Source organism: Canis aureus, chromosome 21 (assembly GCF_053574225.1).
Source record: "Canis aureus isolate CA01 chromosome 21, VMU_Caureus_v.1.0, whole genome shotgun sequence".
Taxonomy (NCBI): Eukaryota; Metazoa; Chordata; class Mammalia; order Carnivora; family Canidae; genus Canis; species Canis aureus.
Window position 1 is genome coordinate 4,403,057 of NC_135631.1, and position 121,896 is coordinate 4,524,952.

Sequence of the window (121,896 nt, forward strand, 5' to 3'; positions counted from 1 at the left end):
CTCAGTACAAGCAGACTTACCAAGGACTCACGTCTCTCAGGGATGAAGGCCACTTTACTAGATAAAGAGCCTTGAAGGTTAAAAAAAAAATAGAGTGGATTGTAGGAGAAACAAGTTATAAATACGTCTAGGACTGAGAGATAAAATACAAGATGCCCAATTACATCTGAATTTCTTAGAAACTCTTTTCTTTTGGAAGAAGTTTGTCCTAATGTTTGGGACATACTGATACTAAAAAATTATTTGTTGTTTCTTTGAAGTTAACGGGACGTGCTGTACAATATTCTTATTTGCTAAAGCCCCCATTATGGCCTTGTAGCTCATTCCACCATACTTTCTTCCTTGCAAGTAAAATATAGCTTAACCAATATTCTTTCCCATGCCTTTCCCCAGTGTCATATAAAGTACGTTATTGATGATTGCCTTCATAATCCAGTGTTTGTTACAGTAGATTGAGATGTGATTGTGACTCAACTATCCAGCACCTCCACATCAATGAACACTTCCACAACTGCCATGCCAGGGCGAGAGAGGGCCAGACGCTGAGTGCTAGCAGTGAGTGTTCTGCCCCAGAATCAACACTCTACATTCCATTAGCCAGAGCTGAACTCCTGGCCAGGCCTAACCTCAGGGAGGTAGGGAAGGGTATGGATGTACCTGGAAGTGGAGAACCAGTAACTGGTGAGTATTGGTGACATCCAGATGGGTGGCCAGTGGCTGATGGAATTTGGGGTTCTTCCCTCTTGGCGAAGAAGTCTTGGTTGTAAGAGGGGTTGGTGGAGGAGCATGTTGCTGTTGCTATGACCTTCAAGAAGTTTAAATATGAGCAGAGGTACATGGACACCGAGCATGCAAAGGGGTAGACTGTGGTGGATGTCATGGGCTGGCTCACTCATGTCTGTCCCTACCCTCCTAGGCATGCTGAGAGGAGGCGAAACTAAACACTTGAATTACTTGGATATCTCTTAGTCAAATTTAAGTACATGCATGCCTTAGGATTCAGTAATTCTGCTCCTAGTGTGTACCCCAGGGGAAGTGTCACACAGACACATGAGGGGAAATTTGTTTGCCATTTACTGAATTTTTTTGAAGTTAATTTCTAACTTCTTTCACTGATAAATGAAGAAAAGTATTGCACCTTTTGAAATACACCAAATGGATTGAGTACGTACTTAAAAAACATTTTTTCCCTGTCAGTCATTGTCTTATATGCTTAGCATAGATGTCCAGCTTAATAGTGTATGATAACAGTGTTCCTAGAACACAACTGAAGACCTGGTGAATTGAAGAAATGTGAGAGGTGGTACTCGGAGACAGATGTCTATGGAATGATGCACATCCTCTTTTAAGTTGGGAGAATGGAGACCTGCTTCATGAAGAAGCTGGGGGTGGGGGTGGGGGTGGGGAGAACATTTAACAACATAGGGACCAGTCAGGGGAATCCCCTTATTTCTGTTTTGCATATGAGGAACCCTAGAGTAGCCCGTTAAGGCTCTCTGGTTTAATAAAAAAATCATGGAGTCTTATGAAGACTCTTCATAAGTGTTAATAGGGATATTATCCACTTATTTTGGTCGCAGTTTCTAATTTTTAAAAATATTTAGGTAATCTTCTCCCCCTTCCCCAAATCCTAATTCTTGTAGATTCATTAGTGTTGAACCAATGCTTTCTCATGTCTCAATTCTTTGTATATGCATTCTTTTCAGATGTATTAAACAAACAAAAAACCCTTAAAAAAAAAAAACAGAAGTCGCACAGTCTCCTCTTGCTCAATGTCCTTTATTCATCAGTTGGTTGAGACTAAAATGGAATCGACAGGGATCAAGCTTTTCTAATACTTAGAAGTGTTCTTGTGACTCCAGGACAGCCTTCTTTGCCTGCAGACATGTGTGGCATATTTTTTAAGTGAATTTAAATTATTTTACTTGGCATTCTGAGGAGGTAATTTTACAGGACCTCCGGAGATATGTGGAGACCCCCAGGGGTGTCACAAATCTAAGATTAGAAGTCATGGCTGTGAACAAAGAAGTCTGTTACATTAGTCCAGACATCTTAGGGGAAGTCAAAAATGTTTATGCTTCAACTCCCAATAAAAGCCCAGGCTTGCCTTTCCAAATCCTGCATCTCAAATAAACTTTCCCTCTTCTGGTATTTATACAAAACAAAAAACAAAAAAAACTTGTCCATTTAAGCTTCATGCATAATTGGTGATATGCCTCCTGGATGTACTAAAATTTGCTTTCATTCGCTTCTGGACTGGCCGAGAAGGGAGGAGATGGTTATTTAAAAGAGAATTCCCTATTTATTTGACAAAAAAACAAAAAACAAAAAAAACCAGTTAATATATTAATGTGAAATAAACCCTGTTTGCACCTTTATTTGTTTGCTGAAAATTGAAGTAGTAAAAACGAAGTGACTGGGAAAAAAAAAAAAGGTGGCTATGAAGACCTACAGTACGATGTTTTTTTTGTTGTTGGTGGTGTTTTTTTTTTTTTTTTTTTTTTTTTGAGCAGCTCACTCTTTATTAATGGAAGGCCCTGGGTCACTTGGAGCTGGTGTACTTGGTGACGGCCTTGGTGCCCTCAGATACAGCATGCTTGGCCAGCTCTCCGGGCAGCAGCAGACGCATCGCCGTCTGGACCTCCCGGGATGTCAGTGTGGTCCAGCCCGAGTACTGGGTCAGCCGGGCAGCCTCGCCAGCCAGCCATTCAAACACATCGTTCACAAATGAGTTCATGATGCTCATGGCCTTGGAAGAGATGCCGATGTCCGGGTGCACCTTGTAGATATACATCAAGTAGGTTTCCTTGCACCGGCTACGCTTTTTGCACTTCTTATCGCCAGAACCACGGCCCCTGCGGCCCCCGGACTGCGGCTGCTGCCCATGCTCAGCGCCCATCCTCCTGCTCCTCCTAATAGGAGGTCCACTGTGGCATATTTGTGGTGGGGGTGGGAGAGTCAGAGGCCATCTGGGGCCCTTACACAGGCCCTTTACCTCAATCTTACACTAAGGATTAACACTACCTCCTACATCTGAGGACATTTTCTAGACTTCCCTGTGCTTGAGGTCTGTGGGAGACATATGGCCTACTCACTGGATGCCCTCTGAATGATGTGGGCAGAGGAAACCAGGCCGGGGCCATTTGGCAGCTTTGGGAGCTCAGCCCTTCTGTAGCAGTGCCAGCACGCTCAGGTTTCGTGGGTGTCAAGGGGCGGTACTGGCAGGCCCACCCACGTTCCGGGGTCCAGGCCCAGCATCTGGGCACTGAGAGGAACTGGACTGCAGGCAGGGTGGTCTATTCTGGAACTTGGCAGTGCCGAGGCTGGCTCCCGGAGGCACCCCTTCTCTGGCCTTCCCAGACACCTTGGAAGTAGTCAATTATCTTAAATCCCTGTCTGCTGCAAACAGCTGGACAAGCTTGTTTCCTAGAACCAACCCCTTCCTGATTCACATGTGCCTCAGATCACATGAGTTACTGCCGTACCTCAGCCCTTTGACAGACCTCCTGACCTGACCTGCACCAGCCCTGCTTGTCCCAGGCCCTACTTCCCGTTCCCATCCTGCCACCATCAAGAGGGGAAGGAATGGCTTCCAGGAACCTGTGGGCTGGGAGTCTGAGGCAGGGGCCAACAGAACAGACCCTTCGCCAGTAGAACAATTAGGCCCCAGCCCTCGGTCCTTTTCCGCCCAGCACTGCCAATGGCCGCTCCTGCAAGCTCCCGAGGGTTGGCCCAGGGCAGGGAGGCCTGGGGACTCCTTGGCCCTCTGGTCCGTACAGGTTGCGCTTTGACGATGTGGCAATAGAAACCTGGTCCGAGATGACAAAATACGATTGCTAACCAGCTGGGTGACCACAGGAAAATCATTCAACCCCTCTGGCCTACAGATTTCCTCATCTGTGGGGCCCTGCTAGCTGTTGCAAGCACGAAGAAAGGCAGTGAATGTGGAAAATACCAGCTCAGTGCCTGGTAGCAGAGTCGGCCTCAAAATACTTGAGCCCAAACTATCTGACATGTTTGGAAAGAGGATGAGGGGGACTCGTTTCTCACCAGGAAGATTCTTAGGTCTGTAGGTTGTGTTGGGGTGAGGAAATGTCAGCTCAGAGTTAGCCCACATCATGGGGCTACTCTCTCTTAGCTCCCAAACTCTACTGATGGGCCCTCCTAGATCTGGGTCCCGTCAACAGTGTGGAGAGCCCCCACCAAGGAAAGGGGCCGCTGCCGTCCTAGCCAGCCTGAGCTCCCTGGGGCAGGGACCCTACAAGCCTCTGGAACTGAAAAGCACTGGCCACTCGGTGAAGAGGCCCAAGTCCAGGAGGCTCGAGTTCCTAAGCTACTGCAGGGCTTTGGGCCAAGACCCAACTCTCTCAGGGAGGCAGAGATAAGGGTATTTTTTCTCCTACCTGCTGGGCAGGAAGAAACTCTGGAACCCTGCACTAGGGGGGTATGGAGGTTCCTAGTCTAGAAGTACTCCTGGAGCCTCTCCTCCCCCGCCCCAGTGTGCATGCCCCCAACCAGGGCTCAAAAGAAAACAAACCAGTGAATGTCATCAGTGAACTTAAGTTGCTTGTTTTTTTAGGAAAGAAACCACAGGACTGTGTTCTGGGCCTCTGTGCCCTCCTTGGGCAAGCCCCTCTGAGGACCTGAGCTGGCATCCATGTTCAGATAGTGGCTGACAGCCCACGGAGGTAGTCCCCAGCCAAGGGCAGCACAGCCCAGTCATCTGTCCGCAGGGCCACCGGCACCCCGTCCACCTGGGCCGCCTCCAGTCGCAGCAGCAGTCTTGAGTTGGGGGGCAGGTGGATGGCCACATGGTAGCTGGTGGGGGGCTGGGCCACCACCACAAAGGGCTCCAGGTGGTGGGACACCAAGGCCTCCAGCCCCCGTGGTCCAAGAGGGCACCAGAGGCTACTCTCAGCGCCCTTGGGCAGGCAGGAGTCCCAGAGCTCCTCAAAGAAGCCCTGCTTGTCCCCCTCAGGGGACTGAGGGAAAGGCAGAAAAAGGTCAGCAAAGGTCACAAGCAGAGGTGGCAGGTGGGCGTGGCGTGTGAGGCCGCTGGGTGTGGTGTACAGGGCACGCACATCCAGATGCGTGGGAGCCGGGCGCCGGGGCTGCAGAGGCAAGAGCAGGGGACGGCAAGGGCGGCCAGGGTACAGGCAGGGCACATGGACGGCCTCCAGGGGTGCGTAGAGCTGTCCTTCCACACGGAAGCGTAGCTCCAGAGAGTACACTGGCTCTAGCACTTCCACCTGGAGCTGTAGCACGGGGACTGGGCCCTCGGCTCTGCGGGGCCCCACGCTTAGCCGAATTGGGGCGGGGGCCTCCTGCACCATCAGCGCAGCAGCAAAGCCCTGGTTCTCGGCCACCAATGAGGAGGCCGCGGGTGCGGCCAGCGAGGGGCCCAGGGCCACCCCCAGCTTGGGCCCCGCAAGGTGGGCCAGGAGGATGTAGTAGAGGCGTGCACGGTCCCGCCCGTCAGGGTCCTCCAACTGCCTGGCCAGTGCCTGCAGCAAATCGGCCAAGCCTTTCCCAACACCCGCCCGCAGCAAGGCCCGGCAGACCTGTAGCAGGGCCTGCTGGAGGTCCCAGTCCGTGCAGCGAGCAGCCGCGGCTCGCAGGAAGCCTAGGGTGGCACTCTGAGCATTCCCATCTGCCACTTTTGCCAGTATCTGCAGGTGCCAACAAAGAGCCTCGTCCTTGCCTGGCCTGGCCACCACCTCCTGCCGTAATACCACTCTCAGGGGCTCCCCCAGCTCAGGGCCCACCCTGTCCAAGAGATCCACAAAATGGGGAGCCAGCGCAGGCCGGGACTGGTACAGCTGGGCCAGTCCACGGGTCAAGGGTGCCAGCACAGCAGGCTGCATGGCTAGGCAGCGAACAACCAGGTATGAGGCCTGGAAGCAGAGAGTGGCCAACGCCCGAGGGCCCCCATCCAGGGCTGCCCTCTGCCGCAGGCCAGCCAGTAGCTCCTCCAGGTAATGCTGGGGGCTCCAATCTTGGGCTTTCTCCTCCTTTTCTTCATCGTCCGCACAGAGCAGGCAAAGCAGATGCAAGCGGGCCAGGAGGGCCATCGGGTCATGCAGGAGGCTGGGCAGGAGGCCACGGCATAGCCGGGGCCCGAGCAGCAGTGGAGCGGCCTCCTCACCTGTGGGGCCTAGAGGCCAGTTCTCCGGGAAGCTCAGCAGGCAGTGCAGGTAGAAGAGATGGGCGGACAGGGGCAGGGCTGGGTGCTGGGCAGCCAAGGTGAGCCGACGGAGCAGCAAGGCCTCGTCCTGAGCCGTGAACAGTGCTTCACCAAAGGCTGCCTTGAGTGCCAGAATGGCATGCAGCAGCGTCAACTGTGCCGTGCCCAGCAGCCGTACCAGCTGTGGCTTGAAGAGCACTGGAGGCTGTCCCCGAAGACCCCGCAGAGCCCAGCCCAGCAGCCACAGGAGCTGGGCCTGAGCCACAGGAGTGAGCAGGTAGGAGGTGTCCAGGAGCTGGGCCACGGCAGCCCGCAGCTCCCGGGCCTCCTCAGGACTGGGCTCCAGTACAGCAAGGCCACACTCCTGCACCTCAGCGGCCGGCCAGCTAGGTGCCTGGGGCTGCAGGTGGGCAGCCCCCTCCTCAACTAATGCCCAGTTCCAGGGAATGCCCACAGCGGGAGCATCCCCGGCCACGAGCAGGCCCTGTAGGCCAGCCCTGGCTCTGGCCTGTATCAGCAAGGCGTTGCGCAGGGCAAGCGCCAGCAGCAGGCTGAGCGGCTGGACCGGGCCTTCCTGCCCGAGCAGGCCCCGTAGCAGCCCCAGGCGGCCACCCAGCAGCCCAGGCTTGCAGCTCTCCAGCTCCCGCAGGCACTCGCACGCTGTGGCCTGCAGGGAGCGCTGCTCCGAGGCGGGGCCAAAGCCTCGCCCCAGATCGCTGCCGGAGGCCAAGCCGAGAAGCAGGGGCAGGAGCCGGAGGGAGGCTGCAGAGGTGGGGCCCAGCGCATCCCCCGCCGCCAAGGCCGTGGTGGCCGCCAGCAGCAGGGGCCGCCGCAGGGCCGAGGGCCGTGGGGGCAGAAGGACCAGGGTGTCCAACAGGGAGGTGGCGGCTGCCTCGGCCGCAGCGGCGTCCGGCCAGAGCTGGGCTGGGTACTCCAGGCTCAGGGCCAGCAAGGAAACCTGGGGATGGGAGATTTGGGTGGGAATCACGGAAATGAGGCTCAGGGCGCGGTGGACGGAGCTGACCAGATGGGCCAGGGCAGGGGGTGCACGCAGAGCCTACCTTGGTCTGTTCGCTCAGCTTCTCACTCCTCAGTTCGCTCAGCAGGTCACAACCCAGATCTTCACCCTCGGGACCGGCCATGAAGGCGGACGGGCTGGCCCGGAAGGCGCCCAGGCGCTGGGCCCAGGTTTCCCGGCTCCGGGGTCCCATGGTCCCGCACCCCGGTCCCTGCAAAGAAGCGAGGGAAGGTCAGGCCCGTGGCCGCCAGAGGGCGCCCGAGCACCTGCGCGCACCCCGAAGGGGCCACCGACACCCCAGGGCCGCTTCTGGAATCCCAGCTGCCCCCTGCCACGCGCAGACGCCAGGGGGACCCCGCGCCTGAACCCCAAGACGAAACCGAGAGGTTTCGGGGGCGACTCCAGGGCGGGCAGCCAAGGGTCCCCGCGGGGCAGGGCCGCCGGCGCGCGGTGCGTGCCGAGAGCTCATTAGGCCGCCCGCCCGCTGCCGGCACCGAAACCACAGCGCCGCCCCGGCCCCCGGCGCCCGCGGTAACGGGCCCGGCGCTCTCACCGCGTCTGACTCAGCCGCCGCGGGCGCTCGGGCCGGCCGGCTCCTTCCGGGCGGCGGCGCGCGGCGGGGCGGGGCGGGGCGGGGCGGGGCGGGGCGCGCGGCGCGTGGGCGGCAGGGGCGGGGCCGTAACGGGGCCGCTCCCCCTCCCGCCCCGCCGACAGGTGCCGACTCGCCGGTTTCGCCGGGGCTGAGTAACTGTCCCGCTGCGCGCAGCGCCCCTTCCCCGAAACCGCCGCAGGCCCGGGCAGAGCTGGTGGGGCTGGTGGGCCCGCGCTCCGGCTGCCGGGGTCCCGTCCGCGCGCGCCCTGCGATCCCAGGGCCTCCCACGGCTCGGCGCCCGCCGGGCCCGCGAGGATGACGACCAGCGCGCCCCATCCCCGCGGGCGTCCGGGCGCGGCGCGGCGCACCCTGCGGGGGGAGTGGGGTGCGGGTCTTTGGGCTCCCGGGGTGCCCGCTGCGGGGTGTGCCAGGTGCGGTCCCAGGGCGCCCGCGGGAAGCGCTGCTCGCGGCCCCGGCAGGACCGGTCGGGCGGGCGCCTCAGGGCTTGGCTTCGCTTCTCTGACGCCAGCCCCGGTCCCCCACCGGCTGGGCTTGGGGGCGCGGAGCCGGCGGCGCCGGGGTCACGGCGGGCGGAAGCTGGTGACCTTTGCCTTAGGCCGCACCGGCAGCCGCGCCAGGGTACAGCTGGGAGGGCAGCTGGGCAGGGCAAGGCCCTAATCCTGGATGAAGGCGGGAAGCAACGGGACGCAGACGTGCAGAGTGGCAGGGCCCGGGAGGTCACGGGGCTCACGCCTGCGAGCCCAGACCTGGAAACCGCGACCTCACCACTGAAGACCTAGGGCCAAGCAGGGCATCGACCCAGCATTCTTGAATTCCAGAGGGCTGGATCGGAGCTGTCTGGGGACACTAAGGGGGGCTTGCCTGGGGCTCCTGAGCTCTGGACTGCGCCGCAGATGCCCCATTGACAGGCTTCCAGGACCCAGAACTGCGGGGTGCAGGCCACACGGGCTACAGTAACACCTTTGGCTATAATTAGGCGGCTTTGAAGATGAAACAGACCTGAGCCCCCATGTTAGCGCTGCCAACCAGTTTCTCTCCTTTCTCCAGGCTTCGCGGGCCCCTCCCTACCCCATCCTGTTGTCCTCCAGATAGGAGGTGGTAGGGAGTGGTGGGGCAGAGAGAGCTGGAAATGAGGCTGTCTGGGTGCCCACAGTGCTGGGGATGCCAGGGGGATGGAGACAGGGATCCACCCCGAGGGACAAGTCCAGCTGGAAAGCCCAGTCCCAATTCCTCTGGGCCCTGGCTCCATAGTTGACTCACAGGCGGCAGCCCCAAACCACTTCCCTCTAGGTGCCTCAGTTTCCCCATCTATAAAATGCGAGTGATGACTCCCGCCCAAGGGACTTCAGGGTGGGGCAGCCTGGCTAATTAAACCTAAGATGAAAGAGGCCAGGATGAGAGCAGCCCTGGGAGGGAAGGCAGCTTGAGGGTAACAAGGAGCCTGTCTGGTTTCCCTGTCTGAGGCCCAGAGGGTGCTGATAACTACACACCCCTAGCCCTCACCACTCACAGGGAGGGAGGAATGATTATTAAACCTCTTTTACAGCTGAGGAGACAGGCTTCAAAGGGTCAGGAAATCTACCATTGGCTTTGGCCCTCATTCAGCCTCTGACAAGTCGCCAGCCTTTCTGAGCCTTGGCTCCTTGAGGTGAGGGGTCTGGAGGGAGGGAACCTGTGTTGGTTCCCAATGTGGTGGTGGGTGCATCCACATGGACTTCCAGGCTCAGAGCAACCTGGTGTACCCCAGGGATGGGTACCATTCACAGATGAGGCAACAAAGGTCCAGAGAAATGCAGTCACTGCCCAAAGTCACAGAGCTCCTAACTTCAACAAACAGCCCCCCACTGCCCCTGACTGGGCCGTCCTTCTTGCACCAGCTACCCTCAGCCCTCTTGGGTGTCCAGGTACTGGGATAGGCCTTCCCCTTACCTGCCTGCCCCCATGTCCCTGTGCTGTTCTCCTGTGGGAGGGTGGCACTGGTCTGTCTCCAGCACAGGCCAGACAGAGTTAAGCTCAGCCCACCAGCACTGAGGGCAGGAAGACTCCCTGAATCTGCAGTCAGTGAGCCTGCCCAGGAAAGTGACCTCCTGGCCCGAGAGGGCCCAAGTATGGGCTGCAGCCAGATGGCTGAGCAGGGACCTCCCCACTCCATGTTCACACCTCATTCCTTCTCTTTCTGCTGAGTTTCCAGCTTCCCCAGTGTAGCCCAGCTCTGAGGGGGATACCAGACACCAGGCTTGAAAAAGGGAAAGTCAGTTTCCGGAGGGGTCTTGAGCCTCAGTTTTCTCATTTGTAAAATGGGGACATAACCAACCCATCTTCCCAGCACTGGTTGCTCACTGGAGATATAGGGATGGTTTAAAATGAAAACATCAATAGGCAAATCTAGAGAGAGAACACAGAGTCATGGATGTCAGGGACGAGAGGAAGGGAGGGATGGGGAACGACTGCTATGTACAGAGTTTCTTTTGGGTGATGAGAATGTTCTGGAAGACGGTGGTGATGGCTTCATGACTCTGTGAAGATATCAAACCCCTTGAATTGTATACCTTAAAAAGGTGAATTTTATAGTATGTGAATTATATCTAAATAAAGCTATTAAAATGGTGTTAAAAGAAAGAGGTCCCTTGTATACAGGATTTACACTGGGTGGGGGGGGAGGGGGACAGGGGACAACAGACAACAAACGGGACCAACCAAAATTTCACAGACTAAAAGATGCTGCAAGGACAACAGAATAGGGTAATGGGCTGGAGGTGGCTGGGGACAAGGATTTAGCTGGGGTGCTCAGAGAGGCCTCTCAGAAGAGGGGACACTTGCCTGGAACCTGAATGACAAGAGGTAACCAGTCATCAAGTGGGGGAAAGCATTCCGCGTGGAAGCCACAACGGAGGAGAGGCCTGAGCAGGGCCAGGCTCTGTCAGGCTGGGTGGATGATGGGCAAGCGGCATGGCTACAACGCACAGAACCAGCAGAAAGGGAGAGGCGTGCAGCCAGGAACTCAGTGGGGACCAGAGCGCACCAGGCCTCCAAGACCCTATTCCACCTGCCAGGGAGCCACTGCAGGGCTTCAGCTGAGGGGAGACAGCTGACTGGGGGTGTGGGAAGGGGGCTAAGGTTGCTCAGGAGGCTGTCTTGCGGCCAGGTGAAATGTGACGGACGGGTCTTGGACCAGGGCAGCAGCTGCAGGGATGGAGGTGTGGGCAGAGGCCGGATGATTTGGGTGCTCCCAGGAGTTGGCAGTGGGTTGATGTGGAGGGTAAGGGAAGAGGGGGACAGATGACTCTGGTCTTTGGCCCTGAGTACTTGGGAGCTGATGGTTCCAGTCTCTGCGATGAGGATGGAATAAAGTCTGGCGGCCACTGTGGAGAGCCTCACCTGGCTCCTTGGCCTCCTCCAGCAGGAACCTTTTGCTTCTCCCTGCACTGACCCAGAGGCTCCAGATGGCCCTGGAGACTTCCTCCTCGGGCTACTGCCCCCCAGCTGCGCCTAAGGAGCCTTCTGCCCACCCTGACAGCTGGAGGGTTGGGAGGCCCACAAGCCGAACTTATCAGAGGTGGAGGAGTTGGTGTCCTCACAGCACTCATGGTTTCTCAGGGGCTTTGCAGCTCCCGGAGGCTGTTGTTAAACAGGGCTGGAAGGGCCACTGTTTGAGCCACTCAGAAGCCTTGGTGGCCAGGGCACAATCAGCCTGCTTTAAGGCTGAATCCATTTTCAAAGGCTGCTAGACTTCCGGGCAAAAGCAAATCAACATCTCTGGACTGCTGTGAGGCAGTAAAGCCTGACTTTACAGATGTTTAAACTGAGGCCCTGATAGGTTAGATGGCTTGGCTTGAGTCCCCAGACACTAAAAGTATGGGGCAGCCCTTTCCTGCTTGTCCTCCCAGCACATCTCATGCCCAGAAGAACTTCTGCCTTCAGCCTCTCTAGCCTCCCTGCCACCCAGCCCCTGCTCCACCTTCACCCCCTCAGGGCTCCCCTACTAAGCTTTTTCTGAGAACAGGAAGGGGTTATTCCAAGCCTTCTCCATCTAACTTCTTTTTTTTTTTTTTTTTTTAAATATTTTTTTCTTTATTTATTTATGATAGTCACACACAGAGAGAGAGAGAGAGAGAGAGGTAGAGACATAGGCAGAGGGAGAAGCAGGCTCCATGCACCGGGAGCCCGATGTGGGATTCGATCCCGGGTCTCCAGGATTGCGCCCTGGGCCAAAGGCAGGCGCCAAACCGCTGCGCCACCCAGGGATCCCCTCCATCTAACTTCTGCCCCAGCTCTCTCTGGGCTTCTCAGGCCAGAGCGCAGCACCACGGGTGGGAGTCGGCCACCACTCTTGGGGAGCGTAGTCCTTGCTCACTTGCTGGAGTTCTGCCTTCCTTTACACCCCCGTCCACTATGCCAACAAGAGAGGTCCACACAGAACACCTAGAATCAGAGCTCGTGGCTCTGTCTGCAGATGGCCCAGGCTACCAGCACCTCCTGCTTGGACAGTTGCAGTAGCCTCCTTGCTGGTCTCTCTACTACTCTGTTCTACCACAGCCGACCCCAAGGCTTCCTACCACACTGAGCCTCACATGACATGGCACACGGCCTCTTCAACCTCAGTTCCCACACCCTCCTATCTCCTCCCAATATCACCACCTCGTCTTTTGGTTCATCTCACATGCACAAGGCTCACTCTCACTCTGGCTCCTACCTTTTGTTCAGATCTCAGCATCCCCACCTGTCACCATCCCATCACCAAAGTCATGGATCTCACTAAGAGTTTCCTTTTTTTTTTTTTTTTTTTTAAGATTTTATTTATTTGACACACACAGAGAGAGGGCATGTGCATAAGCAGGGGGAGCAGCAGGCAGAGGGAGAGGGAGAAGCAGACTCCCCACTGAGCAGGGAGCCCCATGCAGGGCTCAACCCCAGGACCCTGGTATCATGACCTGAGCTGAAGCCAGATGCCTGACCAACTGAGCCACGTAGGTGCCCCTAAGAGTTTCCTTCTTTCCCTTTCTGCCTTGCATCACAGAATCATCAGTGCCAGGCAAATGGTAGGCTTTCGATATTTGTTGACAGAATTAAGGACCTAATGGATGATGTCTGACACTGTATGAACAGAGCAGAAGGTGCCTGCCCTCATCCATGAGGCTCACAGGTTAGCTTGGTGTTTATCCAAGTTCATGCACGTTGTCTCGTTCCAGAGCTGCTAGTGAACCACAGACTACACACCAGCAGTCTATGGGGCAAATCTGACCCATAATGGTATTTTGACTCACCCACGGCCAAGTCCCGGGAGCTCCCAAATCATCCGGCCTCTGCCCACACCTCCATTCCCGCAGATGCCGCCCTGGTCCAAGGCTTGTCACTTTTCACCTGGTCACAAGACAGCTTCCTTCAATGTTTGTTTGTTTTAATTTGAGCCAACTTTTAAAAATTGGTAGATTTCAGGGACGCCTGGGTGGCTCATTGGTTAAAACTTGGTAGATTTCACATACAAATCTGGATTTTTGGCTTCTTTTTGAAAATGGACAGATGTGGCCACATTGGGTTTCTGTGCTCAAATGACATGATTGTCACTGCCCCTTTAGATAGACACATTCTCCACCATCCCCACTACTCTATCTCTTCCTGACAGCCAGTGTCAGTTGCCTTTTATCACCAGCCCTGCCCCGTTGCTTTCCTTATAATAAATTTACTCTGTATCCATGCCTCTACCAAAAAGTCAGAACAGAAAAGGCTGAATGGGTCACATGAGTCAAGAAAAAGAGATATTCATTCATGCAACAAATATTTATCGATAATCCACTAGTGCCAGGTATAGCTGTAGATACTGGAGACACAGCCTCTGGACAGCATGGGACTATCCCTCTCTCTGAACATTGTGTAACATTCTTTCCACAATTGGAGACATTTGAGTTGTTTCTCACCCACCTACTCCCCCAACAAAAAAGATTGCTTCTTGTCCAAGGTCATCTGTGAAGACTTAATTTCCACTAAGCACCTACTGTGTAACACGCCCCTGTCAGGGTCTGGTATAATGAAACGTTCAATAAATATTTGTTGAATTGATTAACCAAATTTACCTTCTAGACAGACTATTGGTCAATGTTGTTTCTCCAGGATTTATTCAAAATTCAAAAGGTAAGTACATAGTAGGTGCTCACTTCATGCCAGCTGAATAAAAGGGTGCAGGTAAGAATGGAGAACTGAGGGGATCCTGGGTGGCTCGGGTTTAGTGCCTGCCTTCAGCCCGAGGCGTGATCCTGGATCCCCGGGTGGAGTCCCACATGGGGCTTCCTGCATGGAGCCTGCCTCTCTCTCTCTCTCTCTCTCTCATGAATAAATAAATAAAATCTTTAAGGAAAAAAAAAATGGAGAACCGATAAAATACATTTGGGCCGCAGGAAGGTAGAGCCCTGGGAGAGGAAGAGGCAAGCAGCCCCACCGCCACCACTGTCACTGGATCCCACAGTGACCCCAGGAGGTAGGTGACAGGATTCTTAGGTGCTAGACTAGGAAACAGGTTGGAGAGGAAAGCCCCTTAGCTAAACTCACAGGCCCCAGGAGGGAGTGTAGGAGGAGGCCCAACTGCCCCGGAAGTGCAGACTCTGCCCACCCACCCAGGGGGTGGTCCTGTGAGACCCCCTAGGGGGGATGGCAAGGGCCTGCCCCAAATTCGGTCAGGAGCCTTCTGCTCCTCTTTGACTCCTGACTTTGGAATTTTGTGAATTTTGTGAATAGGACTCATTTGCTCTTAATCGGTTCCAGGAAACATTTAACAGGTGGGAAAGGTATCTGTGTGGTGGAGATCCCGAAATGTTTATTTTATATGTGGGAAGGAGGAGAGCTAAAAAGAGGAAGGGGTCCCATTCCAGACTTCAGTAGGCCAGCTGGTAAGAGAAGCCCAGATGCCAAAGTGTCACAGTAATTTGGAAGGCAACAAGCCCTTGGACAGAGGTTGGGCCTCCCTCCAGCTAAGCCTGGGGGCTGGGCAGAGCATGCTGAAGGTCTGGGGGTAAGGGGGAGGGTGTGTGTGTCCCAGGCTGAACCTCAGCCAAAGGTGGGCTGTGGGGGGGGGGGGTGGAGCAGACGGGAGCCCTCTGCCTGCAGTGGCTCCAACGGCAAACGAGGTTGGGCCTGACTTCAGAGGGCCTCGGCCTCGCCGCACTTGAAATCTGGACATTCGGGGCCAGGATGAGGGTGTTTGCGGGTGTGTAGGACTAAGGCACTGCGGTCTTTCGGATCTCAGTGGACTCAGGTTTAAATGCCCCTTCCTCCACGAAGCCTTCCACACTTCCCTGGTCAGAGAGCGGCTCTGGGCAGTGATCAGGGATCAGCTCTCCGCTTTGTACTGTGGCCGCCTTGTCCCCGCGGGCCCGCCCACCGGCCTACGCGCCCCTGGAGCCTCGCGTGCCTTCCCGCACGGAGCCAGAGCCCAGCAAATACTTCTGGGCTGAACCACGAATTGCTCAGCCGGGCCTTGGGGATCCGGGCCGCCCGGGCCCAGGCCCGGTTCAGCAAGTGTGGGCGGGCCGCCGGCTCCCGCCCGACGGCTCCGCGCCTCCCCAGGCGCCCGGGACCCGCAGAATCGGGCCGGCCCCGTCGGGCGAGTTTCATTTCATCACCTGCAGAGCGTGCGAGCGCGGGTGCACATAACGTTGCCCCCGCCGCTCCTCGGCTCTCTGAAACTCCGAAGCTTCCGTTTGCCAACGCTAGCGCTCCGGGGTGGGAGGTCCCGGGAGGGCGGCGGCCCGGCCGGCGGGGCAGCCGGGTGCTGGGTACCCCGCGCCGGCACGCACTGCCCCGTCGCCGTCCCCGCCCTCGCCCGGCCACCCCGCCCAGGCCGCCAGGCCACCTCACCCGCAGCGGAATGGAAACCGGTTCGACAGGTAACAAATAGGTGGGTTGTCACCGTTATTTCCCAACGCATGCGCCGTCGCTCCCCCGGACGCTCCAAGCTAATTAGCTCAGATCACCCCCCCACCCCGCCCCAGCCACCGACACACACCGCCGCGAGCCAATAAAGCGTGAACCCGTCCGTCCGGCTCGCACTTTAAGACTTCCCGAGCGGCCGCGGGGGACGCCAGTCGAGCCGGGAGACGCTTACCTGCCGCCTCCCCGCCGCCCGGCGCACCTGGCTGCAAGGCCTCCGCTCGGAGGGCGGGCGGCGACGGCCCCGCGGAGTTGCCAACGGGCGCGCGCCGTCCCGGGCACGGTCTCCCCGCAGAACGTGCGGGCACTTCGGCGACTCCTTCCCTGACCCGCACGCTCCCCTCCCCCGCCCCAGTCGGCCCGGGAAAGGTGCGACCGCTCCCGGCTCCAGTTACGGAAGCGGACGGTTCCGGGCCAGGAGGATTCGAAAATGCCCCGCGCGTTTCTGGTCAAGAAGCCGTGCGTCTCCACGTGCAAGAGGAACTGGAGCGAGCTCCCCGACGAGGAGCGCGGCGAGATCTACGTGCCAGGTGAGGCCAAGCCCGCGGCCGCGAGCCCTCCACTGCCTGGTGCGCGGCGCGAGCGGCGGGGGCCCGTCCGGGCGGCGGGAGCGCAGAGCGCAGCGGCGCGAGTCAGGCGGCGAGCGCGGCCGGGGCGCCCGATTTAATGTTTAAGCGGCCGCGGCCCCGTTAGCCCGCGGCGCTGGAGGAGGGGAGCGGAGCCGGGCGGCGGGAGAGGCGCCGGCTGGGGGCGGGGGCCGCCGGGAGGGGGCGAGAGCGGTTCCCAGGCCGCGCGGCGGGGCTGGGGGCAGGCGGGTCCGTGGCGCACCGGCCCGCGCGGTGCCGCCCTCCCCTGCACCGGCCGGAGCCGCGGCGCAGGGGAGGCAACGGGGTGTGTCACCGCTCAGGCGACCCTCCACTCTCACGTCGTAAATCCAGAAAGCTGGGACTTTTATGAGGCGGGAGGAGGGCACTGGAGCGATGCCACTTGGGGGGGGGGGCAGGGAGCGAGCTAAAGTTTCGGCCTCAATTGGTGCAAAATGTAAGAGAAGACTCATTTAAGTCACCTTCACTGATCTCTCCATTTTCCCACACTCTGGTGGCCAGAAGGTCGTGTTGGGGGGAGGGGTGCCCGACCAGCCGCCCCACAGAGTGAGCTGAGATAGTGGGGAAGGCGCCCGGCTCTACCCCGGCTTGTCCGGAGGACCGAGGTGGGATCAGGTCTCACCACTGGTAGAAACGCGCCTACTTGCAGAGGACGTGGTTGCAGAGGACACAGTTGAGTGGAAAGTGTTTTTAAGGAGCCCGGCCCACAGCCTGGGGACCAGGCCCCCGGGGCGGCTGGTGCACCCAGCTTGTTTTTGGAGGACGCCTTGACAGCGCCCGGGTCACCTTTGAAAGAGTAACCCGAGTTTTTTCCCTCTCCAGTGGCATCTTTCCCTGGAGGTCCTGAGAACACTTTAGTGCCTTCTGTCCCCCACCAACCAGAAAATCTTGAGTCAGGAGAAAGCCAGCTGCCCTCGGAACTCCCCCTCCCCTCGCCTTGGGGGTGGGGCGGGGGCTGCGCAGCACACCCTGCCCAGCGCCTCCAAGGGGTGGGGGGGGAGGTTGTAATTAACCAACCGACTTTGACCCTTGATCCGCAGGCTCCGTGGCACCGCCCCAGGCCTTGTAGAAAAGCGGTGAAATGAGGGCAGTGAGGGGCCCTGTAAGGGCCCTTGCCTCAGTTTCTCCCCTGAATAAATTGGTGGAGATAGTGGAAGTAGTGGTGAGATCTCTGTGGCCTGATCCGCCAGGATCCAATGGCCTGTGGAGCTGATGGGATGTTTCACAGCTTAACTTTATCTCAGGCGCCTTGGCGCTGCCTCTACAGCCTCCTTAAAACAAGGGGAAACTGAGACCAAAAGGCAGGTGAGCTGCCTGCTTACCTGAGGTGGATTAGGGTGTGGGCGCAGGATTCTGTTTGTAGTTTCCTGCCTGACCAAGTTCACTGGCAGGAGGGTTGGGGCTGATGGGTGCTCTACCTCCAGAAGCACCAGGAGAGGAACGGAGCCCCCCTCGGCTCCAGTCTCCTCCCTCACCTGTGTTTGTCTTGCTGCTTAGCTACTCCTTCGGATCTGATAAACCGAACTTGCACTGTGTGAAAGGTGAGCCGAGCCTTGCGGGAGACTCCGTGTGCTGTTATTTTTAGTTTTATTTCACATCCCAATCAGTAACAGATCATGTGTTGACTCTTACAAAGGACAAAGAAATTCCGTTTGTTCAAATCATTGACTTCCTTGCATCCCAACACAGTTCTGGTGGAAGCAGCTAGTGGGAGTGGTGGGGGAAGCCTACCCCCCAGGGGCTGTCTCATCAGGTGACCCGGAGGAGGGCTTCTGGGTGGTCTGTGCCCCCGGCTGCTGCTGTCCAAGTGACCGGAGCTGTGCCAGCCTCTCACTCCACAGGATGGGCCCCGGTCGGGGTCGGGGTTGAAATGCGGAGGGCGCAGGTGAGAATCTGCCCCTGTCATTCTGCAGAGGGATAGTCCTATGGAGTGAAGCAAAGGGTAGAAGACAAAGCACTAATTTAACCTCTCAAAGCCATGTGGCCCACTGGAGAGTTTTCCCACAGGTTTTGGAAGTGAGAAAGGGAATGTTCTCGGGCCACGCTTGGGTGCCTCAGATGGCTGGAGAGTGGGGAGTGTGTTTTGTGGTGGCTTGTCCCCTGACTGAGCCATTCCATCACTAGCCGACCATGACCCCAGGAGCTGGCTGGGCACGTTTCCTTCACCCCACCTCACAGACTCAGCACGTTGTGACCGGCTAAGCATTGACCCCGTTCCCACTGGGAGAAGCCCTGGGGGAGCTGGGGAACAGAGAAGCATTAGCAGTCTGACCTCCCTGGCAGGGCCCTCTGAGACCCTTAAAGCATCTGAGAGGCCCTGGAAGGAGACATTTTTACCGACTGAAGCTCAGGGCTCCAGTCTGACCAGCACTCCAGCCTCTCTCCCTGGGGCACAATTCAAGAAGTTCCCACCCCCAGGACAGAACCTTTTCCTGGCCTCACTCTCCTGCCAAAGCCAAGGGAAAAGCCCAGAAGTGGGCACATGGGGCTGAAAGGTCATAGTGGAAGGGAGATTGAAGGCTATCCTGGGATATCCCATCTGGGCCCAAGAGCCTGGCCTGAGCCCTGCACTCCCCACCCCTCATCTCCCAAGGCATTTCTCCTTTGTTATGTCAATATTAATGTGAAGGGAGTAATGCTGGCTTCTTGGGGAGGGACCTAAGCACCTGGGCCCAGGGGCTAAATTCCATCTTTTGGACTGAAGGGGAGGCTGAAGAAACAGATGAAGCCCCATGCTCCCAAGCCCTTGGCTGAGCCACCACCAAAAGCCAGTAAGGTACTTGAGGGTAGAGGAGCCTGGGAGCAGCCTGGAAGCAGAAATGATGCACTTCCAGATGTGGACATCCCAGGGCCTCTTCCAGGCCCCCTGGCATTGGGGCCTCTGTAGCCTGTCCTCCCACTTCACAACCACCTGCCCACCCCGGGGAGGCAGCCAGGCCAAGGTATGGGACACTGGAGCTGCTCAGCCCGGCTCTGATTAGGCAGTGCAGGAGCCGGAGCTGCTTTTGGGCCAGGCCGAGGTGGGACAGGCTCCTCAGTCGGCTCTGGGCCGCAGAGCACAGGTGTGCAGGTGGCAGGGAGTGGGTGCTGCGGAGGATGAGGACTCCCCTGAGGGTCGCTCTTCTCATTCCTGGGAAGTGCTGGCAGCAAAGGACATGTCTGCCATACTCTCCAGGGAGCAAGGCTGGGAGCACAGAAAGCCAGACCATGGATGGGGACAGAAGAACAACTTGGGCCTGGGCAGTGGCCTGGATGGGGCTCCTGCCTATCCCATAGGGCTCTGTCCCAGAAGCTGCCAAGTGGTTCGCTCCAGACCAGGGTGCCCCTGGATGGACTCCCTGCAGACCGCTGGTCCCAGAAAGAAAGCAGGAGAGGGCAAGCCCTCCAGGCACAGGGCAAGGCTAGAGCCAAGCGTGGCCACTGCGGATGTCCACCTTCAGCAGGTCTGGGGTTGCACAGGGGTGCCCAGCCCTGTGCTGGCCGGAAACAGACACAAATGGAAGGGCAGGCTGCGGCTGGTCAGGGCCACCCCCTCTGGCACGAGGCTGAGGGCTGAGGAGCACGGCGTCGACTTCACATGGACCCGCTGTGAAAGGCAGTCAGGAAAGGGAGACAAAGATGGCCTGAGAGAGAAACTTGGCATCCGCAGCACGGAAGCAACAGGCTGAGAAACAGGCCCGTTGTGTTTCCAGGGCTGCCCGCCTCCACCAGTCGGCTGGCACTAGCTGCCTTTCAGGTGTTGCTGGGTGACCTGCTGGGGCAGGGGAGGCAGGCGCAGGGGACCCCTGCCTTTCCTGATAAGGGGGCAAGGCCATCTAACAGCAGCGTGGGTCTCCACTGTGGCCCCCCATTCAGAGCTGAGTTACACGTACCCCCCACCAGGTCAGCACCAGCACCACCCCCATGTGGTCAGAGGTTAGGCGTCCTCCTGTCTGCTTCACCTGCTCCCCCTAGAGAGCCAGCACCAGGCCTTGTGCCCAGCCCTGACCTGAGGCCCTGCTTGGGGTAGCAGCCCTTGGGGAGAAAGCTGCCCTGGGCCCAGGCCTGCGTGTCCTCCAGTAGAGGTGAGCTGGACTGCCAGAAGGGGAACCCGGGAACCCCTGAGGGAGTAGGGAGAGGGCCAGGCTGGCGTGGCCTGGCCCTGTTCCACAGCCGTGGGCAGGTGATGCGTAGCCACAGCCACCCGCCTGGCCGGAAACATCTAATTAGGGGACAGAGAGCAGCACCAGCAGGACCCAACCAGTTCTGCTTCCTGCCTCCTACCACCCAGTGATACCCGGTGACAGGAGCGGCATGCCGAAGAGCAATCCCCCGTGCGTGCGGTGGCAGCAGGGGCATGCTCACGGGGGTGGCAGGAAGACAGGTTTGGCGGGGTGGATGGGATGAGGCAAATATCCCCACCCCGGCACCCTGTGGCTGCCCATGCAACCTCACCTGCCCCTGGCTCAGGGTAGAGGCAGCTCAGAGGCCAGACTGGGCAGGCTCCCTCCCGGTCCCCAGCTCCTTGGCACCATCATGTCCAGGTTCCTGTGGAAGGGGAGAGGCAGGCGCAGGAAATAGGTCTTCTCCCAGACTGGCCTGGATCCTCAGAACCCTCACTGGGAACACAGCCACCCTTCAGTGGAGCATGGGAGCAAAGAGTGACAACTCATTTTGAGCACAAACTGGTTAGCCCTCACCTGCTGCCACTCTTCCCTCTGCTGCTCCCTGTGCTGGTGGTATGGCCAGGCTCCAGCTTTCAGGAGCTTCACTCACGCTACCCAAGCCTGAAAGACAGAAGAGGGTAGAGGTTTTTGTGTGTCCCGACCTGGATTGACAAATGGAAATTGTCACTCAGCTTTGAATTCTTGTCCAAGATCTCCAGTAGCTGGTAAACTGGCATTAGGAGCTGCCAACACTCTGACACACCCCTGCCCTCTCCCAGCCGTCACTGCGGGAAGGCCAGAGGGACCCCCAGAGCTCGGGCCTGACGTCCAGCCTCCCAGGGTTTGGAGAGAGGCACCAAGCCAGCTCCAACTCCAAGGCCGGGCCAGGGCCAGGCACTGGTGAATCAACTCCCAGAATGAGGTGGCTCATTAAAGTCCCCCGGACAGACGGACGCCAGTGCCAGCAGAACGGGTTCTGGGCGGCAGACGGGCGCATTCTTCCCTTGTCAGACCTTTGTTGTGTTTTGAGGGGGCGAGAGCCAGGGCCTCTCCCCAAAGGAAACTTCGAAACTTAGGTGCTTTCATATTCATGCTTCTTCCATTAGTAGTTCCTTCTGCCTCCAGCCTCACCTGGGGGGTCCCAGGAGCAGTCCTGGGGCCGCCCTTCCCTGGGTTCCAGACTCTGAGGCACAGGGTGCACAGGGCCTAGTTCACAGGTCTGAGACCTGTCTTCGGCCTCCTGAAGCACATTCATTCTTTCCTATTCCCCTCTTGATTTTTCCTTTCAAAGCTTGAAAAATGTTCCTTTCTTATGGGTTTTAAGTATGGCTGACCCCTGAACAACAACACAAGTCCGCACACAGGTCCACTTACACGTGGATTGTTGTTGTTGTTGTTGTTGTTGTTGTTTTGATAAATAAAGCACAATACTGTAAATGTACTTTCTTTTAGGATTTTCTTAATATATTTTCTAGCTTACTTTATTGTAATAATACACAGAACATGCAAAATATGTGTTATTCGACTGTTTCTGTCCTCGATAAGGCTTCTGGGTAACAGTAGGCTCTGAGTAGTTAAGTCTGGGGGGAGTCAAAAGTTATATTCGGATTTTTTACCTGGGGGGGGTGGTCAGCACCCTAACCCCAGCCTTGTTAAAGGGTCAGCTGTATAGAGTTTAGCCTTTTGGGAAGAAAAATACCAATAAATTAAAACATTAGCTAGTTTGCCCAGCTTTGGTCAGCTTTGAGACCTCTCCCCTCTGTGTCACTCAGGCAGCTCTTCCTCTTCTCTACTCTGCAACTGGGACCAGGCTTTTCTGGCCCCGTTTAGTGTGAGGTGTCTGGTGTCTGTCGTGGGGAGCGGCTGCGTCAAGGGGCTGCCAGGTATCGGTGCTTTGGAGGGCGGAGGTTGGGAGCCCAGCCCTCACTGTGCCACATCGAGCAAGCGGTCCCTGCTGTGGGGGAGGGTTGCATAATAGCTGGGCACAACGCCCAGGAGACTGTTACACCGCATCCACCTGCTGCTCCCTGACCTCCTCCCTGCTCCACCTCACCTGGCCTGTTTGGCTGCCAAGCTTGGCCAGTGGGAGTGGGGAGCCTAGAACCCTGATGAGCTGCAGCCAAAGACGCCAGCCAGTGTGGAGGACCACCCAGTCCCCCTAAGGCCAGCAGCTAAATCGGCCTGAAGAAGGAGCCTAGGCTGGCGTAGGCCACCAGGGACCCTTCAGGAGCAGGGATGAATCCCTGGGCACAGGGCCTCCAATGCTGCCCCTTGTCTGTGCAGGAGCATGGATGAGGCCTGGAATCCAGAGGGACTGGCCCAGGTGGGGCAGGCAGACAGCTCCGGACGGATAATTGGCAGGGCAGGTTCAGTCCTCCCAGTTCCGCTAAGACACAAATTACTCAGCGGGCAGGCCTGTGGGCTGTGGTGCTTGGCGGGCGTCACCTGTAATTACCTTAATGGGGCAGGAGGGAGGGGCAGCACATATGGGTGGGGGGCAGTCCTCTCTGCCATGTGCCTGCAAAGGGCATGAAGGCTCCGGGATCCAGGCAGCCCACTGCCAGGCAACCATCCTGAGAGCCCACTGAGTCCTGTTCTCCCCCCACCTAGCCCCTCACCTGGCTGTTTCTTTTCTCTGTAGTCAGCCTGGGCTTCTGTCCGCCTCAGCCCTACCAGGAGCCAGAGCCGTCAGTGGCTGAACCCTCATCTTGCCCCCTGGTTTTGGACATGAGCCTCCGGGACTCCAGCTATGGTGTGGTCCCTGGGCCCTGTGTGGTAGCCCAGCTGCCCTCTGAAGACATCAGTCATTTGGCAGAGCCCCAGAACAGAGACCATGGCTTCCTGCGCACCAAGATGAAGGTACTGAGCCTCACATTGTTTCTGGGGACTAGGAGCGTGTCTCTAGACCTGTGCCCAGCCCACAAGACCAGGCACAATGAGAGCTAGGCAGAGGGCTCGCCTTGGATCGAGGTCCAGGCTTCTGTAGAGAAGTGACCCCAGCAGGGCACAGATGGGGGTAGAAAATAAGAGAAGTGGCTCTAAAGCAACAATGTCCTGCATTGGGAAGAAGCAGCAGGGTTCCAGAGACATTTCACCCTTTGGAGTCCATTCTAGGTCTTGTTTCCATTTGTTTCTGGCCTTAAGGGGAGCCACCTCTTTGCAAGTCCTAGAAAAGCAGGAGACGTGAGCCCAGCTCAGCACCTTCTCCTGGGTTCCCATCCATGCTGTATCCAGAGTGAATTCTGGAGTGCACTTGGGGTTAACCACCCATTGAGGCACATGCCTAGTGGTCTCCACCTAACCCAGGTGTGCAACTTCCAGCTGCATGGAATCTAGGGCAAAGTCTGGGGAGCTACCCACTGTACTCAGCCTCAGCAGTGGGAACAGTCCCGAGTGTCTGAGCAGTTCCTGCTCTCGAGGAGCATGCAGACAGCAAGGCTGTCCCTGGCTAGGCCTGCATTCCTAAAAGGTCTAGGATCTGGAAGCACCTGGCAGCAGTGATCTAGTGGAAGAGTTCTTGTAGTGCTCTTCTGTGTGCCAAAGGCCTGAAGAAAGCTGGCAGTGAATGCTGTTCCTTCCTCTCTGCCCTGTGTAGGACAAGCGTGTGTGGTAACTAGAGGGGAACCACTCAGACGTGTGCTCATTGGTTGGCCAGAGAGCCAGCACATGCCCTTGATCCCCTGTGGCCTTCCTCTCATCCCTTGGACCCTGGTCCATAGGGAGGACATGGAGAGAGAGCAGAGGGCCCAGGATGGCGGATGTGCCTGAGGAGTGAGTCCTGACTCGAAAGGTCTTGACTAGTCAGCAACAAGGGGCATTCCCCAGGGGCCAGAAGCAGTAGAGGAGGAGGGGTGGTGTGACCTAGGAAGCCTAGGGAGCTCAAGAGGAGTTTCCAGCAACAGGGCCACCCACAGAGCACAGGCAGCCTCTGGACATTAATGGACGTGGAGGGACAGGACCATGTCTCCCTGTGTCGGCCAAACACCTGACACTCTGAGCAGCGTCCTTCTTGAGGGGCAGAGGGTGGCCAGAGATTTTCTTCCAAATGATCCAGGGCTAGGGGGAGGTTGGGAGGGAAAGATAAAACAAGATTGGCCCTTTAGGGGGTCTCAGTACTCGTGGTACTCATCTCCACATCTGAAAAGATTGGAGATTTTCTGTAGTTAGAAAAGAAATGGAAGAAGGTATTTATAAGCAAGATGGTGGTGAGGATGGCAAGGGTCCTCACATCCTACCCTGTCACGCCTGGCTCAAGAAAAAGCAAGGGGCTGAGCTGGCCTGCACTGGGACTCCAGGCTCAGAGCAATGGCCTTGGCCTAGGAGGGCTGCCACAGAGGCCATGTCCCGGGCATCCCCCTGTCCTACTGCATAGAATGAGAACAGACAGGGCGACAGCAGCAAGCTCACTGCTCACTCAGTGAAGGGAGCCCTTTCTAACAGGTGATGTGACCCCGGCTGTTTCTACAGGTATAGTCAGTTGCCCATCTCTAGAGATTGTAAAGGAGCTGGCTGGCAGCCTTGAAAGGGGATTTGGGGACCACAGGAGGCTGGACGATGGACCCAAAGGTTCCTTCCAGCCCCAGTACCGCTGATCTGTGAGCCTGCGGTGCAGAGGTGTGGCCTCTGCAGGGCGAGCTCGGTTCTCCCCGGGGGGCTGGGGGCTGTATCCTCCCAAGATGCCCACCTGCAGCCACAGCTCCTCCTCCTCACTTGCAGGTGACCCTGGGGGATGGGCCCAGTGGAGACCTCTTCACCTGCCACATTTGTCAGAAGGCCTTCACCTACCAGCGCATGCTCAATCGCCACATGAAGTGTCACAATGATGTCAAGAGGCACCTGTGCACCTACTGTGGGAAGGGCTTCAATGACACGTTCGACCTGAAGAGACACGTCCGCACCCACACCGGTAAGAGGGGCTCCAGCCTGGCTTCGATAACAGGCAGCCTCAAGAGGCACCTTGGAGCTCAGGGCACAAGCCCTCCTCAGCTCATCAGTTCTGTCACTTAGGGAGCTGGACGCGGGACACGGGAAAGGCCTCCTCCGTTCTTCTTTCCCCCTAGTCAGGAGGCCTGGCCTTTCAGTGTCAAGTCCCTGACACCCAGCCCCCTCCTCCCTGCAGGCGTGCGGCCCTACAAATGCAGCCTGTGTGACAAGGCCTTCACACAGCGCTGCTCTCTGGAGTCACACCTCAAGAAGATCCACGGCGTGCAGCAGAAGTACGCGTACAAGGAGCGGCGGGCCAAGCTGTACGTGTGTGAAGAGTGTGGCTGTACGTCCGAGAGCCAGGAGGGCCATGTCCTCCACCTGAAGGAGCACCACCCCGACAGCCCACTGCTGCGTAAGACCTCCAAGAAGGTGGCTGTGGCCTTGCAGAATACTGTCACCTCTCTGTTACAGAGCAACCACCATCTCTAAGTGGCCTGGCCCGGCCTGGCCCGATCCCCCCTCCTGCTGCCCCTCGCGGGATGTGGTGACCAGGACTGGAGCCCCCAGGCACACTTGCTCACTCAGCCCCCGTGCTGAACTCTGCTCACGTTTGCATTTTTGTCTCGTGGGCAGGGGCCTCTCCAAGCCTGGGCCGATGTGTGTGAGTGTGTGGCAGGAGCCGGGCCCAGGCTGCCTTCAGTTTGAGGTGGCACACCTACAGAGACGGGCCTCCCTTCCCAGAGGAGGTACATGAGGATGCTCCTGTGGCCATCTTCCTCTGGAGCCCAGGGGTGGGGACCGCTGGTGCCCTGTGGACAGCAGAGGAAAGGGCAGCCCAGCAAACCTAGGTGCTGGGGGAGCTGGCCCCTGCCTGCGCAGCGGTGTGTCTCACGTTCAGGGCTGCTGGGGCAGGGTCCACCCTTCCGACAGGGAGACACACATGGACGAGTGCGCGCACACAGGAGGCCTTTCCATACATCACCTCATTTTTAGGAAATCGACTACAAGGTGCCAAGGAAGTCTTATTTCCTTTTTTTAAAGATGACAAATGTACAGATATTAATATATTTTTGGTGCCAATGGTGGCTATTTTTAAGAGAGGATGGAGCTGGCTTTTCTCCCTCTCCATGCAGTTCTATTTATCCTGGACATTTCATACTTTCTCTGTGCCTTGACTCTGGGGAGTAAGGGGCTGCCCCGAGCCACCCCTACCCTTCATACCTCCTGAGATATTTAACTGAAGACCCTCCTCCAGCCCTGCCTGAGGGATATGCTGTGCTTTCTCTCCTTCCCCTTCCACTGGGGTCCATGCCACAGTGGCTCTTCCTTGACCCTCAGGGCTGCCTCCCTCCCACATCCTTTCAAGGCATGCCTGGGGGTTACCAAGAGCTTGCTTGCCTCCTAATAACAGACCTTTTGTGGAGCAACTCACCATTGCGGAGGCCAAGAGTTTGTCCAGCTGCAGCTGCAGGAGAAAGCCCACAGGGTGATGAGTCTGATACGTCCAGAGTCCACCATTTGAGACACTGAGAGGACAGGGCCAGGCTGCAAGGCCTGTCCTTTTCCTTCTTGAGTGGAAAACCCTAGGGCCGCAGCAAAAAATTGGGACAGAATAATAACCAGACCCATCAGAAGCCTCTCAGGAGGACGATATTAGAGGGCTGACAAGTTCTATTTGTAGCCTATCTGCGGACTGTTTTTCAAACAGCTAGGCTGGGTTGTGAGCCTTCAAGGAGAGCCACCCCGGGGCTGGTTGGCTCCATCTGAGGAAATCGGCCAGGCTCTACTGGCTTGGCTGTATTTTCTGCTAAAAACAGGAAAGGGGTGTGGGTCAAAAGGGAGAGAGGGGCAGGGCTGGAGGCAGCCGGCTGAAGAATGAGAAGGCGAACTCTCAAAAGAGGTCCACAGGACGCAGTGGGCTGGACTGGGCAGTGGAGCTGAGCCCGAGGCAGAACCAGCCCAGAGGCTGCTGCTGAGGAGGAATCGGGTCGCTTTCTCGGACAGCCCTCTGACGGTGTATAGATTGTTTTGGAAGACTCCTGTCTTATTTTACTTTAGAGTGTCTGGGAGCTGCTGTATTCTGGAAGTTCTATAACATTATCTGGAGGCTCTGTTTCGTTTACATTTCTGTATCCCTGTGTTATTGCAATCTGAGGGGGTTCCAACGCTCTGTGTTGTCTATTTTATTTTATAACTTTCCCCTCAACTATTAAAATCAGAGAATTATTGTTTTCTGCATTTCTGCTTTTTTGTCTCATAGGCCTCTTTTTCCACCTGCAGGGAAATTAATCAAAACAGTTGTTGCATTCTAGTCAAAGCTTTACCCTTGTACGGTTACCAGTGAGCCTTGAGTCAAGACAAGAATCTGACCAGCAGAGATGAAGCAGCCTGCCCGTGGTCTCGGCAGTCAATGCCTGCTGACCCTTGGGCCATAGCTTTGCTGTGGCCATGGCAGCAGGGCCTCCCCTGAGCTTGCTTCACCGGCCCGAAGCTCTCATACCCAGACATGGCTCTCCACCAGGCCAATGTAGTCACTCGGGCTCCAGTTTTAGTTTCTCTTCCCACCATCCTGCCAGGGCCATAGAAGGAAGACTGTGATCCCAAATGAGGACACAAAGGTCTCATCACTTCCAAGTCAGACACCTAGCTCTAGGGATGGCCACATTTGCAGAGCACTTGTTCTGTGCCAGGGCGCACTTATTCACCCACATTAGCTCACTTGATCTTTCAGCCACCGTCTGGAAGATGCTGCCATCATTGCTGGCAGAGAGATGTTAGGTAGTGGGCCCAAGGCCTCCTGACTGACTGGTGGAACTGGGATGTGAACCAGACAGCCTGGCTCGGGGACTATGCTCCAAGCACCTTGTGCTCTGTTGCTACAGAGACCAGGGGGCAGCATGTACCTCTAGGCAATTCAAACTAGACAAGAATTTAGAGATTTACTGGCCTTCACTATCACCTACCTAGGATCACCTGGGGAGATCTGATCACTCTGGGTACTGTGATACCCAAGGCTCAGCTCACTGTTCTTCCAATGTGCCCCTTCCAGATGGATGAGGAAGAGGTGGTTGCCAGGCTTGGGATGTGAGGTTCCAGGAGGTGTGAAAAGGGTTAGTGCCCCAGTGCTGTGAAGAGAAAGGAAAACACGAGTCTGACCTGTAAGGCTCCCTGTGAGAAGCCCAGATGATTGAAAAGGGCCACTACCCCTCCTTATGTCTCGAAATAGGCAGGCATAGAGGATTTTTATCTCTAGTAGCCTCTCAATATGACAAGCCAACCAAATCCTATTTTTACCTGTCCCTAGGTGAGCAGAAACCATTCTTGGGAACCCAAATGATTAACTGCTGTATAAATAGGAGGAGCTAGGAACCGGGGAGAAGCTTCTAGAAAGGCAGGCGGGGGGAAGCAGGGGAATGTTCCTGGGGCTCCCTGGGAACTTTTACTCTCTCTCCCACTCTTTAGAAGGAGTCCAGCATGGGCCACCTCTCCAAGGAGCCCTTCTCTAGCAGCATCAGGCCAGACAGTCCCATTTCAAGGGCCCACGATGATCTCCAGCCCCTATAGCATGGGTGCCATGAGAGAAAAAGGAAAGGTAGAGATGCCTCCACTGACTGGGAAAATGCACCTGGGCCAGGCAGGGAGAAGAGAGTAATGGAAGTCAATATATAACCAAGGACACACCTGTGACCACACTACACCTGCAGTGGAACCCAAAAAGGAGTCTTTTGCATCTGAAAGAGTAAAGACTTCTTGGAAAAAGTGGAGCCCAAGCTGAGCCGGGTGAGAAAAACGGGGGTTCTGAATAGAACAGAGCAGGGGGAAGGTGTTTTGGGGAGGGAAGAGTGGGATCAGGCCCAGAGAGGAGGTATGGGCCGGGGGTCTCACTATTTCCATCAGCAATCTGGATGCTTGATTGGTTCACTCAGCACACCAGAGGCATGCTTTGAACCCTGCCCAGGTGCCAGTCAGAGCTGATGAGACAAGATTCTGACAAGAGAGCTGGTATCACTTCCTTGCATGATGGGCTGGTCACCAGTCAATGGCTTTGAGCCCCAGCCCTGTCTCATGCTGTCTGCGTGGCCTTGGGCAAATGACCTCACTTTCTGGTTACTTCAGCTATAAAATGAGGTGGGTTCCCGAGTTTGAAAGTCCCTCTCTGGTATCAGGACTTTAGGTCTCTAGGCCCCCATCTTGAGAAGGCCTTTGAAGAGACTCACCAACACCTTGCAGGGGAGATGGGGAGGGACCGAAGGCTGAGAAGCTGCTTAGTAGGTGGCAAAGACCAACTACAGGGCTCCTGGCTTGAAGCAGAGGGAAAGGCTTAGCCCAGGTCATTCCAGCTGGTATAACCTGGGCCCAGAGGTGAGGTTTAGACAGGAGCAGAGCTCACTGTGGGGAGTAGAAGACTCTAAGCTCCAGCATGGCTTACCCATGGGACGGCTACATGGGGGTGGGGGCGTGGAGGGGAGCCCCGGGCACTGTCACTAGAGAGCTAGGGCTGGAAAACCATATGTTGGCAATTTCTTTCTTTCAAAGATTTTATTTATTTACTTGAGAGACACAAAGAGAGAGGGAGAGGGCAGCCCCGGTGGCTCAGCGGTTTAACGCTGCCTTCAGCCCAGGGCGTGACCCTGGAGACCTGGGATCCAGTCCCGCATCCGACTCCCTGCATGGAGCCTGCTTCTCCCTCTGCCTGCGTCTCTACCTCTCTTTCTCTCTGTGCCTCTCATGAATAAATAAATAAAATCTTTTAAAAAAGAGAGAGAGAGAGAAAATGAGTGGAGTGAGGGGCAGGGGGAGAAGCAGAGTCCCCCACTGAGCAGGGAGCCTGATGCAGAACTTGATTCTGGAACTCTGGGATCATGACCTGAGCCAAAGGCAGGTGCTCAACCAACTGAGCCACCCAGGTGCCCTGTTAGCAATTTCTAAGAGGACTCTGTCATGGAACCAAAAGCTGGACAAAACAACCTTCAAGACTCTTTCTACTCACCTTTCTAAAATGTCAGGCCAAAGTGCAGTGGTTATGACTCCCAGGCCAGTTTACCATTCCCAACAAAGCAGAGCCAGAGTGAAATGTTACTGAACAGAACAAAATGGGAAAGACAACCCTGGAAAGAGATGAGCTGGGGGGCTGGATGGAGACCTGGAATTGCCAGGGGAAGCAGACCCCTTCTCCCTGCCTCTGGCCCTGGCCACATTGCCCTCAGAACCTGACCCAGGGTGTTCCACCCTCTTCATGTCCAGACCAATGCGCACCCTCCTCTGCTCCTTATGCCAGCCCCCTTCCTGAGTTTCTAGAGCCTGTTTGTTTTTTTAAGATTTTACTTACTTATTCATGAGAGACACACAGAGAGAGACACCGAGAGAGAGAGGCAGAGACACAGGCAGAGACAGAAACAGGCTCCATGCAGGGACCCCGATGTGGGACTCGATCCCGGGCCTCCAGGATCACGCCCTGGGCCGAAAGCAGTCACCTAACTGCTGAGCCACCCAGGGATCCCTCTAGAGTCTGTTTTGATATTCCATCCCTCATCCTGCAGGCTAGCACCTGCTAGCCTTTTTGAGTTCCTGTACTAGGAGGTCCACTCCTCTTAGTGCTCCCCCTGAGACCACCCTTCTTGTCTGGCAGCTCTCCTCCTGGGTGGTGGGCTTGATGATGGCACGTGGTGCTCATGCCCTGCCCCCCACCCCCACCCCGAGGGGCCAGTGCTGGCGAGGAGGCCAGCAGATGTGCAGATTTGGGTCCTGGGCCAGGGCAGTGCATTGAGAATGAGATCTTCCGGGTTCTGTTTCCTGAATATAAAAGCTGGGTATCAAGTGACTGATTTCCTCTATTCCTCACTTATTCCTCACTTATTCTCTCTATATCAACTGGGTGAGAACTTCTACCTTGATCAATCTTTCAGAGTAGAGTAAAGCACAGATCAGGGTTTCTTACAACGTGCTCACAGGAGAGAGGCAGGGAGCCAGTTGTGATGTATGTGACCTGCCTCAGTAGCAAACGGAGGGCACCACCAGCCCTCAGACTTCTCCTCAGACTTCAGACCCTAGGGTCAGTGCCCTCAACCCCTATGAAGAAGAAATCCGAGCCAGCAAGTGCTACCAGGTGAGCTATTCTGTGCCCAGGCTGCCAGGCCACATTGCCCACTGGCATCAATTGGTTCATCACTCCTGAGAGAAGGACCACGGCATTCCGGGTGGGAGACCAAACTGAGGGAGGCTCCCCAGGGCTCCGGTGTTACTCACTGCTAACCCCAGAACTCTCGAAGCGAGTTTGCTTCAGGCATACACGTCAACAGTCCTGTAATAGCAGCTAATCACTGCTTCCACTGAGTGAGCTCCTACTATGCACCAGGCAGCAACGAGCTTCGCTTCCCTCTGACATCATCACCAATCCCCACAACGACCCTAGGAGGTAGCTATTACTGTTCTATTTTTAGACAAAGAAATTGAGGCTCAGGGGGAATAAATATCTTGCTCAAGGTCATGTGGATGGTGAGCGATGAGGCCAGGCTCCACCCGAGGTCTGCTGGACTTTCAAGTTGAGCTCTTTCTTGTCTCTCTGATTCTCAATGATTATGAAATGGGAGATCCTTTCCCTTCAGTTCTTTATTCCTTCTCTGGATCCTGAGCACCTACTTTGTGTCAAGCACTGTGCTGATGCATTGGCTTTGCTAGGATGAGTGAGGCATGGGACCTGGGCTCCAGGGGTCAGCTTCTGCTGGGGGAAACGGAACTGGCAGGTAGGTCCGTGTAGGGGGAAGTGACAGGTGAAGGAGTGCGTGAGCACTGAGGACAGCAGGAAAGGAGCCAGGCTGCCCGAGGGTCTCATCCTCAAGCAGAGATCTCTGAAGCTCCCCAATGTCACCCACATCAGTAGGTTGAGAAAAGGGAAGAAGGGAGAAAACCTGACACAGTTGAGCACCCACCTACCACCCGTCTGGTGTACTAGGCACCAGCCCCAAGGCCAGCACTGTTGCTGTCTGTCCAGATGAGGAAAGTAAACCCTAAAGAGGTCATGTGCTGTCAAGGTCACCATGGCCACCGGACACCTGGCTAGAACCCCCAGCTTCCCATGCCGAGCATCACACTGTCTTCCCAGAAAGTGTGTGGAAATGTAAAATGAAGGAGGTCTGGAAACTCCTAAGCCCAGCTGCAGGGGGAAAAAGCCCAAGTCCTCTGCAGAGACCACAGAGGCCAAGGGTGTGAGAATCCAGCTCCTACCACAGACATGCCAGGTGTCTTGTTCCCGTTCAAGTCACAGCCACAGCCATCTCCCAAACATGCCAAACCAGGAGAAAGGGTTGGAGGGGAGACACTCAGGGGAGTGAGAGCAGGTCAGGGCGGTCCAAACCCAAGGGAGCTCTGATGTGAACTCCCAACATCTGCCCGCCCCCGTGTGTACCCTGACCTCCTCCCTGCAGCCCCAGTTTTCCAAGGTACTGATCTCGGCAGGGAAGAAACTCCTCCTGTCCTCACCACCTGGGCTTGTCCTGTCCAGCCGGCTCCTGCCTAGGGCCTCCCCCGCCTCTGCTCTCTCTGCTCTGGGTGGAGGGGGTACTCCAGGTAATAGGCCTGGGCCCCTCCTCCTCCCCAAGCAGGAGGCTGTGTGGCAGGACACCAGGAGAACTGGTAGGACTTGCGTCCCTGTTGCCAGAGGCACAAACAAACCTGCCAGCGGTAATAACAGGGCAAAGGAGCGGACCGCCTGGGACTCTGGAGGAGGACTGCAGGCTCCCGGCCAGGGCACCCCTGCCATGAGGGCCTTGCTCAGAAGCAAGAGGGGTCCTTGGAGAGTGGGTTTCTCTTCATTCTTGCCACAGCAGACCTACTAATACTTCCTCCCCCGCAAGACGATCCCCTTCTACTACTAATACTCCCTAATGCGCACCCTCCTCTGCTCCTCCCTAAGTGCTCTCTGTCACCCTTTTCCCTGGGGGTTCTGAGAGGCCCGTGTCAGGGTTTTCTGAAGCATTAAGCAACAGCGGAGGTGGGGGGTTCACCACGACCCCCCAGCCAGAGGCCTGGGTAAGAGGAGGAGGCAGTAAGGTTTTGGAGGTCAGGGCAGGAGGGATGGGAGCCACCCTTACTGGTCCTACGCAGAGGAATGGCGGTTGGGGGGGGGTGCTTGTGGGGATGGGCACAAGAAGAGGAGCCCTTTACCAAATATACTTTGGAAGGAACTTGTTAAAGAAAAAGTAGAGGAAAAAGAGCAAAGCGTCCATGGTCTGGTTGGGATTGTCAGGGAAAGTCAGTATGTACTCGAATTCAAAATGGTGCATTGAAATATGATGTAAATGAGTTTTTAGCAGATACAATTTCAGCCTCAATATAAAGAGTTCTTACAAATCAGTAAAAAAGTAAAAAAAAAAATAAATGCACACCATTGAAACCTGTAAATAGTATGGATGGACTATTCATGAACGAGCTTCAAATGATAAAAATCATATGAAAAATTTCAACTTCATTCATAATCAAAGAAATGAAAATTAAAATTAGATCCAGGAGTCTATCATAAAACTGGTCATAATAATGAAAAAATAGGAACAATCTAAATATATAACTCTAGAGTACCATTAAGAACTATAATGAAATATTACATATCCATAAATATGTTATAAAAATATTTACTAACAGGAAAATGTTTGCAGTATATTAAGTTTAAAAAGCAGATTCCAAAACAGTGTTATGGGTAGGAGCATTTTACATTTTGGTAAACACAAGTAAGTCCACGTGTACATCATAAAATTTACAGAAGACTAAACAAAGCGTTCATAGTACTAAGTCATTACTCAAGGGTAGAATTATGATTTTATTGTCTTGTTTATTTTTCTATATTTTGTACTTTTCCTACGATGATCCCATTTTGATTTTGCAATGAAAAATTTTTGGAAAAAAATTTTTTTTGGTAACTTTGAAAGAGTCTTTGACAGAGGAAATGTACGAATCATTATGTTTCTATGAACTCTTCTCCAAGAAGTGGCAAGTCTCTCCCACCTGGTGATTGTGGAAATAGGGGTAGGATATGAATGGGTTTGAGGATGGCTGATGTTGGAGGTCACTCAGGCTGCAGAACTGGGGGGGGGGTGTTCTTTTTGATAGGAATTGCAATTTTTATGTTAACTCTGAGATCTCTAGGGGCCCATGACCTTGTAGAGAGAGGCCAGAGGATTTATAGTTAGAGAATGAGAAGGGATCTTAGGTCTACCAGTTGTCACTGAGGAAGATACTTTATCTTTCTGAGACTCAACATCTATAAAGTGGAAGTAACAGTAACACAAGATTATTGTGTGGATTAAATAAGATAATTATTTGCTTTGTGAGGTATAAATCACTAAACAAATGTTAGATGTTGTCTTTTTTTTTTTTAGATGTTGTCCTTAATAACATCCATCTCTCCCTCAGCCTCAGCAGGAAAGCAGGCCAACTGCAAACCGGTCAAGTTCACGTGGGCTGTTGAGAATCCTGGATATGCAGGAGGTGAGGGCCAGTTTTCCCATGTGTCTTAGGCAAACTGATGTCCTGGTCCATGGTAATAGAATACAAAAACAAAAAGAAGGTAAACTTATTCTGAGCTCAGAGGAAGGTGTTTGGAGATCTTCTGACTACCCTCTAAGGAAAGAATACATAGCCTGTGATAAGAAATTCCTCACTAGCATTGTGCTGGGCACTGGTAAAGAGGAGAAACAGCCCAAAGTGGAGAGGTCTGTGACTCCCTTTACCTGTACTTGTTTACTCATGTTTTGGCAAGATGCTTGGGGGCTGAGTTGGGTGGACCGAGGATGCCACAGCTTGTCATCTAAGGAGACTGGGAGAGGCTGGGTGGTGATTCTGGTTAGATGGGTCCCCACCCTGCACGAGATGAGGGAAGTCATGGCTTCTGGGTGGAGGTGGTAGGCACGCTCATGAATCATAAACCCCTCTCATTCATAACTGAGTAGCTGGTACTTCTAGTGCCATGCCTGTTTTTTACACAGTATGGTGCCAAACGTACACCCTCAAAGAGCACCACTTTCTTCATCCCACTAGATGAAAGGGATTTATTGATCAGATGACAAGCTTTCCAAGGGCTGATCACATTTGGTGACTCCATCTTGCCTGCGCCACTCCAAGGCCTTAAGATGAGGAGGAAGATCTTCACTCTTCCTTTCTTGCTTCTTCTAGAATGCCCCTCCTACCTTTCTTTCTGTTTTTTTTTTTTTTTTTTTTTTTTTAAGATTCTATTTATTTATCCACGAGAGACAGAACGAGAGAGAGAGGCAGAGAGACACAGACAGAGGGAGGAGCAGGCCTCATGCAGGGAGCCCGACGTGGAACTCGATCCTGGGTCTCCAGGATCATGTCCTGGGCCGAAGGTGGCGCTAAATTGCTGAGCCACCCGGCCTGCCCTTTCCTTCTGTTTACCTCCTTTTCTTCTTTGGAGTTGGTTTCATTGCTCTTCCTCTCCTTGTTTGTCAGGTTTCCCTCTCCTTCCTCCCATGGCCACCTTATGTGGTTCTGGATCCAGGTGGCATCTTCTTCTGTGCTCTTCATGTCAGAGGCACCCACCACTTGGAGCCACCCCGTTCTGGGGTATTCTGAGCTAGAGCCCACTGGTCCATGAGGTGAGGCTGCCCCTCCTGCAGGGCTTACTGAAGTTTGGGTTCACAAGCTTTTTTACCCCTTGCTTCACCTAGTCCTCTCCTCAATGACCCAACAAGCCTTTTCAAATCTTTCTGTAACTAAGTTTTCTCTTTTTTTTTTAATTTTTATTTATTTATGATAGTCACAGAGAGAGAGAGAGGCAGAGACATAGGCAGAGGGAGAAGCAGGCTCCATGCACTGGGAGCCCGACGTGGGATTTGATCCCCCGTCTCCAGGATCACGCCCTGGGCCAAAGGCAGGCGCTAAACCACTGCGCCTCCCAGGAATCCCCTAAGTTTTTCTCTTAATCCTCCTGCCAACTCTGCTCCTCTGCTCCCCAGGCCCCTGTCTCTTCTGTGGGGCCCTCTGATCTATCTGTACCTTGCTGGTGTTTACATGTCCTAGGCTGAACGTGTGTTCTAGTCAGTGGGGGGGGGAAGAGTGAAGGATGGCCATGTGTTCCTGTCCAGCTGGGCTTTTCTGTCCAGCTGGGCTTTTCCTGTCCAGCTCCCTTCCACTCTGGGCTTTTCTAGCCTCTTCTGTATTCCCGCTATCCAGCCAAGAGCCAGGATGGGAGTGTTCTCTGTCTCTTTTATTCCTTAGAACCTCACCCCACTGTTTTTTTTCCAGTCTAAATCTCATTTCGAAATCTCCTACCCAAAGGGTTTCCCAATGCCTCCCAGTTTTGAATCAACCTGCTGTTTACAGCACACCCAGATCAGGAATAGAGACGTCAGGGGGGGACCAGATCTGATACTACGCCCTGAAGACACTCATGTGCCTGAATTTGTCATTGGACTGGTGGCACCTGGACAAACAAATCTATTTCCTCCTATCTCCCAAGAAGGTAAGAAACCAAGTAGGCTCCAAGTTGAGAACAAGGACTGGCCAGAAGGCAAATACCAACTCGGCCATATTCCTCCCCTGGGGAAGGTGTTTGAGGAAGGGCTGTACTGCAAGTCCAGCCTGCACCAGGGGAGATCCTCTCTAAGCAGCCCACAGAATTCTCTGTCCCCTGACTGAAGTGCCCAGGCCCTCCCTGAGGGCCGTTTCTTAAGAATATGCATCCTACTTCCCCACTCACTTAATGGGGTGGATTCCTAGCCCTCAAGAACCTGAGTCAGGAGCAGCCTCTAGAACACAGAGAAGTAGGTCAGTGGTGTTTTTTGAACAAGCAAAGTGGGTTGTTCCCTACATACCCAGGGTACCAACCACTTGCCTCAGTAACCTGACAGCTCTCTGTCACCAGCAAGGAGGGCCCACCTGTGGTCTTTACTCTCCAAAAGAAGCTGAAGGATCAGCTTGGGGTGGAAATGGCAACCTGGATCTCTGCATCATGTTCTAGCCAACAAAACATCTCAACTTGACTTTATTTTTTTTTTTTTTATTTATGATAGTCACAGAGAGAGAGAGAGAGAGAGGCAGAGACACAGGCAGAGGGAGAAGCAGGCTCCATGCACCGGGAGCCCGACGTGGGATTCGATCCTGGGTCTCCAGGATCACGCCCTGGGCCAAAGGCAGGCGCCAAACCGCTGCGCCACCCAGGGATCCCTCAACTTGACTTTAAAAAAAAAAAAATTCGATTCAAAGCCCAATTCTTTTTTTTAAATATTTATTTATTTATTTTAGAGGGACAGCATGAGCAGTGGGGAGGGGTAGGGGAGAGTGGGGAAACAGACTCTCTGCTGAGGAGGGAGCCTCACATGGGGCTCTATCCCAGGACGCTGAGATCATGACCTGAGATCATAACCTGAGCCAAAACCAAGAGTCCAATGCTCAACCACCTGAGCCACCCAGTTGCCCCCTCAAAGCCCCAATTCTGCATATAATTCCCTTTCATCTGAATGAACAGAGTGGAATATGGACATGAAACCAGCCTCTGAGGGCTCTTGTCACCCTCTGTCTGAGGTAAATGCTGCAGACAAGAACTAAGCCTTTCTGCTCCCATAATTTGAGGAGAGAAAACACCATCTGATGCCATAGCAAGCTCCTATTCTTGGCACTTGGTGTCACTCTTGCTTCACCTTGCCTCAGCTCGAAGCCTTCCACTGACTGGTGGCAACCACCACAGAGGGGCAGAACTCTCTCCTCCCTCTCCTTCCCCACGGATGCACACACATGTACACATTTACAAAAGTCTGGGCAGGAGTCCATCTCTCCTGAGGAAGGGCAAGTGTCCTGGCAGAAGGATGACAGGAGTGCCACATGGTGAAGGGTAGGAAGAAGGACCTCATCTTCCCTGAGAAGGCTGGGGTGGAACCTAGGCTCCTGGAATTGTTGGTTGTTGACCTTGCCAATGTTTTCTTAAAACTCAAAATTGCTCAGAAGACAATCTAATAGCACAAACTTGCACATATAAACACTAAGAGTCACTTGATATCAAACTGGCAAATTTTGGTGACAGAAGCACAGAGATGACCCATCTATAGCTGCAAGGCTTGCTGTCTCTCTCCTTTTCAAGACCTTGGCTACTAAACCTTCGTCAATCCCCAAGGCAGAGTTTGATACATTTGTTTCTGCTGAGAACACCTTTTGGCAACTAAATAAATGCCATATTTCCTTTTAGTTAATCTTTTAATTAGCAAAATCAAACTTCTCCACTTGCACATTCCATGGCCTCTGTTCCATTGTCTCAATCTCTCTTAACCTCTGCTGTTTCTCTTTCCTCCCTCCACCACTGCCAGGCTCCTCTCAAGAGTTATGTGCTCCCACTGGCCTCTAGTCTCACTCCAGAGTCCCCTCTTGCAACACCCCCCCAACACACACACACACACACACACACACACACACACACACACACACATTGTCTCTAGAAGATCCCTTTGTCCTTGAGGCTCTCCCATGGATGGATAGCCCTTAGAAGGAGAGTGGTTCCTCCTTCTCTGGGTCACACAGATCTAATATTCTTCTTAGAAGAAATCTAACTCCTTTATGACCCATGAGGGAAGGTAGTTCAGGGTAAAGGAGAGGCTGGAGCATCCCTAAAGAGCACAGGCTAGTGAAGATCCACTACCCAAGAAGAGCCAGTCTGGAAAGGGCCACCTGCCCAAGCCAAAACTGAACTTCCACAACACTCCTATCTGCAGCAGGTCACACCATTATCGGCCTAAGAAGACAACAATAACTAGCTTACAGGGCTTGCAGTTACTTTGCTATTCCCTAATCCCAGGCTAACTGGCTGTTCTGAGCAAAAGCTCTCGGGGAAGGTAGGACTTCACTGTGCCCTCCCAGCAGAGTTCTGACATCTCAACACACAAGGGAGCAGGGCTCACAATTTCCCTGCTGCCTTTTATTTGAAAACATCTTGTGAGAGTGCATCCTAGGTTCCCAGGTTCCACCCAGATCATTCCACCTAGAGTCTACCTTTTAGTAGTTCCTGGAATAGGGGCAGGTAATATCTAGCCTGGCAAGTCACACTGGAGGTGACTGAAGGCCCCACGAGGAGGAGACACAGTGCCTGAACTACCATTTATCCTATTTCTAGAGATAAGAGTGTTGATGCCAAGGTCAGGAATGAGCAGCTCCCACCAATAGTACTATGTGGTGCTGAGACCTAGCCCCTCTTGCTTTTTCTTGGGCAGCACCCCCAGGGTAGCAGATGGAAGCCCTAGACTGTGGGGAATGTGAAGTGATCCAAGGGTAGTAGTGAGTCAGGTTGCACTCTTGGAGTAATACAAAACACTTTATCACTTTTATTCCATGGATCTTATTCATATCCAAGGAAAGAAAGAAGGAAGGAAAAGGGTAGAGCCTTCTCATTTCATCAAAACAAAGTGAACGGGGCACCTACGGGTGGCTCAGTTGGTTGAGCATCTTACTCTTAGTTTCAGCTCAGGTCATGATCTCAGGGTCATGGGATTGAACCCCATGATGGGCTTCATGCTGGGTATGGAGCCTACTTTTCAAAAAATTAAATTTAATAAAAAAAAAAAGAAGTACATACAAACCTAAAAATGTGGACACTGGCCCTTGGTCACAGCAAATGAGACGGCTGATTGTGTGTGTGTGTGTGTGTGTGTGTGTGTGTGTGTGTGTGTGGTGGGGGTCCTCTACTCTGGCGGTCTCTGGTAATCTGACAGTTCAGACTGACTTCAAAAGAAGGCTGAACTTGACCCCCCGTGTTAGAAAGCCTACCAAAGCACAAATACTCCCTGCCCTGCGTTCCTCAAACTTTGTAAATAACAGAGACGCTTGCTAGAGTAATTAGAACAAAAATTCAGCTAAGTGGTTTGAGAAGGTGTGGCTGGAGCTTTCTATGTGTTTTTTCTAAAGCCGGACATGTAGACAGTCCAAAATACAAGTTTAATGAGCTTATAAATTTGGAGTGACTCTTCATATCTTGTAGTGAGGTCAGGGGTTCAACTACTTCACTCTTGACATCAAAGAGGCTGCTATAGGTTGCTCAGCCCTAAACGTTTCCTCCAGAATTTTCTCCAAGGACGTCTTCCCCAGAGCTTCTTCATCCACCCACACAAGCAACTAACCTAAAGATTCGGTCCCCAGGGTTTTGTAGAGGGAGATAACTCCTGGTGTTCAAAGGTGCTCTGTGATGTTTGATCCTTGGTCTGACTCTAGGTACCCGAAATACTGCTTAAATGGCCCCGAGATCCTTTGGAGACTTAGATGTTTCTCATAAGAGATGGTACCCATCCTGGTTAACTCCTACAAATTCCCAACATCCTCTAATGCTCTAGTTCAAAGTGTTTTAATTTCAGTAATCATTGTTTGCTACAGTGCTTTCTGGCCTTTTCTGCCTACAGTAATTCTAAACATTAATTTAATTGAACTTGAAAGAGATTGTGCATAATGTGCCACAATGTGGCAGACGAATCATATAAACAGTGTCCTGCTGACAAGGTAGGTCTAGCACAGGAACAACCCTGTCAGCACTGCTGGCCCACATAGGACTACAAATCCAAAACAGCCATGGGTGCTCCCAAGAGGCACACATGGGTGACATCATTCATCTGGGGATGGCTACCCTGACTGAATCCAAGATGCTTGCCCTTTCCAGTCAGTTTGTTTTTTCAGAACCAATATTTGGGATGCTGCTTCAATATTTTACTCTATTTCTGATCCATGCCTGCCTGGAGGCTGAGATAAAATAAGCCTGAAGCTGAATACTTTGTCACCAATTTTCCAGAGCCCTAGGACAGCACTGCTAATATCCAGGGCTAACATGACCTTGCTAACCCACACCAGAGAACTATCTATTAATTAAACAGACAGCTAACCTTATAATTAGGTCAACTACATGTATTCCAACCCAAGCCCTTGATTCCATTCCTTTCTCTCCGAGATTATTTAGAGGAAATATCTCACTGATAACACAGAAATGTTCTCCTCACACCTCAAAATGGACTCCTTAGTCCAAAGCCATCCCCCAATGTCCCACAACTTTTGACATCTACCCCAATACACTAAGCTTCCTCCGTGAGTTTTTTATTTTTCTGATTCCATCATTCTCCTGAGTTTTCCTGTGATTCTGAGGATATCACCAAGACAAAGGGAAAGCCTCAATCCTGTGGGTGCTAGTTGGAGGAGTAAAAACCTTAAGACAAGGGAATCTTGGGAAAATCTTCATAACATCCTAAGAATTCATGGTGCATAAGTCCCTGTTGCTACCCTGCCAGCCCCACACCAGTTGGAGACACAGACCCGCCCTTCCCTGGGCTAATTTAGCTCCACCAGCTAGGCACCTACATCTGTGCTCTCTCCCAACAGAATCAGCGCCCAACCAGTTACCTCCCAGGGCTCTTCAAGGAGAATCACCAAATAGAAGTCCTTCCTAGGGGGTGAGAGCGCCATTTGGGAAGTCTAGCCTCCTCCTGAGAGTGCAACCCCAACACCTCTGCCTTTGGTAGGTACATGAGGAGGAATCAGGAAAGAGGGATGTGTCTTGGAATGTTGCAACCCAGGTTCAAATGAGTAACTGCACCCAGGGGGCAGGGAGAGGGGCTGAGCAGGGAAGGAGGTTCCTGAGACACGGTGGCACAGGTCTGAGCTGGAGGCCGTGCTAGAAACTGAATGATGTAACAGAAACACCTTCATAGTGGTGATCAAAATCCCAGATTAGCTTGGATTTCTTTCTTCTCCCTTTTTATTTTTTTTAAATTTATATCCATATGAATTATTTTCCTCTAGGCACCTGAAACTTGCACTTTTCTTCTTCAGTACCCTTCCAGAGGCAAGAGAAATGGGAAGCACCAGGTTCTGATGCTATGCCAGATTAGGTCACAAGTGGATGATCTTTTTCCTTATGTGCATCGAATCTAACCAATAAGTGTGCTGGTCTGACGTTCATGGTGTGTTGTGACCCAGTAAGCCCAGCAGCAAGGAGCTATGGAAGACACAGTCAGGAGGTTTTGTGGGACCAATCAGGCCAGTGTGGCTATTCCTGGCTTTCTGCACCTGCCCTTCAAAGAGTCTGCACAAGGTCAGATTTTTCTAAAGGGAAGCCTCAGCCCTTACTGACTCGCTGGGTAATCAGACCCTTTATTTCCACGTACAACTCATCTTCCACTGGTAACAGCTTGTGATAGTGTCCAGTTTTTCCGTCCTCCCTCCTACTGAAGTGCTCCGGAAGACCTTCCCATTTAAATAAGTCTAAGCATGAATCTCTGCTGAAGATTCATTCTGTAAAATGAGGAAGTCATCCCAAATTTGTTTGCCTCAGCTGGCATAATCATTTTTTCTAGAATTGGTCTCCATTGTGTATCCCATATTCTTTTCATCTTTGATATTTTTTTAATTACCAAAAAAGAGGTTTGCTACCTAAACTGCAAAAATGGTTGGTAACCTATTTGTCTTTCTGCATCAAAATCTTTTTTTTTTAATTTTTATTTATTTATGATAGTTACAGAGAGAGAGAGAGGCAGAGACACAGGCAGAGGGAGAAGCAGGCTCCATGCACTGGGAGCCCGATGTGGGATTCGATCCCGGGTCTCCAGGATCGCGCCCTCGGCCAAAGGCAGGCGCCAAACCGCTGCGCCACCCAGGGATCCCTTTTTTTTTTTTTTTTTAAGATTTTATCCATTTATTCATGAGAGAGAGAGAGGCAGAGACATAGGCAGAGGGAGGAGCAGGCTCCATGCAGGGAGCCCGACGTGGGACTCGATCCCGGGTCTCCAGGATCACGCCCTGGGTCGAAGGCAGGCGCTAAACTGCTCAGCCACCCAGGGATCCCCTGCATCAAAATCTTTAATGTCCTACAAATACAGGTAATTATTACCAAAGGACCTGCATTGTAGGTTAAAAAGGAATCAGTGGTATCCCCACCAGTGCAGGGAGTTCTGGGGATCCCAGCTCTGCTTCACTGCCTGCGTAAGGTCATTGCTAAGGAGATAACGCCTGTCACTGCTCACAGACCTGTCTGGTGACCACATTTTCAGAAGTGAGAAGTGTGGCAGTCTGATGCATGACTGGCAAAGGGCCAGTGTATCTTCTTTCTCAGAAACTGAGATTGTCCCAGAAAACTGAGGCCACATGGCTGCCCATAGGATAGCTCTGAAAAAGTCATTCTCTGCTGCATTCAGCCTAGGGCCCCACTTGGGGCCTCTAAATCATCTTGTCCCTCAGTGCTCGACTCAGCTCACTCTCCTTGGACACCTGGTGTTTATAAGATTGATTAAAGCAGAAATTCAAATATTCCTTCAAACTGCCCTATCCACAATTTTCATTTCCCTTTTATCCCACCAAACCAGTCTCCCCTTTTAAAAAGAGAGAGGTTAGCAGTACATGACCAAAACTGTGTCTATTCATTCCCGGGCAGGAGGTGTTACTGCTCTGTATCAGACTGGCTCTTTCAAGATTAAAAAGTAATTATTCTAAAAGAAGAGTGTATGGTTAAAATTAAACCATAGACCCAAAGCTATCAGAACCTGGACTTTGGACAAATGCCAAAGAGGACAGTCATAGGCATCTTGCTGAGAATACGGGGAAGAGATCCACTAAGAGGAAGAGATCTCAAACAAATGGCCATATTAAAAAACTAAGTAAAAAGTTGGAACCTGTTCAACCACCCTACTTCAGTTAGAAGGCACTTTTTAACAACATTAGGAAAGCGAAACTAGCTGTGGGTGGGGTGGAAATGCTGCCAGGTCACCTTGCCTAAAGAAATCCGACGATTGCGCCTACATGACAGACGTGCAGTGTTGGCAACGCCATGGCACTGCTGGACCACGTGGCTACCGAGGACCAGGCTAGCAGTTTTTGTGGCTCCCTGCTCCAGCGGGCTGTACCTAGGTTTTGGTGATCACTAGCTCATCACTCGAGGTGACTTGGGTTCCCAGCTGTGATTTGTTATTTCATAGTGTGATTAAGAAACAATCATCTAGGAAAACACAGATGTACGCATCAGTGTGCAAGAAAGGCCTGAGGGTGCTGAGAGCTTCCTGGGTCATGAGTCAGGGTGGGGGTGGGGTGGGGTAGGGGGAGAGAAGGGGGGGGGGTTGCTGCAGGAGGGCAGGACCCAGGAAGTCTGGTGAGGCAACTCCAAGGCCAGCCTAGCAGCGCCTTCTCCTGGAAGGCTGGGAGCACACCAAGTGGGCTGGGTGGATACAAACCAACCCTGTCTTCTTCCAACCATTACTGACCCCTACTGGGCAAAATGCTTTTCAGCTTTACCAGACAGAGGGCTAAAGCAAAATAAAATCCCCGCCAGGTGGCATGTGGCAAGGCACAGTGTTCCAAGTCTCCATTTCCACATCATAAAATGGGAGCAGTGTTCACAATAGCTATCCTTGCATATCCCAATAGATTGATATCAGGAGGAAATGAATGAAGGTACCACTGCTTTTACCTTAACCTACCTCCCGGCTCTTTGCCCTAATATAAACCAGATCACTTCCCTGAGGTGATCTTTCTTTCCATTGTCTCTGAACTAAGGGCACAATTATAAAAACAATATGGTCACGTTAGCCTAAGCATTACTAGCTAGTGGCATCTCACTGCTGGTAGCTTTAATAATTCCACAAATATTGGGGCTCCTGGGTGGCTCATTTGATTTCAGTCAGGTCATGATCTCAGGAACCTGAGATTGAGCCCGGCATCAGGTTCTGAGCTCAATGTGGAGTCTGCTTGCCCTTCTCCATCCCCCCTGCTTGCTCTTACACACTTGTTCTTTCTCTCTCTCTCAAATAATAAATAAAATATTTTAAAATTTTAAAAAAATTCCGCAAATGTTTTAAACACAATTTTCAAAGCATGTTTTCATTGAAGCATCTAATTTAATTTCCTAGTAATTGTATCCTCAATGTCTAAATCCCCACTAGATTATGAGTCCCCTAAATGCAAGAACCTGCATGTCCTTTGTCACTGTTGTAGCCTCTGTAGTACCTACCTAGCATACCTACTGCATAGTAGATGCTCCATAAATATCTGTTGAATAAACACACAGATGAGTCATAGGAACCGGTGAACACCAGCCAGAAACAGGAAGGACAAAGTCAGATATTGGTGGTGGTGGGGGGGGATCTTTTCTCACGAGTGGTAACATAAATATGAAAAACATAAGAGCGGGGTCATGAAAAAGTTTGAAACTAGATAGGGGTGGTAGTTGCACAAGAGTGTGAATGTACTAAATATCACTGGATTGTACACTTTAAAATGGATAATTATATGTTATATAAATTTCATCACAATAATAGAAAAATGAAAGGGCAGAGTTGTAATATATTAATTATAATCCTGATGATTTAGACACTCTACAAAAATGTGATAAAGTCAATACAAAGAGAACTTTGACACAGTGCTTGATGGTTGATATAATTATTTCTATAAATGATTTCATCTGTTCCTCCCAACAAGCCCATGGACTTGCAGACGAGAAAACAGTGGAGTCCAGGAGTTCAGTTGGTGACTTATTATTTCTCAAACAGGCCAGGCCACTCGCCACTTGAAGGATCTGTCCCCTGCATACCTCTGCCCCCACTCCAAACCACCACCACCCCCCACCCCAGGGAAGGACTTCCTTCAAAACACTCTTCTTCATCTTCTGGGCTCTGCTACAAGAGTCACCTCATCAGAAAGGCCTTCCTAGCCACCCTATCTCAAAGAGCAGGCCCCCCACCCCCGCCTTGGATCATTCTCTCTCCCTATCCTGCTTGGTTTTTCTTCAAAATTCTTAGCTCAAATTACATATTGACACACTTTTCCTGTCTCCTTCTGTCACAGCATAAGCTCCAAGAGAACAGGGATATTTGTGAGTTTTGTCCTCTGTTTAATCCTGACATCTGGCATGGTGCCTAACAAATAATAGATGTTTAATACATATCTGTTAAATGAATAAGTAGAATTTTACCATGCACTTGGCTGATCTTTGGGGGAGCCTGAGGTTTTTAAGCCACACTACAAAAATGAAATTATAATGTGACTGAGAGAAAATACCAGTCTATCTAGTACTGTAACAAAGTGCCAACTTGTTCACAAATGAATCCCATGGTGTTAAATACCTAGTACTGGGCACTTGTCTATATGATATAAATAAGAAACAATGGATGCTGAGTGTTACAGACAAGAATGAACTTAAGAACTGTCCCTAACACACACTGGGTCCCACCCTGGGTGTGTATGTTGGGGGCAGGGAGTCTCTGAGGAGGAGGGAAAGGAGGAAGGATATTGTGCTGGGTAGGGGTCAAAGTCCAAGGAACAGCAGTGTGGCCTGACAAGTCCAGTATAACTGTGTACAAATGGCTCCACAGACTGAATTGATATGCAGTATGAATCTTGTACAGTTATGTCTAGGTCCCAGGGAAAAGCTTGCAGGGCTGGCTTATTGAGAGTTGGGTCATTGTGGTTTGATTACACAGATGACCCTTTAAGATGGACAGTGAACCTCTGAGACCCAATGGCCATCCCAGATTGGTACCTCAGTGGCCTCTGAAAAGTTCATTCCCAGCAGCAACAGCTGCCTTCCCCTAGTTCCTAAATCAGGTGGCCAGGCATGAAGGAAATTTGTCTGGTAACACACAAAGAACAGGGATTAGGAGTCAAACTCCCGCGGGTGCCTGGGTGGCTCAGTGGTTGAGTGTCTGCCTTTGGCTAGGTCATGATCCTGGGGTCCTGTGATCAAGTTCTGCATCAGGTTCCCCATAGGGAGCCTGCTTCTCCCTCTGCCTATGTCTCTGCCTCACTCTCTGAGTCTCTCATGAATAAATAAATAAAATCTTAAAAAAAAAGGGGGAGTCAAACTCTTGAAGCTCTGCTGTCGGCTCTTTTTTTTACACTTGTTTGAAGCTGTGTCTCTAAGTGTAGTTTACAAATGGAAGACAAACACACAAGCATAAAGTCCGTCATTTGTCCAACCTGACCACTGTCATGGGAGTTATTACATCCTAGACATAACAAAATATTTAATATGGAAAAATATCTGTTTGCCAACCTGTGACTCATGTTAATTTTACAGAAACATGTTTTCAAATCTGTAATAAATCATTAAACTTAAAAAATAATATTTTGAAATCGAACTTCTGCAGAGAATTCCAAGCTATGGAATGTAAGCTATGGCCCACCCACAGCCCACACACATGCATATGTGCACACGTATTTTCCCAAAAGCTTCCTTATAATATGTCTAAAGTACACAGTTCAAAATTCAAGCAAATAATTAATTACTGAACAAATTCAGCAGAAAAAAAATCACAGCATGATTTGTATAGCTGCCATTATGTCTGCCACTTGCCATGGTATGCTTGATATTTCCTTTATCTGGTGCTAGTTTCAGGAACTCTGACCATTCACCTTTGTCCTGTACTACCTGTATGTAACTCGCCTCCTGTGGGCACTCAAGTGTGAGTGGGTAATTATTTTTTTCTCAGTTCCCACAGTATGAAGGGAAAAAAAAACCCACAAAACATGTTATTTTTATATTGTATTCTTTAAAGTTCATAGAAGAGTATTTAACCATTAGTGAAGCCTGGGCTTGACACAGGATTAAATGCACAAACACAGCCTATCATCAAGCTGGACCAGCTTGTGGCTGAGAGATACAAATTCAAGCACCTTCGGAGGTGGGCATGGACCCCAGGCTGGTGGGTGCTGGCCAAATGGGGAGCATAGGTCGCAGCTGAAAGAAACACAGAATAGGCAGCAAGAGTTGCTATATGGGCACAATATGGTCAGATCTTCTCACTTTTTTAAAAAAGATTTTATTTATATATTCATGAGAGACACAGAAAGAGAGATAAGCAGAGACACAGGCAGAGGGAGAAGCAGGCTCCATGCAGGCAGCCCAATGTGGGACTAGATCACAGGACTCCAGGATCACACCCTGGGCCGAAGGCAGATGCTCAACTGCTGAGCCACCCAGGCGTCCCAGATCTTCTCATTTTTTAAGATAATCCAGCAGGTTCTAATGTGAATCTCTAGATTTTTTAATGTTCTAAAATTAGCAATTAGTTTTTGCAACAATTAGTTTTAAAATTAAAAATATTCAATATATCAAACACAACACGGCTTTGGCTTCATATGGTGCCCAGTAGCCTGTAAACTGTGGGGGGCAGAAGGTGATTCCAGTGGGTTCTAGGCCCTAATCTGCTACTCATTAACTGCTTCCTGAAGTGGTCACTTTACTTCCCAATCACTTAGTACCAAAATCCAGTCGGCTGCTGATGCTACTGTATAGTAGCTAAAGGTGCTGATTCTTTTGAGTTCAAATCCTAACTACTACCACACTATACATGTCTTGTCATTTTGATTGACCACTCTAGGCTCCAACTTCTTCTCCTATAAAGTGCAGAGAGTAATACAACCTCTTTCATAGGGCTATTATGGGATTAAATGAGATACTGCATGCAAAGTGCCTAACTACGTAGTAAGCAGTGGATGATACAAGTCAGCTATTGTTATCTGTAAGCTTGGTGCCTCCATCCTCATCATCTATTCATAATTAATGAGCAATCTTGTTCAATAAAACTTATCAACCCCTCACCAACCTATCCCCTGATTTTGTCCCTACTGTCTCTGCCTTAATTCATAGCCTTGACCTCTTTATCTTGAACTGTTCATTCTAATGATCTAATGATCATATCTCCTGCTATACTGAGCACCTACTCACGGCCCCACTCTGACCCATCCTGCAGCCAGTTGCACTCTCAGCTTGGTAAACTATGTAAAGCAAAGATCTCATGGTGTCATTCTCCTTGTCACCTATAGAATAAAGGCTAACTTCCTTAGTCCTGAATTTAAGGCTGTCCTCAAGGCTCTCTCAAGCTCACATTCCACCAGTCTCTATAATACTCTCCCCGCTCCAGTTGTACCAAACTACTGTTCTTGCCCTCTCCTGAGTGAGCCATGTAGGCCCAGGTCACTGTATCTCAGCAATCTTCTTCTTTCTGCTGAGAATGTTTGTTTGTCCTCTCCTCATCCAGTGTTGACCCCATTCTCTCACTATTCTTCTCACTAGTCCAGCCCCAAGTGGCCATCTCCATGAGGAAGCCCCCCTGAACAATTTTATGGCCAGGTCCTCCCTCTTCTGCAGTTCCACCACACTTAGTACCTAGCACTTTCCTAGTCCACCTCGCAACGCACAGACATCTACTTGTAGAGATGTTTGTCTCAACAAGAGGAATGAGGCCAAAGGCAAGAACCTGGTCTTATACATTTGTTACATTCCTTACTGGCACATAGTAAGTGTTCAGTGTTTGTTAAATAAATTAATGGGACTAGCAAAGGAAACATTTGAACTAAATCCAAACAATAATGTCATTTTTAGCACATCTTGTTGCAAGGCACAGGAATCTCTGGGAATATCCAAAGAAAGACTAGAATACTGGAGACACAGGGGCACCCCGGTGGCTCAATTGGTTAAGCATCTGCCTTTCGCTCTGGTCATGAGGCCCCATGTTGGGCTGTCTGTTCAGGGGGGTGCCTGTTTCTCCCTCTCCTGCTCCCGCAGCTTGTGCTCTCTCTCTCTCTCTGTCAAATAAATAAAATCTTAAAAAAAAAAGAATACTGGAGATACATAGAATCACTCAGAAGCCCTCAATTATCTCAAATTTGTTCATTTTGGTTAATTTTAGTAAAAAAGGATATTATATATATAAAGTTCTAGTTACCTAGATGATTGAAAACATCTGCACTTACAAGGTGGTGGTGTTGTGGTGTCTTGATCTTCATTTTTTCTTTCTGTGGCCTCAGTGGAATGCATCTGATATCCCAGGAGAAAAATGTAATCCAGCCAAAGAACAAGTCTGGTTATTTGGTTCATAATTTACATACCGTGCAATGCAATCTGAGAGACCCACACAACTGTCCTGACCTTGTGCCTGCATAGGCTTCCTATAAGAGAAGCAACAATTTCTTGGTCCTCAGAGAATCACCGGAGGAGGCTAGGAGTAGACTATCTTGGGAACGTAGAGATCTGGGAAAGAAAATAAACATCATTGCTTTTTGGCATTTATGTTCTTAAAAACTTGCCATGAAGTATTCATTCAACAAGCTTTACTGAATAGATGGAAGGGTTATTACCCAGCCTCATTCCTCATCCCCTAGGCAGGACTGCAGGCCTTGCTTTGGCAGGCTGGGAAACTGAGTAGTGGGGCTTGTCTAGTAGGAACAGAGGGGGCAGTTCATGAGAGTGGTTTCCAGTGCAACTCTGAAATCAGGCTGCCTGGGCTCAGGGCATGGCCCTGGCAATTTCTAGCTGGTAGAGTTGACAGAGTAATAGTTCCCATTTCAGAGAGTTGTTGGAAGGATTAAATGATAGCATGTACGGTGCTTAGCATGGTGCCTATGAAGCTATTTAGATTATTATAAGTATTTAGTGAGTGTTAGCTGTCATCACTTGCCAAAAAGATTCTACTACTAGGTTTGGGCCTTCTGTAGCTTATCTTTACAACTTTGCCCACACCCAGTATCTCTACTTTATTGTTCAACTATGGGATCAGAGTTCCTAGAGAATGGAAGAAAGAGTAACCGATAAACTTCTGATCAATAAATAAGCAGAAATAACAAAGGCAAGGAGAAGAAAGCAGACTACATATACAAATCAGCTGGTCATGTGCTATGACTCAAGCATAAAAATGGAAGTGGACTATCAATGGCCATGCATGAAGGGAGAAAACAAAGGGACATGTCTTTAAACTACTAAGGGATAATTCTATATACCTAGACAAACCTCAAGAATGAAATAAAGACATTTTCAGGCATTTGAGGCTTCAAAAAATATATTAAGGAACAGGGTAAAGTAGTACAGCAATTTCTACTAGATGTGAAATAGTATTGACACAGGTAAAGTCACTGAATGTGACTTTAATTCATACCACAAATACATGCTGAATGTCTACTATGTGTTGGTTAGACAGCAGATTAGTACAGATAACCCAACAGGTACATATTGATTTCCCCATGGAGCTCACATTCTAGAGGGGAGAGATAATTAACAATGACAGAAAGCAGGATGCCTGGGTGGCTCAGTGGTTAATCATCTGCCTTTGGCTCAGGGTATGATCCCAGAGTCCAGGGATTGAGTCCCAAGTCAGGCTCCTTGAAAAAAGTCTGCTTCTCCCTCTGCCTCTCTCATGAGTAAGATTTTATTTATTTATTCATGAGAGACACACAAAGAGAGGCAGAGACATAGGCAGAAGGAGAAGCAAGCTCCATGCAGGAAGCCCAATGTGGGACTCCAGGATCATGCCCTGAGCCAAAGGCAGACGCTCAACTGCTGAGCCACCCAGGCGTCCCAATAAATAAAATCTTTAAAAAAATTTAAAGGTAAAAAAAAAGAAACAACGACAGAAGGTAAACTCTGAGTCAGTAGGTGATAAGTGCTACAGAGAAAGAAACCAGGAGCCTATAGCTCCAACTTCAAGTACATAAGAACTACAGTGGATAGAAGAATGAACTAAATGACACCATCTGGACACAATCAGATAAATAAAAAAATGCTGGACATCTATAAGCAAATAGGTTTGAATTCTTTTAAAAGTCAAAGTTGTTGGGCAGCCCAGGTGGCTCAGCGGTTTAGCACCGCCGTCAGCTCAGGGCATGATCCTGGAGTCCTGGAAGTGAGTCCCACGTCAGGCTCCCTGCATGGAGCCTGCTTCTCCCTCTGCCTGTGTCTCTGCCTCTCTTTCTCTCTCTGTGTCTCTCATGAATAAATAAATAAAATCTTTTAAAAAAAAGTTGGATAAAAAGGAATGGAGAAGATTAGAAAAAGTAAGCATAGACCACTTTTTAGAGAAATTCTGCTATAAAAGGAATGTATTCATTTCCTAGAGCTGTTACAACAAATTACTACAAACTGCATGGCTTAAAAAAAAACAGAAATGTATTCTCTCTGGAGAATAGAGTTCTGGAAACCAAAAGTCCAAAATCAAGGTGTTGGCAAAGGCTACACACAGTCTCTACAAGTCTCTAAGGAAGAATCCATTATTTAACCCTTCCAACTTCCAGTGGCTCCAGAATACTGCTTGACTTGTAGCTGAATCTGCGCAGCCTCTGCCTTTGGGGTCACATGGCTTCCTCTTCTTCTGTGTGTCTGATCTTCTTTATCTCTCTCTTATAAGGACACTTGTGATAGCATTTAGGGTTCATCCAGATTATCCAGAATAATCTCTTTCTCTCAAGATCTTTTACTTAATCACATATTTTGCCATGTAAGGTAATCACTCTTCTGCCATACGAAGCAATATGCAGAGGCTCCTGGGACTAGAAAGTGAGTATATCTTTGGGAGGTCACTTTTGTGCCTACCACAGGGAGCAAGGAAAATAGGACAGTAGGTAAAGGGGAATGTGGAGTCAAGAGAGGTTTTGTGCTTTTTCAAAGATGAGAGCAATTACAGCATGATTATAACTGATGTAGCAGTTTGCTGTATGCCGAGGTTTATTTGTTCATTGTGCTAGTCACTTTCACCTAGGAAAATTCATAAAGGAAATAGCAAGTTACCTTCAAGATGAAAATCAGGGCTACCCTTGAGAAATCAATTAAGAACAATCAAAATGTAATGGAGACTTTTTGTCAAACTTGGCAGACTGAACACACACACACATTTATCTCCAAACCCCACCAAGATGAAAATAAGGGATAAATACAGTATAAAACAATAAAGAATGAAGACCATCAATTAACAAGTCCTATCAGTGCACACAGAGTAAGATCAAACATTTGAGGAAAACCTCCAACACACACACACACACACACACACAAGAAAAGGGGGAGGAGAATTCAGGGGAAATAATATGAAAAGCAGAACACTTAGAAACAAAAAAAGAGAACATGTACACAAAACAAAAACAAAAATGCCATATAGAAAAAGAGAAGCAATCAATGAACAAGGGAGTTGAAATTAAAAAACAAAAAAACAAAAACAAAAAATTCTGGGATGCCTGGGTGGCTCAGCTGTTGAGCATCTGCCTTTGACTCAGGTCGTGATCCCTGGGTCCTGGGATTGAATCCCACATCAGGCTCCCTGCAGGGAGCCTGCTTCTCCCTCTGCCTATGTCTCTGCCAATCTGTGTGTCTCTCATGAATAAATAAAATCTTTAAAAAAAGAAAAAGAAAAAGAACAAAACTGCAATTATAAACAGCAACATTCAGAGGTTAGAAGAGAGTGGGGCAATGACTTTACATTTTCTAAGGGGAAAATATTTCCAGCTTAGAGTCCCATAACAGCTAACCCTAGTAGCTCTTCATCCCATTCCCTCCTCACGGATTCAGATGCTTTCCCTTCCTCTCATATTTACCCATTCAACATCAGTATGTTATGCTTGGCTCTAATTGCTCCTCTTTGTCTTGCAATAAATCGATCAAATATGAGAAAAGAATCAATATTTCAGGCAGATAAGGTATCACAAAGTTTACCTCCCATGGTCACTTTCTCTGTGAAGCTCTTAGCTAATGTGGTTGGCCAAAATGAGGCTGTAAAACAAGAAAGAGGGAGAAGATCTAAGATCCAGGCAGTAGGAGATCAGATCCAACACAGAGGAACAGAGAAAAGTGTTAAAGGCCCAGGAAAGCAGCTATGGAGCAAGCCTAGAAGACAGTCACTCTACATCAGACCCAGAGGACAAAGGACTCAAAGAAAAAAAAATTGCCAAGGAACAAATGAAATCAATCAATCAATCAACCATCTTTAGGTTTCACTACATGAACAAAAATATGGCATCAGGTTCACAGATCTGTTGGAGACTGTAGGGAAAATCAGCAAAGTGTATGTAGAAAACTTAAAAAACATGACCCTATTATAAATTTGTGTCATGACATTTATGATATAATGAATTTCTACACAGAAATATTATAGAGGGGCAGCCCGGGTGGCTCAGTGGTTTAGCACTGCCTTCAGCCCAGGCCCTGATCCTGGAGACACGGGATCGAGTCCCACGTCAGGCAGAGTCCCTCTCTCTGTGTGTGTGTGTGTGTGTGTCTCATTAATAAATTAATAAAATCTTTAAAAAATAAAGAAATATTATAGACTTTAAAAGTACATGGAGGGGCAGCTGGATGGCTCGGTAGATTGAGTGTCCAACTCTTGGTTTCAGCTCAGCTCATGATCTTAGGGTCATGAGATGGAGTCCCAAAAGGGGCTCCATCCTGGGAGTGGAGCTGCTTAAGATTCTCTCTCTCCCTCTGCTCCCCACCCACACTCTCTCTCCCCACTTAAAAAAAAAGGTATATGGAGGGAAAACGGTGAAATATTTCTTTCATCCGAATTATCTATGGCTGCTTTTTGTCATTTCTTACATCCCCATCCAAGAGACAAACAGGATCTAAGAGCCTAAGTTTTGGGATGCCTGGGTGGCTCAGTGGTTGGGCGCCTGCCTTTGGCTCAGGTTATGATCCCGGGATCCCGGATCGAGTCCTGCATCGGGCTCCCTGCAAGGAGCCTGCTTCTCTCTCTACCTATGTCTCTGCCTTTCTCTCTCAGTCTGTATCTCTCATGAATAAATAAATAAATCTTAAAAAAAAAAAAAAAGCCTAAGTTTTGACATTGATGTCTTGACAGTAGGCACTTAGGGAGTCTTCTCTGTTCCCTGGGATGAAAGTGGATGATGGATGGCATGTGGAAGTTATAGGAGAAAGCTCCAAAAGAAACTTACACAAGGGGGAAAGTCCATGTGATTAGATGAATAACTAAGTCAAAGATGGAAAAAATAATAACACAAACCATTGAGGTAACTTGAAATCGAGTATGAGCAACTCAGATTTGATGTGTGGAGGTGAAGGAAACCCATGGAAATAGTTATCATGGTGAGTCAAGCCCAACAATTATTCTGGCTGCAGAATAATCTGGAATATTCTGGTCCAGATATACAGGGCCCTGTGAGAGGCCTGTCCCATTCAATTGAAAAATTGACTTACATGGGAAGAAGGGCAAACAAAGAGTAAAGGAAAGAACTTTAAAACACAACTACATAAATCATTATGATAGGACTTGACTTCTTACTTTTTTTCTTCATTTCTTTCTCTTCTCTTGCTTGGGTCACTTTGGAGCCCCTCATCCCTTTTCAGGATCCTCTCAGAAGCGTTCTTTGCTCACTATAGCTTGTATCTTCTTTCACAACCTTATCTACCCTTTATCCTGCTATAATACCCCATTTTTCTCACTATATTTTCTCTATCTTATAAACCCAATCACACTTTTGTTTTGTTTTGTTTTTTGTTTTTTTTTCCAATCACACTTTTTAAACTAAATCCTCTAGCCCCTCCCAAACCCATTTCTCAAATATTTCAAAACAAGCCCTTCAGTCACAGCTCTTCTCCAAAATAATCTCTACCTTTCCTTGACGTAGCAACACATTATCAGATCTTTTCATTCTCCTCAAAATGTTTTCATTTCTCTCTCACTCTTCTTCATTTCCTTTGGTCCTAGCCTCCACCTTCATCCTGAAAAGTTCTTCATTCCCATGTTCTCCTTTCCTCTCTTATATTTACTTATTCAGGGCCATAATTCTCTGTTTGGCTCTAATTTCTCCTCCTTGATTTACAACACTTCCTCTATCTGCCTCTCTTTTCTTCCTTAGCTTCAATCTTTCATCTAACTCATTCACTATCACCTTCATCTATAACCTCTCTCTCTTCCATAGAAACAGATTCATCAGCTGTATCATTCACTCCACCCAAGACATCCTCCTCAACCACCACTGCCCCCTTGGTCCCTTCTAGCTCTTCATCACTCCCTCCCACCCTTTCCAAAGGAATTTCCATCTCTGCATCAGTAACTTTAATCAATTTTTCATCACCAGCAACTTCTACTACTCTTTCATCTGTCTCTTCATTTATGCTTCCCATCCCTGAATCCTCCAGCTTCTCCACACTTGACTGCAGTTGATCTCCAGTGGATCTCAAATCGTTTCCACTACTTTCCAGCTTCTCTCCCCTGGATCCCTGCTTCTCTCCACTTGACCTCAGGATCTCTTCACTCAGACTCAGCTTCTCACCACTTGATCTCAGCTTCTCTCCACTCAGCTTCTCTCCATTTGACCTCAGTTTCTCTCCACTTGACCTCAGCTTCTCTCTACTTGACCTCAGCTTCTCTCCACTTGACCTAAGCTTCTCTCCACTTGACCTCAGCATCTCTCCACTTGACCTCAGCTTCTCTCCACTTGACCTCAGCTTCTCTCTACTTGACCTCAGCTTCTCTCCACTTGACCTAAGCTTCTCTCCACTTGACCTCAGCATCTCTCCACTTGACCTCAGCTTCTCTCCACTTGACCTCAGCTTCTCTCTGCTTGACCTCAGCTTCTCTCGACTCAGCTTCTCTCCACTGGACCTCAGCATCTCCTCATTCTGTGGGAGTGTATGTGGTCTGGATCTCAAGTCCCCTCCTTTGGTCCCCACCCCAGTAAACTTCAACTTCTCTTTAAACCCAGACCCCCTCCTAGACCCTTCGGTAGTCCCTGGTATCTCAGATTCATCGTCTATTTTGCCTCTAACGTCTTCCTTTCCCCACAACTCCTTTGCGGTACTTTTCCGCAAACCTGCTGAAGCCTGTAATGCACTTGCTACACTGTGCAGTAGCTTCACATCCATCCTTTCCTGATTCTGGCCTAACTTCGCTTTCAAGACCGTCTTTTCCACATCTTCCAGACCCCAGTCCTCAGAGTCAAGCTTTGGGTCCCACATTCTGGGCTTTTGTGTATTTCTACCCAGGAGCTCCATTCTCTTCCCGATCACAATGAGCCCGTTCCAGGGCACCCACAGTTTTTCTCGCAGCATCTGCGCCCCTCTGCTTCTTGGCTCCAGGTACCACCGCCCGTGGACCCGGGCCTGGCATGGGGCGCCCTGGCCGCCGGCCTTGCCGCGTCTCTTCACGGCTCTGTGCGGCTTACCCCGCGGGTCTCGCATGCCCCGGAGCGAAAATTCTAACGGAACCGCCTTCTCCCAGACATTAACCCTCACCCTAGTCCCTGGTCCACTAGCCCCCCTCCTCCCCACCCCCGCCCCCCTCCCACCCGGCCCACCCACCCGCCGCCTCGCCCGCCGCCTGGAGCGCGCGCCCCCGGGCTGGTGCGCACGCGCAGCTCGCGCGAGGCGGTTGGAGGGCGCCGCGGGGAGACGCGGTCCGCGGCCCGCTGCCGGCCGGGGGGCGGGGCTGACGTGGCTCGCGACCTCCGTAACCCCAGGGCCCCCGACCCCAGCCCTCTGCGGTCCCGGGTCCCCGGCCCTAGCTTCCGCGCTTCCTCCTAAAAGCTGGGGCCAAGCACAGGAACGATGGGTGCTGCAGCCAATGGCGTCGCTCACGGCGAACCTGATACCCAATCAAAAGGCGTGGCTGCGAAGGGCGGCGGGAGCCACGCCTGACTCCAGGTGACTCCAGGCGGGGAGGGGCGAGTGGCTCCGTCCGCCGGCCGGGTGGTAGGGTCCCGAGCCTCGGGCCGGCTCCCGGGGACGAAGCTGCTGGAGCCGGCCGGCCTTGGCCAGCCGCGGAATACTTGGGTGCTGCCGCCGAGAAGAAGGGTGATGGAGGGGCGTCAGGCTGGGAAGGAGAGCAAGGTAAAGAAAGGATGCAAACCCTCTCTCTCCCAACGTCCATCTCACTCCATGATACCCAGTGATGCCCAATCAGGGAGTGGGGCGTGTGTGCGTGTGTTCGCGCGCACGCGTTGAGCTGGAAGAGACCTGAGCAAGGGGATGCGGGGGTGCGGCGCCTCTGTGGCACCTGCGAGGGGGCTGGCGAGGATGCCAAAGGAGGCAGGGTTTGCCTCTGCCCTGACAGATGTAAAGGGACCTGTCACTGCCACTCCTTTCCTCGCCAGGACCAATTAACTCATGATTCTGGCTTAATGGGGAAGAAGAGGGGAGAGGGAGAGAGACTGAGAAGGGGATGGAGTAAGTTTCTCCTTTGCCAAGGTAGGGGGAATCCAGTTCAGCACTAATGGCTTCACTTGTGTATCTGTGTTCATTTAATCATAAGATCATTAATTCTTCACTTTTTCCTCTTGATTTCATTCAACAAATACTTATCGAGCATCCTTGGGTTCACAGAGGTGCACACTTTTGAGAGTTGGAGGCACGTGCAAAGTAGGCTGTGGCTGAGGATAAGAATGGAGTAGCTGTGGTCCATACTTAAAGTCCCATCTCCCTCAAGCAGTTACCAAACAGTACGGGTTAGAGTAGAGATACTAAGGCGGCAGGAGGGAGACAAGGGACTCAGGGGCCCATTTACCAATGAGTCAGATTGTGTGTATAAGGGGCGATTTGCAGTTGGACAAAAGGGGAGGCTGCCCTGAGGATGTCAGAGAAGCCAAGAAGTGAGGAGTGGGGTTCAAGTGGAGTTTGGAGAGGTGAGAGGGGCTGAGCGACACAAAGTATGGAGTAGGAAATATCAGTTTCAATGTTTATATTCATATTCCTGGCTAATATATTTAAAATGCTTAGATCAGTGCCTGGCATATAGGAAGCTCAAGTATAAGTGTTAGCTATTATATCTGACTATTTAGACAAGTCATTGTTGTTGTTGTTGTTACTGTTGTCATATGAGATGTGTACTGTGCTTTCAAACTGATGGTTGAATCCCCAAACTTTGTAGGTGCCAGACTCTCTGACAGTCCACTATTAGATCTTGTCCTCTAGAGTAATCATTGCCTTCTTTAAGACTCTCCTTTAAATAGAGAGAAATGGAAAGAATACTATGAAGATGTAAACAAAAATAGAAGAGGAAATGAAATAATATAAAAAAACATTTGACTAACAGAATGCAAGGAAAAAAGAGTAAAGGAACAACAACAACAACAACAACAAAAACCAGATGAGGCAAAGAAAAAAACAAAAAGCAAGATGGTAGGTTTATAGCTTATGTCAGTAATTACAGTAATTATGAATAGACCAAACACTCCAAATAAAAACATATTCAGGCGGCGCCTGGCTGGCTCAGTTGGTAGAACATGCAACTCTTGATCTTGGGGTTGAGAGTTTGAGCCATACCTTGAATGTAGGTTACTTAAAAAAAAAGTTCGACTGGATTTTTTTCAGATTGGATTCTTTTTTTTTTTTTTTTTTTTTTTTAAGTAGGCCTCATGCCCAGTGCAGAGCATGGTGTGGAGCGCATCATGGGGCTTGAACTCACAACCCCAGATCAAGACCTGAGCTGATGGGCAGCCGGGGTGGCTCAGCGATTTAGCACTGCCTTCAGCCCAGGGCTTGATCCTGGAGACCTGGGATCGAGTCCCACGTCGGGCTCCCTGCATGGAGCCTGCTTCTCCCTCTGCCTGTGTCTCTGCCTCTCTCTCTCTCTGTGTGTCTTTCATGAATAAATAAATAAAATCTTAAAAAAAAAAAAAAGACCTGAGCTGAGACCAAGATTCTGACACCTAACCAACTGAGCCACACAGGCGCCCCTCAGATTGGATTTTTTTTTTTCAGATTGGATTTTTAAAGGACAACTATATTCTCTTAAAAGACACATACTTTAGGGGCGCCTGAGTGGCGCAGTTGGTTAAACATCTGACTCTTGATTTTGGCTCTGGTCATGATCTTGGGGGGTTGTGGGATTGAGCCTCTTACTGGGCTCTGTGTTCAGCAGGGAATCAGCTTGAGATTCTCTCTTCTTCCTCTCCAACTCCTGCTTGTGCATGCACATGTGCACACACTCTCTCTTAAATAAATAATTATTTTTAAAAAATAAGTATTTTTAAGAGACATACTTTATAAGGACACAGAAAGAATGCTAACCAAAAGAATGCCGGCATGGCTATATTAATTTCAGACAAAGTAGACTAAGACAAGAAGTATTAGAAATAAAGAGGGACATTTTATAATGATTAAAGAGTCAACTCAACAGGAAGATAAAAATCCTAAATTTATATGCAACTAATAGCATTGTTTCAAAATATGCAGAGTAAAAGATTACAGAATTAAAAGGAGAAATAGACAAACCCACAATTACAATTAGAGGTTTAACACAACTCTTTCAACTGTTAGAACAAGCAGACCAAAAACCAAAAGAAAAAATCAGTAAGGATTTTGAATCCTTAAAATTTTTAAAATACCATGATTAATTAACTTGATCTAATTGGTTTAATTAGAGCTCTGTACCCAACAACTGCAGGAAACACATCCTTTTCAAGTGCACTGGAAACATTTACCAAAATACATTATATGTTAGGCTATAAAGCAACTATCAACAAGTTTTAAAACATTGAAACCAGACAGGATGAAATCTCTGTCCCAGTAGAATTAATAAGGAATCAAAACAAAAAGATAGATAGATTCCAAAATATTCAGAAAGTAAGCAGTGTGCTTCTAAGTAATTCATAGGTCAAAGAAGAAATTATAATGAAAATTAGAAAAAATTTTTAAAGATTTATTTATTTATTTATTTATTTATTTATTTGAGAGAGAGAGCACAAGCAGGGGGAGCAGGAGAGGGAGAAGCAGACTCCCCACTGAGCAGGGAACCTGATGTGGGACTTGATCCCAGGACCCAGAGATTATGACCTGAGCCAAAGGCAGACTCTAAACCAACTAAGCCACCCAGGAGCCCCTAAAATTAGAAAAATTTTTTAAAGAAATTAATTTAAGGGATGCCTGTGTAGCTCAGCGATTGAGCGTCTGCTTGAGAGTCTGCTCAGGGTGTGATCCCGGAATCCTGGGACCAAGTCCTGCATCGGGCTTCCTGCATGGAGCCTGCTTTTCTCTCTGCTTATGTCTCTGCCTCTCTCTATATATGTCTCTCATGAATAAATAAATAAATAATCTTTTTAAAAAATGATTTTGAAAATATGATAAACCTGGAGATGCAGCTAAAGAAGTATCCAGGGGGAAATTTATACCTTCAAACGCATTTTTTAGAGAAGTTGAAAAGTCAGTGATCTACATTTCAATCTCAAGAAACTAGAAAAAGAAGAACAATTTAAATCCCAAGAAAGTAAAAGGAAGGAAATAATAAAGAGCAGAAATCAATAGAAGATAAATATACAAATATAGAAAATCAATAATGCCAAAAATAGTTTGTTTAAAATACTAATAAAAATTGATAAGCATCTAGCAAGACTGATAAAAGTGAGAGAAAGGGAGAAAGAGAGAGAACGGGAGGGAGACTGAGAGGGAGGAAGGGAGAAAATGTTAATTACCAGTATCAGGAATGATCAAGTGCACATTGGTAGAGATGTTTCAGCCCTTATAAAGATAAAAGTATTTAAGAACAAGTTTATGCCAACAAATGAGAGAATTTTGATAAAATGGACGAACTACTTGAAAAATGCAACTTACCAAACCTGAAATAAGAAACCGAAAATCTGAATAGTCATATATCTATTATAGGAAGTAAATTTATAATTAAGAACTTTTCCAAAAATACCTTTCTGAGCAATAAATTTCACATGTGAATTCTTTGAAGCATTAAAGGATGAATAATACCATTCTCATATAAATTATCCCAAAAACAAATAGAAGGCACAATTCCAACTTATTTTAGGAGGACAACATAACCTTGATACAAAAACCTGTCAAGAGGAGGTGGACAATGATGGGTAACTGAATATACTTAATACCAATATATTGTATACTTTAAAATGGCTAAAATGGTAAATTTTGTGTTATGTATATTTTACCACAAAAAATCCTGTCAAAAACATTAAAAGAGGGGTCTGGGTGCCTCTCAATTAAGCAACTGGCTTTGGCACAGGTCATGATCCCAGGGTCTTGGGATCAAGCCCTACATTGGGCTCCTTGCTCAGCAAGAAACCTGCTTCTCCGTCTCCTGCCTGCCATTCCCCCTGCTTGTGCTTTCTTTTTCTCTGTCAGATAAATAAATGAAATGTTTAAAAAAAAATACAGGTTAATCTCTTGTGAACATAAATGGAAAATCACAAACAATATTATCAAGTTGAATAAGCAGTATGTAAAAAGATAATACTTCGGAGTACCTGGGTGGCTCAGTTGGTCCAGCTCTTGATTTCTGCTCAGGTCATGATCTCAGGGTTGTGGAATTAAGTCCTGCATTGGGCTTCATGCTCAATGCAGAGTCTGCTTGTCTCTCTCCCTCTGCTCCTCTCCTTAATCAAACACTCACGCTCTCTCTCTCAAATAAATAAATAAATAAACAAATAAATTAAAAAATATTTTAAAAATTAAAACTAAAAAGCAGAAAGATAATACTTCATGATGAAGGCCTTATTCCAGGAATGCAGGGTAGTTCAATATTTGAAAATCAATAAATGAAATTTGGGACATACAGAAAAACCCATTTGATATTTCAATAAAGGAAGGAAACATTGATAAAAATCAATGTTCTTACCAAACTAGGCATAGAAGGTGGTCTCATTAATCTAATTCAAGTTTAATCATCTTCAGGATTACATTTTGTTTTGTTTTGTTTTGTTTAATTTTATTTATTTATTCATGAGGGACACAGATACAGAGAAGCAGAGACACAGGCAGAGGGAGAAGCAGGCTCCATGTAGGGAGCCCGACATGGGACTCGACCCCAGGTCTCCAGGATCACACCCTAGGCTGAAGGCGGCGCTAAACCGCTGAGCCACTGGGGCTGCCCCAGGATTACATTTTGAATGCATTCTCTCTGAGATAAAGACAAGTGAGATCTTTTTCACCATGTCACCATTTCTGCATTGTACTAGAGGTTCTAGCAAGTGCAATAAGGCAAGAAAAAGAAATAAGGTATATGGCTGGGAAAAACTAAAACTGTCATTATTTTATAGTATAGGATTGTATACGGAGGAAATCCAAAATAATCTACAAACTATTAAAAGCAGTAAGAAAATATAGCAAGGTTCTTGGACACAAAGGTAGTATATAAAGATCAATTGTGTGTTTCTACATACTAGCAACAAATAACCAGGTGATTAAATTTTTAAAAATGTTATTTCAAATAGCAACAATAATTTTTAAAAAATCATAAAATACCTAGGAGTAAATCTAACAAAAGATATGCAAAACCTTTACAGAGAATACAACAAAACATTACTGAGAAACATTAAAGAATATCTAAATAATTGGGGAGATATTTCATGTTGATTGATTGGAAGATTCAAAATTGTAAAAATGTCTATCCTTCTCAAATTGATCTGTAGATTCAATTTAATCTCAATCAAAATCTCAGTAAGTTTTGGGGATCCCTGGGTGGCTCAGCGGTTTAGAGCCTGCCTTTGGCCCAGGGCGAGATCCTGGAGTCCCAGGATTGAGTCCCACATCAGGCGCCTGGCGTGGAGCCTGCTTCTCCCTCCTCCTGTGTCTCTGCCTGTCTCTTCTCTCTATCATAAATAAATAAATAAATAAATAAATAAATAAATAAATAAATAAATCTTAAAAAATATTTTAAAAAATCTCAGTAAGTTTTTTTGGTTGGAAATTAACAAGCTGAGTCTATAATTTTTAAAAAGATTTTATTAATTTTTGAATGAGAGCGAGAGCACAAGTGGGGGTGTGGGCAGAGGGAGAAGCAGATTCCCCACTGAGCAGGGATCCTGATGTGGGACTTGATTCCAGGACCCTGGGATCTATTTAGACCCCTGAGTCTAAATAATTAGTCTAAAATCTTTTAAAAAGATTTTATTTATTTATTAGAGACATAAAGAGAAAGAGAGAGAGAGAGAGGGAGAGAGAGAGACAGGCAGAGGGAGAAGCAGGCTCCATACAGGGAGCCGGATTAGAACCCGATCCTTGGTCTCCAGGATAACGCCCCAGGCTGAGGGCACCAAACCGCTAAGCCACCAGGGCTGCCCAGGAGTCTACAATTTTTTTTAACATTTATTTATTTTTTAATTAATTTATTTTAATTTATTTTATTTTAATTTTTTATTTTATTTTATTTATTTAATTTATTTTTTATTTATTTATTTTTAAAAATCTTTTTAAAAAAGATTTTATTTATTTATTCATGATAATCACACACAGAGAGAGAGAGAGAGGCAGAGACACGAGCAGAGGGAGAAGCAGGCTTCATGCAGGGAGCCCGACCTGGGATCCAATCCCAGGTCTGCAGGATCACGCCCCGGGCCAAAGGCAGGCGCTAAACCGCTGCGCCACCCAGGGATCCCACATTTTTTTTTTTTTTAAGATTTTATTTATTTATTCATGAGAATACACAGAGAGGAGAGAGAGAGGCAGAGACACAGGCAGAGGGGGAAGCAGGCTCCATGCAGGGAGCCCGACGTGGGACTCGATCCCGGGTCCCCAGGACCACGCCCTGAGCTGCAGGCGGTGCTAAACCGCTGAGCCACCAGGGCTGCCCCAGGAGTCTACAATTTATATAGAAATTCAAAGACCTATAATAACCAAAATGATTTTGAAAAAGAACAAAATTAATTCCATCTGATTTCAAGTGTGTCAATTACAGGAATCAAGAGTGTGATATATCAAAAGTGCAAACATATGATCAGTGGAACAGAATAGATACAGAATTGATAACATTTATGAAATCAGTTTATTTTCTTTTTTTAAAGATTTTATTTATTTATTCATGAGACAGAGAGAGAGAGAGAGAGAGGCAGAGATACAGACACAGGTAGAGGGAGAAGCAGGCTCCAGGCAGGGAACCTGACATGGGACTCGATCCTGGAACCCGGCGGGATCATGCCCTGGGCTGGAGGAGGGGCCAAACCGCTGAGCCACCCAGGCTGCCCTGAAGTCAGTTTATTTTCTAGCAAGATGTCTACCAAAGCAAATAAATACTCAAAAGATTTTTTTTAACACATCAGTGCTAAAATGACTGGCTATTATATGGCAAAAATGAGTCATAACCTATACCTGACACTGTATACAAAATGAAATGAAAGTGGATCTAAATATAGACCTAAATATAAAAGCTAAAATTATTAAATCTAGAGGAAAAGAAAATAGATTATCTTCATGACCTGAGGGTAGGCAAAAGTTTCTTCGAGAGTACACAAATATCCTTAATCATAAAAGAAAAGACTGATATACTGGAGCTTGTAAAACTGTAAGCAATTAAGAGAGTGAAAAGGCAACCGAAAGAGTAGGAGATAATGGCAACACATATAACTGAGAAAGGACTTGTTTCCAGGGTATATAAAGAGTTCCTACAAATCAAAAAGAAAAAGACAATCTGATTTTTAAAAGGGGGGAGAGGAGGATCAAAAGACTTGGATAGGCACTTTATAAAAGATTTCCAAATGGGCAATAGATACATAAAATGGTGTTCAATGTCATTTCTCACCAGGAAATACAAGTTAAAGCCACAATGGGCAATAACTATACCCCCATCAGTATGGTTAACATAAAAAGGACTAACAATTCTAAGTATTGGTGTTGGCAAAGATATGGTACAACTGGAATTTTCATACAATGCTGGCAGGAATATAAATTTGTACAATCACCTTGAAAAACTGGCAGTTTAAAGCATTTAAACACATGCCTACCCTATAAAAGGCATATGCAAAAATGTTCATGGCAGCTTTATTCATAACAGGCCAATCTTGAAATAATCTAAATGACTACCAACAGTAGAACAGATACATAAGTTATGGCATTCATATGAATACAATACAGCAATGAAAGAGAATTACTGCTGCACTCAATAACGTGGATGGATCTCCCTAAAGACCATGGATACAAGAGTGTATACTGTATAATTGCACTCACATGAAGTTTAAATTGAGACAAAAATAATCTGTGATGAGAGAAGTCAGAATAGTTGTCTATGGACAGTGTGTGCCAAATCTGTGCCAAAGCCTGTGAGAGGAGAGACTGAGGGGATGGGAGAGGGGCGCAGGTGCCAGTTTATATATTGGGAGCTACACTTTTTTTAAAAATTTTTTTTAATTTTTTATTTATTTATGATAGGCACACAGTGAGAGAGAGAGAGAGGCAGAGACACAGGCAGAGGGAGAAGCAGGCTCCATGCACCGGAAGCCCGACGTGGGATTCGATCCTGGGTCTCCAGGATCATGCCCTGGGCCAAAGGCAGGCGCCAAACCGCTGCGCCATCCAGGGATCCCTGGGAGCTACACTTGAAGGGAGAATGGCTTCTTCCTTTCACTTGGCACAGTGGTATAGACATCGTAGGTGTTCAATAAATGTGTGTTGAAAAGCTCAATGCAAGGGACACGTGGGTGGCTCAGTGGTTGAACATCTGCCTTTGATTCAGGTAGTGACCCTGGGTCCTGGGGTCGAGTCCCGCATCGGACTCCCTGTGGGGAGCCTGCTTCTCCCTCTGCCTGTGTCTCTGCCTCTCTCTGTGTGTCTCTCATGAATAAATAAATAAAATCTTAGAAAGAAAGAAAAAAGAAAGAAAGAAAGAAAGGAAAGGAAGGAAGGAAAGGAAGGAAGGAAGGAAGGAAGGAAGGAAGGAAGGAAAGCAAAGCTCGGGATCCCTGGGTGCCTCAGCAGTTAGAGCGTCTGCCTTCGGCTCAGGGCGTGATCCTGGAGTCTTGGGATCGAGTCCCGCATCAGGCTCCCTGTGAGGTGCCTGCTTCTCCCTCTGCTTGTGTGCCTGTGCTTTTCTCTCTTTGTGCCTCTCATGAATAAATAAGTAAAATCTTAAAAAGAAGAAGAAGGAGGAGAAGGAGGAGGAGGAGGAGGAAGAGGAGGAGGGGAAGAGCTCAATGCAAGAATGATCTAGTAGTTTGGTGCCTCATGGATCTTTTCTCTTTTAGAGAAATCCATGTGTTTTGTTGACAAGCCAATGCCTCTTGGCACTAAAAGCAGCGAATGGAGTGGTCTCAGGATCCCCTCAAAAGGGGTGAGAACTTGTTATTGAACTCACATTAGGCCCTGGTGAAAGGGTACCAGCTTCTGCCAGTAACCAGTTGGGGAAAAGGTGAACGGGTAGTTGAGAAAGTAGTTGGGGTTTGGAATTTGAGAAACTGGGTTCAAATCTCGCCCTGCCACTTTGCAGCTGTGTGATTTGGGGCAACATATTTCACTTTTGGAGGTGTCAGTTTCCATATCTGTAAAGCAGGCAGAATTCTGCCTCCTTCTAAGGATGAAAGTGTGGAGTAACTGGAAAGCCCTGAGCAGTGACTTACCAGGATCCCTCCAGGGGTGGCCACCCCAGGGCATTGAAGAAGCAATGCTGAGCTGGGCTTGGCAGGAGGACGTGACATCTGCGGTGAGGATGCGGTAAGGGGCTGTGGTCAGCCATGTCAGAGGCCTCCCCTCCCCAGCAGCCCTCCTCCGTGTCAGTGGACCTGCAGGGAGACAGCTCCTTACAGGTGGAGATCTCTGATGCAGTGAGCGAGCGGGACAAGGTGAAGTTCACCGTTCAAACCAAGGTGAGGCTGCCAGGGGAGTGAGAGGGCAGTTCGGACAGCTGCCTCAGGAGGCTTCAAGAGCTTGAGATGCCTACTTTCCCCAGCCTTGCTAGCCTGGGGTGGGGGGTGGGGGGGCAGATGTCAACTTGGACTTTGGGCCCTGTTCCTCAACCTAGCTCCTGCTCCCTGCCCCTTGGAGAAAACAAGCATCTTGTCTAGTCTCCAACTGCCTTTTGCCTCCAACACCAAGTCCTAAGCATTCCCCATCCTTCGTCCTGATGGAAATCACCAACACCTGAACCACCCAGGCCCACCTTGGGCCTCACCTGGGATGTGGGGTTGGGGAAGCCCCACAGTGGGTGCTCAGGATGCCTGATGAGTGCAGGGTTTGGAAGGGGAGGACAGACACCTCAGACAGGCTTCCTGGCTTCCAGAGCTGCCTCCCTCACTTCACCCAGTTGGAGTTCTCAGTTGTGCGACAGCACGAGGAGTTCATCTGGCTACATGATGCCTATGTGGAAAATGAGGAGTACGCCGGTCTCATTGTGAGAAAGGGCTAGGTGGGCTGGGGCAGGGAGGGGCAGCCCTGGGTGCTTGGGTGGGGGTGGAAGACTGGGCCACACTTCCGGGAGTGAGTGATGGCCTTCTCAGCAATGAGAGAACTGCCAGCTGTGTCCTTCCTTTGAGCAGATACCCCCAGCCCCTCCAAGGCCAGACTTTGAGGCTTCAAGGGAAAAGCTGCAGAAGTTGGGTGAGGGGGACAGCTCCATCACGAGGGAAGAGTTTGCCAAAATGAAGCAGGAGCTGGAAGCGTGAGTGCTACTTTCTTTCCTTGTCTATGATGAAGCTCCAGGTCCACTCCCCCCTCCTGGGAATCCCTAGATTTCATCACCTATGGTTAGAGACCCTGACCTCTGACTCCTGGGCTTCTGAGGGGAAGGGAGCAGGATAATCAGAGGCAAGGAGGGCCCTTCAGCTGCTTGCCATTTTCTGCAGGGAGTATCTCGCCATCTTTAAGAAGACAGTTGCAATGCATGAGGTCTTTCTGCAGCGCCTGGCGGCCCACCCTACCCTGCGCCGAGACCACAACTTCTTTGTCTTTTTGGAATATGGCCAGGATGTGAGCTGGGCCAGAGCACTGGGGTCACTCTTGGGGGTAGGGGGCTGGGTGCTAGATGGGCTCAAGCCTCTGTCTCATCAGCGCCGTAAGTGGCATGAGCCTGGGGTGAGAAGTGCAAATGCCTACCCCAACATCCTACTCTCTGTGTGTGCTTCAGCTGAGTGTCCGAGGAAAGAACAGGAAGGAGCTCCTTGGGGGATATCTGAGGAATATAGTTAAATCTGCAGATGAAGCCCTCATCACCAGGATGTCAGGGCTCAAGGTAATCCCTGGGACCCCTCTGTGGATTGAACCCAGGGCCTCAATCTGCAGCAAAGATGGAGACCCAGGGTGGTTGTGGGAGGGAAACCACTGGTGGGGCATGGCCTAGAGGAAAATTGTGCCACCCCTTCGTGTCCATGGCTTCCATGTTCCTGCTGACTCAATATAAGTGACTCCTGTCTGGCTCCCTTAGGAGGTGGATGACTTCTTTGAGCATGAGAGGACCTTCCTGCTGGAGTACCACACCCGCATCCGGGACGCCTGCCTGCGAGCAGACCGTGTCATGTACTCCCACAAGTGTACGCAGAGCCCAAGGGGCCCTGGGTTCTCTGTCCCTTCTCCTGGGCATTCCTACTTCCTGCAGGGAGAGAAAAGAGCAGGACACAAACACCAGGGGTGGGGCTTGATGTGCAGACCAAGAGGGGTCTGATGGAGGGCTGTTCCCCAACAGGCCTGGCAGACGATTATATTCCTATCTCTGCTGCACTGAATAGTCTGGGAGTACAAGAAGTCAACCAGCTGAAGATGTGAGGACTCCCTCTCACTCCTCCTGTCCTCTCCCTATGCCTGTAATACTGTGTCTGCCCATGAGGGGTCACTGTGGAGATGTACTATCAGCTGTAGGTGGGAGGTGCAGAAGTTCCTGCTGGGATTTGGGAAAGGGAAAATTTCCCCACTGCCGGCCATTGGGAGGGTGAAAGCCCTAAAGAGAGGGAGGCTTTAAGCAACACCCTTTCAAGACCGCTGCCCTAACTCTTCCCCACTGCCTCCTAGGAGCTTCCTCAAATTGGCAGAATTCTTCGAAAGGCTAAGGGTGAGTCCTGCCTTCTGTATTGGAAGGGCACCCAATCAGTGATCCTTTGCAGAAATGAAAATTTCTCCTCCTGAAAGAGGAGAAAGCTCCAGGATCATTTTGGAATGTTTGGTGAAAAGTTGGGCCCAGTGATACCCTGGACTCACCTTCAGTTTAACCCTAGTTTAATAAGATGGGAGTGGGGACAGGGATACAACTTCAGGTGTGTGTATGTGTGGGGGGTAATGGGGGCAGGGGTGGGAACCAGGCCTGGCAAGGCATTTACAAGGATGTGCCACATGCTTCTGGAAAGCTGCACCGCATTGTCAACATCCCACCCCAGACACACACTTCCTGAACTCTTCTGAAAGTCACTACAGTGTGCCAATCTTTCTCAGCTGTCCATTGGATCACATCTCTTCTCTGCTCAAGGCCCTTCAGTGACCCTGCCAGTCCCAGAAACTGCCCTTAGCTTGCATTTTAGGTTTGGGATCCAGCCACTGCCATCCAAGTGCTCCCATTGATTTCATGGTTCCCTGAACACTTACAAGGTTTGCACATCTGCACAGCCTTTGGCTGTTGATTCCTACTCAACCCCCGAGATCCAGATCAGAAGCCATTCCTCTGTGGAGTTTTCCTTGGCCTGGTCTCCTGAACATCAGGGTTTGACCTCAAGTGGTTATCAGGTGACTCCTGGATATTGAGATGAGCAGCAGCACCCCAGCCTTTAGCTTCTCCTCTGCAAGCTCCCTCCCTAGCCTCCAAACTTCCTGATTCAGAAGCTGGAGGGCCGAGTGGCATCTGATGAGGACCTTAAGCTGTCAGACATGCTGAGATACTACATGCGAGACTCCCAGGCAGCCAAGGTGAGATGTGGCCCCAGAGCAAACCTCAGGCTGGAGGACAAGACTGAAGCAGCAGGGGAGGGCAGGTAGATGAGGCCTCGGGCAACAGTGATCCTGCGCCCCTGGTGACCCTAGGACTTGCTGTACCGGCGGCTCCGAGCACTGGCTGACTATGAGAACGCCAACAAGGCACTGGACAAAGCACGCACCAGGAACCGGGAAGTGCGGACTGCTGAGAGCCACCAGCAACGGTGCTGCCAACGCTTCGAGCGCCTCTCCGACTCAGCCAAGCAGGGTAAGTCCCATGGCCCCAGAGCCTCAGCAACTGGGTTGCCTACCCTGCCGGGGTCCTCATTTCTCCTCCCTCCCCTGTCCAGAGCTCATGGATTTCAAGTCCCGCCGGGTCATCTCCTTCCGCAAGAACCTCATAGAGTTGGCAGAGCTGGAGCTCAAACACGCCAAGGTGAGCCCTCCACCCTCACTGGCTTCTCGCTGCCTTTCTGCCACCCACTCCCAGACCTCTAGGTTCTTACCAAGTGTTGGCAAGCAGGTGTTGGGGAAGGAGGTCTGGCAGCCCTGAGCAGCCATTTTTTCAGGACTGTTTCATCTTGGAGCAGGACCCTTCCCTCATTAATAAGCCCTGAATAAATGGCAGCTATTATTGCTGAGGATAGGAATGTAAGGAAGGGGGTGGTGACAGGAGCTAGAAATATGGAAAGAACAGCACTCTATCAAGGACCTCTCCTCCTGTGCAGGCCAGCACCCTGCTTCTCTGGAACACCCTTCTCACCCTCAAGGGGGAGCCTTAGAACTGCCAGAGCCTGCTGTGGGGCCTTTGGAGGCAAAAGTCCCCCAGATTTCCCACAAGATGCCACGTTCCCCACCACAGCAGCCACTAGCCATGTCCCATCATCTCCCAGGGCAAGCCCAAGCCCCACCCCCACCCAAAGGTGCCAGGTCTTTCAAGAGGAAGATAGGGCAACATGGGTACCAGACTTGGCCACAGGTAAGAACCCCAGCCTAGGGGAGGCCAGGGGCCTGGACCTTCCTTTTCTCCTAGAGTCTGAGGGGCAGCCCTGGCCCACCCTATCAACCCCCTACCCCCTGGAGTTTGTCCCCAGCCTGTTCAAATAAAAAGCCTGGTTTATATAGCAAACAGGCCTGTTTGTCCTGACTTCCCTCAGCACCAGGGGCCACCATTTACCTTTATACACTTTGCCAGGGCACTACGGAGACAAGATCCTGGGCACCACTCCTGCAGTATCAAAATACCCCTTCCTGCTTTCCTCTTAAGAGATACTGGCAAGCTCCAAAAAATTTAGGAACCAGCTTTAACAGGATGCCTTTTTTCCCCCCAATTCAGGCGAGGGGGTGGGGGAGATAATAAATCCTGCATTCACACCCTTAGGGTGAGAATTCTAGAATACCTTTAACCTCCTAAGCAAGTGAAAACCCAAAGTACAGGTTGGAGAGAACCTGCAGCTATGCTGGTAAAAGGCTTGGGGCTCCAGCCAACACCCTCTTGGTTAAATACAGGGAGGTGGAACCCAAGACACTTGGGTCTGAAGTCCTGGGCTCCACCTGACTCAGCCCCACCCTGGACTCCAGTCACATCTGCAGAAGGCCAAAGGCTCTACTTGGCTTCTGACTCATAGAAGCAACTGGACCCGGCCCTCTTAGAGGAGTCAGTCATCCATGAAAGCAAGCAGACGAAAACCAAAGAGAACCCCAAAGACAGAAGAGTTCAAGAGGAACTCTGTAACTTGCAGTCTCACAGCCTACCATTAGGCAGGGGGTCGGAGAATAGGCCTCACTGCCCAGCTGTCCACCTGGGTAAGAAGTTACAGGGGAAAGAGTTCAGGCAAAACACTTCTGCCCAAAGGGCTCTTGCAGCCAGCAGCAGACACACCCTCATTCAGCTGCCTCCTAAATAGTTTGGCCCCAACTGAGGCACCACCTATGAGTGGTGACCATCAGGAGACTCAGCCGATCTCTGGGGCCCGATGAACGGGGTGGATGGAGGCCAGGTGTAGAGGAGATAGATGCTGCTCATTACCTCAGCAGACCTTCCCCCGCAAGATCCCTTGGGCCCCAACCCTGAAACAAACATCCCATTAGTGAGCCTTTTTATTGTTGTGTGTGTTGTTGGTTTTTTTTTAATTGAAGGTCCCTTACTGGTCCTGTTTCCATGAGTGCCAAGACCAGGGGAAAAGGGGAGGGGAACCAGGTGGCGCAAGGAAGGGTCATCTCCACAACATTCCATTTATACACAGAACTAAACAGACAAGCACAGAGTCACTATTGCGGTTAGAAGTTGGCAGCATGGGAAAAGGGAGGAACAGGTGAGGAACTGGGGTGTCATTAAAAAAAATACAGGCCCCCCCCAAACTGGGGTGCCTGGGGGGAACTTGGTCTGCTTCAACCCAAGAGGAATCAGAAGATCAAAAGCGGTTTGGGAAAGCCAGAACCGTCAGGGATAGAGGGAGGAGGAAGGTCCAGGGGGTGAGGGGGCTGTTTGGCAACTGGGGTGAAGGGATTGCCCTCCCCCTGCTGGGATCCCCCCAGCCCCTCCGGTCTGGCAGGAAGGGGGCAGCCTGCAACCCCCATGGGCAGGTCTGGGGCTGCCAGATGCTCCAGGCAGGGGGCTGGAGGGGGCTCACAAAGGCTTGCCCTCCAGAGAGATGACGGCACTGCCCCCCAGTTTCTCTGCCAGGGTGCAGCGGTCCTTGACCTCCTCGTAGCAATTTGCTTGTAACTCATGCTTGATCCCTGTGAGGAAGAAAGGGAGCATCTGTGAGCAGGATGCATTGGGGGAGGGGAAGTCAGGGCTGGGAAGGAGCCAATCAGAACAGATGGAAGGGACAAGGTTACCTTCTAGCAGGCAGGGAAGAGGAGGGGGAGGAATCTCATATACCACGGCATTCATCCCACCCTGCAGCCAAAGCCTGAGTGAAAAGGTGCATGGCACCAATGCTGGCCCTTACCAGTCAGCTTTTTCTTGATGGCATCCTTGGAGCTGGCATAAATCATTTTGCTCTTAAGGGGTGCAGACTCAGGTGCCCTGAAGGAAAACAACAGAGAATATGCAACAAAGTTCCCTCTCCAAGTCTAGCAAGTGCCATCAAGTAATAGAGGACTTCAAGAAACCCTTGAGCTGGTCTCCAGCATTCAAGCTTTTATCAAGTTCCTCATTGACAAGTGTTTTGTTACAATACCCTCCCTCCCTCCGAATTCCATTAACTGGGAACCACAGAGGTTCCCATCCTAAGAAAGTAGGGTGGGGCAGAGCCAGAGCAGGTAACAGGAAGAAAGTGCCTGCAGAGAAGCTCACCAGAAGATAAACACCAGGTCCTCCTTCTTGCTCTCCTTGGTCTCATAGGTTGCGTCATAGAGGGCATAGCGGCAGTCCTTGTCTGGTAGCATCTTGACAAAGGTGGCGTAGGGGTCATCTACAGTCTGGCCCACATCACCTACCAGGATCTCCTTGCCCTCCTCGAGGATGATGTTCTTCTTGTCCTCGCTCAGGCAGAAAAGAACTGCCTTCTTGCGCTTCTTCACTTCCTCGGGTGTTGAAGACTTACGCACCTTCATGTCATTGAACACTTTGATGACGCCATCAGAAACCGCCACGCCAGAGGCCTGGGGGACAAGCCACATATTTTTCATGAAGGAAAGACTTCTGGACCCCCCCCCCGAAGTCCCTCCTTTGCAATCTTAAGAAATATACCTCGGATGCCAACAAGTTCTCAACCCGAGGAGATCATTAATCCCCTTCCCAAGACAAGAGTCACTATTTTCCCACCCAAACCACTGTCCAAGGACCAAGTGAGACACAACTCCAGAATGGCAGCCACAGAAGAAACCTCTTATCTAACATAATTCCTCCTCATCCAACACTTTACAGCCTTGAAACTGAAGATCTCTGAGAGGCAGAACCTTGGCTTTGATGTGAGCCCAGAATCAAAAGAATCCTAGGCTATTGACTCCTTACAGTACTCAATCTCAGCTTTAGGGTAACAGTGCCGACTTAAAACTTCACGGATAGGAAAAGGAGACCCAGGCACCCAGGGAATAGACACCTCTTCTGGAAACAGAACCAGAACGCCACAATGGTAGGGCACAAAGAAATTTAACGGTTCTCGTTAAATCTGTCATAACTATTCAGTATAGTTGTTCACAAACCATCCTTTTTCCTGGGTTTTCTTCAACCAAAGCAAAAATCACAATCCCCAATTAAGACCATAACCCATTAACTCCCAGTCTTCGGGAAAAATGTAGGACCTAAAGGTGGCTGACAGAAGTTAGCAGGTCAAACCCAAATGCGCACAGTCCTCGAGCTCTTTTAACGTCTATTTTGGGTCGTGTTGGGTGGGGACACGATAGCCAAGAGAGGGGCTACTGACCAAAGCGAAATATGCCGCGCCCCCCACTCCCGGAACTGCAGAGGAAGCCGGCCACGTGACTCAGCCGCTTCCGGAGTAGGCGAGAGAAAACGTTCGCCTGGGCCCGGCCAGGACCCGGAGAGAAAGCAGTACCTGGAGGCAGTAGCACCCCCAGGGCCTCAAGACCGAAGAATCGCTTTACCGACCGGCGTATCCGTCCCCTCCGCTGCCGGTCGGAGGATGGACAAGTTACACAACCTTCAGTTCTCGTAGCCCTGGGGCTGAACACAGGGGGCGGGGTGGTTTCCGGGCGGTGCCCGCCTGGGTCACTTCCCTAAACTCGGCTCCACCCTCAGGCCCCATCCGGGAAAGCCGAAGGCCCCGCTTGTCCAGGGCTTCGGGCCCAGTAGTGGGGCCAGTGCGTGTGCGCAGGCGCCGGCCGACGGTGCCTTTCCAGCCTTTGCCGGATGTACAGAGCAGAGAACCCAGATCGCTTTGTGGGCTCCCTCGCAGGGCCGTGATCCCTCCGCGGTGCAAACCTGCGGCTCCGGTGGCGAGGTGCAGGCTTCTAATCCCCAGCGCTAGCACGCAGACCCCTCCGCGCCCGCATCCCCCTTGGCCCTCTGCCCCCGCCCCTCCTGGGCGCAGACATCCCTGCCACCTGCTCTCGACAGACCCGCCAGCCGAGGGAGGGTGACGCGGAAACAGGAACAGCCCTTGGGTGGGGCGCGCACGCCGAGACCGCTCGCGCGCTTTTCCTTCGACACCCCCGGGAAGGGTTCGGATGCCGCGTGCTCCGCCGAACGCGCGCCCCCGTGAACCGACTTGCCTCAGCGCGCGCCCCCGGCTGCTCCGCGAGGGGCGGGCACGCGCGCGCGCACCACGGACCCCTCCCCCACCGCCGGTATCCGCGCGGGCGCACCAGCGCGGTGGGGGAGGGGAAAGGAGCCCAGGGGGCGCGCGAGCGACGGCCGAGCTAGCCCTCCCCAGCGCCCTCGGGCGCGCACGCGCGTCCCAACGCTACCCGCCCCTCAGCCCGAGACCCTTATCCCGCCCGGGGCGCTGGGGGAGGGGGTGCAGATGTCGCTCCCCCGTTCCTTCCCCCGCGCGCAGACGAGCGACTTGCAGACGCCTCCCCTCAGTCGCCATGGCCTGCTGCTCACCATGTTTCCGGAAGCGAAAGGGAGATAGCAAAAAGGGTCAGAAGAGATGAGAGCCGCTGCAGCTGCCGCCGGGATCCGACTGAACGCGGCCTCTCCCGGCCCCTTCCGTTTAGTAGGAGCCGCACAATGAGGGGCGGGGCGGGCTTCCGGCGCTCCCCCCACGGGGCGACGGGAAATGAAGTCCAAGGGTCCTGCGCCGTCTTTTTGGCCAGCCGGCCTCTCAGGGCCCTATTACATGCTGGGAAACGTAGTTCGAGACAGCCAAGGGGGGCGGTGCTGTGGCGCGGAGAGCACGCCCATTGGTCCACTTTTCCAGGAAACGCTCAGCTGGGCAGAGGCCCCTAGCTCTAGGTAATGTGACCCGAAAATGAGCCTCGACCTCGCCGCTCTTTAACCGCCGCGAAACTGTTTCTTATGATCCATCTTGGCACCTTCTGGTCTGAAAATTTTGGGTTTAGTATTTTGCTTTTCTGAACTGAAGTAACTATTTATTGGCCTGGAATCCAGTCCTGGAGCAAGAGGAATCGCAAGTGTAAAGCGTGTTCAACCCGATAAACAATTCGTTGGGCACCCTCCATATGCAAAGCCACTCGTTTCCTGGGAAAGACCATATGCAACTTCAATAAAATTAAAATAAGACACAAGAGAGACTCTACAAGGAAGTCTTTAAGAATATAGCTTTGTTCTTGTTTTAAAGATAGATGGCAAATTCACGAAACGGGTTTATGTCAATTTAAAGACTGCGCCTTTTACTAGACACGGTGAAAAGAATAGATATTAAGCCAGACTCGAATCACGTCCTCGAGTTAACAGCCATGCATACGGTTAACTTAAAACTCGCAAAAATTAAGACACAGCTGTGTTAGCTTAAGTTTCTGAAAAAGAAGCCGGTGGGGACTACGGAAAGTTTTCCTTGGCCTCGAACAACGATCATGCCTTAGTCTTTGCCGAAAGGGTCACAAATCAGGGATCTGAGGGCCTAGATCCCATCAGCGGAATAAAGAGTGTAAATGAAGAGCTGGAAGCCCGGTCTTCAAGACCGGGAGTGGGGCGCTTCGCAGGGCATGCTGGGGATTGTAGTCAAGGACGTCCCGCTGCATCGCTCACCCCCCGAGTTCCCGGAAGCCCCAGGTGGAGGCGGCCGCTGGACCCACAGCCCGGTAAACGACCCTGCCAGAAAAGGAGACTGGCTCCACTTTTTTTCAAGCCTCGGAGTTTCCAAGAGCAACGAGGAGGGGCAGAGAGACTTCGAAGTTACCCTGGAGACACGCTCCCGCCCGCCCCTAGCCACGGGATGCCCTAGATGTCCTTATTAGGACAAGAGACTAGAGGGGGTGGGGCCAACCCGCACGCTCGATGGAGGCTCCTTATAAGGCAGCCTCGGGAGGGAGGCGGGAGTTCGGAGCTGGCTTGGGCGCGCGCGGGGTGGGGGGGGGGGTGCGTTCGCGGCTGGGCGGAGTCTGGAGGGGCGGGCCTAGAGCTAGGGTGCCAGCCTCCGTACTCCTCGAAGGCCGCAGACCATCTCCTCGCGACTTCAGTATAACAGCTGGGTGGAGGCTCTAACTGTCTGGTGACATCTTCAAGCCGAACTCAGCTGTACGTGTCCCTCAACCTGGGACCCTTTTGCATAAGCCTGAACCTAAACTTCCTTGAGAGTCTCCCACCTCCAATGAGTTACAAAAATGACTGTGTTCTCCCCTTCCACCTTCGTCCGGGCTTTTACCTTCAGTCTGCTCCCCTGAATCTAACCACGTGCCCATCTCAGACCCCCACCTCGGGCTGAGGCCCAGCACCTCCCATTTGCCCCCCTTCTATTTGCCCTCTGTTCCCCTCTGTTCTCCTAGCTTTAACCTTCCCTGAAAGTCCCAGACTTCGTGCCCTCCCCCACTGCTGGATCTCCACATCTCCCCGCCCCTCACCCAGCTCGGAATCACCATTTCTTCGGAGTCCTTGAGCTCCTCCTACATTACCTTTGCATCTTCATCCCTTATACTTCTTTCTAGATGTCCTTCCTACAAATACGCCTGCACTTACTTGCCCCACCCTCCACCTCTTGGGCTTCTCAGAAGCCCAGCGTCTCTCCGGCATCCTCAGCAAAGGTGAGACAAACTGACACCCTCCGGTTCCTCGGTGTTCAGGATTACTGCCATCCAGCCCTCCTAGCCACACGGGGGCGCTGTCTGTCTTTCTGTCCGCACAAGGAGTACCCCGCTCTCCAATCTGGGCTAGGAGGAAGGGGCGGGTCAAGGCTCCGGGGGTCTGGGTGGGGCCGATCCGAAAGACTGGTCTGGGCCGGGAGGGGCGAGGGGGCGAGAGGCCGTAGAAAAGGCGCTTGGTACCAACCACTTGAAGCAGTGCCGGAGCGGGGAGGGCAGCTGGAGGCTGTTCGCTAGTAATTGCCCCGCGTGGGGCCACGTGATTGGAGAGGTGCCGCCCTCACTCTCGAGCCAGGTGTTCGAATCCCGTCTCCAGAACTGGCGGCGCCCCAGCCTGGTCGGCGCGAAGCGCCAGGGGACCCGCCCCGGGGCTCATGGCAGCGTCGGTCCGCCTGGGCCGGAAACGCCCGCTGCCCGTTTGCCCCAACCCGCTCTTCGTTCGCTGGCTAACCGAATGGCGGGACGAGGCAGCCAGTAGGGGGCGCCGCACGCAATTCGTATTTCAGAAGGTGGGTCTCGGCTCGACGCGGACTGGTACGGGTGGAGCCGGACAACCAGGCCTGCCCTGACCCCAGTACGGTACCCCTGCCCCCGCCAGGCGCTGCGCTCCCTCCGGCGGTACCCACTGCCCCTGCGCAGCGGCAAGGAAGCTAAGATCTTGCAGCACTTCGGAGACAGGCTGTGCCGTATGCTGGACCAGCGGCTGCAGCAGCACAAAGCATCGGGGGGTGAGCGCTGGAGTCAGGGTCGGTGGTCCCCTGAACCTCCCCCAGGCGCAGCCTCCGAAACCACCTGGGATACCTTAGCTTCAGGCTCCCCCCCTCATGTCCTAGTTGTTGTTTGACCGCAGGCTAGTGGCTGGCTTGCAAAACGTCACCCCTCTCACCTACCACATGAACTGGCAGCGCCCCAGACCTTCCTGCCTGCTGGATTCCGTGGGATTGACTCTCTCTGCTCCCGCAGGTGACCATGCCCGGAGTTCACCTTCTGGAGAGAAGAGTTCAACCCCAGAAGGGCCACCTGCGAGAGTCCGAGACTCTTCCGTGCCAGTGAGAACTGGGCGAGGGCAGTGAGAAGGAAAGGGGAGAAGGAGCAGTAAGATTTTCTGGCTTGTGGGGACTTAGCAGCCCTGAGTCCAGATCTGCCACCAGTGACGCCTGGCCTTGGGCAAATGACTTATTCTGGTACTTAGTTTTCTTCTGTGTAGGTGGAGATATTGTATAAAAATAGTTGAGAGTTCTGTGATTGGGCTATTCAGGGAGCCAAGACCAGTATCGAGCCAAGACCCGAGGATTGCTGTTACTGGCTTTTGTTGCCTTAGCACTTCTGTAATGAATGGGAGAACTGAGGCTGGGTCAGGCAGATGAGACCCCTCGGCCCACTCCCATCCCGGCAACCATCCACCGTCTCATCCCAGCCTTACAGGCTGTCCCATCATCCCACCCATCTTACAGACAGGGAATCTGAGAGGTGGCTGAGTGACTTGTTCGGGGCCGTGTAGCCTGCTGAGATACAACCTGAACTTCAGCCCTTCCAGGGATTCAGTCCACGATGGCTGATTGGTTTTCATGTTCAAAACGTCTTGTCTTTCAGATTCCAGCCCAGCCCAAAGCAGGAGGCTCTGGCAGCTACTGGCCAGCTCGGCACTCAGGAGCACGAGCAGTACTGCTGCTGCTTTACAGGGAACGCTTGGTGAGCACTTGGCTGTCCCAGGAGTTAGGAGAAGCCAGGTGGTGAGGCTCCTGGAGGAGACTGGCCCCTGTGCTGAACCTGCCTTGGCTACATTTCTGTCCTGGTTACAGAATCCTAGTGGCCGTAGTTTCCTAACGAAGGAGGAGCTGCTGCAGAGATGTGCTCAGAAAGCTCCCAGGGTGAGTGCTGAGATGGGAAAGGATAGAGCTGAGTGGCTTTGAAACAGACCCTAAGTCCACCAGAGATTTCTCTTCTTGGGAGCAAGCAGTGGTATGGGGCCCAGCGAGTTGGACATGTGGTAGCACCAGGAGGTTTTTAAGGGTCTCCTCTCTTATGGACAGGTGGCTCTTGGGAGTACTCGACCCTGGCCAGCCCTCCGCTCCCTCCTCCACAGGAACCTGGTTCTCAGGACACACCAGCCAGCCAGGTGGGGTCAACTGCAGGGGGATACAGGAGGTGTGTGTGTGTGTGTGTGTGTGTGTGTGTGTGTGTAGGGCGAGGGGAGAATGTGTGTGATGTTCTGAGTGGGGCCCTACAGTCACCCAGCAAATCTCAGGCCTCATGCTATTGAGATAGGGGTAGGAAGGGAGGCCTTACTCCTAGGAGCCCACATTGGTGGAGTACCATGAGGATCTGAGAGACCAAGCAGTAGATGGGAGGAGGAGGAGGTGTCACAGGTTATTGAAAGAGCAGAAAGGCTTTGCTGAGGACACAGCGTTTTGATGTGTCTTAGAATTTTAGGAACAGCACTCCAGAGAGGAGGAAGAAGTTTGTCTGAAATGTGCTTGTTGCAGACTAGGAAACATTCCTGGGCAGGTCCAAAAGAAGCTGATCTGAGGAGCAAGAGCACAGCCTGTCGGTGGAGGTGGGGGTGGAAGCCACTGGACTTGTTTGTGCAGGGTCGCCAAGGCTGGTGAGACCAGCTCAGCTGGGGGCAAGCAGGAGAGCCTGCCAGGTCTGAGTGAAAAAGGGAGATCTGTGTTCATCTACCAGGTACTCGCTGACTCCGGAGGGTCTGGAGCTGGCCCAGAAGCTGGCTGAGTCAGAGGGCCTGAGCTCACTGGATGTGGGCTTCAGGCCAGAGGAGCCCCCTGGGAAGGAGCCAGAAGTGCCAGGAGCGGCCTCTGCTGAGCTGTGAGGAGGAGGGGGAGGGGACAGAGAGGAGCCCGAAGGGTCCCAGAAATGAGGCCCAACCCTATCTCCATCATCTCTAGCTAAGCTGCCCCACCCAGTGTGGGTTGCAAGGGGGGATTGCCTGGCACTGGCGTTCTGGCCTTAAAACACACCAACACCTCCCTCCCCTCCTTGTAGTGGTGCTAGTGAAGGGAGTGTCCAGCAGCTGCCACTGGAGCTTGGGCCTGGAGAGTACAGGGTGCTGTTGTGTGTGGACGTTGGCGAAGCCAAGGGGTGAGTGGGGTAAGAGAAACAAGAGAGAGGATGCTGGGGTGGGTGGCAGGGGCCTGCCCTGATCTAGGCCTCCTGTCTCACCATTCTAGGGCAGGGCACAGGCCAAAATTGCTCCTGGAGCTACAGCGGCTGCACGTGACCCATGTAGTGCGCAAGTTGCACGTCGGGGACTTCGTGTGGGTGGCTCAGGAGACCAGGCCCAGAGACCCAGGTAAGGGGTGTAGACAGAGGGGCAGAGATATAACAGGCAGGGCCTGGTAGGGGGAGGGAGGGCACAAGCCTATAGAACCCTTCTTGGTCTCCTGACAGCAAGACCTGGGGAGCTCGTCCTGGACCACATCGTGGAGCGCAAGCGGCTAGATGATCTGTGTAGCAGCATCATAGATGGCCGCTTCCGAGAGCAGAAGGTTCCTAGACTGGCCTCACCGTGCTCCCCATTTCCTGTCCACTTTAGGGCCCCTCCACAGCCCAGAGGTGTCCTCAAGGCAGAGCTCCCATAGCTCTAGCCACACCTCCATTAGAGCTACACCCAGGCAGCCCCAACATCAGACCCCTTGCGCTCCTACAGGTGCATGGTAGGTGTGCAGGGTGACTGAACTGGTTGAGGAGCATATTCAAGACCCCTTGGGCAGCCAGCCCCTACAACCTAGGATAAATAAGACCCAGACCTCCAGGAGTGGGACCACACAGCTCAGGCTAGGTACTGGCTGCTGGGCTGACTGCATAGTCACAGAGGCTATGTGTAGGCCAAGAGAGGTTTGAAGAATGGACATCATTCAGAGATGGTGGAAGGCTTTTCCAGGCAATGGTAACAGTGTGAGCAAAGGTGGGGGCCCTTTGAGACAGGCAGAGAAGCTAGGGAGGATGAGGAGGTGGATTGGTGAGACCAGGGTCCCGTGATGATTTTGAGTGACATGCTGGACAGCCAGCATACGGGCATCCAGGCCTGACCCTCCCTGCCTCTCTACCTCCCCAGTTCCGGCTGAAGCGCTGTGGTCTGGGGCACAGAGTATACCTGGTGGAGGAGCATGGCTCTGCACACCACCTTAGCCTTCCTGAGAGCACGCTGCTGCAGGCTGTCACCAACACTCAGGTGAGCCAAGAGGACAAGGCAAGGCTTGCAGGAACCCCATGGTCCACAGCTCTGGCCAAGAATTCCCATCATCTCTTGGGTGGGTTCCTCTTCCCCAGGTCATCGATGGCTTCTTTGTGAAGCGCACAGCAGACATCAAGGAGTCAGCTGCCTACCTGGCCCTCTTGACACTGGGCTTGCAGAGGCTCTACCAGGTGAGGAAGTGATTTGTCCTTGGGTCCTGTGCTCCCCCAAGGAAGTGAAGTGAGCAAGATCCAAATTTTTCAGACTGGCCTCCTGAGGCCGAGGATTAGGCAAGGAATGGCAGGGAGTTGTCCCCTAGAGCTCTGTCCTGGCCTCAGTTCCCTCTTCCTTCAGGGCCATACCCTACGCAGTCGCCCCTGGGGAACCTCAGGGGATCCTGAATCAAGGCCTGGGCCCTCCCCACATCCTCTCTGCTCACTCCTCACCTTCAGTGACTTCAACGCAGGAGCCATGAAGAACAAGGTACAGCCTGTACCCCATGCCTCCTTACTCGGGCCAGCCCCAGGCCACGCCTGACACCATTCCCCTCGCCCAATCCCAGGCCCAGTGTGTGCAGGAGGTGTTCGCCAGGCAGCTGATGCAGGTGCGGGGAGTGAGTGGGGAGAAGGCAGCAGCCATAGTGGGCCAGTACAGCACCCCTGCCAGGTGAGTGCTTTGCGGAGGGGCCTGGCTCTGCCAGGGTGCATGGACCTGACTGAGTGGACAGAGGGGAGTTGGTGGAGGTCAGGTGGTAAGGAAGACGGGGTCAGCTAGGAGTAGACAGTATCTCAGGGTCAGCTAGAAATAGACAGTATCTCAGCGGCCAGGGGAGCCAACAGGAGTGAGCGAGCGCTTCTGCCTGGTGCAGCGGAGAAGGCTCCTGGATGAGGGGGTTGGGCCATGAAGACTAGGCCAAGAATAGTCACACTTGGAGAACATTTGCAGCTGCATGAAGGGAGGGTGAGCTGGATGGAAGGCTCAGGAAGTACAGCAGCAGTGCTGACTCCTCTCCTCCACGCTGACCCCTTCTGCCTGTCTCCCGTAATGGTGGCCTAGCCACTCAAGAGTGGGCCAGCTGTCCGCTGTTGCCAAGCTTTAGAAATTCAAACACCCTACCCCACCCCCAGCCTCCTGGCCGCCTATGACGCCTGTGTCACCCCCAAGGAACAGGAGATGCTGCTGAGCACCATCAAGTGTGGTCGACTGCAAAGGTGATGATGGCAAGGAAAAAGGACCTACAGGGAGTGGCTGGGGCAGGGTTGCTCTGGCTCATGGTCTGACCCTCACCTGCATTTCTCTTTGTGCAGGAATCTGGGGCCTGCTCTGAGCAGAATCTTTTCCCAGCTCTACTGCTGCTACAGCCCTCTGACCTGAGGCATCCCGTGAGGCCGACTACACCACCACCCCCCACCTTCATGGGCTAGCCAGCCTTTTAAGCCACTGGGCTACAATAAAAATATAAGTATTTGCAGCTTGATGTATTATGGAGGTGATGCCAGGGACTTTGTGAAGTATCCAGGCAGAAATTGGGGAGACCAACAGATCCAGTGGTTTTTAAACTGAGCTCTAAGGACCCTGGGGTTCCCTGGGAGAGCACTGAGACCACCAAGGAGATGGAGTCAGTGAGGCGTTACAACTTTGAATCTAGTTTATATCATCAGAGTTCCCTGATAGGATCAAATATCCTTCCATAATAAGTTCTGTGTTTTGGAAAAGAAATATGTGGAAAGCACTAATCTTAATTGCCTCATTTTATAGATTGGAAAACTGATGCCCAGAAAGAATCTACTAGGGTTTAGTCAAATTGATAGTTTGAGGCCAAACTGGGATTAGAACCCAAGGCCTCCAATGTCTACAGTAGAGTTATAAACCAAACTCCAGTTCCTGGGCTGGGTCCCTGGAGTCTGTAGCCTTATTATCTCCTCCATTCTCAGACTGATTCTGATGTGCATGGTACATGGATCAATCCTGGTCTTGGGGACACAGTTCCCAACTTCTATCTATGGGGCACCCTGAGCCCGAATGGAGATACCCCCCTTTAGGTGATTGGCCTGCCTCCCACAGCCTGGCCACTTCCCCAGTCCAGGGGTTCACTACAGTGTTACCCACCCACCTCAGCCACCAGGACTCCTTCTTTCTCCCTTTATTGCCTTTCTCTTTCTACTCTTCACAACAGCATCTGCCCTTGCAGCCGAGCACAGTCATCCCTGAGCCCCAGGCTCTTGGGCCACAGGAAGCCTCTCCCTCCCTGAGGGCTCCCCACCCCCACCTCAGAAAGTATAGGCCCCCACGAAGACGGTGAGTCTCAGTACAGAACTGGCCCGGTAGCTCATGAGGGAATTCATGGTGACCATCTCCAGATCCAGCACGTACTCCCGGGGGCCCGTCACAGGCCGGGCGAGGACCAGCATGGCGCTGACATTGTTGATTTGCTGCAGGGCATAGTGGGTGGGGGACATGTAGATTGTGTCAACCTACATGCCAAGACCCCTGCCCCAGCCTCACCTCCCCATCCCATATCTTGAGCCCACAATCAGTTGGCTGTGAAATGGAGAGTCCTAGCAGGCTGTGACCCCAGGCTCTCATCCAGCTCTGATACCCTTGACATCTTGTCACTGATGCACCCAGGCTCCTGCCCTCAGAAATTTCCCACTGGTGCTCTTCCCACACTTTCCATCTAGTTCTTTTGTCTAATCAGGGTCAACTGATGATGCAAGGCCAGGTGGGAAACTTTTGGGAGTGGTGGGGTCTTTGGTGACCTGGAGCTGGCTGACTTCCCTTCAGAGCATCCAATTGCAGAAAGAGAAAACAAGGACTAATATCAGATAAACCCTTGGCCCCCTCTCCTCGTGAGTCATGCCTGGATCTCTCCCTAATAGCTCCACCAGCAGCGAGCTGGATTCTTGGATGCCAGACCCCTGCACCAACCCCTGCTGCCTCTCTCTCCAAGGCCCAGCTCCATCTGCTTGTGTTCCCCAGACCCTGTTGTGTCCTGTTACCTGGGCAGGCTTCTCATGCCAGTGCCTTGTTCTAAGAGTGAACAAATCAGAGGCCAGATATGGAAACCAGTGCCAGGACTCAAACCCCAGTGTCCAAGTGCCTCATTGGAACTGCATTTAACAACCTGTAGTTTGTTAGTTTGTAGCAAGGGAATTTAGAATACCCCTACCTTTCTGCAGAAATTCCACCTCCTGGGGGGACAGGGCTTTGAGAAAAGGGGCGGGACATGGTGGTAGAGCCAAATCTCCCACTTAAGGTTTTCTGGAATTCAGTTTTGGATTATGCATGTCACTTGAGGGGTGCAATTAGGGGAAAGCCTTACCCTAATGTAGAAATCCCCTTGCGAGTTTCCTGCACGGATCTGAAAGGCATTGTAGGCGCCAGGGTAGACAGAGGTTGCTTGGATCTGGAACACATCGGCGGGCACACTCCGCTCTGAGGTGATGCTCATGTAGCGGTGCACAATAGACGAGGGCTGCTCCCGGCACAGGGGGTTGGAGGCCGGACAGAGGCAGCGACTAGAAACCCCAAAATGGGGACACAAATGAGGTCCTGGCCTATACCCCAAGTTTGGTCCCATTCCTAAAACTAGGTATCCCCAAAGGATTCTCTCACTCCTTCTAGAACTGTTTGCATGGTTTAGTCATGAAAGACTACAATTCCCATAGGCCCTGGAGCACTAGACAGCCTGCACAGCAGCCAGTCAGCCACAGAGCCCTCTGAGAGTTGTAGTTTCTGCGGGCGGGGGGTGTGGGGGCGGGTGTCTGGTGTCCCATGGACTCACTTGTCAGACACCTGGACGTAGGGTTCCACGCAACGGTTGGTATCCACACAGCGGTAGCCTCCATGGAAGTTGACACAAGTTTGGGCCTCAGAGCACTGGTGCGCGCCTGACTCACACTCATCAATGTCTGCGTCAGGGGAAAGGGGCTGGAACCCAGATGTCAGGCCACCAGCCCCCGATACCACCCTACCTGCTCCACTGGGGCAACCTGTACCTTGGCAGAGGCGTGTGGCCAGCAGCTGGTAGCCCTGCGGGCAATGGCAGGAGAAGCGGCCAGGTTCGTTGACACAGCGGTACTGGCAGAGGTAACTGGAGTAGCTGCACTCATCAATATCTGAGGAAGAGTGGGGATGAGGGCTCTGGGCCAAGGGCAAGCCTCTCAATTCATTCCCACGAATGAATTGAATTTACAGAGAGAGCCTGGCCATATGTTAGGCTCAGTATGGAAAGACAGGGGGATGCAAAGCTCAGTAAGGAGACAGGATTCAAATAAAGGTCTGCCCAGACTGCCCAGCTCCCGGACCTCTGCCCCAGCTCTGCAATACAAGACCTCATGGAAGCACTGTGAATCTAGAGGCTTGGGTGTAAGTCCTGATTGAATTTGGGGAACCTTGATTTCCCTGTCAATAAAATGAGCAGGTTGGACTAGATGAGACTTGAAGGCCCAGCCTGTTCAAGCTTTTGGTAACTTGCCCAATTCCTGCAACCCACAACCAGCCTCAGTGTACAGTCCCCTCCTGCCAACAGGTAGTTTATAGGCAAGAGCCAGGGTTTCTTTTTTTTTTTTTTTTTTAAGAGCCAGGGTTTCTGCTCTGGTTAGCCTCATGCTGTCTAGCGCTGAGCCAGGTACCAATGGGGCCATACAACCCCAAAGCACAACATAAACAAGGTACCTGGCCAGCTGACAAGGAATGAGTGATCCAGAGTGGAACCCTGGTGCGACCTCACCCTAGCTGTATGACCTTGGGCAAGTCACTTAACCTCTTTGCTGAAGGACTTTGTGCTTATTATTTTCTTTAACAATAGTTGCCAAAAACCTCAAGGGAGAGACTACCATCCTCGTTTTGCAGAGGAAGGAAAAATTCATACTTACAGCCTAGGATTGTTGGCAGGATTAAATGAGGCCAAGTATGTAGGGGAAATTAATGCCCTGCACAGGGAAGGCTCTCAATAAATGATAGTTCACTTTAAAACATCATGGCTTGGGACTTGACGAAGCCTGTCTTGTCATTTTCCCACTTCATCCTCAAGACGATCCATTTTACAGAAGAAATGGGCTCAAAAGAGTGGCTGGCCCTAGTCCAGGATGCAGGTCCATCTAACTCCCAAGAGGGGAGCAGCCGCATCCTTTGTCAGTCTCCCCACTGAGCTTCAGTGCTCCCTACTGAGCATTCCTACTGTGCCTTCCCCTCCATCCCAGACTGGAAGTTCTGTAGGTGCCCTGCAATCAACCTGGGGTGGAACACAGAGGATGTACACGGGTGCAGAATGGATGGGATGGGAAGGCGTCAAATGGAGGACTGTGTGGCAGGAACAGGGCCTGGGAGACTTACAGAGGAGCACAGCAGAGAGGGGGAGCTCTCACCATTGCAGGAGAAGCCATCCCGATGCAGCTCATAGCCCTGGTGGCAGCGACACAGGAAGGTCCCATAGGAATTGAAGCAGCGCTGCTCACATGGAGCCCCCATGTCGCATTCGTTCACGTCTGAGGGTTCAGGGAAAAACAGGAAGGGTGAAAGCCAAGGAGCAGCCCAGAGCACCCACCTTCCCCAGGTGGGTCAGAAAGAGAACTCCTGCACCCCACACCACCCTGCCCAGGATCCAAGAGCCTGGTCTGGCCCAGCCTCACCTACACAGGAGCGGTTGTTGGGCCCCAGCTGGAAGCCTGGTTCACATTGGCAGCGAAAGGAGCCAGGCAGGTTGACACAGCGGTGCTGGCAGTAGCGGTAGCGGCACTCGTCTATATCTGGGAGGGAGTCAGGGAAAGGGGCAGAGGGCATGGATTGGCTGGGACTCAAGGCCTCACCACCCATACGTAGTCTTGCCTGTGTCTGGGGGTCTGAGCTCGGTCAGGTGAGCCAGGACTCACACACAGATCCTCACAGTTCTGTGACTGGTGACAGGAAGGCAGAGGTGGCAGGGGGGGTTGTCAGGTGCTAGGGGGAGAGCTGGGCCAAGGGCACAGAGCAGAGACTAGAGAGGCTGTCCTCCAGACTTACCCACACACTCAGGCCCAATCTTGCGGTAGCCATCTGGGCAGGTGCACTGGTAGGAGCCGGGCAGGTTATGGCACTCCTGGCTGGGGCGGCAGTCATGCAGGGCCTGGGCACACTCGTCCACGTCTGCAGGAGACACCACTCAGCCCCCACCTGGGAGCCCACGCACCACCCATCATGCCAGATGCCTCAGCACAGGAGGATACAGGTCAGGTACCGTGCATGTCAGTTACGTGGATGACTGGCACGGCCTCCCCCAAAAAGGAGCACATGGATTAGACCCTCCCAACAGCACAATAACAGCCCATCAGCCTGGGAGCCAACAGGAAAGGCACCCTTGATCTGTGAGATACCCTACCAGAGATGCATAGGAAATAAGGCCCTGCCCAGACTCCCAGGAACACCGATTCCAGGGCCTTCCTCCAAGGACCATGGCACCCACAGGTGGGAAGTGGGTAGAGGGCAGAAGCTAAGAGGCAGAGCTCTTGCCTGCCCTTGCAGTGTGTCTCTAGCAGCTGAGAGGGGGATCCAGATGCTGGCTAGAGCACTGAGACCAGAGCTGGGGCCACCTGTGGCAGGCACCTCACAGAGTGAGGATCTGGATGGCAATCCCAATAGCTCTGAAGAGGCTTTTGAGCAAGAGAGCAATTGAGGTCCGAGTTTTTAAGTTGCAGTGATAGATGCTTAGTAGGTGGACTGAAAGCCCTAGTGCCAAGGTGACCCTCACTCACCCACACAGCGCTCTTGCTCGTCAGGTTCATAGCCTGGTAGGCAGGGGTTGGGGTATTCAGCAGGGGGCACTGGTGGTGGTGGTCCCTCGCCATGCAGATCATTGATGACAGCGGCTGAGCGGGGCAGGCACAAGTAGCCCCCATAGTGGTTGATGCATTTCATCTCTCCCTTGCAGGCCTCGGGGATGGTCAGGCACTCGTTGACATCTGCAGAGAGGGGTCTGCTGGGCACAGCCGGTCTCCTGGGCTGGCTGTGAAGTGGGTGGCAGGTGGGAGCCCAGCCCGGCCTTCTATAAGCTGTGTGACCCAGGCAGGGCCTCCTCTCTCGACTCAACAAGCTAAGGTTCCCTGCTCAGAACCCCTCCTCAAGGCCTGCCTGGGCAAATGGTGGGGCAGGGGGCTATTCCCATAGTCAGCCCCATTCTCTTGTCCCCAAGAGGCTCTCTACCCCTCCCCATAGCCTGGGCCCTGGCTCAGCCCAAGAGTGACGGGCAGGCCTCCCTACCCACCCCGCAGACACTGTCCTCCCAGGACGTGATGGGGCAAAGCCAGACGGGAGAGTAGTTCGAGGTATCCAAGACCCAGCTCCTCTGGGCAGTGCCCTGCTGCTCTCCTGCCCACTGAGTGGTGGGGACAGGATGTCCCGGGCTTCTCTGAGAGGGAGGGGCCTGCATGGCTTCTCCACCCCTAGCTGAGCTGGCCCCCAGAGAATCAGAGCTGGCCTCCGCCAAGCCAAGCTGGGCAGAGGACAGGTCATCGGGCTCCCTGATGCTGCTCTTGGAGCTGAGCTTGCAATCCCTTTCCCAGTTCCTGGGGGTGGGTCAGTTCCCCAGTTCCCTGGGCACACTCACCCCGGCAGTGCTGGCTGTCGGGATCCCACTCATAGCCATCTGTGCATTCCTACAAAGGGACCAGAGATGACCAGTAGTCATCCCCAGTCCCCTTCAGATGACCAGGCCAAGATCAGGGCCTGAGTCTGGCCACCCTCCCAGCCTGCTCCAAACAATGGCCCCCAGCTGCTTCCTACACCAATCAGGGGAGGGGACAATCTCCCCCAGCAGCAGCCACCCCAGGATCCTGATCTCTGTGTCCCAACCCAGCCCGGCCCAGGCCAGTGGCCCCACTGTCCCCACCGTGTAGCTGTCGGGCTCCTCCGAATCCTGGGGAGACGCTGCTCCCAAAAGCAACAGCAGCAGCGCCCAGAGCAGTAGAGACCCGGGGAGGCAGGAGGCGAAGGGGAGCATCCTGGGGGCTGGGAGGTGGCGGAGGGGTAGTGGAGGGAAGGGGGGTCAGGGCGCTTCCGCCACGCACCCCCACCCCCATTCCCTGTACCAGAACTCAGAACCCTGGCCCCAGCCGCCCCCCGCTCCGTACCGTGCCTGGGGCCCCGGAGCTTCCCAGGACCCAGGGCCCACTCCACCCTCAGGCCGGGGTTCGGGGCCCACCCGCCCGGGGCCGCCCCGCCCCCGCCCGGTCCCCCAGTGGCGCGGGCCGAGGAGCGCGGGCCTCTCGGCTCTGCGCTGACGCCGACTCGGCCGAGACTCCGGCTCGCGCCCTCCCCACACCGACCGCCACTCACTTGAGCCCGTGACGCCCCCGCGGCCCGCGTCTCCGGCGGCTCGGCTGGTTCGGGCAGTGCCTGCGGGCGGACGGACGGGCGGACGGCGCAGCTCCCTGGACGCGCGGCCCCAGGAAGCGCCCCCCGCTCGCCCGCCCGCCGCGGCGCGGCCCACCCCGGCGCCTCCGCCCGCCCCTCGGCGGATTCCTGAGCCCGCGCCAGGGGGAGGGACCCCGACCCCCCGCTTCTCCGCCCCCGGCCAGCCACAGGCCCCCACCCGGTCCCCCGCGGCGCTGCCCGGAGCCGCCTCCTGGCGCAGGGCCAGGGTCCCCCTAGATCCCCATCCCGGGTGTATGGCCTTGATGTCAGGCCCCCAAACTCACCCGAGAGCCTCTGGGCCCTCACTTTGTGCACCCCACTATGTCACCCTGCGCACCTGGACCCTACAAATCTGGGCTCCTGGAATTCCGCCCTGCGCACCCACAAATTAACGCCTGGGCCTTCACACTCTGCGCCTCCCAGAATGTCATCCTCGGTTCCTGGACCCCATCTAATCCTGGGGCTTCCAGACCCTCGCTCTATGCCCTGCAGACCTTTACTCTGTGCACCTTGTACAGTCATACTGGGAACACCAAAATTTCATTCGGGGGCCCCAGACCCTCGCCCGAGGACGAGACGCTCCCAGGCCCGGAACAGTTCAGGTGCGCCCCTTCTCTCCTCCATCCCTAGGGCTGTCAGCCGCAGGTGGTCCCTCCTCTCCTGGACGGCCTCCTCCCAACAATCGTTCTGCGAAACCACAACGGTTTGGGAGCGGGGTCTGCAGTTGCCTTTTGGCCCAGAATGAATGGAAGCCCCTGAGAAGGCAGGCAGGGCTGAACTGGCGCGTACCGGACGCCAGGGTCGGGTGCCAGTGCCCCAGCCGCTCTCCTTCCCAACGCGTCCCCACCCCCAACCTCGGGGTTCCAGCCTCCTTTCGGGAGCCGAGGGCGAGGGCGCGCCTTTCGGGGAGGAGATTGGGCGGAGTTGGCTCCCAGGAAGGGGCGGGGCCTCCTCCTGCCCACGTTTCAGGGCGGGACCAGACGGGAAAAGGCCGCGTGTCCAGGGATCTCCCGCCGGGGGGCAGACGAAGTGCGGGAATCGCTGAGCCCTCCCTTCCCCTTCCCACCCGGGGTTTAGCCTCACGATCGCCCCCAGTGCAGCCCCGCCCAGGGGGAGGGTGTGCTGACGGGGGCAAATGGGTCCGCAGGTCAGCCCTTGGGGTTCAAGGTGACTTGGAGAGTGCACCCCTCCACCCCCCAGATCCTTCACATCCACGGGGGCGAGGATGCTAAAAAGAATAGCTCTTCTAAACCAAAAAGACAGGCATTAACAAGTGTTGGTGAGGAAATGGAGAAATTGGAATCTTCCTGCACTGCAGGTGGGAATTTAAGATGGTCCTCTTTGGGAAACGGTGTGGCAGGACCTCAGAATGTTACATGACCCAGAAATTTCACCCCCATGTACATGCCGAAGGGAATTGAAAACATGTCCATACAAAAAGACCTATACAGGGATCCCTGGGTGGCGCAGCGGTTTGGCGCCTGCCTTTGGCCCAGGGCGCGATCCTGGAGACCCGGGATCGAATCCCACATCGGGCTCCCGGCGCATGGAGCCTGCTTCTCCCTCTGCCTGTGTCTCTGCCTCTCTCTCTCTCTCTCTGTAACTATCATAAAAAAAAAAAAAAAAAAAAAAAAAAAAGACCTATACACAACATTCATAGCAATGTTATTCATAAGATCCAAAATGTAGAAACAATCTAATGTTCATTAATTGATGAATGGATAAACAAAATGTGGTAATATGATGAAATGTCACTCAGTCATAAAAAGGAAGTACTGATGTGTGTGCTAAAACCAAGGAAGAATCTTGAAAGTATTACCCTAAGTGAAAGAAGCCAGACATACATCCTCATATTCCACTAATACGACACATCTAGAATTAGGCAAATCTAGGAGACAAATTCATGTTTGCCAAGGGAAGGGGGGACTGCTGACATGGTTTCTTTTGGGGGTATGAAAATATTCTGAAATCAGATGGTGGTGATGATTACACAGTTAAGCAAGTACACTAAAACCATTGAATTATATAAAGTTTTTTTAAAAATTTATTTATTCAAGTAATCTCTACACCCAGTATAGGGCTCGAACTTATAACCTCAAGATCAAGAGTCCTGTGCTCTTCTGACTGAACCAGCCAGGCATCCAGTGAATTGTATATATATATTTTAAGATTTTATTTATTTGAGAGAGAGAGGCAGAGACACAGGCAGAGGGAGAAGCAGGTTCCATGCAGGGAGCCGGACGTGGGACTCGATCCTGGGAATCCAGGATCACGCCCTGGGCCAAAGGCAGGCGCTAAACTGCTGAACCACCCAGGGATCCCCTGAATTAAATACTTTAAAAGGCTGAATTTTATGGAATGTTAACTATGACTCAATAAAGTTGTTTTTAAGAATAATAAGAGTTCTTAAATTTCAAGATATAAACTTCCCAGCCACCAGCATGCACTTCATGCAATCCTCCTGCCAGGGAAGGGGTACTTGTATCATCCTATTTCACTGATGAGAGTGTGCCTGAGATTTGTCCAGGCACAGCCAGAGTGGTAAGGAAAGGATGTGGACTTAAGTCATTGTGATTCCAAGACTCTCTGGGCTCTTTGCCTCCCAAGTAGAGTATTAAGGACCTACCATTTGAACATCATTCTGTGCCAGCCAGCGTCATGGGTGCCCACAGTCACTCCACTCAAAGGAATTGTTGCCACTTAGAGATGAGGATCTGAGGTCTAGAGGGGAATGGCTGGGCGTATCCACTATTGGATGTGGGTGTAGCTGCCATTTGCAATTGCCTCCTCTGGGATTTACTTTCCCTGCTCTCATCTCTTCAGCAGTCAATCTGGCCCCTCAAACCCACCCAACCCCCACATCCCCATCCCCAAACTGTGATAAGAATGAGGAACAGGAAAAAAAAAAAAAAAAAAAAAGAATGAGGAACAGGGGGATCCCTGGGTGGCTCAGCGGTTTAGCGCCTGCCTTTGGCTCAGGGTGCAATCCTGGAGTCTCGGGATTGAGTCCCACGTCGGGCTCCTGGAATGGAGCCTGCTTCTCCCTCCTCCTGTGTCTCTGCCTCTCTCTCTCTCTCTATCATAAATAAATAAATAAATCTTAAAAAAAAAAAAAAAAGAATGAGGAACAGAATGAGGCAGTAGCTGCCACTTACTGTACCCCAGATCCTGAACTTTCCTATTTAAAACCCAGGACAACCAATTGTTGTCTACAAACACCCAGCGAGGCTGCTCCCTGCCCAGCCCCATCCTGGGTGCTGAGGACACAGGCACATCAGATGCTTCTGGTGTGAGTGGGAGTCAGATACCAAATGGGCACAGGCACAGCAGGATGCCAGAGAGCTGCCCCTGACACCAGGGGATGGGGGGCAGGGAAGGCTTCTTGGAGGGTGACCCTTGAGCTGTCTCATTTTCCCAGGACAAGCAAGAGTGCTTCCCCAGGGGGCAATGACCACCCTCCATCCCCACCCAGAGCCTCCTGGCCTTCCCTGTCATGACACCAATGGCCATATACGGTAACTGCTCACTTAGGATCTCTCTATTCCTATTTCCTTAAGGAAAAGTCCATCTCTTTATCCCTAGAATCTTCCAGAACGGGGTGGGCAGAGGGGCTCTGCTAAAGAAAGAAAAAGGGTAGAGGGGAAACAGGCAGGCTGAGGGCTGTATAGGACAGACTGAAGGCCTGAGCCAGCCCCTGTGCTCAAGGGGTCCACCTCCCCCTCCCAACATGGTTTCCACTTTGTGGTTTCTCTAGCTCCACCCTCTCAGCCCCTCCAGTGTGGTTTGCTCAGCTTCCTGCTACCCACACTTTTGCCTGCAACACCATGGCACTAACCATCTACCTTTCCTGCCTCCTGGCCCTGTCGGTGGCAAGCCTGGCTCATGGCATCAAGAGATCCCTCAAGAACCAGGTAAGTGTCTCTCCTTTGCTTTCCATGCTCTTCCTCCACAAGTTTCATGCCTGGGGCTCACCCTTTCAGAAACAACTGCCTTATTCCCATTTCTCAGAGCAACTGAAGCTGTAGAGGTGATTGACATATGCCTAAGCTAACATAGGGAGACAGAACAGGCTAAGCAGCTGATCCCTTAGCCTGATCCCTGTTTCGGGGGAAGGCAAGGTGTGGTTCCAGCAATGACCCTTCACCTGCTCTTCCCCACCCCCTCGATTTCTTGCCAGGACCCAGGTCCCCAGCCACTGGAGCTGAAACAGGTCTTTGCGTTGTTCCAGATCCAGTACAACCGGAGTTACTCAAACCCAGAAGGTATCATGGGGCATGTGCATCTCTGGTCCCACTCCCCCTTCCCATTTAATAGATGAGGAAATTGAGATTCAGGGTGGGGAGTGGGCTTGGCCAAAGCCACTCAGCATAACTGGCAGGGCTGTGGATATACTCCCTGGTTTCCCAAGTGCATAAGCGGGGACAGGATCATTCTTTGCTATGAACTCAGAAGGCAGGCAGCAGCTGTCTGGGGGTGGGGGTGGGGGACTACCCAGTCTCAGGGTATCATTTCCATAGCCACTTTCTTGTCACTCCACACAGAAGGTAGACTACCATCTAGGCATGAGTTCATTCAGAAACACCAAGGATACTTCTTTTGCGCTCAAGCTGGGACTCTCTCTCCATGCCCATGAGGTCCGAGCCCTGCTCCTGCCCTCTCTCTGGGTCTTATCCTCTGTACCATAGGGGGATCATCTGAGGGAACCTTTCAGCCCAGGCTGCCCAAGCCATGGACCCATATCCCCACACCCCCCATCCTTCCCCACCTTCATGTTCCAGCTCTGAAGCTACAGTTAGAGGTGTAAAATGGAGGCAGAGAGGGACGCCTGGGTGGCTCAGTGGTTGAGCGTCTGCCTTTGGCTCAGGGCGTGATCCTGGAGATCCGGGATCGAGTCCCACATCAGGCTCCCTGCATGGAGCCTGCTTCTCTCTCTGCCTCTGTGTCTCTCATGAATAAATAAATAAAATCTTAAAAAAAAAAAAAAATGGAGGCAGAGAAAGTAACCCAGCAGGAAACCAGTCTCCTCTGATTAAACCCCTTTCTGAGTCACTCTGCCTTCAGACCCTTTGTCTTCTCTGTGGGTGGGTAGAGATGTCCCCCTTACTGCTTCTGGGGGAATCCCAGCCCTAGAGAGGCTGAGGAGCCACTTCCTTGGCCCAGACGTCTGCAGGGTGGCCTGCAAGGGCCACAGGAAAGGAAGCAATGCTCACCTGGGTGGGTGTGGGTGGGGATGCCCTGGCAGTGGCCACTTCCTGCCTCTGGGGTCTTAGGAGGTAACTTAGGACAACCGCCTTCTGGTACAGAATATGCTCGTCGTCTGGACATCTTTGCACACAACCTGGCCCAGGCTCAGCAGCTGGAGGATGAAGATTTGGGCACAGCAGAGTTTGGGGTGACTCCATTCAGTGACCTCACAGGTACTGGACCCTTCCTGGGCCCTAGGTAGTAGGAGGGGAAACAGAGACTTCTCCAGGGATACTGGCAGATGGGCAGGGCAGACCTTTAGCTTTCATTTTCCAGAGAGAGACCCTGAGGACCAGAGGCCTGGTTGCTTGCCCCAAGTCACAAAAACAGGGACAGGTCTAGGTCCCAGTCTAGCTCAGGGGTGAGGCAGCAAGTACAAGGGAACGCATCCCAAGAAGAAACTTGGCGCTTTCCGCCATCTCTCCGAGCCGCCACAATGGTGCGCATGAACGTCCTGGCAGATGCTCTCAAGAGCATCAACAATGCTGAAAAGAGAGGCAAGCGCCAGGTTATCAGGCCATGCTCCAAAGTCATCGTCCGATTTCTCACTGTGATGATGAAGCATGGTTACATTGGCGAATTTGAAATCATCGATGATCACAGAGCTAGGAAAATTGTTGTGAACCTCACAGGCAGGTTAAACAAGTGTGGAGTGATCAGCCCCAGATTTGATGTACAACTGAAAGATCTAGAAATGGCAGAATAACCTGCTCCCATCCCACCAGTTTGGTTTCATTGTACTGACAACCTCAGCTGGCATCATGGACCACGAATAAGCAAGATAAAAACCCACAGAAGGGAAAATCCTGGGATTTTTTCTCTAGGAATGTAATTCTTTTTTTTTTTTTTTTTTTATGATAGTCACAGAGAGAGAGAGAGGCAGAGACACAGGCAGAGGGAGATGCAGGCTCCATGCACCGGGAGCCCGATGTGGGATTCGATCCCGGGTCTCCAGGATCGTGCCCTGGGCCAAAGGCAGGCGCCAAACCGCTGCGCCACCCAGGGATCCCTAGGGATGTAATTCATACGTGCAAATAAAATGCCTCAATGGAAAAAAAAAAAAAGAAAAGAAAAAAGAAACTTGGCTTTTCTCTGGGTCTCCGTATCTGTGCGTCCCCCAGGGTATCATGGGGATTTAACAGGATGTGGATGGTTGGAGTAGGAGAAGCAGAATATGGGGAAGAAGTAGTCAAACTTGTGACTCTGGTGGCCCCATCTACCCTCCAGAGGAGGAGTTTGGCCAGTTCTATGGGCATCAGAGGATGGCTGGAGAGGCTCCCAGCGTGGGCAGAAAGGTAGAGTCTGAAGAGTGGGGGGAGCCAGTGCCTCCCACCTGTGACTGGAGGAAGTTGCCCGGCATCATCTCACCCATCAAGCAGCAGGTATCTGCCCCCAGCTGGCCCAATCTAACTTGGGTGGTGGGGGGGGGCGGAGGGCAATGGCCAGACATCTGCTCACTAACCCCCTTCCCTGCTAGGGAAACTGCCGCTGCTGCTGGGCCATGGCAGCGGCGGGCAACATCGAGGCTCTGTGGGGCATCAGATACCACCAGCCTGTGGAAGTCTCTGTGCAGGGTATGGCTCAAAGAGGGGTGCATGTGAAGGGGTAGAGGGGAAGCACAGGGCAGGGGGGCAGGGTGCAGTCAACCCACATTGTTCCTTCTCACACCAGAGCTGCTTGACTGTGGCCGCTGTGGGGATGGCTGCAAGGGCGGCTTCACCTGGGACGCATTCATAACTGTCCTCAACAACAGTGAGTGCACTGCCTCTCTGGGCAGCTTTTGGGGGGTAGGGGGTGAGGGGCTGGTGTGGGGTGTTCAGGAGCTGAGCCTCTGCCCTGTTTTATCTCCAGGTGGGTTGGCCAGCGCAAAGGACTACCCATTCTTGGGGAACACCAAACCCCACAGGTGCCTGGCCAAAAAATATAAGAAGGTGGCCTGGATCCAGGACTTCATCATGCTGCAGGGCAATGAGCAGGGTGCGGGCAGAGTGGAGACATGGGCAGGCCTAGGGGTGGGGGGTGGGGGTGTGAATGACAGGGAGAGACAGACCAGGATAGAGGACAGACGAGGCTGGGTTAGAGACAGATGGAGGAACAGAGAGGTGGGGGGTGGGGTGAAGGTAGAGCCAAAAGCAGGGGGCACAGAGCAAGCAGGGCCTAACGGCACTTTCCACCCCCAGCAATCGCCTGGTACCTGGCCACCAAAGGCCCCATCACTGTGACCATCAACATGAAGCTACTGCAGGTGGGACAGGGTCAGGCCTTGGAGGGGAGGGACCCCTGGAGGAGGGGGGTGGGCCCCAGACTCAGCCCCTCTGCCCCTGCAGCATTACCAGAAGGGTGTGATCCAGGCCACGCATACCACCTGTGACCCCCAGCGTGTGGACCACTCTGTCCTGCTTGTGGGTTTTGGGAAGAGCAAGTCAGTAGCAGGGAGGCAGGCAGAGGGAGGCTCATCCCGGCCTCGTCCTCACCACCCAATTCCGTACTGGATCCTGAAGAACTCCTGGGGTGCTGAATGGGGTGAGGAGGTGAGTGTGATCTACTCAGGGGACAGGGAAGGACAGGCCCCTCCCCACCTTCTGGCCCTGATGTCCCCTTGACTTCCTAGGGCTACTTCCGGCTGCACCGTGGGAACAATACGTGTGGCATCACTAAGTACCCAGTCACGGCCCGGGTGGACCTGCGGGTGAAGAAGCGCCTGGTGTCCTGTCCACCCTGAGCCTGTGAGGCAGGCCCTCAGCTCTCTCCTGCTATGCCCACGGCCTCCTTGCTGCCTCCACCCATGGCTTTTACCTGTTCTCCTAATCTTGCTATGGCTTGAATAAACCAAGATGAGCTCTCCTGTCTTGTATGTGAACTCAGGTGGGGTGGGGAGAGCACAGACATCCCATACTCTGACAAGTCTCCATGGGGTGCCCCCCAAGCACATACATCCCTATACCCGTTCACCGTGATGCTCAGAGACAGATTCGTGGGCTCCTGTGTGTCCGTGCACAGGTTCCTCCAAAGTCACAGCAGCTTTATTGTCAATGTGGGTAGGGTGGCGGGAGCAGACCTCAATCATGATAGAGGCGCAAGAGGCAGCCACGGAGGGTGCCCATGTAGCGGTCCCAGAGGGCCTGGTGCCTGCAACAGAAAGTGACAGCAACCATTGCCTAAATTTTCACCACATCATACACACTACTCTAAGAGCTTCATATACCAAGGCTGCTTCACTCCTTACACTGTTCTTATGATCATTATCACCATTATCATCCGGTTCTACAGGGGAAACTAAGGTGTGAAGAGGTTCAGGAACCTATCCAAGGTCAGGTCACAGCCTCTAATGGGGGTGGGGGACACACAGAGAGACTCCCCCCACCAGGGTACAACGGAGAACCCAGAGTTTGCAGGAGGGCTAGGCTCTGGCAGGAGACTGGCTACAGCAAGGCCAAGCTGCAGGGGAAGCCTGGGATCTCTCACCGGAAGCCATCTAGGGAGTGGACAGATGCTGAATACTGATTCAAGAAGAGCCGCACATCATTCAGTGGCCAGTGGTCAGAACGGCAGGGTTCCACGAACTGTGGGCCCAAGGAAACATCTAGCACTGGTACAGCCCAGGGACGGGCTGGGTTGGGGATCAGAGGGCAATGGGCAGGCCAGCTCACCTTCTCCACAAGGTCCACAAACAGGTCTCGGACATCCTTATTGTGGGTCAGCTTGGCAGCCACATTCACCAGCCCCCGGGACAGGTTCTATGAAGCAGAGAGCCTGCAAGGTCTGTCTTCTGTCCCAGAGGCTAGAGGCTGAGCCCAGGGGCTGCAAGAGGGGCAGGCCCTTCCCCAGATCTATCCACCTCCCTCAATCAAATAGCTCCCCAATGTTCCTCCAGCAGGTGGGTAGGAGCAACAGGGCTACCTGCTGGTCAATCCCCAGCATGAGCAAAGGTGACCAGTGGGGACAATGCAGGGAGGGTGAAGATGCCCAAGGGACAGAGGCTGGATTGGATCACAGACCTTGAAGTTGGCTTCCATTTCCGAGAAGACACCAAGCTTTCCCCGAAGAGCAGTACACACCAGGCTACAGGGAGACAGGGTAAGCCCAGAGGTGCCTGGGCCCCGACTCAGGCCCCATCCTGTGGCCTCCCCAGGATCACCTCTTGTGCAGGTCCAGAAGGTCCTTGTCAGCCACAAGCATTTTGAGCTCCTTCAAGTCCTGGAGAAACTCCTTGTCTAGATCCACGTCCATGTCATCCACTTGGGAGTCTGGGGGAGGCCCAGCAAGGTAATTGGGGTGGGGTAAAAACCCCTCCAGTGATATCCGGAGCCTTACACACCCACCACCTCAACAAACCCCCACAAGACAGACAAGGAAGTATCAGAAAGGTGAAGTGACACCTCAGGCCACAGACCAGCAGCAGGTCCTTTGTGCACAGACAAGCTGGGTGTGGGACACTGGGTTATGAGCAGTGGCGGCTGTGTTGTGGGCACTGAAGAAAGGATGCCCGAAAATGGGGCCCGCAGGATAAAGTGCTGGTGGGGAACCAGGCTCTGAGAGCGTGGAGAGGCATCCGGGCACCTGGGTGAGTGGGGGCCTCACCGACGGCTCCGAGGGTCCAGTTCTGGATCATGAGCTCAGCACAGAAGGCAAAGTCTCCAAAGCTCAGATACTGCAGTTTTTTCTTCCCTGTCTCGAAGCGGTTGTTGGCAAAGAAGACAATGGCTGCGTAGTCCCTGCAGGAAGGGGAAAGTGGGCCTGTCAGGGTTTCAAATTCCTTTTTAGCAAGCAGCTTGCACCTGCGACATTGGCCAGACATCTGACTTCTGGCCTGTCTCTGCCCCAGCTCACTACATGACATGCTTCAGGCCACTTTTCTCTGGGCCTCCTTGTTTGTGTACAGAGGTTTCAGCCCAGGTCTCCTAAGGGGTACAGAAGAAGACCTGAGGATAACAGTTACCATTTACTGAGCACTTCCTAAGCCCGAGGGGTTATACCATGTGTGGCATCTCACAACAGTTCCATTTATGTGTGGCATCTCACAACAGTTCCATTGGTAAATGGAACCTGGGATCTGAAGCCAGGCCAGCTTGATCCAAAGTGCAGGCCAGGCGTAGGATAGCCATCCCCCCAATGCAGCAGGGAGGTCAAGTGGGTTGGGGTGGGGAAGGTGGTCCTGCTTCACAGCCCAAGGAAGGAGGGTGCAGGAAGGGGAGATGGCTGGCTCCTTGCCCGACCCCCCTCACCTGGCCAACCGGTCAGACAGGAGGAAGTGTTGCTGAATGTTATCCACCAGGGAACCCCGCATTTCCTCCACCACCTTGAAGACTCGCTTAAAGTTGTCAAACTGTAGGGCAGTTAGGGGAGGAGGGAGGACTGGTCAGAGATTGGTCATCCAATAAACTGATTATTAAACATCCCTCCCTTACCTAGCCATCTATCCAGTCAACAGACTTAGCATGTGGTATTCTTCGATAAACTATTAACTGTTAATACCTGTTACCAATTCAACCATTTTGTCTTGGATAAATGTTTACTCATTTCTATCTCTGAATTCCCCTATTTTAGCATCATGCTCTCCAGTTCTTCGCGAACTTGTGCTGAAACTGATCCTCCTGGCTAAGGTCCAGGAAGTAAAAAATGAGCAAATGCTAAACTGTAAAGAGAGAGTGCACAAAAGACACAGAAAAAATACTATAGGCCCAGAAGGGTTACTTCTTCTTGGGCCACCAGAAAGGTTTGCGTAGAAGGTGGCATCTGGCTCCCTGCTTTGTATTTCAAGGGGTAGATAAGGCCAAGAATAGTACCCTCCAGGGAAGAGTAGCTGGAGCAAAAAGAAAGGCAGGGGCGCTGGAGAAATATAAGCTGAGAAAGGCTGGCAGAGACCAGACCATGGAGGAGTATGAAGGTCAAGGCCAAGGAATGTGGCTACTATCCAGGATGGAGTGGAAGAGCCAATTAAAGTTTCTGAGGAGGGAAAAGCTATGGTCAGATCTGAGCTTCTGAAAGAGTAGCTCCCACAGGAGAGTAGGAGATGCTTTGGAGGAGCAAAAGAAGGGACAGGAGACTGGGTATGAAGCCCCTCCCACAATCAGAGGTGAGGGAGGAGAATGGAGCTGGGGCAGTGACCAAAGGGATGGAGTGAAGGGGCAGACTGGACATGGGATGTTGCATTGGGGAGCAGGGGTGCAGTGCCCACTTGTCTCCGGCAGCTCTTGAGGGTGATGCCTGTTTTGGTGCTGATGTCATCCAGGTCTTTCTTGGTGCCCTTGGACAGCTTCTTGCCCAGGACCTCCCGCACAAAGGCCTCGTCAAAGGCATAGTACCTGCGTGGAGGCAGAGGACACCACTGACTTTCCACATAGGAGGGGAAAGGGGGTCCGGCAGGGCCCAGGTTTGGTCCCTCCTGAGACCATCTCAGTTGAGAAGGTCTCAACTTTCTTAGACCCTGTGTAAGTCCCATCCCATCCCGGGCCTCAGTTTCGGCCTGCAAAATGGGTATATGGTCAGTTCGGTTGGCATCCCCACCTCTCAATGAGCAGCGCCTGCCGAGAGGGCGGGATCTGGAAGATTAGCTGGTGCAACAGCTTGGGCGGTGCGTGCAGCAGGCGCTCGAGCATGTGGAAAGTTCGGTAGTGGTCCATGGTGTCGCTCTGCAGCACCGCTGCCGTGGCGCCTGTCTGCTCCAGGATTCCCGAGCGCACCCTCAGGGCCACTGCGTCACTTACTGGGGAGTGGGCGATAGCGTTAGGCCCCGCTCCGCGAACCCACAGGCCCTCCGGGGATCCCAAGTCCAACTCCAAGTCCAACTCCTAAACATCCCTCACTCCCCCTGCCCAGTTCCCCACAGGACGGAATTCCCGGCCCCGCTCCGTCTCCCATCCCAAACAATCGCTCTTCTAACCCGCTCCGCAGACGGCCCCCCACACACCCGAGTAACCATCCAGCCAGAGGCGATACACGTCCTCGTCGATGAGGGTCGTGTTCCCCACGAAGATGTCCAGCTCGCTGGTCATGGCGACGCCCGGACCCGGGCGCAGCTGCAGCGCCCCAGCCGGAGCGAGCACTCCCCGGGTCCGGCGCGCCGCCGGCAGGCTACTTCCGGGAGCGCGGGGCTTCGGCTCCCGGCACCCGGAGCCAGAGAAGGACCACTTCCGGGACAGAGAGGGTGGGGCAGAAGCGGCGGCGGCGGAGTAGCCCCTCCTCCCAGCGGGAGGGGCAGCCCCCGGGTCCCCGCCCCCTGTCCTCACCCCCGCTCGTCTCCTGGCGGGGCTTGCCGGAAGGCGCAGGGGAGTCGAGGCCAACAGCTAGTGGCCCCAGCGCCGGCCACCTTCCCCCATCTCCCCCTTTCTCTGCCCTTTTCTGGGCCTCCCTACTTTGACTTGTGTCTTAAATGTAGGAGTTTCACAGATCTCTGTCCTGAATCTTTTCTCTGCAGAAAGTGTGTCTGACCTAATGTCCAAGGGCCATTGGTTTTAACCCTCGTCGCCGCCATCCCAGCCCGCCCCGCACTAATGACTTCTCTTACTCGGAGCTCGGAGCTCTGCCTGGGAAGTCCACATCAGGAGGGCTGCCGAGCTGCTTGTTTTTCTACGCTGTTTCCCTACAGGCCCCTCAAAAGCTAGACAGCCTTTTTTCCAATCTGTTTCTTTCCTTCGTTCCTATCTCAGTGATAGTCCCAACATTTACCCAGTTCTCATGCCAGAACCCTGGGTTTTCTCCCAGAGTCCTCTTTCCTCACATTCAGTTCTGCTGATTTGCTTCCTGAGTATTTCTAGGTTTCGTCCTCTCCACCCCTACGGGCACTGTTCCAGCCCAGTCCTGCATGGCTCTACCTTGCCCATTGACACAGTGTTTTTTACTAATCTCCCTGCCTACATCTCTTCCCCTTGGTGCATCCCACACAGAACAGCCTGAATAATTTTTTTAATGTATATTTTAAAATGTTACTCCCCTGCTTAAAATCCTACTTGCCTGTGGCAACGTTCCTGCCAACTACCTTTGTGGCTTCTCTCCCTCAGGTTACCATTTTCTCCACACACCCATCTTTTGAAAACAATGAGCTACTCTCAGGGTTCCTAAAGCAGCTAGGCCCCCAGGGTGTTTCACCACGCTATTCCTGCTTGCTGAAATAGCTCTTTACTCATCAAAGTCCTATACATCTTTCAGGGCCCCTCAGATTACCACCTCTTCGGGGAAACCTTTCTGGACCATGTCTCTCCCCGCGTTTACTTCTTGTTTAACACAGCCTGTCTCCCCCACTAAATTATGACCTCTTTGAGGACAGGATCAGAATCTTAGTCAAGTTTATTTCTGCCCGAGCTTTGCACACAGTAAAAGTTTATTGAATAAATGAATCCCTGTATGTGCCTCCCCACCCTCCGCCCCCACCCTGGACAGGAAACCATCCTTAAGAGGGTAGCCTGATGGTGAGCCAGGCACGTTTGGACTCCGGATTCCGAAGAGCTGGAAGTGATGTTCAATGAGCCGGGACTCTCGAGCATGAATTAAGCTAGAAAAGTTGGAGACGAGACCCCTCTGGGTTCCGTCAGGGGTGGGCTTGAGAGTCGGTGGCCGACACCGGAGTCTAAGTTCTCAGAAAGAGTCGAGAGGCCTAGGCTAGAGCGTGAGGAAATTTGGAACTGGGAAGTACGAAGCGCCTAGTTTAGGGTTACCTGTCGCGGAGGGTGGTGGCGCTGGGACCCAGCGTATGGAAGGGTCACTCCTGGGTCTGGAGTGGGCGGGGAAGGGGCTCGCTCCTTCTCTGTGTTCCGTGCTCAAGCCCCGCCCCTTTCAGGGGAGCCTTCTCTGGATTGGCTGTCGTTCCTTAACGTCATACGGCCCCGCCCCAGCGCGCGCCCCGCCGCGTGCCCACGCCCGGGCGGCTGCTGCAGCCTACGCTACCCCGCCACAGCCTGCCGCCCGCGGAGCCGGAGCCCGACCCCGAGCGCGCAGAGCTCGACGTGGGCTCCTGGGCCGCGGCGGCGGACAGGCGATGCTCCAGAGGCCTGAGCAGCCATGGAGGCCGAGGCGGGCGGCCTGGAGGAGCTGACGGACGAGGAGATGGCGGCGCTAGGCAAGGAAGAGCTGGTGCGGCGCCTGCGGCGGGAGGAGGCGGCACGCCTGGCGGCTCTGGTGCAGCGCGGCCGCCTCATGCAGGAGGTGAATCGGCAGCTGCAGGGTCACCTGGGCGAGATCCGCGAGCTCAAGCAGCTCAACCGGCGCTTACAGGCGGAGAACCGCGAGCTGCGCGACCTCTGCTGCTTCCTGGACTCGGAGCGCCAGCGCGGGCGGCGCGCCGCGCGCCAGTGGCAGCTCTTCGGGACCCAAGCATCCCGAGCCGTGCGCGAGGACTTGGGCGGTTGTTGGCAGAAGCTGGCCGAGCTGGAGGGCCGCCAGGAGGAGCTGCTGCGGGAGAACCTGGCGCTTAAGGAGCTCTGCCTGGCTCTGGGTGAGGAGTGGGGCCCCCGGGGCGGCCCCGGCGGCGCTGGCGGCTCAAGCTCCGGGCCGACACCCGAGCTCGCCTTGCCCCCCTGCGGGCCCCGCGACCTGGGCGATGGAAGCTCCAGCACCGGCAGCGTGGGCAGTCCAGATCAGTTGCCCCTGGCCTGCTCCCCGGATGACTGAGGCTCATCTTCCTTCACGTCGACGCCCGACCAGACTGCTTCCCAAGCGCCGGGACTGCGGTGGACCTCCGGACCCGGACGCCGTCCCGCCTGTGCACGAGGGGCCGCTGGCACGGATTTGGAAACTCTGGCACCGAGGAGGGCCCATTGCTTTCTCTTGGTGGGGCAGCAGGGAGACTGGAGGCTGGAGCGGAGGGACGTGCTGGGAGCGGGGTGGGGGCTAATAAACTGGAACGGAAGCAGAGCCCCTGGCCTGGGCTGCGTCTGTTTGGGACTCCCCGGGGTGGGACGAGGGCGGGGACGTTGAGACGGGGTACCATTACCGTCCGGAGGGGCTGCAGAACTAAGGTGGCTGACTCCCCCACTCCCTCAAGCCTGGGGCAGGATGTGGGACCGTGGTAAGCCCCTAGCTCCCCCCATTAGACCTCCGGAGGGGCCGTAATCCGGCCCCTGAAGTGGCTCCAGCTCCCTTCCCGGCTCCTTCCTGTCCAAGACAATGGGGCAGGAAGCAGGTGTTGGGGGCCTAGAACCCACTCAGCGGCCTCCCCCGAGGCTGAAAAGGGCATAAGAGCGCCCTCCTGTGGCCCACGCAGGCGAGCTGTGGGCCCCCATCAGGAGAAAGACAGATAATCCTTTTAATTTGCACCCAGCAGCACTCCATTCCTCCTTTCAATCCTGGAGATGAGGCATAGCAGATGTAACAATTCCTCAGATAAGACAACTGAGGTCCAGATATCAAATAATTTTCCAAAGTCATGCAGTAAGTCTGTAGAACTGAGACCGGAGCCTAGGGCGTCTGGTTCGAAATGTTCTCCCTTTTGCTTCTGGGTTCAGTGAGACCAGGACAGAGCTTCGAGCCTTTTATTCCATTTTGGCAGGTTTGTATAAAAATACTCTCTGTAGGAAAATAAATAGCAGCTGCCTTCGTTTTGGAGGCTTGGATTCCCTGGAGCTAAAGTCTTCTCAGAGCTGGGGAGGGGGGGGTGCAGTTCAGCTCATCACAGAAGCCTCTGGCACTCTCCTACCATTCAGGAGGGGCCAGCAGAATGCCCTGGTTCAATCACTTGGTGCTGCTGGCAGTGTGGGGCTGGGCGAGTTAGTGTTCTAGGCTGGTAGAATACCACCTTCTGTCAGAGTAGGATTGGGTGGATCACAGGAAGAGGGTGATGAAGACTATAGGTGTGGTGGTCTGAAGGGGGTTAGGGCTCTAGAGGACTCCGAGGGATCTACAAAGTCCTTTTTGGTTGCCAGGAGTTTTCTCGCACAAATGGGAAATATTTTGTCTCTGATTTAGTGCAAATTGTGCTAAAGAAGCCAGCTCTGGAAAAACAGTGGGCAGTTACATGACCCCAAGCTGGCTCTACTAGGAAGCAAAATATGCTCAGTGTCATCTGGAGGAATGGAGAAGAACCTGAAGAGGGCATGGGATTATGGTCCAGACCAGCTGGACCAATGGGTGGGGAGACATTGGCTAGAGTGGCATCCCCAGGTACCGGGGCTGAGGTGCCTCATAAGGCAAGGAGGGTGGGGGAGCCGAGAGGGTCAGAGGATGGGTCCCCGCTGCTGCTGCTGCTCCTGCGATGGGCTGAGGCACAGGGCTCAGGGGTGCTAGGGTAAGTGAAGACCGGACTAGGGGTGAAAGGAGTCAGGGAGGGTGTGGTCATGAGTGTGGGGGTGTGCAATGCTTCGGGTTCAAGCACAGGCCCCGAGGAAAGAGAGATACAAGGTACAGGGCCGGAGGTGGCTGGTGGGCTGCTAGGACCGCCCGCGCCGCCAGTGTCGCTCTCCGTGGCCCGTTCCGGGATTTTGCAGATGGGGCGGTGGGCTTCAAGCACGAGCTCCAGGCGCTCCTTCTGCTTCTGCAGCTCCTCAATCTCTCGCTGCAGACCGGATTTCTCGTCTTCCAGTTTGTCGGTCTCCTGCAGGGGGTTAGGAGAGGAGTTAGAAGATGAGGGCTGAGTACCGCGTAGCCTCAGGAGGTGGTGGTAATTGGGGGAGTGGGAGTGGGGGTGGGGGGGGTCTCCAGCGAGTCTGGACTACAACTCCCATGAGCCCTTGGAAGAAAATGGGCACGACTCCCTTCGGGCCCGGGAGCATCTTCGAAGGAGATTGTCCGCGGAAGCTTTGACTCTCCCCTGCTTTTCTGGGAGTGAGACGCGCGGTAACTAATTTCTAATCGCATTTTTCTCGTCGTTTTCTCCGAAGGACTGCTCCTCCAGCGGGGACGGGGGGAAGGGGACTTAATATACCGGCGCCCCTCTGGGGCCCTGCAAGCTCAGGGGAGCCGCGCCCGTCTGAGGTTCGGTGGGCCGCGGCCTGGACACCCTCCGCACCGGTGGGTGCTCACCGCCTGCAGGAAGTCGGTCAGTTCCTTCCTCCGGTTCCTGCACTTGGCCGCGGCCAGCTTGTTCCGCTCGCGCCTCACTCGACGGCGCTCCTCCTCCTCGGGGCTGATCTGGACGGGTAGAGGGAATAGTGAGGTAGACCCTGGCCTCTGGTTGCCCGGCACTCGCCGTGTGCAGCGGCCCAGTGCTAGGACCCTGCGGTGGGCATGGCCGTGCGGGGACCCGCGAGCCTGCGCTTCAGGGATCACAGCGCCGCGACTGGTTCTCCGCACTCACGCTTTAGTAAGATTGAATTAATCAGATTTCTTCCTCCTCGCACCCAGCTTTGCCTCCTTTGGTTCCTCTTTCAGAAGCAAACCCCCCCCCCCCATCACCACCACACTCTCCGTAAACCTTTACCCCCCTCATCTCTCAGGACTCAACCAAGATACCCCCACTCTTACAGGGAGCCTCCTCTCGTTGCCCAGCCAGAAGCAGCCTTTATTACTCTGAGCCTCTGGGACCCAGCTGCTCTTTCTCGAAGGACCCTCATTCTCCACCCCCCCCTTAAAAAAAAAAAGATTTTATTTGTTCATGAGACACTCACAGAGAGTCAGAGACATAGAGACATAGGCTCCCCGCGGGGCGCCTGATGCGGAACTCAATCCCAGGACCCTGGGATCACCAGCAAGCCAAAGGCAGACACTCAACCACTGAGCCACCCAAGTGTCCTCTTCCCCAGGGGTTTGTAAGCACTAAGAGGAGTTAATGAGTGTTGCTGCTGAGTACGTTTTTTATTTTTTAAATTTTATTTATTTATTTATTTATTTATTTAGTAAGTTGTTTTTTATTAGGAACCTATTACATGCCGGCTAAGAGCTTTACACAGATTATTTACCCAACTTTCCATATAAGGAACTGAAGCCCAGAGAGGATAGATAACTCCTTTATGGTCCCAGAGCAGAAATTAAAATCCACTCACTCTATTCAATATTGAGAGGCCTGCTGATGGGGACCAGCCCCCCACAAAGAACCCTACTTAGAGCTCATAGCCCCTGTCTAGGAGTCCCAGAAACAAATAGCCACCCTCAGGTCAGGGCTAAAGAAGTCCAGGAGCCTGCCTCTGGGACCTCACAGCATGGTCCTCTTCTGCAGTTGGTCACACTGCCAATCCTGCTGTTTCTGGGAAAGCCACTCCTGTGTAACTGTTCATCTTTGCAAGATCCTGACTTCTCATCTACCCTGCTGTCAGGGCAAGCTCCTTAATGAGTAAGTCTCACTCCAGTACAGTCTCATAAACCAAAATGAAAGAGGAGCAACTCCCTTAAAGACCCTCTATCTCTTATTTATGTTGGTAAAGATTTTTTTTTTTTTTTTTTTTTTTTTTTTTAGTGTGAAGGCAGGAGCCCTGGTTGGGGAGTCAAGAGTTCCCAACTCACTCTGCTTCGAGCCTCTGTTAGCTCTGGATGAGATAGTGTGGCTTGATGGTTAGGATCTCACTTTAGAATTGAAAAGACCTGTCTCATTACTCACTACTTGTGTAATCTGGGCAAGTGACTACCTCTGTGCCTTCATTTCCCAGCTGTAAAGTGGAGAAAACCAGAGTGCATCCCTAGAGGCTATTTGTAAAGATTAAATGAGATAGGGAAACAGCCCCAGAGAGTAGCTACAGGGAACCCTCCCCTTTCTGTTCCCTCCCAGCACATAGACAGCATACATCTCAGCAGGGAGACCCTCTACCATCCATCCACCTTTCCACATGTACACCTTACACATTCTCACGTCCACCTCCATTCTTGTTCCTGCCATCCTCTCTCCCTGAAATGTCTTTTCTTTCATCTCTATCTATGAAGATCCTACCCATCCTTCTGGGCTAATATACCTCCAGCTTCAGAAAGCTTTCCCTAGCCTAGAATCACCTCTTGCCCTCTGGATCACCCCAAGGGCTCCTATTACTCTCAGCTTTGGCCAGGAGTCATCAGTGGCTCTTCTTCCCCAGCACTCCCTTTCTAAGTCTGTTTTTTGTTTGTTTGTTTGTTTGTTTTTTGTTTGTTTGTTTTTTAGATTTTATTTACTTATTCATGAGAAAGAGAGAGAGGCAGAGACACAGGCAGAGGGAGAAGCAGGTTCCATGCAGGGAGCCCAACATGGGACTCGATCATGGGTCTCCAGGATCATGCCCTGGGCTGAAGGCAGTGCTAAACTGCTGAGCCACCCAGGCTGCCTTGCCTGTGTTCTTTTGGCCAAGAACTTGTCCTCTGCACCTCAGCACCCCTATGGGCATCAGAACCAGTGCAATGCCTTTGCTACTTACCTGTTCACAGGGTCGGCGACGTACCCCTGGAGGTGGTCCTAGGACCCGGATGACTCCTGGCCGGGGCTGTGGGGGGCTGTACTGGGGGTAGGTCAGAGGCCTGGGGTAGCTGCTGGGTCCCAGGAAGTGGGGTTGCACCATCCACTGCAGGTCCTGGCTGCCACTCACAGCATTGATGCTTGGCACGAGGTGGAACTTCTGAGGCATAAGAAATGGAAAGCCAAGGATGAAGTCTGTGTAGATTGAGGGGCTTCAACAGGACAGAAGCCACAATTTCATCCACCGTCAATGCAGCTGCTCGTTCCGTATGACCAGAAAGAGCACAACTTGACAGAGAGACTAACTTGGTGACAAATCCCTGCTTGGGAGCTATGTGACTTTGGGCAAGTCTCATAACCTTGCTGTGCCTTCATTTCCCTGTCAGAACTAATACATATAACATATGAATTCCAGGCACTGTCCCAACCACTTTACAAATACTGACTCATAATTTGCACAACAGTGTCTTCATTTTCAGACAGAAAAACAGTTGTCCATAGATCCATAGCCAGTAAGTAGGAAGTGGAGTTTGGCCCTGGCACCTAGGCTCTCAGCTACTCCTGTACTCTGCCTGAGTCCCATCTGCATAGAAAAATTCCAGCTCCTAACTCCAGGGGTGGCTGTGAGAATCCAGTGTGTGACAGTGCCTCGTAAGTGGCAGGTGTCCAATGCACAGAGGCTGTGGTGGCAAGAACCACTGCCCTGGGTTTAGGCTGTCCCAGTTAGCTCTTAGCTCAGCCACTTACTGGCCATGACTCTGGGCAAGTTATTTAACCTCAATGTGCCTGGGTTTCCTTGTTTTTAATACTGGTGTTAAGTGAGGATTATGGCATTTCATTGATGCTAAGAAATGCCTTTTAATAGCTCTAAATCATAGTTGGATTGGCAACTTTAAGAAAATTTAGTGACATAAAACAATGGTGTGGGTTTTCAAATCAATGAATTCTTCGATTCTGTGAAATACAATACGGTTAATGAGGTAGAAACCTCCCCGAACCATGCAAGCTGCACTGTATGTACTCTATGTATTACCTGCCAAGATTTTCTTTCAGCCAGAAATCTGAGGAAAGAGTTGAGATGGGGGATCAGTGTTCCGGGAAGAGAACTGGGTTCAAGCCTTGGGGCTGGGCCCTGGCGCCCAAGCGTCCCGGAAGCGTGCCACAAGCCCAGGCAAGTCCAGGCAGCGGTGTCCCAAGCCCGGCGCTGCGGGCCCAGTGGCCCAGTGACCCCAGTTCCGGGACGAAGGCACCCCTGGCGGCACCTCTCGCTCCCGATGTGGCCCGGGCCAGGGCCGCTCCGGGCCAGGAAGGGAGGGGCGCCCCGGGTGAGTCAGCCACCGTGACTCGGCCGCTGTGACTCGGCAGAACGGACGCCGCTCCTTCCCTCCCCTAGCGACACGTGCGCGCTGCCCCTCGACAGGAAATGGGCACCTGCAACCACCCGAGCCCCCCCAGCCTGCAGCAGGGCGCCGTGCGGTGCCGAGAGGCGGGGGCGCGGGAGCTGCCCGCTGCAAGACCACGCGCACGTCCCGGCATCTCGCAGTCTCCCCTGGCCCCAGCCTGTGAAGGTGTGGAGCACCAGTTTCCCGGAGCCCACCGGGCTGCGCTGCGCCGAGAAGGGGATAGGGCCTTGGCGACAGGGTAGAGAGGGAGAGACAAATGGACACACACTGACTCTCAGGCAGTGCTGAGGATTCCCAGTGTGTGGGAGCCCGCCTGCCGCTGGATCCCGCCTCCCTTCGGTGTGGGGACTTCTCGGCCTCAGCCCAGGTACGGGATCCCGGGAATTTAGTCCGAGATGGATCAGACCCTCTGATCCCGTCCGAGCCGGGACTAATCTCAGACTAAGGGGCGCCCTTCTGACGCAGACAAAACAAAGAAATTAGGCGTGGACGAGAGGAAAGAAAGAAGGTGACAGAGACGGCGGGACAGATGACAGCAGACAGCGAAGGAAAAAGGGGCGAGCGAGAGGAGACGGTCGCAGATCCTGGCTCCAGACGGTGGAGAACGAGCAGCACCCGCGGCCGCGGCCACGGCCACGGCCACTGCCGCGGACCCAGGTCCAGCCCCTACTCGTGCTCCCGGCCCCATCCCAGAGCGTGCGGGAGCTGACCGCGGCGTCCCAGGCGCTGTCCACGCGGGACGCCCAGGCGGCGGGGCGCTCTCACCTGCTGGCCTGAAGTGGGGGTCTGCGCCGGGCCGCCGTACGCACCGCCGGCCCCGGAGCTCGGTCCGGGTTCCCCGAAGTCTCGGAACATGCCCTGGCTGGCTGCTCTGTGGGGTCCGCGTCGGCTGCTTGGGTTCTGACTCACTTGCTCCTCTTTTCTTTTTATGAATGAAAAGTTCTCGGGCTGAACCACTTGGATGGGGGGGAGGAGCGGGCGATTTTCAACGGCGCTGGACACCTCGCGGCTCCACCTCCCCAGACGCACCGCCCTCTGCCAGTGCGCGCTGAACTTCTCTGCGCCTCCCACAGTCCGGTAGCCGCCTTTTCGTAGGGAAGGGGACGGGCCTGGCGTCCCCTACATCAGCGGCAGGTCTGCCCCCTCTGACGTAGTTGCCCATACATGGTGCAATTTCCTCGCCGCGCCCAGGTGGAGCCGAGGATTCCCCCGCGGATTTACGCACCTGCCTGCAGCTGGGCGCCCCGCCGCGTCCCGCCCGCGAGCCCAGACTCTGGGCCGCGGTCCCACTCCCGGGAGCCCATTCACCGCCTGGTCTCGCCTTAGTTTTTGCCTCCTTCAGATGGGGACGAAGTAATTACGCCTTGCAGCACGTGGGAGGTTGGAATGAAGAATGAGGAAAGGGTCTGGAAACAGTAAAGTGGATTATAAATGTGCTTGTTGTGGTTATTCTTTTATTTACTAGATGCTTACTTCATGCTAGGGACCACGCTCTGCCATCCAAGCTTCACAGAGGTGGCGTGAGGTCCTTTTGCCGGCATTGTTTTAAGGTTCAGGCATACTAAAAGTGGACAAATGATAAACTAGGGTTACCAACGGGGTAGTATATTTTAGATGTTTACAATGAGCCGGTTAATGGTTTGAACTACCCACAAATACAAGGCAACCTGATTGTGCTACTCATTATTTAATTTTGGAAGCTGTAACAAGTTTTAGTTCAGAGCCCCTATAAGCAGTAAGAGCCTGCAGTGGGACAAAGTTGTCCTGTGGGCTGATAAATGCCATCTTCTTTAAATACTGCCAAATAAGGCTTGGAAGCCTCATTTGGAGATTATGTCAAAGGTCTGTATGAATGTGAGGCCAGGGCCAAATTTTGACAACCAAGGCCAACCGCCCTGGGGAGTAGTAGGTACTGTCATCATCCCTATTTTACAGTTGGGAAAACTAAGGCTGGGAGATGTTGAAATGAAGTGCCTAATATCACTAAGTGAGTAGCTGAAGGAGGTTGTCAAATAAGGGCTGTGGGTCCAAGCCCAGGCTCAGGCAAGATTTCTCAAAGACCCTCTCAATAACTTTCTCATGGGTGCAGAACATCAGTGCTGAGAGGACAATCCCAAAGCTTCTCTACTTCCTCCCACTCTGCAGATGGGAAAACTAAGGCCCAGCAAGACTAAAGAGCTGCCGATGTCACACAACTATAGAAAGAGAGCTGGGCTCTCCTGCTTTCCACTGCTACCTCCATTTGATCAGCTCCAGTTTTGTCCACAGGGAAGAAAGAGTTCAGGGAAGGAGGGTCCTGGGCTGCCTTCCTTGGGGACTCAGGCCAGGAGTCTGTGGGTGCATTCAGGACTCAGAGACAGGCCAGCTTGGCCCTGGGCTCCCAGTCCCACAGCTACTACCATTTTCTGTGTTTGTGGCCCTGGCTGGGTTAACTTCCCTATGAGTCCCAGTCCCAATGGGAATAATTGGGCCTCCTGCTGACCTCATGGTGTTGCTATAGGATCAAATGAGATCATAAATGTGAAAGTGCTTTGTAAGCTATAAAGTGCTGTGTACTCACAAGGCGGTTACCAGCTTGGTGCCTCTCCCTTGTCCTTGTTCTATTCAATGCCTGTCTTTCTCTAAAAAGAAAAGAAACCAACAGGAGTTTACCAGCATAAGAAAAAGAGATATGAGAGAGAGAGAGAGAGAGAGAGAGAGAGAGAGAGATTTGAGGCAGTGTGATCCATGGAAAAGAATGTGCATGCCAGAATCAGACAACTCTGGGTTCTGAAGTTTGAATTCTGGTTAGGCTGCTTGCCAGCTGTGAGATCTAGATGACACACACAATTTCTCAGAGCCTCTGTGTCCTGTTCTGTAAAATGGAAGCATAAAGGTAATTACATCTCAGGGCTGTTAGAGAATAGAAATAAAATTATATCACATGAAAAAAAAATTATATCACATGTTTAGCCCAGTGGATAGTAAGAACTTGACAAATGGCAAAAATAAATAGACATGTTAGTAAAAACTTCAGAAGTGGGAGCCCTTGGGGTTCTGATCACATGCTAGGGCAATCATGCAGTGCACTCACACTGACTGATGTTCGAACTCTGGCTGAGACGGGTTGAGGTGACAAAGGTGGCCAGATGGTGGCACATGTGAGGACTGACAGGTCAGCCTTGACTGCATATACATGCCAGATCCAGAAACACCACGCTGTCCCACTCCCCCAGCATCCTGGGGCAGTGACTGAGCAGGGGCTCAGGTCTCAAATCTGTGTGTGTGATTACATGGTTCTGAAAGTCCCTTCCTGCTCTAACCGTTGGTGGAGCCACAAGGAGGTCCTTTCAGAGGCAGCACATTCCAAGCTCCTCAATCACTAACTCCTGCTTCGTGGCTGCAGAAACGTTCCTGGTCCCTGACCTCACCAGCTCCCACTCAGGGAGGTCAGGCAAAAATCCCAAGGGATTGCCAAGGGGCCACCATGATTATAGGAGTCTGGAGTCTGAGAAACCAGGGCACTGTCTCTTGGCACCCTGTGTGAGCTTGGTTCAGTCACTTCCCTCTCTGAGCCCCAAAGAATGCCCACTTCTATGGGGCTGCAAGGAGACGATTAGTGAGGCAAAAGGAGATGATGGATGAGTGTGCTTGGCACCCAGCAAGTTCTGTCAATGTCCCCAGGATGTTGGAGGTGATGTTTATGTGTTTCATTTTCCATTCATTTCTTATTTTTTATTTTTTGTTTATTTTTTTATTTTTTTTTAAAGATTTTATTTATTTATTCATGATAGTCACACACACACAGAGAGAGAGAGAGAGAGGCAGAGACACAGGCAGAGGGAGAAGCAGGCTCCATGCACCGGGAGCCCGACGTGGGATTCGATCCCGGGTCTCCAGGATCGCGCCCTGGGCCAAAGGCATGCGCCAAACTGCTGTGCCACCCAGGGATCCCCTTATTTTTTATTTTTAAAATATTTATTTATTTATGTATTTGAGAGAGAGAGAGAGAAATAGAGAGGAGGGGTAGGAGTGGGGCAGAGGGAGCTGGGGAGAAATCCTTAAGCCGACTTCCCACTGAGCGTGGAGCCAGACTTGGGGCTCCATCCTAGGATCCTGAGATCATGATGTAAACCAAGATCAAGAGTGGATACTTAACCCACTAAGCCACCCAGACATCGATTTGCTCTTTAAATTAAAGTCTATTTTATAAATGAGGGTGAAATTTACATAACATGCAATTAACCATTTTAAAATGTTGACTGCAATAGGATTTTATGCATTCACAATGTTGTGCAACCACCACTTCTCTCTAGGTTTTTTTTTTTTCTCTCTAGTTTTCAAAACTTTTATTATCCCAGAAAATCATCCCATCCCCATGAAGAAATCACTCCCAATCCCATCTCCTGGGAACCACAAATTCTCCTTCTATCTCTATGAATTTGCCTATTTCATATAAATGGGATCATACAATATGTGACCTTCTGCATCTGGTTTCCTTCACTTACTGGAATCTTTTCGAGGCTCATTTATGTCATAGCATGTATCAATACTCTGTTCTTTTTTATTGCTGAATAATATTCTATTGTATGGATATACCACTATTTATTTATTTATTCTTAAGCTGATGGATATTTGAATGTTTCTCCTTCTGGGGTGTTATGACTAATGCTACAAATTTTTATGTGGACATATGTTTCTATTTATCTTGGGTATGAGAATTGCTGGCTCATATGGTAATTCTGTTTAACCTTGTGAAGAACTGCCAGACTGTTTTACAAAGTGGTTGTACCATTTTACATTCCTACTAGCAGTGTATAAGTGGTTTTTTTGTATAAGTGTTTTAATTTGCCCACATCCTTGCCAACATTTATTATTTCTATTGTTGAAATGAAAGACATCCTAGAGGGTCTGACATGGTATCTCATTATGTTAATTTGTATTTCCTTAATAGCCTATCATGTTCCTTAATGATGATTATCTTTTCATGTGCTTGTTTGCTATTTCTACATATTTTAGGGACAAATACCTATTCATGTTCTTCATCTATTTAAAAAAAAAAGTTTTTTAAGGCTCCATATTCAACATGGGGCTTGAACTCATAATCCTGAGATCAAGAGTCCCATGCTCTAATGACTAAGCCAGCCAGGTACTCCTAATTGTGTGTGTGTGTGTGTGTGTGTGTGTGTGTGTGGTTGTTGAATTAAATGAGTTCTTTATATATTCTGGCTATCAAACCCTTATCAAAAATATGATTTGCAAATATTTCCTCCCATCTTGTAGATTGTCTTTTCACATTTTCCAGAACGTCTTTTGATGTGCAAAAGTTTTTAGAATTTTTATGAAGTCCAATTTGTTTTTACTTTCTTAATTTTAATTTTAATTTATTTTTTTTAATTTTTATTTATTTATGATAGTCACAGAGAGAGAGAGAGAGGCAGAGACACAGGGAGAGGGAGAAGCAGGCTCCATGCACCGGAAGCCCGTCGTGGGATTCTATCCCAGATCTCCAGGATCACGCCCTGGGCCAAAGGCAGGTGCTAAACCGCTGCGCCACCCAGGGATCCCTGTTTTTACTTTTTTTAAAAAAAGATTTTATTCATTTATTCATGAGAGACACAGAGGAAAGCAGAGACATAGGCAGAGGGAAAAACAATCTCCCTGCTGAGAGCCTGATGCAGGACTCCAACCCAGGACCTTGGCCTCAGGACCTGAGCCAAAGGCAGATGCTCAACCACTGGGCCACCCACGTGCCCCTGTCTTTACTTTTATTGCTCATTCTTCCAGTGTCAGATCTAAGAATCCACTGTCCAATTTGAACATTTACCCCTATGTTTTCTTCTAATTATTTTATAATTTTGGTTCTTATACTTAGGTTCCTGGCTAAATTGAAGTTTATTTTTTTGAAGATTTTATTTATTTGATAGAAAGCATGAGCAGGGGAAGGAAGAGGGAGAAGCAGGCTGCCCTCTGAGCAGGGAGCCCAACTTGGGGCTCGATCCCAGGACCCCAGGATCATGACCTGAGCCGAAGGCAGACGCCTAACTTAGTGAGCCACTCAGGTGCCCCTAAATTGAAGTTTAATATACATCTAGTGAAGTGCACTCATAAAATATACTCAGCTCAGTGACTTGTTACAGGTATGGAAACCCATGGTGCTATTACCCTGATCAAGACAGAGGACGTTTCTAGCAGCTCACAAGTTCCTTGTGCCCCATTCTGGTCACTATTCCCCACCCATAGGTACCACTACTGTGACTTCTACCCTTGATGATGACTTTTGCCTGTTCTTGAACTTCATGTAAAAGGATGTGTCCTTTGGTGGCTGATTGCACTCATTTTTCTGGGATAAGTGCCCTGGGATGGGATTATTGGGTCACAGGGTACATGCATGTTTGCTTTTGATGTTCTCCAAGGGAATTTCTGCTCCTTTGCAGTCAATCTCTCCTCCCCTCCAGGAAGTCACTTATCTCAGTCCTATTGCCATATGTCAGTTCTATCTCTTTTGGACTTTTACGTCGGTGGAATCCTACCATGCATGCTCTGTTGTGTCTGCCTTCTTTCTCTCACCTTTTGTCTGAGACTCATCCAGGTGTGTGGAGCAGTAGTTCACTCTTTTCGCTTGCTGAATCCAATCCCATTGCATGATGGACCAGTTCTATATCCATTCTCCTGAATTAATGGAATATAAAGTCGAATGGAGCAGGCTGTGCAGGGGGGCAGTAGGGATGATTAAAGACTTGGTCTTGGCCCCAAGGTATGTACAGTGCAGAGAGGTGATCAGACACTGAAGAAAACAGCCCTGGCAGTAGGTGGACAATGCTGGAGGCAGGAGCTGGAGAGCACCAGGGACACTATAGGAGGTCCCTAAGAAGGAAGGGTGCTTTCCCACTAGGGAGGGCAGGCTTCCTGGCAGAGGAATCCTTGAGATTGTGGGAGCTATTCCTGGGGTTGAAGTCAGTGGGCACAAAGGCCTGGGGGTGGAGAGACAGGAGGCCTGGGGACTCTGAAGTCCAGAACATGTGCTGGAATGTTTGTTGGGACTGTGAACTGGAAGGGTGGGCAGAGTAAAGCCTAAGCCAGGGTCTTGGATGCCTCGCCAAGGAACTTGACTTGGGCTGGGTAACAAGGGGACTCCTGAGTGGTGTTTGAACAGGGAAGTGACCTGTGCCCTGTTTGCTGAGGCTGAACTCTAGAGAAGAGGGGGCTGAGTCTCTCATGGGAAGGTCTTCTGGGCCTGGCCATCCAGGCTTTCAAGGTCAGAGGGAGTCATATGGTAGGCCCCGGGAGAGGAAGAAGATGAGGTAAGAGGGAGGCTGGGCTGCTGTTTCCAGAGTCTGGGTATCACTCTACTCAGTCCCCAGATGCCAATTGAGCATACACTTGTGCCTGTCCCTCTGCAGTCCTTTGAGGCTCATGCCACCCTGCTGTGATGGCAGTCCTGTCCCCATGAGGCAGATGAGGACCCCAAGAAAGAAAGAGGCTGGACTGAGCAGGAGTTAGGGACAGGGCTACCATGTCCCCATTCTTGTCCTGGGGTTCCCTCCCCCACCAGCCACCTCTCCAGCCCAGGGCATCCTGGAGAGCATCAAAGACATGGTCCCAGGGGCACCTGGGGGGCTCACTGCGTTAAGCGTCTGCCTTTGGCTCAGGTCACGATCCTGGGGCCCTAGGATTGAGGCCCCACATTGGGATCCCTGCTTAGTGAGGAGCCTGCTTTTCCCCCTCTCTCTGCTCCTCCACCTACTGTGCTCTTTCTCTCTCATAAATAAATAAAATCTTTTTAAAAAATATTTTATTTATTCATGAGAGACACACACACACAGAGAGAGAGGCAGAGACAGGCAGAGGAAGAAGCAGACTCCATGCAGAGAGCCCAATGTGGGACTCGATCCTGGGACTCCAGGATCATGCCATGGGCCGAAGGCAGGCACTTAACCGCTGAGCCACCCAGGGATCCCCAAATAAATAAAGTCTTAAAAAAAAAAAAAAAAAAAAGGACACAGTCCCAGTCGACTGCATCTCTGATCTGTTCTGCAACCTCAGGCCAATTTCTTTTCCTCTGGAAGCCTGTTTTTTTCCTTCCTTCCTTCCTTCCTTCCTTCCTTCCTTCCTTCCTTCCTTCCTTCCTTCCTCCCTCCCTCCCTCCCTCCCTCCCTCCCTCCCTTCCTTTCTTCCTTCCTTCCTAAGATTTTATTTATTCATGAGAGACACAGAAAGAGGCAGAGACATAGAAGGAGAAGCAGGCTTCTCACAGGGAGCCCGATGTGGGACTCGATCCCTGGACCCAGGATCATGCCCTGAGCCAAACGCAGATGCTCAAGGGCTGAGCCACCCAGGCGTCCCCTGCTTTCTCTTCTTGCAGATGACTACTTTACATGCTGTGAGCCCTAAAACCAGAAGTTTCCATGGAGATCTGCCCTGTGGGAGGGGTAAGGTAGACCATCAGGTCCCTCACCCCTGCTACAACCAAGATGGCTTGGGTAAGCAGGGGAGGATGACCACAAGAATTCTGGAGTCTGGTGGCCTGGATTCAAGTCCCAGGTCTGGCCTTTTTTTTTTTTTTTTTTTAAGATTTACTTACTTATTCACGAGAGACACACAGAGAGAGGGAGAGACAGGCAGGGGGAGAAGTAGGCTCCCTTCAGGGAGCCTGATGTGGGACTTGATCCTGGCTCCTGGGATCACACCCTGAGCCGAAGGCGGATGCTCAACCGCTGAGCCACCCAGACATCCCTCTGGCCATTCCTTTAACTTCTCTATGCCTCTATCTCCTCATTGTGAAAATGATATAATGATTTCAACTTGCTTTTCAGGGTTGTTGGGGAGAGTAAATGAGATAAGGTGTGGATGGCACTTAGCACAGGACTGGTTTCTTGTAGAAGAGCTCAGTAAGTGTGAGCATTTTCTTGCTGTAGTGTTTTGTGCCATGTGGACCATTCCCTCTGCAGGGCATCAAAGGTTCTTCTGTCAGTGCCCAGTATGGCTCTGCCCACGCAACATAGCCCTTTAGGTTTCTCGGTGCAACTCCTGCTCCCTGCAGACCCAAGCCCAGAGCAGTTAGGGCCTGTTACTCAGTTCTTGGGCTCTCCTCACCCTCCTGGACCTGAGGCTTACCCCCACCCCTGGGCTCCAGGGTGCTCCTGCTCTAGGCCAGGAGGGGGATGAAACGCTCATCCTAGGATAAAAGGCTGGCAGGCCTAGGCTGGGCCAATAAACCACTCCACCCTCACTGGGAGGATCTCTGGGCACCCATGTAAACTGAGTCATGGGGGGTAAGGGAATGAGTCATGCAGCCTATGAGTGGGAGCCAGATGGGGCAGAACTTGCCTGTGGAGGGCCTCTGGCCATGCCCCATAAAGCTACAACTCTCAGGGCCCCTCCAACACCCGGCAGGACCCCAGCCTGCCTGGCCAAGGGGCAGGGGTCTGGAGGCTGGAGTCTCAGTGTGCCCGCCAGTGTGTTCCTGTGTGAGTGTATGTGTGGCATCGGGGAGCGAGACTGGCAGACCGGAAAGGGAGGCTCTGACTCCAGAGGAAAGGATGGGGGTTTGGAAAGGAGTCAAAGTCCTAGGGAGGAAGATTTTGGCGGGAATGCTTCTCTGCCCTCTCCTAACCTCTGAGGAGGTCTTTTTTTTCTTTTTTCCCCTGCTGGACAAGTTTTCTCTTTTTAGCCTGGGAGGAGCCAGGGCCCAGCAGGTGACATTTCTGTCCTCTAGAGTTCCCAGGAGCCAAAGCTGCTCAGTGACCAGGGACACGGCTCCCTGTGTGAGCACTTTGGGGGGCTGTGGAAGCTGCCAGAGCGTTTCTACCCTTGACTGTGGCCAAGTTACTTTATCTCTTCTGACTCGCTGTTTTTTCCTCAGTAACATGAGGGCTGTGAGGACCAAAATGAGTTACTGCTCGCAAACTGCATGAGGGAGTGCCAGGTACCGACTAGGTCTGTGTGCCCATTTGTTCTTACTGTCTGACCCTCAGTGTTGTCAACTAAAAAAATGGGTGATGGGAGAGGGCCCGAGGCACCCGTTGTCTGGCCACTGCTTTG

The 121,896-nt window shown here is 52.1% G+C and overlaps 10 protein-coding genes, 2 long non-coding RNA genes and 2 pseudogenes across 44 annotated transcripts; 7 read left to right on the forward strand and 7 right to left on the reverse strand.

Annotated features, from left to right (window-relative positions):
* Nucleotides 1-1,760: 1,760 nt before the first annotated feature.
* On the reverse strand, nt 1,761-4,406 carry LOC144292321 (histone H2B type 2-K1 pseudogene; annotated as a pseudogene).
* A 138-nt stretch (nt 4,407-4,544) lies between these two features.
* Nucleotides 4,545-7,822, reverse strand: AP5B1 (adaptor related protein complex 5 subunit beta 1). The gene is made up of 3 exons (XM_077862440.1): nt 7,756-7,822; nt 7,246-7,413; nt 4,545-7,142 (listed from the first exon to the last, which is right to left on the reverse strand). The coding sequence occupies exons 2-3, from the start codon at nt 7,393-7,395 to the stop codon at nt 4,662-4,664; spliced, it is 2,631 nt and encodes an 876-aa protein (XP_077718566.1). The 5' UTR covers nt 7,396-7,413; nt 7,756-7,822; the 3' UTR covers nt 4,545-4,661.
* Nucleotides 7,823-15,864: 8,042 nt separating this feature from the next.
* Nucleotides 15,865-27,649, forward strand: OVOL1 (ovo like transcriptional repressor 1). The gene is made up of 4 exons (XM_077862441.1): nt 15,865-16,265; nt 23,127-23,344; nt 25,202-25,391; nt 25,605-27,649. The coding sequence occupies exons 1-4, from the start codon at nt 16,166-16,168 to the stop codon at nt 25,898-25,900; spliced, it is 804 nt and encodes a 267-aa protein (XP_077718567.1). The 5' UTR covers nt 15,865-16,165; the 3' UTR covers nt 25,901-27,649.
* Nucleotides 17,911-57,401, reverse strand: LOC144292322 (uncharacterized). Of its 13 annotated transcripts, none has more exons than XR_013359768.1 (9): nt 55,417-57,401; nt 53,835-53,891; nt 50,292-50,393; nt 50,117-50,180; nt 28,375-28,536; nt 26,844-26,994; nt 21,020-21,106; nt 20,775-20,867; nt 17,911-18,263 (listed from the first exon to the last, which is right to left on the reverse strand). It is a non-coding gene; the product is annotated as an uncharacterized LOC144292322 (long non-coding RNA). The 13 variants fall into 13 exon arrangements; XR_013359765.1 differs by having other exon boundaries at nt 20,852-20,938; XR_013359767.1 differs by having other exon boundaries at nt 20,775-20,938.
* A 384-nt stretch (nt 57,402-57,785) lies between these two features.
* Nucleotides 57,786-74,267, forward strand: SNX32 (sorting nexin 32). Of its 10 annotated transcripts, none has more exons than XM_077862451.1 (14): nt 57,786-57,965; nt 67,046-67,131; nt 67,556-67,663; nt 68,077-68,187; nt 68,333-68,454; nt 68,639-68,762; nt 68,920-69,024; nt 69,217-69,322; nt 69,475-69,550; nt 69,798-69,837; nt 70,596-70,682; nt 70,797-70,956; nt 71,039-71,124; nt 71,417-71,817. In XM_077862451.1, exons 2-14 carry the CDS (start codon nt 67,054-67,056, stop codon nt 71,468-71,470), a joined length of 1,257 nt encoding a protein of 418 aa, XP_077718577.1. In that variant the 5' UTR covers nt 57,786-57,965; nt 67,046-67,053; the 3' UTR covers nt 71,471-71,817. The 10 variants fall into 10 exon arrangements, 9 of the variants coding, with proteins under 9 accessions (XP_077718577.1, XP_077718578.1, XP_077718582.1 ...); XM_077862452.1 differs by having other exon boundaries at nt 67,559-67,663; XR_013359774.1 differs by lacking the exon at nt 57,786-57,965 and adding an exon at nt 72,198-74,267 and having other exon boundaries at nt 67,060-67,131; nt 71,417-71,667.
* CFL1 (cofilin 1) lies at nt 72,771-76,366 on the reverse strand. Its single transcript, XM_077862460.1, has 4 exons — nt 76,207-76,366; nt 73,993-74,300; nt 73,646-73,722; nt 72,771-73,430 (listed from the first exon to the last, which is right to left on the reverse strand). Exons 1-4 carry the CDS (start codon nt 76,207-76,209, stop codon nt 73,318-73,320), a joined length of 501 nt encoding a protein of 166 aa, XP_077718586.1. The 5' UTR covers nt 76,210-76,366; the 3' UTR covers nt 72,771-73,317.
* MUS81 (MUS81 structure-specific endonuclease subunit) lies at nt 76,280-84,028 on the forward strand. Of its 8 annotated transcripts, XM_077862443.1 has the most exons (20): nt 76,280-77,366; nt 77,717-77,802; nt 78,210-78,305; nt 78,658-78,871; nt 78,961-79,090; nt 79,326-79,411; nt 79,956-80,054; nt 80,165-80,233; nt 80,396-80,481; nt 80,788-80,919; nt 81,048-81,188; nt 81,366-81,461; nt 81,551-81,672; nt 81,771-81,868; nt 82,438-82,554; nt 82,653-82,748; nt 82,912-83,040; nt 83,120-83,223; nt 83,685-83,768; nt 83,865-84,028. In XM_077862443.1, the coding sequence occupies exons 4-20, from the start codon at nt 78,737-78,739 to the stop codon at nt 83,929-83,931; spliced, it is 1,791 nt and encodes a 596-aa protein (XP_077718569.1). In that variant the 5' UTR covers nt 76,280-77,366; nt 77,717-77,802; nt 78,210-78,305; nt 78,658-78,736; the 3' UTR covers nt 83,932-84,028. The 8 variants fall into 8 exon arrangements, with proteins under 8 accessions (XP_077718569.1, XP_077718570.1, XP_077718568.1 ...); XM_077862444.1 differs by lacking the exon at nt 77,717-77,802; XM_077862442.1 differs by lacking the exon at nt 76,280-77,366 and having other exon boundaries at nt 77,649-77,802.
* A 657-nt stretch (nt 84,029-84,685) lies between these two features.
* Nucleotides 84,686-91,752, reverse strand: EFEMP2 (EGF-like fibulin extracellular matrix protein 2). The gene is made up of 12 exons (XM_077862450.1): nt 91,735-91,752; nt 90,868-90,927; nt 90,422-90,540; nt 90,140-90,188; nt 89,289-89,495; nt 88,561-88,683; nt 88,191-88,307; nt 87,927-88,046; nt 86,556-86,675; nt 86,342-86,468; nt 85,880-86,075; nt 84,686-84,989 (listed from the first exon to the last, which is right to left on the reverse strand). Exons 3-12 carry the CDS (start codon nt 90,530-90,532, stop codon nt 84,828-84,830), a joined length of 1,332 nt encoding a protein of 443 aa, XP_077718576.1. The 5' UTR covers nt 90,533-90,540; nt 90,868-90,927; nt 91,735-91,752; the 3' UTR covers nt 84,686-84,827.
* A 2,960-nt stretch (nt 91,753-94,712) lies between these two features.
* CTSW (cathepsin W) lies at nt 94,713-99,034 on the forward strand. 2 transcript variants are annotated; one of them, XM_077862462.1, is made up of 10 exons: nt 94,713-94,856; nt 95,123-95,207; nt 96,249-96,362; nt 97,417-97,571; nt 97,667-97,763; nt 97,861-97,941; nt 98,041-98,166; nt 98,370-98,434; nt 98,517-98,720; nt 98,801-99,034. In XM_077862462.1, the coding sequence occupies exons 1-10, from the start codon at nt 94,770-94,772 to the stop codon at nt 98,909-98,911; spliced, it is 1,125 nt and encodes a 374-aa protein (XP_077718588.1). In that variant the 5' UTR covers nt 94,713-94,769; the 3' UTR covers nt 98,912-99,034. The 2 variants fall into 2 exon arrangements, with proteins under 2 accessions (XP_077718588.1, XP_077718587.1); XM_077862461.1 differs by having other exon boundaries at nt 97,861-98,166.
* On the forward strand, nt 96,578-97,028 carry LOC144292334 (small ribosomal subunit protein uS8 pseudogene; annotated as a pseudogene).
* A 142-nt stretch (nt 99,035-99,176) lies between the features above and the next one.
* On the reverse strand, nt 99,177-103,303 carry FIBP (FGF1 intracellular binding protein). The gene is made up of 10 exons (XM_077862463.1): nt 103,100-103,303; nt 102,697-102,895; nt 102,368-102,494; nt 101,415-101,515; nt 100,771-100,904; nt 100,328-100,436; nt 100,188-100,251; nt 99,840-99,926; nt 99,655-99,752; nt 99,177-99,318 (listed from the first exon to the last, which is right to left on the reverse strand). The coding sequence occupies exons 1-10, from the start codon at nt 103,182-103,184 to the stop codon at nt 99,249-99,251; spliced, it is 1,074 nt and encodes a 357-aa protein (XP_077718589.1). The 5' UTR covers nt 103,185-103,303; the 3' UTR covers nt 99,177-99,248.
* A 1,720-nt stretch (nt 103,304-105,023) lies between these two features.
* On the forward strand, nt 105,024-106,038 carry CCDC85B (coiled-coil domain containing 85B). The gene has a single exon (XM_077862468.1). It carries the CDS (start codon nt 105,187-105,189, stop codon nt 105,793-105,795), a length of 609 nt encoding a protein of 202 aa, XP_077718594.1. The 5' UTR covers nt 105,024-105,186; the 3' UTR covers nt 105,796-106,038.
* A 603-nt stretch (nt 106,039-106,641) lies between these two features.
* Nucleotides 106,642-114,326, reverse strand: FOSL1 (FOS like 1, AP-1 transcription factor subunit). Of its 4 annotated transcripts, XM_077862467.1 has the most exons (7): nt 114,110-114,325; nt 113,347-113,434; nt 112,639-113,279; nt 111,504-111,531; nt 110,433-110,630; nt 108,142-108,249; nt 106,642-107,713 (listed from the first exon to the last, which is right to left on the reverse strand). In XM_077862467.1, the coding sequence occupies exons 5-7, from the start codon at nt 110,571-110,573 to the stop codon at nt 107,303-107,305; spliced, it is 660 nt and encodes a 219-aa protein (XP_077718593.1). In that variant the 5' UTR covers nt 110,574-110,630; nt 111,504-111,531; nt 112,639-113,279; nt 113,347-113,434; nt 114,110-114,325; the 3' UTR covers nt 106,642-107,302. The 4 variants fall into 4 exon arrangements, with proteins under 4 accessions (XP_077718593.1, XP_077718590.1, XP_077718591.1 ...); XM_077862464.1 differs by lacking the exon at nt 111,504-111,531; XM_077862466.1 differs by lacking the exon at nt 111,504-111,531 and having other exon boundaries at nt 107,316-107,713; nt 108,128-108,249; nt 114,110-114,326.
* On the forward strand, nt 107,800-113,309 carry LOC144292335 (uncharacterized). Its single transcript, XR_013359779.1, has 2 exons — nt 107,800-112,240; nt 112,339-113,309. It is a non-coding gene; the product is annotated as an uncharacterized LOC144292335 (long non-coding RNA).
* Nucleotides 114,327-121,896: the final 7,570 nt, after the last annotated feature.

What these genes read in the sequence shown, in the direction of transcription:
- SNX32 (XM_077862451.1), top strand. Translation starts at nt 67,054, where the DNA reads ATGTGTTTTGTTGACAAGCCAATGCCTCTTGGCACTAAAAGCAGCGAA. An exon ending in ATGAAGCAGGAGCTGGAAGC is followed by an intron (nt 68,455 to 68,638) that starts GTGAGTGCTACT and finishes CATTTTCTGCAG; the next exon opens with GGAGTATCTCGCCATCTTTA. An exon ending in TTTTGGAATATGGCCAGGAT is followed by an intron (nt 68,763 to 68,919) that starts GTGAGCTGGGCC and finishes TGTGTGCTTCAG; the next exon opens with CTGAGTGTCCGAGGAAAGAA.
- CFL1 (XM_077862460.1), bottom strand. An exon ending in GACCTGGTGTTTATCTTCTG is followed by an intron (nt 73,723 to 73,992) that starts GTGAGCTTCTCT and finishes GTTTTCCTTCAG; the next exon opens with GGCACCTGAGTCTGCACCCC. An exon ending in CATCAAGAAAAAGCTGACTG is followed by an intron (nt 73,431 to 73,645) that starts GTAAGGGCCAGC and finishes TCTTCCTCACAG; the next exon opens with GGATCAAGCATGAGTTACAA.
- OVOL1 (XM_077862441.1), top strand. Translation starts at nt 16,166, where the DNA reads ATGCCCCGCGCGTTTCTGGTCAAGAAGCCGTGCGTCTCCACGTGCAAG. An exon ending in CGGCGAGATCTACGTGCCAG is followed by an intron (nt 16,266 to 23,126) that starts GTGAGGCCAAGC and finishes TTTTCTCTGTAG; the next exon opens with TCAGCCTGGGCTTCTGTCCG. An exon ending in TCCTGCGCACCAAGATGAAG is followed by an intron (nt 23,345 to 25,201) that starts GTACTGAGCCTC and finishes CCTCACTTGCAG; the next exon opens with GTGACCCTGGGGGATGGGCC.
- MUS81 (XM_077862443.1), top strand. Translation starts at nt 78,737, where the DNA reads ATGGCAGCGTCGGTCCGCCTGGGCCGGAAACGCCCGCTGCCCGTTTGC. An exon ending in GCAGCACAAAGCATCGGGGG is followed by an intron (nt 79,091 to 79,325) that starts GTGAGCGCTGGA and finishes CTGCTCCCGCAG; the next exon opens with GTGACCATGCCCGGAGTTCA. An exon ending in GTGCTCAGAAAGCTCCCAGG is followed by an intron (nt 80,234 to 80,395) that starts GTGAGTGCTGAG and finishes TCTTATGGACAG; the next exon opens with GTGGCTCTTGGGAGTACTCG.
- CCDC85B (XM_077862468.1), top strand. Translation starts at nt 105,187, where the DNA reads ATGGAGGCCGAGGCGGGCGGCCTGGAGGAGCTGACGGACGAGGAGATG.
- FIBP (XM_077862463.1), bottom strand. Translation starts at nt 103,184, where the DNA reads ATGACCAGCGAGCTGGACATCTTCGTGGGGAACACGACCCTCATCGAC. An exon ending in TCAAGAGCTGCCGGAGACAA is followed by an intron (nt 101,516 to 102,367) that starts GTGGGCACTGCA and finishes ACTGCCCTACAG; the next exon opens with TTTGACAACTTTAAGCGAGT. An exon ending in CTTCTGGACCTGCACAAGAG is followed by an intron (nt 100,252 to 100,327) that starts GTGATCCTGGGG and finishes GTCTCCCTGTAG; the next exon opens with CCTGGTGTGTACTGCTCTTC.
- FOSL1 (XM_077862465.1), bottom strand. Translation starts at nt 112,728, where the DNA reads ATGTTCCGAGACTTCGGGGAACCCGGACCGAGCTCCGGGGCCGGCGGT. An exon ending in CCCCCACTTCAGGCCAGCAG is followed by an intron (nt 110,631 to 112,638) that starts GTGAGAGCGCCC and finishes CTTATGCCTCAG; the next exon opens with AAGTTCCACCTCGTGCCAAG. An exon ending in TGACCGACTTCCTGCAGGCG is followed by an intron (nt 107,714 to 108,141) that starts GTGAGCACCCAC and finishes AACCCCCTGCAG; the next exon opens with GAGACCGACAAACTGGAAGA.
- AP5B1 (XM_077862440.1), bottom strand. Translation starts at nt 7,395, where the DNA reads ATGGGACCCCGGAGCCGGGAAACCTGGGCCCAGCGCCTGGGCGCCTTC. An exon ending in AGCTGAGCGAACAGACCAAG is followed by an intron (nt 7,143 to 7,245) that starts GTAGGCTCTGCG and finishes TCCCATCCCCAG; the next exon opens with GTTTCCTTGCTGGCCCTGAG.
- CTSW (XM_077862461.1), top strand. Translation starts at nt 94,770, where the DNA reads ATGGCACTAACCATCTACCTTTCCTGCCTCCTGGCCCTGTCGGTGGCA. An exon ending in GAGTTACTCAAACCCAGAAG is followed by an intron (nt 95,208 to 96,248) that starts GTATCATGGGGC and finishes CTTCTGGTACAG; the next exon opens with AATATGCTCGTCGTCTGGAC. An exon ending in TCTCACCCATCAAGCAGCAG is followed by an intron (nt 97,572 to 97,666) that starts GTATCTGCCCCC and finishes CTTCCCTGCTAG; the next exon opens with GGAAACTGCCGCTGCTGCTG.
- EFEMP2 (XM_077862450.1), bottom strand. Translation starts at nt 90,532, where the DNA reads ATGCTCCCCTTCGCCTCCTGCCTCCCCGGGTCTCTACTGCTCTGGGCG. An exon ending in AGGAGCCCGACAGCTACACG is followed by an intron (nt 90,189 to 90,421) that starts GTGGGGACAGTG and finishes GTCCCTTTGTAG; the next exon opens with GAATGCACAGATGGCTATGA. An exon ending in GGATGGCTTCTCCTGCAATG is followed by an intron (nt 86,676 to 87,926) that starts GTGAGAGCTCCC and finishes ACTCTTCCTCAG; the next exon opens with ATATTGATGAGTGCAGCTAC.